General features: G+C 40.7%; 1 protein-coding gene across 12 annotated transcripts; it reads left to right on the forward strand.

Annotated features, from left to right (window-relative positions):
* The first annotated feature begins 9,217 nt into the window (after nucleotides 1-9,217).
* Nucleotides 9,218-117,804, forward strand: COL6A3 (collagen type VI alpha 3 chain). 12 transcript variants are annotated; one of them, XM_063317843.1, is made up of 44 exons: nucleotides 9,219-9,510; nucleotides 29,911-30,049; nucleotides 36,687-37,286; nucleotides 42,107-42,709; nucleotides 45,585-46,181; nucleotides 47,868-48,431; nucleotides 51,675-52,274; nucleotides 53,020-53,619; nucleotides 56,083-56,685; nucleotides 57,172-57,518; nucleotides 58,420-58,498; nucleotides 60,281-60,426; nucleotides 63,507-63,599; nucleotides 64,460-64,513; nucleotides 65,994-66,065; nucleotides 66,592-66,618; nucleotides 66,754-66,798; nucleotides 66,914-66,967; nucleotides 67,772-67,834; nucleotides 70,217-70,282; nucleotides 71,059-71,112; nucleotides 76,843-76,878; nucleotides 78,325-78,387; nucleotides 79,763-79,825; nucleotides 81,930-81,992; nucleotides 84,349-84,411; nucleotides 84,748-84,798; nucleotides 85,643-85,678; nucleotides 85,772-85,834; nucleotides 87,929-87,991; nucleotides 88,804-88,836; nucleotides 88,928-88,964; nucleotides 89,362-89,855; nucleotides 92,111-92,210; nucleotides 92,984-93,679; nucleotides 94,795-94,888; nucleotides 98,171-98,223; nucleotides 98,995-99,261; nucleotides 100,280-100,363; nucleotides 104,349-104,519; nucleotides 104,634-104,684; nucleotides 109,482-109,568; nucleotides 116,195-116,365; nucleotides 117,007-117,804. In XM_063317843.1, exons 2-44 carry the CDS (start codon nucleotides 29,959-29,961, stop codon nucleotides 117,045-117,047), a joined length of 8,238 nt encoding a protein of 2,745 aa, XP_063173913.1. In that variant the 5' UTR covers nucleotides 9,219-9,510; nucleotides 29,911-29,958; the 3' UTR covers nucleotides 117,048-117,804. The 12 variants fall into 12 exon arrangements, with proteins under 12 accessions (XP_063173911.1, XP_063173912.1, XP_063173915.1 ...); XM_063317837.1 differs by lacking the exon at nucleotides 117,007-117,804 and having other exon boundaries at nucleotides 116,195-116,746; XM_063317838.1 differs by lacking the exon at nucleotides 117,007-117,804 and having other exon boundaries at nucleotides 104,637-104,684; nucleotides 116,195-116,746.
* The last annotated feature ends 26,375 nt before the right edge of the window (nucleotides 117,805-144,179 follow it).

The following is a 144,179-nucleotide window of genomic DNA, read 5'->3' on the forward strand; positions in this document are numbered from 1 at the left end:
CAAGTAGAAACTTAATGATATCTGATTTATTAAAGAATAGTATGCAAATACAAAGAAAGCTGAGAATGAGGAAAAGCGCGCCAAATACAAACTAAAAACCCTCGGCACAAACGTAATCCCTCCCCTCGCCCAACCGCTTCAAATTCCCCACCCCAGGTGCTGGTAACAATTTCTGCTGATGTCCTGGGAAGAAAACCTTGAACACACAAGATAACCCAAACACATTCCAATCCTGCTGAATACAGATAACATCCCAGGAGACAGAGTCCTCCTCCCCTCCCAACCGAAACACGCATCAGCCAAATGACATGCGAAACGTTATGATGTACGTTTAACATTGAAACGATGAACGTGACAGGAGGGAGGTGGATCTCATATATAGGAGGCTGGGCTCGTCAGCCCTCACGGGGCCAACCCAACCTAACCAATTTAATCAGTCAAGAGAGGCAAGGGTCAAGCAAGCCCTCATATCTCCTAGTGTCCATGTCAGGCTCCCAAAGACAGGCATGAATCTGGCTGAAGCTTCCCAAAGACTGAAAATCAAAGCTAGGAACTAAATGTTTATTATAATTCATGATGACCATTCCAGTTGATAGTCACTGAGTGATATGATTCAGAACTTGTATCTCTTCTTAACTGAAATCCAGTGCCTATTTCTCTGAATCTCCCCCTCCGTAATGAATGCCTCTGCTTTCCATACTTAGTTGTTAGTGACCATTTTACATTTAAATTCTCTGCATTCCTTCTCTGAGAATCTCTTCCCACTGATGGAATCCTGAAATCTTTGGTCCAAATTACACAGTAGGCCACACTGATAAATATCATTCTGGGCTAGGGTGGTCAAGAAAATGGTGCCCTTGCATCTACAGTACACCTGCATTTGGATGGGATTATCCAGATCTATTTCATATGGGATTTGGTCTAGAGATTGCTATGGTCGTCGTGGTGGGTAACTGATGCCAAATTTCCTTTCCCAGTTCTCCTGCCTAGAATTTATTTACCAGTTGCTGTAGTTCTAAATTATGTCCTTGATCTTTTTTCACCTTAAACAGTTTAACTTGTCAAAGACAGGTGAGTATGAATTGTCTTCAGTGCCACTTCTTTCTTGCCCTCAAAAGACATCTAAATATAGACAGAACAGGTTATGTATATGGCACATTCCTCAGTATAGACAGAGCTTTGAAGAAGCACTTTGCTTTTCTGAAGCTTCAAGCCATCTCATAGTTTTCTTCAGGAGGGACCCTCCTGAAGAAAACTATGAGATGGCTTCTGCCCCAGCACTCCTAAGGAACAGAGTGGAACAGCTGCCATGTTTTGTCATAGCTGGCCAAAGTAGATTTTCTGTGAGGCAAGGACATTGATTAAGGCAAATCAACTCCACCTTGATGCTGTATCAGGTGGCTGATGACACCTCTGATACACAAAGTATCCTTGAGAAGGAGCACGTTCACGTTTATTTGTCATATTTTTATCACTGCCCATCTTCCCCACATGGGGGACCCTGGGCGGTTCACAATAAAGCAATTTAAAATTCAATAAAATCATAATATCAATAAGCAATAAATATCAATATAAAATACAATAAAATCCAAGTGACAACAGATCTAATTCCACCCAAAGGGGACAAGACTGGTCTTAGCAGGACTAGGGAACCAACCAGCCCCAAGAATGGCTCTTCTTCTCCCCACTCCAAGCATGGTAACAAAACCAGGTCTTCAACCATTTTCTGAAGTCCAGAAGGGAGGAGGCTAACCTGACTTCTGGGGGAAGGATGTTCCAAAGGGCAGGAGCTGCTGCAGAAAAGGCCCACCTCCTGGGCCCCACCAGATGGAATTCCCTCGCTGACGGGGTCCGTAGCATGCCCTCTCTGCATGACCAGGTGGGACGGTTCAATGTAACGGGGATGAGATGGTCTCTTAGGTAACCTGGCCCCATGCCATGTAGGGCTTTAAAGGTGATAACCAACACCTTGAATTGGACCTGGAAGCAAACTGGCACCCAGTGCAGCTTGCGGAGCAAAGGAGTAATATGTGCTGATCTTGAAGCACCAAAAACTGCCCATGCGGCTGCATTTTGGACCAGCTGTAGCTTCCAGAGGGTATCGTTCGAAGGGCTTCTTGCTCCAGGAAGGGGTGTAACTGGAGCACAACATAAAGTTGCACAAAGGCCCTTCTGGCCACAACTGCCACCTGCTCTTTGAGCAGGAGTCATGAGTCCAAGAGGACCCCCAAGTTACGCACTGGATCTGTCTGGGGCAGTACAACCCCATCCAGAACTAAAGATGGCAAATTCCTAAGAGCCAAGGGGCCATTAACACACAGACACTCCGTCTGACCAGGGTTCAGCTGAAGCCTGTTGTTCCCCATCCAGACCCCAACAGCCCCCAGGCACCTGGAAACGGCAGTCACAACATCACTTACTTTCCCTGGGATGGAGATGTATAGTTGAGTATCATCAGCATATTGATGATACCTCATCCTGTGGAGACAGATGATCTCACTCAGTGGTTTCATGTAGATGTTAAAAAGGAGAGGAGAGAGTACCGACCCCTGCGGTATCCCACAAAGGAGGGGCCGTGGGCCCGATCTCTCCTCCCCTATTAACATTGACTGGGACCAGCCCTGGAGGAAGGAAGTGAACCAGCACAAAACTACGCTGCCCACCCACAACTCCCTGAGCTGACCCAAATGGATACCATGGTTGATGGTATTGAAAACCGCTGAGAGGTCAAGGAGAGCTAGGATGGATGGACTGCCTCCATCCTGCTCCTGCCAGAGATCATCCATAAGTGCGACCAATGCTGTTTCTGTCCCATATCCAGCCTGAAACCTGACTGGAAGGGGTCTAGATAATCTGCTTCCTCCAGGATACTCTGGAGCTGCAGTGCCACCAACTTCTCAACCACCTTCCGCATAAAAGGAAAGTGGGAGACTGGACAAAAATTATCCAGCACAGTAGGGTCCAGTGATGGTTTCTTGAGGAGGGGGCACACCAGCACTTCCTTAAAGGCCACTAGAAACACCCCCTCCCGCAAGGATCTATTTACCACAACTGGGCCCAACCACACGTCACCTCCCGAGCTGCCTTCACCAGCCAGGAGGGACATGGGTCTAATTGACAGGTGGTGGCATTTACAGTCCAGAGGATCTTGTCCACTTCCTCAGGTCCAACAGGATCAAACTGTTCCCAGATAACTGTGTAAGTACATTCCCCAGGCATCTCCACAGACCCTGTTTCACACCTGGAGTCCAGCTTAGAGCAAATCTGAGCAATTTTATCCTGCAGATGCTCCGAAAACTCCTCAGCACAGCCCTGTAGATGATTTTCCAGATCCCCTTTCCCCAACAGGGATCGAGTGATCCTAAACAGGGCCGCTGGACGGCATTCTGCGGATGCAAGAAGACTGGAGAAATACTGACATTTCGCTGCTCTTACTGTCACAAGGTAAGCCTTAATTGTGGCTCTAGCTTGTGTCAGATCGGTATCGGTCTTTGTCTTTTTCCAGCGGTTCTCTAGGCGTCTCTTAATCCTCTTTAGAACCCTCAGCTCCTCTGTAAACCATGGGGAGTGTCAGATTCGATAGGATAAGAGAGGCTGCACAGGCATGATCCTATCCAAGGCCTCGGCTGCCTCCCAGCAGCCAGGGCCTCCACTGGACCATGCAGCAGGTCCTCAGGTATAACCCCCATCTGTCTCTGAAACCGCATTGGGTCCATCAGTCACCAGGGATGGACCGATCGAATAGGTCCTGCCTCCCTGCAGAGGGGGGTGGCATATGAGAATCTCAAGGTCACCAGGGTGTGATCAGACCATGACAAAAGGGAAAGATGTAACTCTCCCCTCAGATCACATTGCCACTGCTCTGACAAGAAAACTAAATCTGGTGTGAGGCCACTGTCTCGAATCGGGTCCCGAATAATCTAAGTCAGGCCCATGGCTGCCAGGTGGCCATGAACTCCTGAGCTGCCTCCAAGGCCTGCTCCAGGGATGGCAGATTGAAGTCCCCCAGAACCATAAGCCTGGGGAACTCCACCACCAACCCCGAGACAGCCTCCAGCAGCTCAAGCAGAGAGGTTGCTATGCAGCAAGGAGGCTGGTACAGCAACAACACTCCCAACTGCTCTCGGGCACCCAACTTGAAAAATGGTCTCACAACCAGCTACTTGTGGAGCAGGGCCCCTGAAGGCCACTAGAGACTCTCTGATGATAACTGCCACCCCTCCTCCCCTGCCCTGACATCTCGGCTGGTGCCATACCCGAAACCCAACCGGGCACATCTCTGACAAAGCCACTCCTCCTTCCGGGCCCAGCCAGGTTTTGGTAATACATGCCAGGTCTGCCCTCTCCTCTGTGATCAAGTCATATATGAGGGGGGCCTTGTTGTTAACTGACCTGGTGTTAAGAAGCAGCAGCCAGAGGCCAGGGCCCCCGCAAGTCTGCTGTCCAGGGCCTAGGTTTAAGCATGGGGGGTCGGAACACGCTACAGGTAATAAACACCTGGGGCGTCTTCCTCTATGACGACTCACCCTCCAGCTTCCATCATAACATCCCCTGCCCTTCACCACCTCAATGAAATGTCCCGCCCTACATCCCCCAGGATACACCAGTCCAGTTGCCTCCAGTTCTGGACCTCTAGAGTTCCTGGCTTAAAGTAGGGATCCCAACATCCTCTCACACAACCATACAACCATACACACTTACCCACAACCACAAGGGGATGGTGGGTCCCCCAGTACACCAGCTCTTGCTCTTGGCACTGATAGGCCCAACCATCACCTGGGTACTCACTATGCCCCCCGAGCCTCTCTCACTAGGCAACAGGGGACATCACATCCACTACCCCTCACTGTCTCTCACTCAGGGGGCGAGTGCTCTAAGACACCACATTCACACTTGGACTCCCCCCTCGTCTCTCACATGTGGGGAGGGAGCCCCCATTCACATTGGAGGGACCTTATTAATTCCTACCATACCCAGTTATTGGGAGGATGCAAGGATTGGGAGGGGATAGCCAAACACTAATTCAGGCCTCATGTCATACAGTGTTCAGCTACTCCAGAGGTTTTGCAGTCCAGAGGTCAAAGGCAATTTTACAGTCCAGAGGTCAAAGGCTCCAGGCAGTTCCCCCCAATGTTGTCAGGGATGTAACTACCAGAGACCTCCAAAAGTCCCTCTATGCAAACCAGCTGTCCAAGCAGTCCAGGGTAACCCCAAGGTCAAGGCCAAAGCCTGTCCATCCAAGGCACCAATATGCCACCCTTGTCCTCCACCACACCCAGCCGAATTAACGTCACAGGGCTCACCTGGCTGCCAATGCTTCTTAACGCCAAGTCAGTTAACATTCCTATTCCTTAATAGTAAAATAGCCGGTGCAATCAATACTGTTACCAATTGAAGCGAATATTTGTAACTCAGGGTTGAACTGTGGAGTCCTTGGTGCTCCCTGAGCCTTGTTGTTTTCTTGCAGACATTTCATTGCCAGACTAGGCAACATCTTCAGTGCGAAGAGGGAGTGGGCCTTGCTCTCAGTTTATATACCGTGGCTTGTCCTTGTAGGGGTGTTGTTCTCTCCTTGGGAGTTCTTTGATTGGGCTGTTGTTTGCTGCTTGGTTGATTGCCTGAGTTAATAGTTCCTTGATTAGGGTGTATGGTGCTGTTTGATGGTTCAACTGGTGTTAATCCTAGTGTTGATTTTTGCATATCTGGGTGTTGATTGCTGGCAAGGGAGTGTACTGGTCTTTTGGCTTTTCTATTGTCTCTTTTGAATGGTATGTAAATGTTGTTTACCTCTATGTGTCTGTTGATGGCTGCTTTGTCTGAGTGCCGGGCTTCCAGGAATTCTCTGGCGTTTTTGGATTTGGCTTGGTTTAGGATGCTCACCATTTCCCAGATGAAAGTATGGTTGAGTCTGTCCATGTGTTGTGAGGTAAAGGAGTTCTCATTGTGTCTTCTGACTGCTAGCTGGTATTGTGGATGCGCTCTGCTAGTCTTCTGCCTGTCTGTCCTACGTAGTGGCTGCTACAGTCCTTGCACTGTATGTTGTAAATAACTCTTCTTGTTAGCCCAAGAAGAAAAAACAGGAGTTTTTCCTAAAGCTTCCAGCATAGCTTCTGATAGCCTAGGCCAATGTTTCTTAAACTTTTTTCTCTAAAGACCCCTTCCCTCTTTTATCAGTCATAACAATCGCTTAGAAAAACAGCTTTAATCTGCAACTCAAACTTTCGTTTTAACCCCTTCAGCACCAAAATATAGTCTTCATCTGGCATTACTTCAGCCTCATTGTCAATAGATGTGATGGTTGCCTTAATTCCAATAAAACGCTCAGACTCAAAATGACAATTCAGGTTCTGAGTTTATTTAGAAAAGGGTGCAAACAGGTAAAAAGCTGAGAATGAGAAAAGCGCGCCTAAACTCAAACTAAATAGCATCTTACAAACAGCAGTCCAGCCCCTCCCTCACATACAGTTCACCCCACATTCCCAGGTGCTCCTAACGAGCTCTGCTGCTCAACAGGCAAAGAGACCTTGACATTTCAGAGATAGCCGAAACACATTCCTCCCTGGCACAACCCAGCCCGTTTACAGTACAAGGCTCGCAGCAGCACCCTCCCAGCCAGGACACGTATCAGCACCATGGCAAGCGAACCGTTACGATGCAGAGACATCGGAACGGGGAACATGACAATAGAGAGATCAGCATCCTTTTCTAAATCTTCATCTTCTTTCATAACATTTTCAAGCAGATGACACATTTTAGAAATAATCTCTTCCACCATGTCCTGCATATTCTGCTGAATAGCTTTTGCTTTTGCTCACAACGGAACTCTGAAAAATCCTCTTTGAAATTCTCCATCTCTCAGTAGGTAGATTATGGCGCCCCCTAGATACTGGACTAAGGGGGGTTAATGAGTTAATACAAAGCATCCGGATGAAACTGAAACAGGAGAAGATGTGCTGAGACAGGTCCCAGAGGAAGTGAACAGAAAGCTGAAAGTTAAAAAAGGCAAATCCAAGGTGTAGGAAAATGTTAAATCCTTCAAATTCAGTACAAAAAAAATAGCAGAAAGGCAATTATTTATTCTCAGTCCTCTTTAATCTTTAAACAGGAAAACAAGCCAAAACTTAAAAAGATTTTAGAAGTAATCCAGAAATAACGATAAGCACCTAGAGAGTGCCACTCTGATTTGTTCTAACCCTTCTTCTGTTAGGATGGAAATATATTTCATGGCCATCAGTTCTGGACCTCTTCCATCTATCCGACACTTGTCTTCTCATCCCTCAGACTCATGGCCTGGCACATTCAGTCCCAGTTGATTTGCTTCAGAAATAGCACAGGTTCTCCAAGCATCATCCAAATCCTCTATGAAGAAATCATGCAGTTATAAGTGAAATAAGTTCAGGATTTTGTAAGCAAAAAGGCTTTCAGGCTTGGAGAGTGGTGGCATTTTGTTTACAGAAGAAAAACTCTTTCTCCAGGTGTCTTTATTTCCTTTGAGGATGTAAATAAGAGAAGCCTGGCCTTAGTTCAGCAGTTCCTCAAGTGGATATTTTCTAGGGCTATGAAAAAATTGATTCAGAAATATGATTTAAAGGTGAAATCAGAGTGAAGCAGAAGCTTCCAATTCCATTATGTAGATGCTGTGGAAATGTTTTTTTCTGACTCACTTTGGAATCTGGATGAAAACAACAGGATTCAACAAAAATCTAAATTGATTTTCTAAAAACTGTAATAGTCAAATTGAGCTGATTTTTCTAAATGATTTAACAATTGGAATTGGATTTTGCCTGATTCATGCAGGTATATATTGATGAAGGCTTACCCAAACCTGCTAGAGTGCCATAATCCATGAAACCCATGTGCCGGTACAAGTAACATGTTCTGTTCTGGATAGAGAAAAGATGTCTAGACTCCAAGTCAGGATGCAGAACGAAATACCGGACAGTAGAACTTCTCTGTTCAATATGCTTGGTCCAGGTGGGCACGCTGCAGATCCCCTCTCTTCAGAATGTGAAGGTGGGGGCATCAAAGCAGGCCTTCTAGGATGGAGCCACCTCCCTCCAGAAGTCAGGTTGGCATGCACCCTACTGCCATGGCAGAAGAACATTAAAACAGGGCTCTTCCAAAACAGTTGGTGAAGGGGATGCCGCTCCATTGGAAACAGCGCTGAGGGTGGGCTGGTTCTGGGGGTGAGATGTGTCAGGCTACCGCGAGTGTTTATAGCTTGTATTTTATCTGTTGTAAGCTTGTTGCATTGTATTTGTTAGCTTCCTAGAATCTAGAATAAATAGGGCAGAATAAACGCCGTGAAATCAAGCAAGCAAGCAACAATAACTGATTTCATTCACTAGGAAGGAAAGATAATTTTTTTATATTGTGCCCTTTTATCATTTCAGAGTCATTTAATACTTTTAAAGATATATTCTGTAATTTATGTATTCATCTGTAAAGCAAAAGCAAGATTGTTAGTGGGACAATGCTTCTTTATAATCAGTAAGCAAACTAAAAATATATACCTTAAATCAAGAAAATCTCAGGGCATTAAGATGCCATCAATATCAAGGTATTTCATAATGTTTTGATAAAAGAACCCAGATTAAAATGTTTTAGCCAAAATATCATTTCTTCCTCATTACAAGAATGATCACTTGTATCCCTCAAAATACAGAAAATCGTTTACATTCTAGGTTAGATACAGAGTTAGTCATGACAAAGTTCAATATTTTGATGAATCTGCTCTAAGTTTGGATTTAGCTCCCTGATAATATAGCATCTAGGTCACTGGTGTTATTTTTTCTTTTTCTATTTATCATATATTTTTCAAATAGGAGAGCAAATAGTACACTTCCAATGTTATAAATATAAAATTCAGATACGATTAGGAGGGTGTTATTTGAAGCCTCAGAAACAGAGACGCTTTCAGTACTTACAGTTAAATAAACAATTCAGAATCACCTTTTAAAAAGTGAAATGTGTAAAAACTAATTGCATTTCCTGTTTTCTACTCCCTAAAAACAGCTGATGCATCATCTTGTGGAAATGTGTAAAGAAGAAAACTTTAGAAAACATTAAACCTTCCTAAAAGGTGACTGGGAGGAGGAACTTTATGTGGAAAGTTCATGTAAAACTGGAATGGAGGCAACGCTAAACTCTGACATCATCTTGCACACAGGGGCCAGCAGAAACAGCCATTTGCTGTTTGAGCAAGTCTGCTTTTCATTTACAGTTTAGGTCAGTGAGTGAGGAGGCCTTGATTGTAATATTAGAGCCAATCCTGTTCTGAGCTTCTTCCACCAAAAGGCAGCTCAGCTCTTCAGTGCTCCTACCCAGTTGGAGGGATTGTGTCTTTTAAAAAAAAAGAATACTATTCAGAATCCCAACTTCTTCTCCTTCACTGTGGAGGAAAGCACCAAGGGGAACCAGGGACGTTTAGCAAAATGAGAAGATGAGTTCAATATGCAAATAATTCCTTCAATAAGGTCCTGGAATTCTTAATTCTATATTTACTCAGGGGTAAGTACTTTGCTTTCTTTTATTGTAGAAAGGATTTTTGTCTAAGAATCTCTGACCATTTGAATTGAATTCTGTGTATATTATCTGGATGGAGCAAGCTGAAGTGGGGGCAACCTGGAGAGAATGCCGTAGTGGGGACAGTTCCATCTGTTGAGTTGACAGAAGGCAGCGGACTTCAACCCAGAGTCTCAGTGGGCACTTCAGGATGGGCCGGTAGTAGATTGTTGTTTGGGGGTGGTGGGGGGGGAAGGTGCTCATTGAAGACTATATTGTTTGAAGGGAGGGGGAGAGGGAGGGGGACAGAGAGAAAATCCTACATCTGCATGCAAATATACCTCTTCCCCCCTCTTTATGAATGTATTGGTCTGTGTCTTCTCTCTCTTACAGTTTTATTCTCTGTTTCAAGGGGCCAGATCTGTTTTCTGTGCAGTTGCATTTAGGATTATCTAGATGCTCTCGCCTTCAAAGAAAGCCATATTTTTTGCTGATTTTGCTAGCTGCTGTGCTGTGCTTTAACAAGGTCTGTTTGAATGATGGAGAGTGGGGCAGAAAGCAGTGGGGTGGGCTGATGAGGAATGTCAGTACTGACTCCAGAGATACAATAAACAGATATAGGGATGGCTCAGTTAAATTGCTCTTTCATGTTCTCCTTGTAGTTTTTCTAAATGGCTGGGACTAAAAGGTGTGAAGGGAGATGATCCTCAGAAGGGACAGTACCAGATTCAGTACCGAAAAGATCCTGTAAACAAGCGTGTAGCTTGATGCCTTGGAAAATGGCACACTCCATGACAAATTTCTTTGAGGGAAGCTATTAAAGCTGGCCTCTGCACAGATCCCAAATGAGTCCTAAAGGGATGTCCTAATAGAGCAGATCCTGCACTTTTTTCAACAACACTGCCCCCACCCCAGGATGTTTCTGTGGGGAGGAAAATACAGATGGAATAAACACAGCAAAAACTAAGCTGCAGCCGTGTCTTGCCTTTCTAGAAAAGACCTGCTCTGTTTCAGTCAGGCAGAGTTGTCGAAAGCAAAGTTAAACATGTACCCAGGAATTACTTTGGACTCTGTGGAATGTTTTGAGAGGTATTCTCTTGAGTATTGGGCAGCCACTTGGGCACATGAATATCATGCCCAATTATCTTTCTGCCTGTCATGCCCAATCTGCCTTTCTGTGCTGATCCAGCTCTATATGTTTTCAGTTCAGTCACAAATGAATGTTTATTTCATGTGGGTAGATATTTATAAACATAGCCAGAGTCCATCTTAAACAATGACAGTCTCATGATGGGCTGCTGGGAAAAGGTTTCCAATGCAAGTCTTCCATGTCACACAGCATACCTCTTTCATTGCAAAATGAACTGGAAGGACCAGGCAGCTCTGCAAGGATTAAGCAAAAACCTCACGCTGAGCAGGAGGAAGAGACTGATAACTGTCTGGAAGATCAGCAGTATAACTCTGTTTCTCTTGTGAATTCATTCAAGTTGGAAGGTTTAATTAAGCAAATTGGTATCTCTGGAAATAGTTGCAATCACACTGAAATGAATCTAAAATGTGGTTTTCAAGGTTATCATTCTAGGCCCATTTCTATATTATTAGTCCTGTTAAAAATGAAACCCATAAATGCTTAATGTTTCAAGTAAAGCTGCAGAGGGCTATACGTTTTATAATTTACAAAGAGTTTAAAGATTGCAGGAAGTCCAATTAAATTTACATTCCACAAAGACATTTTTGAAAAGCAGATGTTAGCTTCTGAAAATGTAAAATTAAGTGTTCCTGGGGTGGTGAAACAGCAAAAAATGTTTTCAGATAGCCACAGTTTTTTAAAAAGGATGAGTTAAATCTGGAATTTGTATCCTTTAACCTGCAAATATAGGTAGCATTTAATTATTTGATAACAAACTCATGTATGGCCCTAGGCAGGCTTTTCCTTCTTTGCCAGCTTCAGCCCTACCCTCCTGCAAGATGGAGATAATACTGTATTACCCAAATTGTTATGGATGACTAAAACTGTGTATTTAAAGCACAATATATAATGCGCTGGACCATTGTACAAGAGGGAAATTGACCCTGAAGACGTAAGTTCACAGTGCTAACGAAACTATCTCTTTGTTACAAAATAAATGGTAACGTGTGCAGTAAATAGGGCCTTCCACAATGGACAGTTATGGTATTGGGCGGTCATTTTTTTATGACAATTTCTGTTTACAACCGTCTTCCTATTTTACTTTGTCTGTGACATGTTGGAGGATATATGGAATATGGCCCTAGAAAATCCAGTGCTCTCCGACTTTTGTGATACGACCTGATCACACTGAATACGTTTCCTATTCATTATAGGCTGGTTCTAATCTCAGTATGAAAAACCATTTCTGTGGATATTTAGTAGAGCTGTGCAGCACTTTGGAATTAATTCAGAAAAGGCCTTTAGAGTGTGAGGAATCCTGAACATACCATCCATCTGCAGTTCTTCAAAGCAGCGGGTGGCTTTTCTTGTGACTGGGCTGTTGCCTTCTGCAGCTGCCATGTGATCCCAGGAAAAGACCCAGCTAATTTAAAGAGCTACGTTTGCACTCCTTCACCCTCCAAAAGACCTTCTGGAACTGAACCCTAAACATGGTGCAGCCATATTGTTTAGCCTGCAGTAAAACATGCTAAATTGGAACTATTAAACCTTTGTTTAAATTAAAATTTTAAATTAAAAAAAATGTTTGATGTAATTTAATTTTTTACACATCACTACATGACATTCTCTCTGTAGTCTACTTTGTAGTCACATTTGTGGTACAGAATCGGGGAGGGGGGAACATTAGTGAATGTGGTTCTTTTCTGTTATACTTTATAGGTGATGTATAGTGATACAGCACTGGTCCAGTGAGGAAGTAAGAATCAGCAAATTAGTTCTGCTTATAGGACCCAATGCCCCATCTACTTCTCTGTTCCTCTCTGTTCATAATAAAGCATAGTTCAAAGCCAATGTTTTCATCATCTTGCACACCAAGGATGGGGAACTGCTCCTGGGAACCTAACACAGCCTGACAGATAGGCCCATCCAGCCTATAGGATCTAGAACAAAATTCTTTGGCTTCCTCCCAAATTGTTCTCTCTGCTCACTGTTGTCTGCTGCCCTGGTGTCAAACTTGCATGGAGGGCAAACCTGACTGGTGGGATCAGTTCTGCTTTATCTACCACACACCCCTTTGGTATGGTCAAAGGTAGCAGAAACCAATTCTGCAGAGGTTCCAGCAAAACTACTATCAGAATTAGCTTTGCTTTACCCATACGTAATCCTATCACTTAAAGAGAGAAAGTTGGGGTGTAGGAAAAAAAGGTGCTTCTATAAGAGTGCTTGCAGAAACAGGAGGAAAGAATAGGTGCAGATGAAACTTTCCATGTAGAGAGGGCCAGGGAGGGAAGCTACCCTGCCTTCTGCTGTGAGGCAGCACTCTCCTCTGTGAAGCCGTACTCCTGATACCATCCTGCTCAGAAGGGGAAATGGGAAGCAGAATCCTTCAACTAGACTCGGTTCCTCCCTGTTGATTAGGGTGTTGAATGCAAGTTCCATCTGTGTGAGAAATATAACCGCATCACTGGTCTGAATATCAGGGGAGAGGCTGTTTGAAAGGAGAGGAGCCTTCACTAAGAATGCTCAACAGCAGTTCCTGTAGCTGGCATTCCTTTCTTGATGGGTCCCTCCACAAACTTTTTCTCTCTATTTCAGTGGATAAGCAGATTCAACCTGGATAAGGCAGCCTCAGAAATAATCAGGTGCTGAGCTACAGTATGTGGGGCTTTAAAGATAAGAACCAGCCTCTTGAATTGCATCCGGAAGCTAACTGGCAGCCAATGTGTTACATGGGCCACCAGCATCACTGCTAATGAGTGACCGTGTTGCAGAAATGGCTGCAACTGACACACAAGTTATAATTGTGCAAAGGCCCTCCTGGTCTCCACATGCTGTTCAAAAAGGATCTGTGAGTCCGGGAGGACCTCTGACTGCAAGCCAGTGGTTTCTGGAGGAATACCAAATACTATTATCATTTGAGAATTTTAAAAGCTGTTTCTTCAGATTAAAATGAGATCCAAGTGGATGCAGGAATTCTCCTGTTTCTCTCATGCCAACAGATGACAGTTTCCTTTGCATAACTAGGACTAGTTTTATGGAGGCCTAGTTAGACAGTAAAAGAAATAAAGCATCAAATCCATGTATAATTTTTGTGAATCAACTGTGTGTCGTAGAAAGAATGAATAATAAAGAATAAACTTAAGAGTGAAGTAGAATCTGTGAATGGTTTGGAAAGTTAAACCCAAGCTTTTCCTTCGGGAGATTTCTGTTATGACTAATCTTTGAGAGGCCAGGCCAAACTCCTTGATGTTTTCTCTTGTAGTACTCCCTTCCTGATCAGTTGCCTGGGTGAGAAAAGTCTTCCTGGCCAAAAACCATTTCCTGGCTATACATCCAATTGCTCCTGACCAAAATTGGAATGGCTCAAATCATTCCAGTGGTTTTGGTGGGATTTTTCAGTTAGGACAAAGTTTCTGCCAATCCATGTGTGGTTCTTTTCCTCATGGTGATTCATGGATTCCTTACATTCTAGGCCTGAGAAAGAAGAAGTGGGACTCCTGCAATTTCCTTACACTTAACCCCCAGGAATGGTTCCCATCAAATCACCCTCATTCTCAGTAGGCAGAAGGGGCTCTCAACTCCCTAATCCTCCATAGCAGTTTGGGTACCAAAGGAAAGAAACACCCCCCAAGATCTGTGCCTGGACCTCCTGGAATCCTTAATCAGACCCTCTCTGGAACTACTTATGGTCCTTGCATGGTTGCCATGTTTAATATGATGCCTTTATCCCTTGCCTGGAAATTATTAAGAATCCTCTGCTTGGTTTGAGGGATGTCTTTTTTCTATTTTTAGCAAGTATTTTAGGTTCCTATTGCAATACACTTTCCTGGAATAAACTATTGTGATTTAGTTTGCTTGTTTGTTGTTTTGATAAGCTGTGCATCTGTTTAAATGCATGCTGAGTATTATTTTAAATTTATTCATACTTAACCTAGAATAATGCAAATCAGCAGTTTCAAGGCTGCAAAACTTTTGGCTTAGTATACAGGGACATAATTAATGACTGCCGTTCTCATCCTTTCATTCTTCTGTATGTCCTGGCAGAATTGGAGAATGGGTGGGAGTGGGGATATCATGTCACACGATCTCTTGGAAGAGCCATAGGTCTCCAGCAGCTGCTGGATTCTGTAACATGTAGAAATGTGACCCCTTCTCCTTGCTCCTCATGTGAGTTGAGCAGACTTCCTCCCTAAGTAATGTATTTATAGCTTTAATTTTGTTTTATTCCCAGAATTCCTTTCCCCACTCCTACTCCTTTGGTGGTATTATTATTATTATCATCATCATCATCATCATCATCCATTGATTCATTGAACATGTGAAAGCTAAACTGGATCTGACATACCTTCCTAACACCTGCATGGGGATTCTTAAGTTAAGGTCTAAGAGCTCATAAACTAACAAATTGGGGAGAGGATATCATATTTAGTTTACACATATCTCTGGACAGTTCTTTTCTCATAAGGCCATTCAAGACCAGGACAAGGTGGGGCAGCTTCACTGGTCCTATGCTCTGCATTCTCCCCATCTGGATTCAGGCATAAAGGAGCAAGGAAAAGGTCATGAAGGGTAAATTGAAATAGACACTGGTTGTGCATAGAGGGCAGCTGTGCTGAAGTACCAGGCTAACTTCCAGGTTGTTGGCTTTGTGAAGCTCAGGCCAAAGTGTGATAACCTTAACTCTGGTTTTAAGCCAGTAGGATTTTTAAAAATCAATTTCCCTGCTTTTTGAAAAGGTAATGTAATCTTTGTTGACCTCACCCTCTATCCAGTGTCTCTGAATGTCCACATTTGCATGTCCATCTATATGATTTTAATATAGTTATCACACTATAATTTTAAGGTCCATCCTTCACTGTTATTTTTCAAATGTATGCTTCAACCCCCCAATAAATAAAAGTAACCATATTTATTAGGGACGCGGTGGCGCTGCGGGTTAAACCGCTGAGCTGTCGATCGGAAGGTTGGTGGTTCGAAACCGCGCGGTGGGGTGAGCTCCCGTTGTTAATCCCAGCTCCTGCTCACCTAGCAGTTCGAAAACATGCAAATGTGAGTAGATCAATAGGTACCGCTTCGGCGGGAAGGTAACGGCGTTCCGAGTCGTCATGCTGGCCACATTACCCGGAAGTGTCTATGACAACGCCGGCTCCAAGGCTTAGAAACGGAGATGAGCACCACCCCCTAGAGTCGGATTCGACTGGACTTTACGTCAAGGGAAACCTTTACCTTTACCTTTACCTAACCATGTTTATTAATTAAAACAAATCAGAGAATAACTCATTAAGTGTAGCAAAAAAAAAATAAGAAATCAAATTAGCTTTGAAAAGGGCTTTATGCTATCTTCTAACTTTATTTCTCATGGAGAAGAGATACGTAACTTTGCTTAGGCCAAAGGTCACCCTTGTCCTTGGACCGCTATGCTCAGTGTCACCATCCCAAAAGTAGGAGCTGGGGACCAGGACCGTCATTAATTTTTGTTTCATTTCCTCTACTTTAAGTCAATTAAAAACAGTTAATATGTTGAATCTCCAGCCATATATTTAATATTTTCCCCTTTTTGCCACACTATAATTTAACAATATGTTTTGCAGCTCTTTGGAGGCCCCAGTCAAGGCTTCTTGAGCTTCCTTCAAGCCCTGGGGCCTCAGGTCATGCACCTCTCTCATCAGGTCCCTCTTCTGATAAACAGAGTCCATCAGGTCAACCAAGACCAATTCTGTCCGATGATTAGACTGGAGCAAGGCCTGGAAGGGGTCTAGATATTCAGATGGCAGATGGGCAGCCATATACGTTTGTTAATTAAATACATCAGTCTTCAGGAATAGCTGTAATAAGGATGACACCACATCCCCAAACCATTTTGCTACGAAAAAGTATTCACCACTGAATTAAGGTAATCTTCTCTGCCCAGAAATACTTTATTTCCAGAAGTTATCACTGACTCCTGAAGCGCAGCAGGAGACACTCCTTTATACAATGTTGCATTCACTAACCCTGGGACTCACCCAGTCAGTTCCCCTGAGCTAACTTGTATTAACCATAATGGACAGGGGTCAAGACCATGGAGTAACAGGAATTGCCACAAGAGTCTTACTCATGTTCTCAGCCACAAAATCTGAAATGGAACCCACAAAACTGGTGGGACAATATGGGGCATTAAACTCCTAATTTGTATCTGTAATAATCCCAGCAAATACCCGCAGCATTCAGGAATTTCTCACATTCCATACAAGTCCCTTGCAAACTATCTCAGTGGGCTCCACCTCCTTCCAGAGGGGGTGGTGATGGTGGCAGTGGAATAGATTGCACGAAATCAAACTTCACTGGAAAATGATCATATCTACCCAAATCCTGAGCTATGGATCAGGCCAGTAATTGAGATACACATGGTTGTTATAAAGATCATGAAGTCTTGAACTGGCTCTTGAATATTGAAATCACAGTTTTCCTGGGATTTACCAAGATGTCACCTCCTGGTCAGGGATGCTGTTAAATAGCAGGATGGGCAGTGAACAATATCTCCAGTTTGCTGCTTTGGCTTAAATGAAGATACGGGCCCTCATAGCCTGCTCCAGAAGAGAGAAGGTTTCTCAGAAGAAAGATCACAGTGGATCCTAGCAACATGTTCTCCTGACCCTTCATCTAAATTAGAGTAGCCAAGTTTGTATAATCAGTCCAGCCAACCCACCCATTCAAGTCTCCATAATACATGCCAACCTGGCCCTCAGATGTGACTTAAATCACAGATGTCACTCTCTCTCAGCCCAACTCACCTCACAGGGTTGTTGTTCTGGGGAAAATAGGAGGAGGAAGGAATATTTGGTATGTTCCCCCCTTGAACATACCAAATATTTGTTATTTATAAAAATAATAAAGGTGGGATAGAAAATAAATAAATAAATAAATAAAGGAATAATAATGGCAAAATTAGTGTTAAATTAAAAACACTCCCTTCCCAAAATTACGATTTAAATGAAAAATTCCCTTCTCCAAATTGCACCCTCGTAAGGCATTGCAGTATAGAGGAGTGGCGGCAAACGTGCTTGATCAGTATTTTTCATCCTTTTTGTCTTAAGTCCTGAAAATAGTGCTCCATCAGAGCTACCAATGAAATCAACCATAAAGTAGAAGCGTTTTGAAAATTAAGGAATAACTATTCCATGTGAATAGTTTTGCATATAGATTTGAAAAAAGATTTACAATGTTCTCTTCTGATAAAGATTATTAATCTGGTTTCACTCAGTTTTTCACTTTCTCAACCTTATGTTTATTTCAGCTGATAAACAAAATTTCTTCATTAAAATTTATTTTCATTCTGTATACATATTGTGAATGATTTTCTCTAAGTACATTGGTTGGAATTTTTCCCTAATACATTGGTTGGAATGAAAGGAAATCATAAATGAAAATGTTGCAAAAATGTTAAGGATGCAAGCATAGATGTTGTACCTGGAAAAATGTTAAAATATGAATGTGATTTATTTATGGAGTATCTGACTTGTTCAATGTGTGTGAAAACTCCATCTGTGCCTGGTGACTGAAAGAATGCCATTATTGTTTCCCTATAGAAAGGGGAAAAGTATCAAGAGTGAATGCAAAAAGCAGGAGATTAGTTTGTGAATTGTGTCTGAGAAGGTGTTTAATAGGGTACAAGGAATGGCAATGAGCAAGACTGGGGAAGTACAGCGCAGCTTTAAACTGTGTAGGGGATGTGTGAATCAGAAGTTTGCACTTGAGCAGGACATTGTGAAATGTATGAATGTGAGGAAGAAAGCTTGTAAGTTTGTTTACGTGGAGGAAATATACGATAAAGTGAATATGGCATTTTTGCACAAATATGGAGCTGCTGAATGTGCTAAGAGTGGTATATGATGGAAATAAAGCAAGAATGAGAATAGAATGGTTAGTGAATGACTCAATACTGAACAGTGAGTAATGTAAAGATTTGTAATGACCATGCAGTTATTTAATGCATTTATGGATAACTGTATAAGAAGCACCTGTGGTGACATTAGAGATGTGTTGTTTGGGGACATGAATGTACTCTTGCATGCAGATGATGGTATGTTGTTGGCTATAGTTCTCTTCTTCAAGGAGGTGCTTATTTTTCAATCCCTCTCCCATTTGTCATTCTCCCTCAGAGCCAACTCCTCACCCCACCCCTTTCACACACACACACTAATTGTCAGTGCAAAGTGACACACCCTGACACTCAAATATATTTGAGCCTTCACACACAATATCCATGGGATCTGAACAGGTAGTAACTGATGAAGAAAGGAATCTTGGGGTTAATAAAAATCACCTCAACAGAAATGTAAATCCAGTATGCTGTTAAAAAAAAATGAGATGAAATACCTTCAAAGTAATATGAGATGGAAAAGTTGCAAAAAAGGGTTACTAGGATGACTGGGAGCTAAGCTGATCCCTCTCAGGAAATACTAATTTGAACCTTCCAGCTCACAGTTAAAGTGGCTGAGTGGAGGCAGGGCAGAGGTACATAAAATCATACCAAGTATAAAAATATGAATAAAAGTTTTGCTTTCTCTCACACAGTGTTAAAACACTTGTTCTTCCATAAACTTAAATCTGCAAAGATTCAGGACCAATAAAAGGAAACACTTTTTAATATAACATATAGCCAAGTTATAGGCTTTCCTGTTCCCAGAGGAGGTAATGGCCATCAATTTAGATTGTTGTAAGAAGGGAAGCAGACAAATTTAGGGAGGATCAAACTATCAGTAGCTAATAGCATTACTATTTACTACCTGCTGAATCACAGGCAGCATCTCTTAGATGACAATGAGAAGGGCTGCTGCTTTCCTGTCCACAGAGTGATCTTCCCAAATGATCTGGTTGGCTACTGTGGGACATAGAATGCTGGGCTAGATGGTCCATTAGCTTGACCCAGCAAGGCTCTTCTGTCCTTACACTCCAATCCTGAGCCAAAATATTTGGATTCCAGACATAAGGTTAGCGCCTTGATGAGGCCCTGAGAAGTTTTATTGAGACTGTATATAAGACTCCATCTTATATCTTATATCTTATATTTTATGATGAATCTGTTTTTATGGTATTTTAATCTTTTATTATTTTAATCTGATTGTAAGCTGCCCAGAGTTGCTTTGGCGAGATGGGCGGTGAAGAAATGTGAGGAATAAATAAATAAAATAAATAAATAATGCAGAAAGACCAAAGCTTAAAGTTCCCTTCCCCCTGCAAATACCCTAATCCACAATGCTTAAGAGTACACATTCCAAAAAGCACTGTGGAAAGAATCTGCTAGATTTCTTCTGCAGCCTATGCCTTCTGTAGATGTTTGCCTGCATGTAGATAGCTAGTATAAGATCCCTTCACACTTTCCTGGAGAAGTTTCCAAATACTTCCATAAATTTTCTGGCCCTTCTGCCTCTAATGCTAGATGAGTAGGAAACAAAAACAATGTAATTTACCTCAGAATCCTAGGTTACTGTTGTTTCCCAGGATAACCCCACCAAATTGCTGCAGAGGTCAGTCTTGTATTTCTGTTGAGCTTGTGCAGAAGGGCTCTGCTTTTGAACCATTCATCAACTGCCATTGTACAAATTGTGCTGGAGCCAAGCCCTGGAAGATTTCTACCAAACTGAACTCTGTTACCTGTTTGTGATTCAGAAGATCAGCTGTAGAATTCCATCATTTTTCCCTAATCTTAGAAGTCTGTATTTCATATGAGTGGTATGGGTGGAGAATGTGTGGTTTGTAACATTCTTTATTACATACAAAAGCTTGTTGAGTTCTGAAAGGTTTCTTATTCGCCCCCAGAATACTTTTTCCTCTTACCAGCTTAAACTACAGTATCATAAGCTTACTTATAAATATGATTTATAAAAAAAATACATAGACACCTCTTTTATGACAGAGCCATTAGGATTTGTTTGACCTGTATCCTCCCTCCTGTTTACTTGTAATTTTCCATTACTACTGGTATAAAAGCACTGTTCTTAAGAAGCATATTGGAACAAGGAAGGATTGACCTGTCTCTTATCAGTAAAACCTATGTCTCTTCGACTGAGGCAGCAAAAATGAATTTCATCCTCCCTCTATCCTCCTATTCCTTTTCTGCACCTTCTACACTAGACCTGAAACTTGGCTGAGGATGATGTCACCCTAATAGAAATAATTGGATGCTGGGCCTAGTAACACAGCAGTGAGAAGGCTGGATCTCCGCTTCTCCTTTCAGCCTCCCTCTTTTGGCTCATGGCTACTGTTGTCTTCACTAATTTGCAGGTGAACACGCTTATGCATAATCCTTAAACCCCAAAGACCAATTAAATGGTCAACCAGGTGAAAGCTGGTATGGTGATAGAAATCTAAATAAGCCTAGTTTTGCATTTCATTGGGATGGAATTAGTTGAGTGGATGAACTCAGCATTAGTCCTCTGGGTAAAGAAAACTGAAAGTTTGTTAGCCCTTTGAGGTAGTCCAGATAAGAAGCACAACCATGACCATTAACTCTGTCTTTATTGTAAGGTTACATTAACAGTGTCTTGCAGGACTGAAAGTATTTCTCCTCTCCATTCCTTTTACTCTTCGGGAAACTAGGGAGGGTCCCTTCTGAAACACTTCCCATGCCCTCTCTCCTTCTGTGGGCCGTGATATCTTTTACATGCTGATTGTCCAGTCTGTAGCTCTTCCTCCTGTTTCCCAAGGTCATTCCCACTTACCATTATAGCTTTTTAACTTTCTCCTTTCGCTTAGGTCTGTGAGCAATAGATGGGTAGGTAGATTGCAGGACCCAAGAATTTGGTGGGCAGATGGAGTGTTACTGCATAAGCCAGTAACAACATTTCATCACAAAAATTACAACTTTCTGAAATACTTGTCCTTCCACCTCACCTCACTGATTTGCTTGTAGCCCACACTTAGACCTGGCTCCTCTACTCTGGCTGTATCTTCTTCAGGTGTGTTGTTGGCTTCCAAGGAAGTCTCTGGATAATCCTTTGAAATCAAAATCAGAAAATCCACCTTGGCTGACTCTTGATCCTTCAGGCTTGGTGGGAGCATCTCCCTTAAGTGTTCTGCAAATGGCATACGGCTGGTCTGGCATCACCACAAACACCTACTTCCCTTTCCAGCTTTTCCACTGAACATATAATTTAACAAAGGTTGCTTTTGCTTGAACTTTAGTACCGTTTGCACTTGTGCTTAGTCCTTGATGAATCAGTGTGTTCAGTGGAAATCAGGCCACTACTGGATGTCTATTTGAAAAAAAAAAGTATATATTTGTCCAAGGAATCATGGACAAGGACTCCTGAAGAAGAACAAGACTAAATAATACTTTAATTATTTTCAAGAAGTCCATTTTTTTTCATGGACTAACATGTGGCAAAGACGTTCCCTCTGAATTAGAGTAGAAGGGCTAGGTGAAAGTGAAGTTAACCCTTTCCTTCCTTTCCTGTATGCACTGACTTTGCTCATAGCTCATATGAAATAGGGAGTAGGAGATACCACTTGTTGTTTCAAAACATCTTCATCACAAGATTAAAAATGCTTGAAAAGAATCAGATAAATATTGGCAGGAATCCCATTCAAATTATGCTTAGGATTTTAAAGTCAGCAAAACGAATCTGTATTATTTGCATGCTTAGGTGTCTGTTAGCATTTATGAGTAGTCTATACCATCATAACTTGATTCCAGTAAGTACTTTAATAAGTAAATAATGGATCTATGTAAATGCCAGCCTACATGATTGGATCATATATATAATTAGAATGTACTAAAGCACAGCTGTAGATGATTCAGTTCTTTGTTGATGAACTTCCAGTAAATCCATCACTGAATAGAATAGTGAAGACTGGGGGAAAAAGTCTGGTGTATATTTTTAACCACCCCTATTAGTCATAAGCACTGGATTTGCACACAAACTTACTTGAGTCTTACTTGAGTCAATTCTACATTTTTAAAAATGCATCTTAATATTATTAACTTAGTTCTTGCAGAAATGGAAGAGCAATATTTTGGTCTGCAGCAGAAAGGGTCATTTAATGTGTTTCTTCACAAAAAAATCAACCAATTAATATTATTCTTCTGCATAGGAAACAAGGGCATCATGAATCACCACAAACTAGAAATCTCATGCGTTAATTACCCAGAAGAGAGAGTGAATTTATGTGGAAGAGCATTCAAGTGTGAGCATAATCTGCTGTACTTTGTTGTTCATTCATTTAGTCACTTCCGACTCTTCATGACTTCATGGACCAGCCCACGCCAGAGCTTCCTGTCGGTTGTTACCACCCCCAGCTCCCGCAGGGACGAGTCCGTCACCTCTAGAATCTCATCCATCCACCTTGCCCTTGGTTGCCCCTCTTCCTTTTGCCCTCCACTCTCCCTAGCATCAGCATCTTCTCCAGGGTGTCCTGTCTTCTCATTATGTGGCCAAAGTATTTCCGTTTTGCCTTTAATATCATTCCCTCAAGTGAGCAGTCTGGCTTTATTTCCTGGATGATGGACTGGTTTGATCTTCTTGCAGTCCAAGGCACTCTCAGAATTTTCCTCCAACACCACAGTTCAAAAGCATCTATCTTCCTTCACTCAGCCTTCCTTATGGTCCAACTCTCACAGCCATATATTACTACGGGGAATACCATTGCTTTAACTATGCAGACCTTTGTTGTCAGTGTGATGTCTCTGCTCTTAACTATTTTATCAAGATTTGTCATTGCTCTCCTCCCAAGGATTAAGCGTCTTCTGATTTCCTGGCTGCAGTCAGCGTCTGCAGTAATCTTTGCACCTAGAAATACAAAGTCTTTCACTGCCTCTACATTTTCTCCCTCTATTTGCCAGTTATCAATCAAGCTGGTTGCCATAATCTTGTTTTTTTTTTTTTGAGGTTTAGCTGCAAGCCAGCTTTTGCACTTTCTTCTTTCACCTTCATCATAAGGCTCCTCAGTTCTTCCTCGCTTTCAGCCATCAAAGTGGTATCATCTGTATATCTGAGATTGTTAATGTTTCTTCCAGCAATTTTAACCCTAGCCTTGGATTCCTCAAGCCCAGCACGTTGCATGATGTGTTCTGCGTACAAGTTGAATAGGTAGGGTGAGAGTATACAAACCCTGCCGTACTCCTTTCCCAATCTTAAACCAGTCTGTTGTTCCATGGTCTGTTCTTACTGTTGCTACTTGGTCATTATACAGATTCTTCAGGAGGCATACAAGATGACTTGGTATCCCCATACCGCTAAGAACTTGCCACAATTTGTTATGGTTCACACAGTCAGAGGCTTTAGAATAGTCAATAAAACAGAAATAGATGTTTTTCTAAAACTCCCTGGCTTTTTCCATTATCCAGCAGATACTGGCAATTTGGTCTCTAGTTCCTCTGCCTTTTCTAAACCCAGCTTGTACATCTGGCAATTCTCGCTCCATGAATTGCTGAAGTCTACCTTGCAGGATCTTGAGCATTACCTTACTGGCATGTGAAATAAGTGCCACTGTTCAATAGTTTGAACATTCTTTAGCATTTCCCTTTTTTGGTATGGGGATATAAATTGATTTCTTCCAATCTGATGGCCATTCTTGTGTCTTCCAAATTTGCTGGCATATAGCATGCATCACCTTGACAGCATCGTCTTCTACAACCTTGTCCAAGACACAGATTACAGGGTTAATAAGATCTAAACCAGGAATACAGTAAAGATGTGTAAGGTGACTAACAATGGAAAACTGTCAGCATTTTGTATGGAAAGTGTTCTTCATGGTGTGAGTAGGATTTCTCCACCTCCATTGCCTTCTCAGTTAGGCAGCTGAGTTTTTCAAGAAGCAAATAGATGTTGAAATTAAAACTAGGTGTGGAAGTGGTGAAACATTTAGAAGTCTGCTCTGACATTCTTAATCATAAATTAAACATTCAACATTTAGAGGTCTGCTCTGATATTTTTAATCATAGGTTAAATGTAAGCTCTGTGATGTTAAAGCTGCTTGACACTATCTTCAATACAGTTCCAACCAAGATATCCAGAGTTCTACTAGAGGATTTGGAATGAGATGTCAACCACTGCAGATTTTCTTGCACTTTTTATTTAAATAATCACAGAAAATTTTGAACCAAAGAAGCGACAAGTGAATTATAAGATTCTGACATAACCTCTTTTAGACTTATCCTCAAACTCCTATTAGAGCTGTGCATAAATTATTATTATTATTATTCAAATTTTGCTACCGCCCATCTCCCCCAAGAGGAGATAAATAAAAATATTCTGAGCTTAGTGTAAAACAGCTCCACTCAGACCATTCTATCAAAACATTTTGAGTTGACTATGTTCTTACTGAAAAAACTGCAGAGTTTTAGGTTTGTACAATAAAGAACAATGGAAACAAAGCAAAACACTCGCTCCCTTATTTTTCATTCTAGGGCCATAAACCTAAGTGAAGTGGTAGCCTGCGATATGTACTATCTACACACCAACTATGAAAATACTTGACCGAGGAGTTTATTTAGAAATATGCATTTTAAGAAAATGCCATTAACAATGGGAAAATAATGTAAGTAGTCTGATCTGCTTGCACAAATAGTCACAGACTTCCTAGCAAGAAAGCAAGAGTAATGAATTCACTTCAACAGCACAGCTCACAAGCAATACAGTGATACAAAAAAATTATATTTCTCAATTGGTTTGAACCTTATTTCTGATGCACATGCTTTCACGGTGCACAGTTTTGCATTTGGTCTGTTTGCAGAGCTCAAGAAACAAAGCATAATTATTTTTTCATTTGACAACCTTAAAGTTTAAAAACATAGTACAGACAGGGCCAACATTGATCACAGCACATTAATTCATTGCCTCATAGTAAAGAAATTAAAAGTTAGCTTTAAATCCCAACTGAGCATTTTTTTAAACGTCTAAAACGGTTCTAAGTTTTTGAAAGTGAGCTTAACTGTCTCTCCCTCCCACGTTTGTTCTTTGAACTACCTGCAGTCAATGGCAGCAGGGATGAGAACTGTGGCTGCTGCTCTTTGGCTAGTTCTTTCTCCAACACTCTATGGCTTGGGAGTTTTTTTTTTTAAAGGAAGCCAGTCATTGGATGTTAGAATATTCAGAATAATGTTTGTTTTATTCAAAGTTTAGAACACTTGAAACAATCACTTTAGTATCAAACTCTGTTCTGGAATCCAATTACCCAACTTGTGTCAAAGTGCATGAATCTGTCATAGACTATAGATAGATTGAAAGTATTATTATCCTACCGTTCAGCCAAAATGGCTTTCAGAGTGACTTAAATAAGCCAGTTACTTAAAAGTCAGCCCCTCTCTATGAGTTTGCAGCCTGAAAGTCATGACACAAAATGGACAGGGGAAAAGAGAAAGAGGGGAGGAGGTAGGGAACAGTTTATAGCACCAGTTCCTAAAGTTCCTAAAGGTCATTATTTCATTGCTAATTGGTTATAGTTCAGGGGCGTGGTGGCTCAGCGGTTACAATGCCAGGCTTGTCGACCAGAAGGTTGCCGGTTTGGCAGTTTGAGACCCGAGCGCCACGTGATGGAGTGAGCTCCCGCAGTCGCCCCAGCTCTTGCCAACCTAGCAATTCAAAAGCATGCAAATCTGAGTAAATAGGTACCGCTTTGGAGGGAAGGTAACAGTGTTTCTGTGATCGTCATGTTGGCCACATGATGCGGAAGTGTCCTTAGACAACGCTGGTTCTTTGGCCATGGAAACAGAGATGAGCACCGCCCTTAGTGTGTCATTAAGGTAAAGGTAAAGGTTTCTCTTGACGTAAAGTCCAGTCGTGTCCGACTCTAGGGGGCGGTGCTCATCTCCGTTTCAAAGCCTTGGAGCCGGCGTTGTCCATAGGACACTTCCGGGTCATGTGGCCAGCATGACTCACGGAACGCCGTTACCTTCCCGCCGAAGCGGTACCAATTAATCTACTCACATTTGCATGTTTTCGAACTGCTTGGTGTGCATTAGTGTGTCATTAGACACAACTAAATGGGAATTTCTACCTTTAACTTTACCGTATAGTTCAGGAAAAGAGGAAGTTTGAAGTGGAACTTTCAGCAGGGCTTTCTCTGATTTCCATTTCATCTCCTCCGGTTCTAATCCAAGACTATCTGGTGACACAAAAGACCACATTTGTCCCAGAGAAGGCAACACTGAATAGAAGATAATCCATCATCATTGGGATTGAGATTGGGATGAGAAAAGAGAAGAAAAGAGAACCAGGCACAAGAGGTTACATGGGGAATATAATGAGGGAAGATGAAGGATAGGAGGGGAAAAAAGTAACTGGACAGGAAAGGAAAAGGACAGTTTGCCCTCCACATGTAGAGAGTATCTGAAATGAGGAAAGAGAGAGTAAAAGGCAGCTCTTGAGTCTCTTTGGCTGGCTCTCCTGTACTGTAAAAATTGACGGAGGGATCTGCTTCTGCCTGAATTCAGTTCCACCCAGACTGTTCCTCTCACTATTTGCAGAGAGTCCTCTAAAAGCTTAGGCTGCTGGCTTGAACACCAATTCCAGCTGTTGCAGCCGTTTGCTGGGCTTCAACCCCCACCAGGGGCTCCGAACAGTCTCAGAGCATTCTCTCCTTATGAAACTCCACTTTCATCACTTTGCACATCTGAGTTTATTGGCACTGTGGCAATGCCTGTTTGTGTAATATATTTTTCAGTGACATTCTTGGATCTTGATATTAGAACATCCCAACTGCCTCCACTCAAAACGCTGTTCTTCAGAAGGAATGGCTTTCCATGAGTTACAGCTGCATGTGCATTCTCCTTCAAAGGAGAAAACAGCTGTCATTGCCATATTTGTATAATTAAACAATGTGTGTTTGCTGGGATCACAGATACTTTCAAATATTTATGGTATGTACAGGAAGAGCTGCACAAGAGACAGTTGACAGACTTGCCTCAAATACAGGCTTGTCTTATAGAAGGAGGGTTCTTCAGACAATACGTTTACGTTTCTATCCTCTAACCATATTTCTTGGTATTCACATGAATCCCAGATTTTTTCATCAGTTACCATCCTAATCCTCATCCATCCATCCATAGATGAAAATGGTTTTCTGACAGCACAATTCTATATGCCCTTACTCAGAAATAGGCATTTTTTACAGCAAAGTCTTATGTTGCATTGTGGCCTGAATTCTTTAGCATTCATTTTACCTATACGAGAAATGCCATTCTTCCTGGTTTACCCTCAAGCCAGCAAATAGCCATTGGAAGCAGATATGACATGCTTAACTGGAACATCATAAGGCAAGAAGTTCTGCTCTTTTAGAATGGAGCAGCTGGTTTTAAAAAACAGAAAAGAAAAGAAAGCTCTACCATTTCAGTGATCCACCAGTGGGCTGATGTCATAGTAGACCATTCCCAAGTATCATTCTCCTTGCTACTACACCACTGCTACTAATACTATGAGTTAGATAGTAACTGGTCCTAGACCATCACCTTAAGTATTATACCACGTTGGCTCACTGCTAATCTGATTTTTCACTTCATTGGCAGTCTAGGAAAATCCTTCTTGCTTTTGTGCAAAAGGTAAGAGAGATATTTGTACCCAGAGCTTGGCCATTAACACTGAATGGGGGAGGGGGATCTTATGTGTGGAACTTAAATGTACATAGGGATCAAACACGATACCCAATAGGGCATTTTAATTCCCATCCAAGATTATCAGCCAGCTAGATGCCAGGCTTTCCCCACTCACTTACTTATTCAGCAACTACTAACTAAAGCTCTAGTTTTGCCCTTGCCCAGCTGACCATGCTAAAGTTGGGATCATTCTGTGGTGACTTCAGAGGTACCAGTATGTTCTGTGGTTTTGCCAGGGTAACAGTGTTGAACTCCCTCTTGAGCTCAAAGTAAACTCTGTGTTTCTAAGATGGTAAAGAAACAGTACATCTGGATTTGAACTGACCACCACATAGCTAGAGCTACTTTTTGAATTGAGTGTAATGTTCTTGGCTGTAACTTAAGTATGCAGAGGACCTAAACATTCCTATTTATCTAGCCATAGTCAGCGTCTGTGATTCAGTAACTCCTTTCATTCCTGATCCCATCAAAGGAACTTTCAAATACTTTCTAGGAGAAATCATCAATGAATGTTAGCTTCAGTTATGTTAATTCTACCTTGTCTGTATAAATTAACTTCTCAGATGATGCTCAGTTTCTGAATATATGATTTGTTGCCAACTGGCATGTCTTTGACAGCTTATCTTCTTTACAAATATTGGGGGGGGGTTCATTAATAAGCTCAGAATTTGAAATATGTATGTACTAAGTAAACTGAATTGAAACTATGAGACACTTTCAGTTAATTGAAAACTGGCACCTCCATTTACAGGTAGTCCTCACTTACTGGCCACTACTGGAACTGGCAACTCCATCACTAAGTGACGTGGTTGTAAAGTGAAATGTCACATGCACACCAGTTCCGACTGCTGTCGTTAAGCGAATCACCCGCAGTTGTTAAATGCAACGTCACATGACTGCGACTTGCAACTTCCTGCTGGCTTCCCCACTGACTTTGCTTGTCGGAAGCTGGCTGTGAAGGTCGCAAATGGCAATCACATGACTGTGGGATGGTGCAACCATTATAAATGCATGCCAGTTGCCAAGCACCCAAATCGCAATCACGTGACCATGGGGACACTGCAATGGCTGCAACTTTGAGTACCAGTCATAAATCTTCTTCAGTGATGTCATAACTTTGAACAGTCACTGAATACTACCTGTATGTGGGGGAGGGGAAACCCATTAAATACTGGATACGGAATGCAGGAGGCCAAATGCTACCTCAGTTCTTAACAGAAAACTTTGAACTGAATATCCTAAATGAACCAGTGGTTGAAACGGGTGGTATTGAGGCTACAACACTGGGAGCTTATTCAAGATGTGTCTTACTAACCTCAAGTCCAAGGGGAGAAATATTCTGGGAGAGGTGAGGGCAAAGAATAGAGAGGCCACTTTGCCCAAGTGTGGTTATTTTTTTCAATGGAAGATACCTGGGATGTCAGTAAAACTCTGCAATAAATAACTTCCCAACTACCACTAGCTGGTTCCGGGAAGGATGAAAAAAGAAGTCTTCTTATGAACATCAATGAAATATTTTAGTGAAGACACTGTCTTCACTTTTGTTATATATAAACAAAAACAAACTCAGCATCATTATTATTAGATATGATAGATATATGATAGATAGATAGATAGATAGATAGATAGATAGATAGATAGATAGATAGAGGATATCAAATTTCAACAGGAATACTTAACTGACAACATCTTCATTTCTTTCTAGATCTAAAACTGGTGCTTTGAAAAGCTAACCAACTCATAACCAAACAAAATGAGGAAATATCACCATTTGATCTTTGCAACAATCTGTTATCTTTTACTCTCAGGCAATCATGAGGCTGATGCACAGCAGAAAGGTACTAGTAAGTTCCTTCTACCTTTAAATGGTTCAGTATTTAAAAATGCAAGATTTATCCCAAGTTCTTCTTGGAAAATTGGAAGGGAAAATATATTGCTGTTGTCTATTGCTGTTGTACCAATTGCCAATGTCTATCCTTGAACCTTTAATGTGTGTACATAGACATATTTATTGTATGTAGCACATCTCTTGCACTCCTGTCTTGGTGAACCAGCAGTTGCATCTGCTGTATCTACCCTCTTCATCCTCATACAATGGCTCTGCTGGTATAGATCTATGTCTGTTGGGATACAGACACAGCATAGGAAAAATGGGGATTTTTTTGGCAGCAGAAGCCAACTTTCATATTTTACGTTTCTAAAGAGGTTAACTTTCTTTTTCCAAGGGTATAGATGATTGATTTTGGGCTGGATTCTTCTTTTCTGCAGTGAGGAATTAAGTAATATTACAAAATATTTAGGAAATATTACACATTGGATTATCTTTAATTCGACTTTTCTACTGTCTGATGAACAAAGACAGCATCATGTTCTTATAATATTGGTACTATACAAAGGTATTTAACATGTGCCAGAATAAGAAAATGCAGAACTAGTAAGAACTTACTTCAAATCAGCTCCTGCAAGCTGTCCCTAAACTCCTTCCATTAGCACCCCCCGCCAAAGACCTCCATTCTTCCGTTTAGGCACCTGCCAGGCAGAGTATGGAGCAGAGAAGGAAATACATTCCTTCATTTCTTCCCTCTTTGTTTCACTGACCTGCTGGACAGCAACTAAGACACAAATTTCAGGGAACAGAGGGAGGGACTCTTCTCCAAAAAGGGATTGCACTGCTGGGTATCATGGTGAAAATCAGTTACTGAATATGCTACAAGTAGCTGAGTTCTCATAGAATGCTAAGCCATAAACTATGGGTTCACAGTGGTTAGTGTCATGCAGGACACTAAGCCAAAACCATAGCTTTACCAGATGTGTGAACTAGGAGAGGGGGAGAGAGAGAGGGAGAGAGAGAGAGAAGCAACACTTTAGGTAGTGGGTGATCCTGTTCAGTGGAAACCCCTGTGCAAAGTTTCAGTTGGGTACATTCAGTGCTGTCCAAGTTGACCCCCTCCAACCTGATAAAAGAAAGAACTGAGAAAATTCCTCTCTTATTGTCTCCTACTGCTGGGAAGCAAGAGGAAGCTGAGGGGCTCATGAGAATCATTGGGATATTTCCTCAAACCTTCAGTTGGCACTGGAAAATTATCTAGCTTCTTATACCCCCTTCCCCTGGAAGCACAGATCAGTACAAACAGAATTTAACAGAGATGCACCCCACCTGGTGCAGTTTGTGACTTGAGCTGACTGAGCATTTGCATGGAAATCCTACCAAAATCATACCATAACCAGAAAATATTGCAGTGGAAGCAATTCTAGCTTAGCAAGGAAAATGCATTTCTGCAAGCTGCTTCAGGAATAAAATTGCCTCATCACTCAATATTGGATAAACAACAATAATGGCCAAGATTGAAATAGTCTTCCATCTGCTCCAGTGTAAATGAACCCAATGTTGTTGGTGATATGAAAAAAGGGCTTGGCTGTTAATGTAGGACAAGATCTTCACCCCCCCTCCATGACCTCTGGAAAATCATAAATCAATGTGTTTTTTTAAAGATGTCAAAATCGGTGCTGCTGCTGATATAATATTTCTAGTGGATTCCTCTTGGAGCATTGGAAAGGAACATTTCCAACTTGTTCGGGAGTTTCTGTATGATGTTGTAAAACAATTAGATGTGGGTGGAAATGATTTTCAGTTTGGTCTGGTCCAGTTCAGCGGAAACCCACATTCAGAGTTCCAGTTAAACACTTATCATACTTTGCAAGATGTCCTCTTCCATATTTCACACATGCCTTACATGGGGGGAGGAACCAAGACTGGACAAGGATTAGAATTTCTAATTCGGAACCATCTAACTAAAGCTGCTGGAAGCAGAGTGAGTGATGGCATCCCCCAGATTATTATAGTGTTAACGGATGGACGGTCCCAAGATGATGTGGCTCTACCATCATCTGTTCTTAAATCTGCTGAGGTTAACATGTTTGCCATCGGAGTGCAGGATGCAGTGGAAGGGGAATTAAAGGAAATAGCGAGTGAACCCCTTGATATGCACCTGTTCAACCTAGAGAACTTTACTGCTCTCCACGGCATTGTGGGAGACTTAGTTGCAAGCATTCGCTCATCCATGGCTCTAGAAATGGCTGGAGTAAAAGGAGGGATTAAAGACACCACAGGTAACACCATTCTGCTCTGACATTGCAATATTTGTGCCTGAGGGAAATATTTGCTACTTTTCCATAGTTTTAAGCACTTTGATATGTAGTGCAAGGTCATTTCAAGGTAACAATAACCATTAACTTTACTTCTACTGCTATACTAATATTTTCTGTCTTTATGATGCATGGCTAATGCTGAAATGGCATGCAGTATAGAGAAAGAATGCAAGAAAAATGATGAGGGAAAGAAACGCAGAACAGAATATTGTTGCAAATATTTTCTTCACTTTGTGTGTTTTTGTTTTAAAGCACTGCATGAATTATTCCATGCTTGGATGCTTGAGTGCTCCTGTCAGGGAGTGTGTAATATCCAGACAAATAAAATTACAGAATTATAGCATTTATAACACATAATATTTTAAGATTTTACAAAATGGCATGGAAGGCACAAGGAATAAGACATCTGCCTTTATCTCACTACTCTTAGTGATAGCTGGAAGAGAACACTTTTTTCTGACAATGTTTTGCAATTTGTTAATTGTGGGATGTTGAGCTTCTCCTTAGCTATAATGAGAATTGCCTAAAAAGCCTAAATTGCACATGCAAAGGGTTAAAAACAAAGTTTTTCTTCATATAAACACCTTTCTGCCATTGGATGGGATTTCTCTGTGCCTCTCCCCAGCTTTGGAGTAATCTCTGTCCTCCTGGACACACAAAGGAACAAAGAGAAGAAAGGGGACCAGAAGCTATTGCCTCCCAGCTAGGTGGCAGACTCATGGAGGAAATCTCCTGTAGGCCTCCCCCCCCCCCATTAAACAGAAGAAGAGGGGAGGAAACAATCTGTTTGGAATACAAACGGTTTTATTTGATTAGTGAAAATGATGAAATAGAGCAAGAAATCTAATTGATTTAAATTTACCAATGATTGTTCTGCAATCCTGCATCCTCAGACCTTTGTTTTCATACCTTGGAATGCATGAAAGGAATTATGCTGCAAAAATATGGTTCATAATATTTGTCTTGTTTTATTAACTTTTCACTTTGGCTCAGTTATGTTTCTGCATGATTCACTGCCAGATGTTTTCACAAATAGGGCATATAGTGAGATTCATAGAGGAAATCAGGAAGTACTCTCTGCTAAGCTATTTCATTTTATTGCCATATATTTAAGTAAAAATTATTTTTTAAAAAGCCTAGCCAAGAAATCTGTACTAATTTTACCTCCAGGAAGGATTTCCCTAACTTTTAAAACAGAGTATCAGTCGAACTAGATTTTGATGTAAAGAATCACATTGCAAAAAAGTGCAATGGAGTGAAAGGAAGATGCATTATTTGAAGTATGCTTAGAGAGCTGTGGGGGCCAAGGTGTGAAAGGCTTATCACTGGATGGATACTTACTGTACCTTCCCTGCAGTTCCTCCCCTGAGAGCCACCCGGCTACCTACGGGACTCTGCTGTCCAGCAGTTGGTCTCTCCCCTCAATGAACTAGTGCTCTGGGAGCTTCATGAGATGCTGAGCATGAGATGTTCTTGGTTGGCCTTCATATTAGCAGAAGACTCTTGGATGTGTCACCTTGCGGCAATAACGTACTAAGAGTTCATAAGTACATGTGCTACTCTGCAGGCAGAGTTCTGTTCCAACGTTTAAGGTGTCAATTATCCTCAAAATGTATAGGGTACAAAAATAACAACACCAAGTGATTGTTCTAAAGATGGATGTCTCTCTCTACATGCATTCACATATCATGCTGGCTACCTGTGTCCAACAATAATGTGGAGAAGTATTTTTTCTAGGAATAAAGGGGTGTATTTCAAGAATTTAACATGTTGGCTAATTAATTACTCTTTTTACGTGAGTTGAAATGACAACTCTGTGAATTTAACAATGCCCCCTATTAAATACTACAAGCAACTGTTTTTAAATGGATAGTGGAAGACATGTTGGTTATCCTAGTATTTACAAGTGTTTAATCTTCAACAGTAGTGTAATTGGAAACTTCAACCTTGAATTTGCCTTGGAATAAATTACACACTGCCTTAGTTACTGCTTCCTTTTTAAGCCATCAGTTCTTTGCTGTTTTGAAACTCTTAACAAAGCATGCTTCAATCTGCCTTTCATCAATACTTTAAGCCTTCATTGTATTCTCTGGTATAATGGGATTCTTCAGCAGTGACAAATTATCCAACAGTTATATATACTGTCTTCCTGTTTCCTTGCAATCTGCAGTATTTAATAGAAAATCTGTAAAAACAGTTTTTAAAACAAGTTAGGCTAATTTAAAATTTTCCAAATTTTCTGAGTTTCCAAGAAATCTTCATCTGGGATGATAGTTAAAAAGGGAGAAGGAGATGTGGCTGATCTTTGAGCTACACCTGTATCAGATATCATGCTTAGAAGGAATGAGAGAGTCTCTGCACATTCAAACCGGTTCTTATGAGGTATATTTTAAAGTTAGGTAACATAAGAGGCTCTCCCAAAAGTTGCTGGAAAGAAAGAACAAACACATCTTTAAAAGTCCTTTCTTTATATACATTCATTGCATGTTTATTCCTAGGCTATATTATGAAAACTTTAGGTCAAGTAATAAATTCAACATACTAGAATTTTAGAAGTGTAGTACTGAGAAGAATATATGGCTAAGAATCTGATTATTAAAATAATAAACAGGGAATTCTGAACAAAGCTTAAATGTGTTTATCAGATAGATAGACAGACAGGCAGACAGACAACTTTTGATTGGAAGGACTCGGAGTAGTTAACACAAGATTAGGTGATAAATGAGAAACTTTAGGCTACTAGGCTGTGTGAACTGTTCCATGTATCTATTCCGTAGACACAACTAGGTTTCTCGTTGCTCTCACGTCTCCCCTTTGCATATCGCTACAGCTTCCTCCAATGAGCTCTGCAGGCTTTCCCAGACTTCCTGAGTGATGGGCGTGCAGACTTGTGCAAGGGGGAGGAAGAAACAAATTCAGCAGTAGGGTCATTCCCCAAGCAGGCAGAAATACTGTAGAGTAATTGAATATAATCTACAGATTCTAGCCAACTGCGAGAGACCTGAAATGGGTAATCCACATGATCATAATCCTGTGATAAACCCATCTTCTCAGTTGAGGAATATATTTTCCATGCAATGATTAGGTTTCTCTATTGCAGATCCAGAAACAGGCATAGCGTATATGGTTGGATAATTCTGTTATGACTGGATTTATCACTCTGTTTTAACACGATTCTGCATTACTTGATTGAATATCCAGTGGTATATGTGAACAATAAAATCAGAAGTACATTTTTGTTGTAGAGATTATTTTAAAGTTATATTCACATAAATGACATCTGCAAGCATACTTATATATGCTTACTTTCTATTCTTTTGCACTTTGTCTTTATGTAGATTATATTTAGAAAATATAGAAACAAATATAATCTAATTATCTTTTGAAGATACAGAAAATATGCCAAGGTACACATACATGCATACAGTATATACATACATACATACATACATACATACATACATACATAAAGTTATGTGGCCTTTGAATGAACTACTTATTTAATTCTTTAATACATGGAAACATAAACTTTTATGGGTACAGTTCCCAGTTCCCAAATAATCCTCTATTTAAGAGGTTACATTTTTTTAACATGATAGGTCTTTAAAGTCTTTTCTGTGTTCTTTGAAAAATATACTTTTTCTTAGCTCCCTAGAATTTTACTATTGTTCCATAACATTTATTATCATTATCCACTTGACTCAGATTTGCATTTTGAAAACAAATGCATGATTGCTTCATTTCCCATGCAATCTTATGCATTTTTCTATGATGCAAGACCCTTTGAAGCAAATGTGTAGAGGATTCCAAGTTTGTTTCTTATTTCTGTTCCATCTTTAATCTCAGAATGAAAAACATCTCCCATTTGTATTTTGTCACATTTTGTGGGTGTTGGGAATAAATCCTGGGCTACGTGCGACTGAAAATGTAGCACAAGAAGGCGTTGTGCATGCACTGGCTCATAAAAGACAACAACTCTCCCTTCCAAGTACAAAAGTCACATTTCTCCGATGATGAGGTTGTGTTGGAGCCTCATTCTATTTTAATGTGAGTGAGAGTGGCCCACCTGTGATTGCAAAACATAGTAATTTATTAGAATATACAGTGGGAAAGACTGTCCTTGGGGTAATTTTTCTGAAGACTGATCATTCATATTCAATCAGAATGCAGAACTGGCAGGCAAGTTTCATTGACTTTGGCCATCATGTGTTTTTTTTCCTCCATATTCGTGTTTCTTGCTGGTTTCCAAAGAAACATGTCAGAACACTATTCAACTTGCATGGATTCACTTGGTTTAATGCTTTCACCTGTTGCATTTCTCTTTTTTTCAAGCACAAGAATCTGCTGACATTATTTTCCTTATTGACGGATCAAACAACGGCGCTGTCACTTTCTCAGCCATTCGTGATTTCATTGCAAATTTAATTGAAAGACTCTCAGTTGGACCTGAGCTCATACGCATTGGGGTGGTGATGTTTAGTGATCGACCCAGAACTGTATTCTCCTTGAACAGCTACACCCAGAAAGTTGATATTCTAGATGCAGTGAAGGCCCTTAGCATTCTTGGTGGCGAGGAAGCTAATATTGGGGACGCTCTTGAGTTTGTGATGCAAAAACACTTCACCCGCTCAGGAGGCAGCAGGATAGAGGAAGGCGTGCCACAGATTTCAGTGCTCATAAGTAGCATTGAGTCTAGTGATGACATAAGAGAAGGAGTTTTAGCCATGAAGAAAGCTAGTATATTCTCATTTAGCATTGGGGTCCAAAATGCTGACAATGCAGAGCTTCAGCAAATTGCTACTGATGCAAGCTTCGTATTTACTGCCCTGGATACACGTAACCTTGGTGAACTTCAAGAACTCTTACTGCCAAACATTGTTGGAGTGGCCCAAAGACTCATTTTGTTAGATGCCCCAACCATTCTTACAGAAGGTATGTATTTTTTAATGAACTGTTATCTTGCATTTAGTTATTTGTGCTCTTATATGGAATGCCTTTTTGATAGTCCTCTTAGTAGACTGAGGATTGAGAATGATGGAAAAGGTGGGGTTGAGAGTTGATGCTCATGTGTAACTGCATAAACATAGATACAATGCTGCCTTGATGTCTGGATTACCAACTATGGGTAAGCCTCTTGCTTATGGTTAACAGTAAGTGTTAACAGTAAGTGTTACGTGCAAATACATCTCTAATAGTACATGAGATGACCTGCACTCCCAAAATGGAAGTTTTAATTCTACACTACATTCATTTACCCACAGCATACCCTTCCACAACAAATCAGCTCTCCAGATTTCAAGTCAGACTTTTCCCCACTTCTAGAAGATGCTACTATTAGGCTTCTGCTAAGCAAGGGAGCTTGTATTCTGTTTTTGTGCAGAAACAGACTCTATTCTGAAGTATAGGGATGAATGGGGATTAACCAATCAGCCAGGATGGAGATTCTGTAGATCAAAGGTGCTGGTGATTTAGACTGACAAATTCAATCTATTTCAATGATGTTTACGTTTCCACTAAAAGAGCGTATCTGTTCGTTTGGAACCATTATTTTCCCTGGATATCCACGGAGCAGTAGTAGGGCAAAGCATCACTTGTCAGTTTCAGCTCATTCACCAATGGAGTGTCACCCTTTCTTGGAGTAAACATACTAGGCTAGATTATCACAATGCATTCTACTTTGGGGGCTGCCTTTGAAGATGATTTGAAAAGTTTGATCATTAACACATTTGCCAGAATATCTTCTGGCATCTGCAGGTCAGAACATATAACTGTATTGCTTTGTCAGCTCCACTGACTACCACTAGGATTCCAGATCCAATTAAAAAATACAGGTTTTATCTCTTTATAGTCCTACGAGATGTGGGTACATATATCTAATTTTGTGAAACTCTGAAAGGAGATTAATATCAGCCTATGAAGGCCTTGCAGGATCTGAAAGATAAAAGCAGCTTGTAGAATGAAACTCTTAGCAATCATTCCTGTCCCTGAGATTCCAGACTGAAAAATAACCTGCCATTTTTCAATCTGGAATCTCCTTTGAGTTGAATGTTGCAGTTCAGATCTGAAGAAAATGAAAAGGAGGGATCCAACCCAACCCACAGAAACGTTTAGACAGTCCTAGGTGCAAAGAGAGGATTTTTGTTTTTTGTTTTTTTAAGGCAAGTAGGGAAGAAAAAGCTACTCCTTCTCCCTTTCCAACCTCTTCAGGTTGCCTGGCTGGCCTCTGAGAATGTTAAGGTTTTCCCCCTGGAAGTCTGGATCAGGATAATAGGATTGGCCTGTCTTTATGGTTTTGCATAATTTATAATGGAGCATGTGTGAAATATCTCTTTTTCTATTACAGTAGAAGGGTTTAAGATCTTTAACTAGACTTTTGAATTATGTTGGAATACAAAATTTCTCACAGAGTTATATTAATCTAGATATAATGAAACCAGCTCTACAGTTACTCTCTAGTTCAAATAAATACTTCTACTAAGGAGTAGTAAAGGAGGTTTCTTGGTAAACATATGAACAATTACTCTGACAATTTTTTTACAAATGCAGAATTATACTGTACTCTACTGAGCAAACCTCTATATGCTCACCTCATGTAAATACCCTGTCCTGCCTGTTTCTGCATACAGGGAGTTTTTGGAATGGGGGAGCTTTCCCCTGCAGCACCATGTGACATGACAGGCACAAGTCTCTCATTTCAGTGAGAACTAGATTTATGTCTGAACCAGAGCAAAGGAGCCACTTTTCAACATTTTTGTCCTAAGCACATTTGTCATGTGTATTTACTTATTTGTATCCCATTGCAAATAATTCTCAGCGATTAACACAATGTACAGTAAAGGAAAACAATTTAAAACTTCCAGAGTAGGAATAAAAACTCAATAACCATAAAATATAACTCAAAGATAAAATAGTTTGAAAATAAAAACAGAGTTAGTTCAATCTGGAACAGTTCTGCTTCCAGCACATTTCTGGATGCAATTGGAAGGCCAGCCTTCTCTTCAGAGACAGACTGTTTCAGAGGACTGGTGCCGCCACTGAGAAGCGTCCCTCTGGCCTCAGCTTCCTCCTGAAAATGGGGCACCAGAACAGTTCTTCCCTAGTCTGGTTGGAGCAAGTGGTCCTGTAGGCAGCTGAGTGCCAAGCCATAAAGGGCTTCATAGATAAAGCTAGCACTTTAAATTGCACCCAGAAGCTAATTGACAGCCTGGTAAGGGTCCATACTGTAGGTGTAACATGCTCCTAGTGAAGGGTGCTGGTTAGCACATGAGCCACTGCCTTCTGGAGTACACGTTATTTCTGAGTGGTTTTTTGAGGCAGTCCCATGTAAAATACATTGCAACAGTCTAACTGGGTAAGTGTAAGAGCTTAAGTCACTGTACCAAAATCCTCCTGTGTCAGGTACTGGTACTCCAAACAAAGCTGAGCAAAGGCCCCTCTAGCTTTGGCCTCCATCTGCTAGACTAGCCAAAGGGGTGAATCTAGAAGGACCCTCAAGTCATGGGCAGTGCCTGCCCATCCAGAGAAAACAGTGGGATCGATGAAGAGCCTTGATGGATAAACAATACCTCTGTCTTGTCTTGGTTTAGTTTCAGCCTGTTCTGTCCCATCCAGACCCCAACAGCCTCCAAACACCAGGAAAGGCATCAACAGCATTTCCTCTATAGCCTGGGATGGCAACATAGTTGGGTATCACCCACATACTGACGATACTGCAGCCCAAATAGATGGATTACAATCAGTGACTTCATTTAGATATTAAAGTACAGGGGGAAGAGGACTGGCCCTGTGGAATCCCACAAAGTAGGGGCCACTGTGCTGACCCCTCCTCCAGCACTACCACTAACTGAAACCACTCGCTAAGGAAGGAGTGGAACCCTTGCAAAACAGTGACTCCAATCCCCAACCCCAGAGTGATCCAACAAGATGTGGCATCAAAGGCCACTGAGAAATCTAAAAGGACCAGGTGGACTTCCCTTATCCAGATCCTGATAGAGATCATCAGGAAGAGAGATCACTCCCATAACTAGGCTTGAAAGTGACTGGAGAGGATCCAGATAATCTGCTTCTTCTAGGATACTTCATAGTAAGGTACTTCCCAAAGGGAAGGTTGGAGACCAGGTGATACTTATCTAAGACCTCCACATCCATCCAGGGAGGATCTCTCAGGAGGGGTTGTCCAGGTGGTCACATTTAACCTTGGCCCCATGAAGGAGCCAGAAGAGGAAAGGGTCTCAAAGTACAGACATTTATTGTATTCACATAATTTTTGAAAATTAAATTGACTTTTTGAATCACTGTGGGCTATATGCATATTTTATGGCAATAATCTATCTCTAAAAATTAAACCTGCCCTTGAGATTGTGAAAAATGCAGTCCTTGACTGTTTCCCTATTTTCTGTGCTGGACAAATGAAACCATACGTATGAAAACAGGAAAGTTGCATGTTATCCTCCTTCCAAGTATGGTAGTTACTCTACCGATAAAGAAGTTTAGGTGAGGTTGATAGGTGAATTATTAATAACTAATTAATTGTTAGTTAATAATTATAGTTATTAGTTCTCTTATAGCCCTGGGAGATAGATTTTTGGAGCAAAAAAGTGATTGATGTGAATTTCTATATTATTCATGTTTTACAGATGTCAATAGGTAATTAGTTTGTTTCCCCGGAGTGCTGAGTTCACTCTGCTTTAAGTGGATATTTATTTATTTAAATCATTACATGCTGACAACCCATCTTCTGGCTTAAGGTAGCATACAAACACCTATCTACAACAAAATTAAATATAGCAATTAAAACTATTGGTAACAACAACAACGTTTTCAGCCCAACCCAACGTGTAACAAGGAAAGAGCGTGACGAGCCAGCCTAAGCTCCAACAGCACATTGTTCCATGTTTGAGGAAAAATGGAAATTATTGTTGATGTTAAGTGTGTCTGTGGCAGGCTGGGCAAAAGGATCCCTGTGGAAGCTCCAGGGGGCAGTTTGTATGGGAGTCAATGGTTTTGAGAGCCAGTTTGGCCTAGCAGTTAAGGCATCAGGCTAGAAACCAGGAGTCTGTGAATTCTAGTCCTGCCTTAGTCGCAAAGCCGGCTGGGGGACTGGGGCCTTGCCAAGAAAATCACAGGTACTTGTCCAGGCAGTCTCTGAGAATCAGACATGATTGAATAGATAACAACAGAAGATGGTCTTGCAAGTAATAAAGCTTTCTTCACTACTCCATATGAGGGCTCATTACTGTGTCATTTTAAGGTGATAGGTTAATTTAATTTAATTTAATTTTTTTTAATGGGAAAATAACCAAGGTAGAATCAGGTTCTTGGAATTGTGTGCTCTTTCACAAATCTGTTCACCTACTGATGATGGTTTCCTGCAGGTTTTGGACCTAGGTACGTTTGGCAGCTGCTAATGTTTGTTTAGTTCCTTTCTCTTGTTCTTTCCATGCAGGGAAGTGGGAGGGGAGAGGGGATTTTAGAGGCTTTGGTTTTATTCTGCTGCAAAGCCAGAAAAATGTAGTTGCATGAATATTACCCATTGATTTTAAGCAGAAATATTGAAGTGCAAAAGATTCATAACCATAAAGTTAGATTGAATATATTTGAATTATGCTTCAATATAACTCAACATAACAATTAAAGTAAATGAAATGCCTTGTACAACACATAGAAATGATTGTTTAACAATGCTTGCTCAGAATTTATTAGTGTTGCTGAATGAGTAAGCACACTGACTGCGTATATATTGTTACTTACAGTTGTTGAAGTCAATAAGAGGGACATAGTCTTCCTGATAGATGGTTCTACTGCCTTGGGAACTGCTCCCTTTAATGCAATCCGTGATTTTGCTGCCAAAATCATCAACAGATTGGAAATTGGACCAGATCTGATTCAAGTTGCAGTGGCACAATATGCAGATACTGTAAGACCAGAATTTTATTTTAATAGCTTCCAGATGAAAAAAGATATCGTTACCAATGTTAGGAAAATAAAACCAATTGGTGGTGCTACACTTAACACAGGCTCAGCATTGAGGTTTGTTAAAAACAACTTCTTCACCACTGCTGCTGGGGCCAGGATTGATGAAGGTGTCCTACCCATGTTGATTCTGATCACTGGGGGTGTGTCCAAGGATGATGTTGTCCAGCCAGCACAAGAAGTGAAAAGGAACGGCATTGTGGTCCTTGCTGTGGGAGCCCGAAATGCTGATCGCGCTGAACTTGAACAAATTGCTTACGAACCAAGCATGGTTTTCACCCCCACAGAATTCCGCACAGTTGCGCTAACAGCCATCATTCCTGATGTTTTGTCACCTATAAAGTCACTCCCTATAAAAATTGTGGAAATACCATCAAGAGAAGGTAATTTCTGCTCCTTTTACTTTGCATTTCATTAAAAATAGAAAAACTAATCCTTCTATTGCTCTTTGATTGCTGCCACTAGCCAGTACATACAGGTAGACCACTTTTAGAGACCACATTTTGGACTGGCAACTTGGTCATTTAGCAAAGCTGTTGTTAAGCAAAACCACAACTGCACTTATAACCTTACTTCAGCTTTCCTTTGCTTTACAGACCTGTGAAGGTTGTAAATGCAAGGATTGGTCATAAAGTTACTTTTTATCACCATTGTAACTGCAAACAGTCGCTGTATGAGGCAGTCGCTAAATGAGGACTACCTGTAGAGTCTATTCATTGTTTGAAGTTACTTCTGGATAGGTTTGTTATTGTTCATATTTAACTATATAATTTGACAATTAAAAGTTTGGTATAGAAGATATTATGTACTGTACACTGCAGCTAACATTTGAATACATTAAGTTAGATATATTTTTCCATATATTTCTTCTGCCTTAAATATAAAAATGGTAGATTCAAAGTTATTAACATTTGGCTATTTATTAATTTGATCACCATGATGTTTCTGTTAAATTGAGCTAGTTGGAATCAGGTCTTCCTTACTCAGTTGCCATAGTATCTAATTATTCAGTTCATTTACAACTGTTAGCTTTTTGTTAACAGCCATAAGATATTAGAGAAATACACAGATTTATTATTTTTTTTTTCTAAAGACTTGTACATCCACCTCCAAACTAATAGAGATGCTTTTTTCCCTCCCAGCAAGGTTATAATTAGGTAATAATAGGTTAATTCAAGTTTCAACAATCCTTAATCTTACTTTAAGACCTGCAGGGAAGGAGATTTTTTAACAGAAAGTTTAATCCTTGAGATGGTTGATCTATTTCTTCTCTGTCACCTACCTCTCCTGTAGTATTGTACCTCTTTGATCTAATCTTGTCATAATTTCACCTCATGAGGAAGATGGAAAAACTCAGTAGAACCACAAAATGTTAGCTTTCTAAATGGCCCTTCCAATAATGTTGAATTTTCATAATTATTTTGGAGCTATGGTACATCATCATTAAGGTGCTAACTTTCAAAATCTCACTTAATTACCCTTAATTAGAATACAGTAAAATCTGCAACTTAAAGCTTTTTCAAAATGTATATTTCTTACTAATATTTTCTTGCATGGTACAAATCACTGGTGACATTTTTATTTTAGTATTGAAATTAAAAATGATCTTAAATGTTGCTTTACTTGTAAAGATGCATATATTTCCCTCCCTCTCCCTTTTTCTCTTTGTAAATACTATATATAGATGTACATTTCCTCATTTCCTCCTTATGAACTGTGCATTTCTGACTGTTATCAGGTTATATCCAATTCTGTGTGGAAACCAATCTTTTCCCCTGTGCGATCTCTACAAGCCTCTTCAATGGATTGGGAAAAGTTATTGAACAGTGTGTGGGGTGTTGTATAGGGCAACAGTAGGTGCTGGTGGGGAACACTTGATAATGGGCAGCAGAAGATTTCACTTTCTCCTTTGTTAGCATTTCTAACCATTTCTGGCAAGGTCTCCATATCTATAGACCTTCCTAGTGTTGCTGTTGTTTTGATTAAGGTGACCAGTGCAAAGAATGTGGAATTCTTTGTATCTCATCTAAAACAAATCTGTTAAAACTGAATTAATTGCAGATAGTGTTCTTTGACTTTCTATGCCATGGCCCATGCCTAGTAATATAGGCACATTTGGGATCTAAACATTTCTAGATAAAATTCAACTTATCAGCTGGTAAAGAGGTAGAATGGACCCAGTTCATGGCAGGAAAGTCGGCCCTTTGACACATTAAGTGGTCAAAGCAGAGCACTCAGTCCTGAGGAACTCAGAGCTGCTATGTTCTCTGCTGACATGGATTTGGCCCCCTCTGACATATGCAAAATAGGATTAACTGGTATGTGTTATATGTGTGTTGACAACTTTGGATTAGAATCAGTACAATGAATATAAAACAGTGAGGAAAGGAGTAGGCAGATGGCTACTCCAGAGAAGCCACATGTGAAGTTATCATGACTTACCTATACATAAAATGGCTGCCAAGCCAAGGGTGGCTGGTTACAAAATATCCATGAAGAATAAGGCAAATTGGTGAAATTTGTTCCTGTCACTCCACTACCCCTCCTTTATAGGTTAATGTCCTTCCAGTTAACCTGTGTATTTTTTTTTTTTTCTGGGTTGGTATACATACTCCCAACTAAAGCATTAGTCTAAAAGTGCCTATGAGGTTTTTAAGAGGCCTGGAAGCATTCCTGTAAATAAATACAACACCACAACATGCCAATTTCACATTGATTGATTGATCTAAGGAATACTAAAAGTCTAAACTCATATGGAGCTGGATGCCAAGAGCAATGTCCATGAACACAAGGAAACCCATAGGTACCATGTTGCCAACTTATACGTTAAGGCTTTCCAATTGTCCATATAAGATGATCAGATCAATATGCCTCTGGGAAGAGTCTTTGGAAGACTTTTCAGCCCAATTGCATGGTCCACTGAGTTCAGCTGAATAGAATCTCAATATCAGAAAATCCTTATATAGACACACATAGGCAGCACACATTACCTGTAAATGGGATTCTGGGAAGTATCACAAAAGGCTTAAAATGTAGTTGCACATTGAACATGTTTTGACTTATCGTGAGGTGGAAGCCTTGACCGTCCTCTCAGTTCTTCTTTTCTTCTCTTCATGGCTGTCCTGTCCTGTCCTGTCCAGTCCTGTTGTCTCTTGAATGAGGTATACATGTGTGTACAGCAGTTGCCAAATGCACACATGACCAATACTGGTGTGTTTTTCTTTAATGTCTCATGTTATTTTCTGTGCTCTACTGCAGTTGTAAACAAAAGAGATATCGTCTTTCTTTTGGATGGATCAGTCAGCGTTGGAAATACCAACTTCCCATTTGTCCATGACTTTCTTGTGAACCTAATTAATTCCCTTCATGTTGGAATTGATGATGTACGAATCGGCCTAGTACAATTTAGCGAGAACCCCAAAACAGAATTCTTTTTAAACACGTTCCTAACCAAGTCAGAAGTCCTTTCTCGCCTGAGGCAGTTGAGACTGCAAGGGGGGTCAATACTGAATACAGGAGCGGCATTAGACTTTGTCCTTTCCAATCACTTCACTGAAGCAGGTGGGAGCAGGATAGATGAGAATGTCCCACAAGTGCTAGTCTTCCTTGCGGCAGGGCCATCTGCTGATGCCTTCCAAGAGGCTGCCAATGCCCTCGCTCGTGCAAGAGTGCTGACCTTTTGTGTTGGGGTTAGGAATGCCAGACTGGCAGAACTTCAGCAGATCGCATTTAATCCACAAATAGTATATTTTAAGGATGAATTCAGCTCTCTGGCAGCTTTACCACAGGAAATGATTAGTCCGCTAACAACATACGTTAGTGGAGATGTGGAAGACGTTACAATCACTTCAACAGGTAATTTGTTTTTTTCATACTACATTGATTTTTCTTTTATCATGCAGATACATTTTATTTATTTATTTATTTATTTATTTGTCATATTTTTATTGTTTTGAGCAATGTACTAATGTTATGAATATTGTTAGGATAGTCATTCCATCTGATTATATCTTTGATTTTATATCTTGTATGTTATATTAACAGCTAGTGGCAGTGTAGTAGTTAAGGTCCTGGACCAGGAGTGGGAGAGGCAGGTTCTACTCTGCCCTTGGGCACAGAGGGCAGCTGGGTGACACTGGGCCAGTCTCTCTCTCTCTCTCTCTCTCAACTGTAGACCAGGACATTGAAAAACATCTTTCTACTAACTTACACAACCCACTGGGCCAGTATCATATAATTTTTATTACTGTTATTATACACATACACACATATATAAAAGTATAAATGTCCAAAAGTGCAGCCCATGAGGAGAGTGATTGGCCACTCTTTCCCAGAAGAGAAAGGTGGGAAGGCCCAGCAGCAGGGGAATCGTCCAGTGGGAGAACATCGTAGCCTGTTGTAGCTTGCATGCCATTGCCAGAATGTCTCAGTCCAGACATTATGTTCTTAAGCCAACTGAGAATCAAGCCTTTTGCACAAGTGATGGGAGTAGTTTAAATGGTAAATATAGGGATGCCAATAGTCTTTCCGTTTCTTGTCAGTATTTTAGGAAGATCATGCTTGTAGGTCTCTTCACGCATATGCTTCCTGCCGTTCAGCACTTCTGGATTTTTATATTTTTTTTAACCGTGTGACATTATGTGGACATACAAATTCAGGGTATTTTAAATATTAAAGGAGAGAGAGAGAGAGAGATTTCACATCATGCCCTTAAAAATAAGTAGGGTCCCCCTGGCCCAATGTGAAATGTTATGCAGTTCTTCCACTGTCTGTGAAAGAGCCAAAAAACAATTACATTTTTGCAAGAGGTAAACTTTTGCAGAATGAAGACTAGAGCTCAGCATGATGTGCTGTAGAGGTGATGCCTCATTTTCAAATGCAAACTTACCTATTGATGTTACTGTCAAGGGAATTATGTGCCCATGTGAATCAGTTCTTAGAACTACAGTATCAGGAGACCCTACTCCTTAAAATACATTAGGAAAAGATGGGCAATGACCAGATGCCAACATGGAAAGCAGTATGCTCCCTTTATTAAGGGCTGCAAAGTATATTTATATACAATAGGCATTTGTTTTTCCTATCAACAAAATACTGTAAGAAGAACCTCTTTCCCTCTTCTGAGGCTTAAAGTGATAGATGTCCCAACTGTGGGACTCCTTAAGAAAAGGAAAACAGACTATAGGGCAAGGGGCTAATTTAAGCATTGAAGAGGTGGTAGAATGATGGGTGTTCCTATATCATGAGCATCACCAGAATTGTAATATGCATAATCCATTCAAAGAGCCAATAGTTCATTTCCCTGAAAGTTCTAGACCTGCCCAAAATGACTCTTCGATTCCACAGTTCTCTCTGATGCCATCACAATTCTTTTCTTCTCTTGTGGAAGCTTGTAGTTTAATCACAGATGCCAAAGAGGCCTCCTCTGTCAAATTATTTTTCTTACTAACCAATATGGTTTGGATTTTTTGTCACTTATATATACAGAAATTCTGTAATAAAATGATACATACTAAATATTTTCACCTAACTTCATTCCAGAAAACAAGATTGATATCTTATTTTTGATTGATGGCTCAGCGAACCTTGCTGGCCAGTTTCCTGCTGTTCGAGAGTTTGTGTTCCAAATTATTTCTGACCTGAATGTGGGGCCAGATGCTGTACGAGTAGCTGTAGCCCAATTTAGTGATAATGTGCAAGTGGAGTTCAACTTTGACATCCCATCCAAGACAGAAATCCTTCAGAAAGTAAGAAGGATGAGGATAAAAGGAGGAAGGCTACTGAACATTGGAGCTGCACTAGATTATGCCATAAAAGACATCTTTGTGAGAGATGCTGGGAGCAGGATTGAAGAAGGCGTGCCACAGTTCCTGGTCCTTCTTGTTGCTGGGAGATCAGATGACACTATGGATGAAAGTGCTGATGCCCTGAAACAAGCTGGTGTGGTCACTTTTGTTATCCAATCCAAGACCTCAGATCCGGTTGAATTAGAAAGGATAGTTTATGCCCCTCAGTTCATTCTAAAGGTTGATGCCCTTTCTAGTATTGGAGACATACAACCTGAAATAGTCAATCTGTTGAAAACCGTACAGCTTAAACATCCAGGTATATATCTTTATTTTTATTTATCACTTCATGTTCTTTATTTTTGAAACTAATTGATTGGGCTTGTATCCCACTGCAATTAAACAGACTTTCAGTATATCACACAGTATATACTGTATATACTTTCAGTATATCACAAAGGTCACACACAGGCAGTTACAGGTAGTCCTCACTTAACAACCACAATAGGGACCAGAAAACCAGTTGTTAAGCAGTACGGTCATTAAGTGAGGGCTATCTGACAGGATTTTTACGACTATTTTTTACAAGTCATTAAGCGAATCCAGCTTCCCCAAAGGATGTTTTTTGCCAGTCGCAAATTGCAATCACATGACCGCAGGACACTGCAACTGGTCGTAAATGTGAGCTGGCTGCTAAGTGCCCAAATTGTGATCATAGGACTGCAGGGGTGGTGCTATGTTTTGCAACAGTCATAAGTGTAAGTACAAGTCAAAAGCACTTTTTCCGAGGCTGTTGTAACTTCAGACTGTTGTTAAACAAATGGTTGTTAAGCAAGGACTACCTGTACAATCAAATATAATACTGAAACCAATACACTTTGGGAAATTCGCAAACAAATTCTTCAGCTGAAAACTGACATCCCGTTGTGAGCTGAACCCACATTTAGTATGAAGTTCAGGACCATCTTTTATGGTCAACAAGCTTGGAATGGGGAAAACTAGCTAGTTCTCCCTTTAGGAATTTTATTCTGGGAAATTTCCAGGGGCAGGTTTTGGTACAGGAATATCCCTAGGAAATGACTATGCAGGTAGGAAGCTGAGAAACAAAAATCTGAAAATACCAAGAATCAGTTGTGTTATGAAGGAGCCAATGTGTTTCAAGTCAAGTGACTTCTTCAGGTTCAGCAGCAGAAGATTCCTCAGAGAAACTGCTGGACCTCTTACTCTCTATCTGAGCTATCAGCAAATTCTGTAATGAGCATCTTTGAGGTTTTATGCCATTGTTCCCTTACTGATGCCTTTCCTTCCACTGCTTTCCCAGTTTTTATTTTAACTATGTTAATAGAACATGCAAAATTAATCCACTAAAAGACAAAAACGAATACATTCTAAGAAACGGTTGATGTGAACACGAATCTCATTTTTTCCTCCTGAATCTGTGCGTTTTTCAGTTAATGAAGTGCAGAAGAAGGATGTTGGGTTTCTGATGGGTGGCACAGATGGCACCAGAAGCAGTTTCCCAAAGTTGAAGGCTTTTCTACAAATATTTGCTGATAGCCTGCGTACTGGTCCTGATAAAGTCCAGGTTGCTGTGGCCCAGCACAGTAATACTGTCAACCTGGAGTTCCTTCTGAATGACTACTCTGACAGGATTGAGATGACCAAGGCCCATGGGAGGCTCTTCGCTTAACACAGGGGCTCCCCTTAATTACCTTATTAGGAATACAGTATGTTCCTGAGCCTAGCTGGAAGCAGGATATCTGAAAGTGTCTCACAGTTCTTGATTTTGCTGACAGCTGAAAAGTCAAGAGATGACAACCTTCCTTGGACCTGAAGATGAGGGGTGTGGTACCTTTTGGCACTGGCACTGAAAATGCAGATATCACTAAGCTGCAGACAATTCTTTTTGTTCCTGAATTTGCTGTCCTTGTTTCTAGTATTAGTGAACTGAATACCTTATAGCAACTCATTTCAGAAAGAGTTGCCGAGCTGAGCAGGGCAGAAATAGAAGCTTTGGCCCCTGAATTGATTTTTCCACCACCTGGCCCTGGTGAAAATAATTTTCTTATTATACTATATTTTGCTATTTATAATAAACAAAGCAGATGATGAACATGGGCCAGCCAAAATTAATGGGCTGCTGCTTTTCAATAGGCATTATCTTCAACCATCTGGTATCTTCAGAGTTCTGGATGAGACTAATCACATTTTCACAACCCTATAATTAGTAGAGACAGAAGACATTTTTATGAACATTTCTGAGATTTTATTTTTCTCATTCCCCCACCTCCCCTTTACATAAATAAAGCCACTAATGATTTTTCCTTTTTTGCAGCAACCAACATTTCCTTCCCTAATGCCCAGAAATGATGATAGTCCTGGTCATTATGAAAAATGAAAACTGGCAGCCAGGTGGCCACCCAGTTGCTGCTCTTGCCACATGCAGTGGGAACAGAAAGAAAGAAGAGAGTTGGAGGGAGGGAGGGAGGGAGGGAGGGAGGGATTATACTACTTCAATTGCTAGCAATGAACTCCATCCAAAAAATATTGGATAACTTCTCTTCCTGGAGAAATTTGCTGAAGAGTTTTCCCACTATTTCCCTATCCATAAATGGGGCACAAAATGTTGAGTAACCATTGAGTAATCAAACCATTGAGTAACCAAGTAACTCTAGGTTACATTCCTAAGTTACATTTCTTTTTCTTTTTTTCTAGATATTTCTTGTACGGGAGATAGGGCATGCCTGCATGCATTTATAGATACAAAGATTATTATATGGATATAACTCCTGTGTTATAGCATTTATTAGCAGTTATGACCCTGACTTCCCCTGCAGGTTGACACAGAAAAATAGGCAAGTCTCCCTGATAGTGATGATAGTCTCCTGCATATACTGTAGCAGTAGAATGGCTGATACTATGTGTTATTCCATTTCAGAGGGGTTCTAGGCTAACTGGAATTGCACATCACAATAAACCATTATATATTGTCCTAAATATAGATTAGAATTTCCAGGTGTGTAAGATACAAGCCATCACTTAAGAGTTCTTTTTGTATTTTATTCGATCAACATTTTTGTTTCTATGATACAAAGGCTCTGGAAATGGAATAATGCATTACATACATACAATTCTAATAAACATACATTACATGACTCAACAATTGCACAGCTTAGTAAAGCAGATAACATGTACTTGTAGGGAAACCCCCTGTGTATCTCCCTGAGAATTTTGTAGAAGAAATGTGCAATAGAAATGAAATAAGTAAAATCTATAAATGAAAGCATTATTTGTCAATTTAGTGTAATGCCTGAAAAATGTCTGAAAAAAATCTATAATGGACTCTCTTCTTTCGAATATTTTTCTTTAACTAAAATCTGAGCTAAAGTGGTCAGAAACACTATTTTCCAATCAAGCTTGCAGAGTTTATTTTCTTTAGCTCTTTAATAATGCTCAGTACTGTGTGCCTGTTAGTATTAGTTAATTTATTCCTTTAAATGTGTTGAATTTTATTTGCTAGTATAATTCTGACTGTCATCTAATATCATTCTTTGTTCTATAGGAGATATGAAGAGAGATGTTGTTTTCCTTATTGATGGCTCTCAGTTTGCAATTCCTGAGTTCCCTTCAGTTCGTGAATTTATCGAACGGCTTGTAAACAATATGAATGTGGGTTCAGATGCCACTCGAGTAGCTGTAATTCAATTCAGTGAAAATCCCAAAGTTGAATTTTTGCTGAATGCACATTCTACCAAGGAGGAAGTACTAGCTGCAGTGAGAAGACTAAGTCCCAAAGGTGGGAGGCAAGTGAACCTTGGTTCTGCCCTAGAATATGCGTCAAAGAATATCTTTACAAGGCCTTCTGGAAGCCGCATAGAGGAAGGAGCACCTCAGTTTTTAATCCTTCTTTATTCCCACCAACCTCATGATGATACAGAGAACCCTGTACATTTGATCAAACAGATTGGTGTGGCACCATTTCCTATTGGAAAGAATGTGGATCCTGAGGAAATGACCAAAATAGCACTTAGTCCTGATTATGTGTTTCAAGTGTCAACTTACCAAGATCTACCTAGTCTGGAACAGAAATTGTTATCTCCTCTTACAACATTAACTACCCAGCAGATACGAAAACTGATTACTGATACAAGTCGCCCTCCAGGTAAGGTGATTTGTGGGACTGTCTGCGTAGAACAGTAGCCTAACCTCTGCCTTGCTATCACCCCTTCTTTCTACCGGGGACATCTTTCCTGCTTCCCTGCTACTGTGACCAGCACAGAGTTGCATCATTCTCAGCACTTGGCAAGACAGAGCTTAGTTTTTCTCTAGACCCAAGCCATGCTCAACTGTGTTTTATTTCTGTACTGGGACCAAGATGACAACCATCCCACCTGGGAGCTGGGGTTGCCACATTTTCAGGGATCCAAAGCACAAAAATAGAGTTGAAAGGGAGGTTTTTGACTAAGAAACCAGAGGAAGATAAAGTGTAAACTCTGTTTCTGTACCTATTTTTCATGCCACAACAAACATACACATTTTGTATTTTCATAATATTTGTATATTTTCTCACACCATTTGGCCCTTGGATAAAATACTGGAATTTCATACTGGAATAAATAAAGGAGGAAATACTCCCTGGAGGAAATAACCTCCTGTAACTCAGAAACTTGTTTAATGTCTAAGCTGTCCTCACACTGCATCAGATCACTGGTCCTTTTGGACCAGCCCTGCCTCTCTCAGCTGACAGGGCTTCTAAATTGTCCACTGCTGCTACCTCAGATTCTCTTCACTCAGGACAGGGGCCAGCTAGGGACTGAACCTGTATGTCAAACATATACTCCTTTCTGTGAGAAAAAAACCAGACTCATTCTGTTTTCTCATTCCCCCTTTCCTGTTCCCCATTGTAGAAATTGACAGTGAAGCAAAGGACATTGTCTTCCTTATCGACAGCTCTGATGATGTCAGACCAGATGGGCTTGCTCATATTCGTGATTTCATTTTACGGATTGTCCAGCAATTAGATGTTCGACCAAGCAGAGTGAGAATCGCTGTTGTCCAATTTAGCAATGAAGTGTTCCCCGAGTTCAACTTAAAAACCTACTCAACCAAAGAAAATGTGCTACAAGCCATACGGCGCTTAAGGCACAAAGGAGGTTCTCCCCTGAATGTTGGGAAAGCTCTGGACCATGTCATGAAGACCCTGTTTATCAGATCAGCAGGAAGTAGGCGAGAAGATGGAGTCCCACAGCATTTAGTCCTCTTGCTTGGAGGGAGATCCCAGGATGATATCAGCAGACCTTCTATTCTGGTGCAGAACTCTGGGATTAATACCCTGGGAGTTGGAACAAGACAGGTTGACAGTGCAGAATTGCAAAGGATCACCAACAATCCCAAAACTGCATTTATTGTAAGAGAGTTTACTGAGCTCCCAACAATAGAAAAACGGTTGTTTGCATCATTTGAGGCACCACAAGAGCCAACTGAACTACCAACTGAAGTGATTGCTGGTCAGTCTTTCATTTTAAAATAAAAATGTGGGGATGGAATCATAGAAATTAGTATTCAGGGGATCTAAAGAAATAGGTATATGAAAAGGAAAATTGCTTTCTCGTTTCACTTCAGTAGTACCTACAGCTGGAGTCAACACACTGTTTTATGTAGAATAAAATAGTCAGTTTGCTTCTTTAGCAACAGGAACTGTTGCAGGAAAAAGCAAAGTTGAAAATTCAGTGCTCAGTTTTCTTTCTAACACTCTAAGTTCAATACAGTGTTCACATTGTACTCTTCTGCATGTTTAATTAGGGGTTCAGTTTAGAACTTGCTTTTGAGTAAACTTGGTAGAATGGAGCTGCTTACCTCTAATCAACAAATCTGGACCTCTAGGGCAATTCTGCCCTGCAGCTTAAGCTGCTTCTCCCATAGTGCTCCTGGGGGATTCTTAAACCAGCTTCAGAATTTCCAGTCTAGATTGTAGTGGGCTGGCAACTTTGGCTTTGGTTACTTATATGGCCTGATTGGCCACACCTCTGCTTCTGGCCCTTCTCACGCATACTGGAAAGGCAAGCCTTGGTGCTTGGCAACTGGGTGGCTGGGTCTACTGGTGCCTGCCTTTTCCCTTTAGGGATTGTTTCCTCCTCATGAGTCTCTGTGACTTTCCTTTGCTTTCCCAGATTTTGTGCACACCAACACCTTCATCCCTGCTTCCCATGTTATTTCCTCTGCACCAACACAAACCTGTTTCTTCTTCTTTTTCCCTCTTATGGTATCATTATACCTCTGATAACTACCATAATTAAAGCAATAGGGAGCAAGCTGTTATTTTGTTCTTATGTCCCTTTGTAGGTCCATGCAAACTGTGTTAGCAAGGAAGAATTGATAGTTCAGCTTCATAGAGACAAAGGAGCAACCTTTAAAGATTAAAGGTGTTAAAAAAAATAAAGATGTTAAAAAAATTAAAGATGTTAAAAATAATAATAAAGGGAAAGGAAGAGGGAAGAGAAGCTTTGAAGTACTGTGCAGAGGGTGGAAAAGGAAGGGGAGCATACTTCACCCAGCCTGAGCAGAAGCCAAAAGGTGTATGGGTTGAATGGAACATGAGCCTTTAGAGGTGAGGAATGTTCATTGACTGGATGGGCCACTGTTGAATCAACTGCAAGATTATGAAAAAAGTGGAGAACATATCAACCCTGCAATTCAAGCTGAAATGGCTGCCCAGGGCAGTGACCAGCCACTGGAAGGGAGGGGCCCTGCTACTAGAATGGAATGAAGTGCCAGAGGTCATCTGCTCTGAAGAGCTTAAGATGGCTCTGGTTGGAAAAAAATAGCTTTGAATTGAAACTGGAAAACATAGGTGTGGGGTGCATTTGCAATTAACTAGGAGGAGGACAACATCATCTATTCCTGCAGTTAGGAAGAGGTGAGTGACCTGCACTGGTGATGAGCCAAGCAGAAAGTGTGGATCTGCCCCTTGGCTATAAACCAGTTTAATCCCTTGTTATATTGTACTTTATTGTAAGCTGCCCAGAGTCCCTGTTTGAGGGGAGATGGGCGGCGATGAAATTTGATAAATAAATAAAACAAATTTCAATTTCTTGTGCAGAAATCCATGTATTTGGGGAGGTGGACTGGTCTGGTTTATTTAATTATGATAGATTCGATAGTTTTTAAGCAAGGGATTTTTCAGAAAGTAAATCTAACTATTAAAATGAAAACGGGTCCATTCATTTATTAACCATGTGACAACAGACAGCCATTCCACTGGACAAGTGTGAATAAAAGAATCACCCTTTTCCCTACAATCCCAAACCCACTCCACTCCTCCTCCTCCTTCCCCCTCCTGTACCATTTGTGGGTAACAGTCTACTCCTAGGCTTGGTTCCTCAGAACTGGACTTGATCTTTTGCCTTAAATGGAACATGGATTCCAGATCCAGAAGAAGATTTAGGAAATTCCCCTTTATTTGTAAATTACTTGGCATATTCTGGGTGGGGGAAGAGGCACTTCTCTACAGTGCTCTTTTCCTTTTCTCTGCCAGACTCTGAATTGCAGTAGCTTATTAGACTTTTTCTTTCTCTGAATTTACTTTTAAAATATGCACTTGATTTTCTCGACATAACATCTCAGATATGGGACTCGATAAATCTTTATTGAGTCTAGGAGGTTGCTATGTTCTTTTTTTCTTCATAGTGCACATACAGCACATGGTGCCTCCGGGAACAGTTTTAGCTTATCCACCAATAAGGTATCAAAAGTGGAGGGTGAGGAAAAGTGCTATTAACTGCAAAAGTCCTACTTGAAAAGTAAATGCTGAGGGCTCTCAGTGAAAATGACTAGAGCCGATGTAAGAGGTTATATCTGATGGGTTCTGTGAATCCAGAAATCATGCCGATTTCTAATCATACTGATTAAGGCAAAAGTGCCCTGAAATGAAGTATTTAATGCTTGTTTTTTTTTCCTTTTAAATCCTTTAGTTGATAAAAAACAAGGTGATATTGTCTTCTTGCTGGATAGCTCCATCAATTTTGGCAGAGACAATTTCCCCCAAGTTGTTGACTTTATACATGGCTTAATCGATGCTATTTATGATGAAGGTGATTCCATTCGAGTTGGCTTGGTGCAATACAACTCTGATGTGAATGATGAATTCTTTCTGAAGGATTTCTCTGACAAAGAACGTATCTTAGATGCAGTGAAGAAAATAGTGTACAGAGGAGGTAGAACTGCCAATACTGGAACAGGTGTCAAGCACATCCAAGCAAAACATTTTGTGAAGGAGGCCGGCAGCAGGAAAGACCAGAACATCCCTCAGATTGCTGTCATTGTAACAGCAGGCAAGCCAGAAGATGATGGGGCGGCAGCGGTCTTAGGGCTGTCACAGTCAGGCGTCAAGGTGTTTGCAGTTGGTGTGAAAAACATTGATCTGGATGAAATTACAAAGCTCTCCAGTGACAGCACTACAGCTTTTAGGGCAGCAAACCCACAGGTCCTCTCAGAGCTCAATGAGGCTGTCCTGGTGACTCTGAATGATGTCATGAGAGAACAGCTCTGCCGTGGCATGGTGGAAGTCTCCAAAGGTAAGAAAAAATCCCAGTTCAGTTTCTGTTTCTGTTTTTTGCTTTATTTCAGATTTAAAGATCTGCACAATATTGTAATTTCTATATACAGAAATCCTTTGTTTTTGTTTTCCTTATTTCAGTATTGAATTTTGTAATAGCTAGCATGCTCTGTACTCCAGTCTTAACTGTGGCTATTCATTGAGATAACACTTGAAGTTCAGTGGTGGTACAAGTTTGGGAGAAAATAACACAAAAGGGTCAAACTGTCCAGTCTTTCGTGGAAAGCTGATCATAGTGTGATGTTTTAGTTGGATGTTGGATCAAGTGATGAACCGCTGGACATCAATGAACAATGCAAACAGAGCAGCAATTCGTGACTAGTGATCCACAAGTGACTTTTAGAGGCATCTTATTTCTGCACAGCAGACTTCAACAATCTTTTCTCTAATTATCATGCCACTTTCCCTTTATGTATGATGGATTTACAATTTATGTCTACTCTAGATTGCAGTCTGGATGTTATACTTGGATTCGATGTCTCAAATACTGTACCGGGGCTAAATATATTCAGTGTGCAAACAGTGCTGGAGTCAACAGTTGAAGATATTCTGAACAGGATTAGTCAAATACAGAGAATTAGCTGCACTCCCAACCAGGCACCTAGAGTGCGCGTGGCGCTTCTGGCACAGACTCCCACTGGAGTTGTGGAAGCCTTTGATTTTTCAGAGTATCAGCCGGAGTTGTTTGAAAAGTTCCAGGCCTTGCGAAATGATGGCCCATATGTGCTCACTGCAGACACTCTCAAGTCTTACCAGAATAAATTTAAATCAGCTCCTGCTGGAAGTACAAAGGTAAATGTCGATTCCATTTTCATTTTTGGAAAAGGAAATCCTCAGACTGTGGACTGCTGTATAATGGAAAAGGATTGGTTTTTAGTTTATAATCAGGAAGTCAAACAGAAAGCTAAACTGCAGGAGGACAAAGTCAAACAAAACAAAACAAAACTGTATGTGCTTTAACAAAGGTTCTTTCAAGTATTTCATTATTGATTCTTTGCAATATTCTTCACCTGCCTCAAATTCAAAACAGAGAAAATCCAGATTAGAATGACTATTTCATAATCTTTTGCTGCATCAGAATACTATTTTACAGACCCCCAAAACTGCTGTGTGATTTAGTGTATGTGTACATCCTGCTGGAATAGTAAAAGTAAAATGAATAATTGTGAGTATCTAGGATACACTGATGCACATGGCCCATGACTTTGAGGAATCACGCCTGCTGGGCCAGGCCAGGTAAACTGGAATCACAAAGGAAAAGGGGAGGGATGTATGAAAGCATATACAGTATCATAATTTTGCAGCAAGTGTATTTAAAGGGCTGGGCTTAGTTGGATGAGGAACATGTATTACCGTGCAGGAAAAGTAATTGTGTCAGCAGTGTAAAAGTGTTAATTGGTTAATTGCCACCCAGAGTCACTTTTCTGTGAGATGGGCAGCTATGCAAATTTGATAGATAGATAGATAGATAGATAGATAAATAGATAGATAGATAGATAGATAGATAGATAGATAGATAGATAGATAGATAGATAGATAGATAGATAGATAGATAGATAGATACCTCCAAAAGTCTTGGGCTTCAGGCTGTCCCTGAATATCAACCCAGTAACTGGCTGATCTTATGGAGATGTTTTTCATTGAAGAACATTTCACAACTGATGTTTATTAACATAAAGCTCTTGTTCCCCAGGTGGTGATCCACCTAACTGATGGTATTGATGGTGCCAAAGGACCACTGGCAGCTGCATCGGCTGATCTAAAGAAAGAAGGTGTGTTTCTGAGGCTTTATTTTCATGCTGACATATAGGAATTTCTGAGACCAGATACATATACTCGCACTAATCAATTCTTTCAGATGAATGAATATAGAATGATCATAAAGCATGCTCAGGGTTCACAACCGTTAACACAGTATCACTGTTTAACTTTTTACCCCTTCACTGTGAAATATCAAGGCCACAGTCTTCCGTATAACTATGTTTATAAACATTGACTGAAGGAAGTAGATTTTTTTTCTTCTGCAATTGTTGTATCACTAATTTGTCCACAAGATATTTCTCCAGTCTCATAGTTAAAACACTCCTGATAATTTAAAACACGGCGTATGAATCTCCCACTCATTTCTTATTTGAACCAACCCTAAACCATTGAAAAATATCTTCTTCCTACAAAATAAGGCGGTTTGAGGGATTTTGTTGGTTTATTTGTTTTTTGGCAAGGAAATGTTCTTGTTACTGAGCTAGGCTTTCAGTCCAAGATGTTCTGCACTAAGAAATAGGTTCACACTGTAGAAAGGAAGGAAGGAAGGAGGGAGGGGAAGAAAATGGTTCACAAAATAATGAAATGTTGCTGTAAGGAAAAGCGATATCCCTGTTATTGTCAAATGTTCAGTTTACAAAGACCTCCAAGACCATTCCTCTGGTTGAGTGGGACAGGAAACTGTCCCTGAAGATAAGGACAATTGCTTAGCAAGAACAATGAACTCCTAAACTGCTTTACATTTTAGGCGTGTTTTAGCTTGCACTAGTAATTTGGTGCAACTCTGCCTCCAAACAGAACAAACCTTGAGATTAAAACGCCTGATTCAAAATTTTATATTGGCGGCCACCATCAGCATATTAACGGCACCATATTTGTCTGTGACTTCATTCAAAGGCCTCAAGTAGGTTAAAGATGAAGATGTGCATTTTAATGTGAGCTTACCTAAACTTTAGTACTCGTGAACAAATGTTCTGCAAACGTTTTTAACAGTGGGCCCATAGTGGAATAAATATAGCAAGAATGAAATCCAGCTAGGGTGCTCCTTCTTTGCTGGGGGGCGGGGGACACAGAGTGCAGGTGGTTGGGGAGGGGTCTGCACATTTCAGAATTTACAGGTTGGATGGAATTCTGCTTTTCTTTAACTTCTAAGAAGCTCTGGGTAGAAGAGCAGGGACTCCCTCCACTATGCTTCCTGGAATAAGCCTATGGTCTCCTAGTGTCACATAGTGATCTCAGGAAGTGTTGAGTAAAAGAATTTACTTTTCAAATAGCCTGACACTGTTATAAGTGCACAAGCCTTTTTAAAAGTAATAGAACACTTTCCAGAATCTACTAATTCTTATAGGCTAATCTGAATTTTACGTGTTTCTTCAGTAAAAACAATGTATAAATAAGAGCGTATTAAGAAAAGATGTGTGCCTGTGCACACATACACACTATATCTATCTATCTATCTATCTATCTATCTATCTATCTATCTATCTATCTATCTATCTATCTATCTATCTCAATGGAGAAAATACTTGCCAAAAGATTTTATTAGACCAAGTTGCTTTTAAAAAGCATAAATTAAGAGAATAATAATGCGGACTGTTTTGAAAAGGTGACCTGTTGAAGATCAGAGTAAAGCAAATTTAAGATTGAAAAAATGAGGGGAAAAAAGAGAAACTGAACAGAACCAACTTATCCTATCTCGGATAGATAACAAGATGGAATCCTGCAGGACAAACATTATACTTTAGGGATTGTGAACAACCATTCAAGATGGATTTTCCTCCCCTATTCTCTAGGTGTCAAGGCTCTTATTCTTGTTGGGTTGGAGCGAGTAGCTAACTTTGAGGAAGCGATGAAGCTGGAATTCGGGCGTGGCTTTACTTATAATAGACCTCTCCAAGTGAATCAGCTGGATTTAGATTTTGAACTGGCAGAACAATTGGTAAATAACTAAAATCTATAATTTCTTCTTAATTACATTTTAAAAAGTAATTTCAACGGATATATTTTTGTGAGCACCTATTACATAACCATATTTCATTATTTGAAGAAATGTAAAAATGTAATTATTTTTCATGATACCTAATATAAGCTTTGTCCATAAAAATGTAATTTTGTGAAGTCTGTGAGATGAAAAAATAAAAAAAAATTACAAAACTGGTTGCCATCAAAGAGGAAGGGGGCCTTTATTTGTAGGCCATGTTATTTATCTTTCTTCTCACTTAACATTTTCTGTATTTGTGAACGGCCTGATCAATTACCAATTACCACCCAGATTCTGTTTAAACAGCCCCTGCTGGCCTGTCAAATCTTCCTTTCTGGCCATTGCAAAGGTTCTTTGTGGCTGCTGTCCATGAATGAATCATGATGACAAGGGAAGTTCATCCCTTGTCCCAGGATTACTGAACTGGGAACTTGCTTGTGCCAAATCAATATCCCAGAGAGATCAAAGAATATTGCTCAATATCCAAAGCTAATTTGAAGGATACTATATAGCAGACCAAAGTAATTATTCCAGAATTTGGCCCATATTAGGACTGAAGCATTTTGTATATTCCTACAAGTGAGTATGATACATCAGTGTTATTATCTGCATAATATAGTTGAGGGAAAGGGACATGAAAGTTAAGAAAGAAGCTTGCTAAAGGCTGTCTGATAAAATTGTGGTAGAGGTAAGATATGAACCAGCAGTTTTCTGTTTGTATTTCAGTCTCCCCAACTTCATGTGGCAATAGCTCTGTGATATAGCTTTGTTGGCATGATTACAACTTATCTAACTATATATTAGGGTTGTGCAGTGTTTCAGATTTGAAGGCGAAAACATGCTTTAGAGCTACTTTGCACCTCCGTGCCCTCTGCAAGACTTTTGGCCCTTCCAAGCCAAAGTGCTGCACAGCCCTGCTAAATTTATCAGGGGTCTAAGGTTTCTTGGACTCCTGACTTTCCCCTCACTCTTTCCACACAAGGAATTCAATGTCAGGGCACATCCCAATAGCCAGCTAAATGGGCTTTCCCCCAGGCCTTAGGGCACTACAAGAGGATGCGAGGATAACTTGCTCTGCCCAATAGCTGACCTCTCCTCTACTTTGGTAGGAATCCTAGCGAGTGGGGCTGACACTTTTAATATGAAACCGATTAAGGAAAGCATTTGGTGTATTTCCTGCTGTAATGGTATGTGAGAAAGACCTTGGGAGACCAGGCAAAGAGATGTTGCAAGAGAATGGTCAGATAAGAGACAGCATAGGCTGCAGCTGGATAGTGGTCGGGGCAAGAGGCTCAGAAGGGACCCTCCCTAGTTTCTCAGGCTGTAAAGGAGACAGGAGGGGAGAGAATTGTACTTTCAGACTTGCAAGATTGATGCTGGCTGTGCAGGGTAAACCAGATAGAAATCACAAACTGAGGAGCTAATTCTACTTTATTGTAAAGCTACACTGACAGAATCTTGCAAGTCTGAAAGTACAATCCTCCCCGGTCTCCTTTACAGCCTGAGAAACTTGGGAGGGTCTCTTCTGAGCCTCCTGCCCCGCCCACTATCTGGTTGCAGGCTATGCAGTCTCTTATCTGACTGTTCCTTGGGCAGCCTCTCTTGGCTCAGTCTCAAGCCATTATACCTGCCAGTAGGAAAAACATTCACCTGATGTGGAGTGGAGCTGTGGTAGGAGGAAGTGCTCACACACCCACACATACTGTATACAGTCCCTTCCTCTATCCCTCTGTTGCTTGCTCTATTATTCTCTGTCTCTTGTGCACTCTCACTTGCTGGTGTGTTCTCCCTCACTCCCCCCGCTCCTCCTCTTCCTCCTCTTCCTCCTCCTCTCCACCTGTCTCTCTCATGCTCTCCTACCTTCGTTCTCTCACTTTCTGGCCCTTGATCTCTCTCTTGCTTGCAGTCATTCTTGCCCTGTCTAAGAACAGCTGATGGGGAGATAATGATAGGTGCAGGTTAGTGGACTACCTGTTTCTCCTTCCACTACCATCAACACCCCCCCAAACCCCGCCGGCACTGGCCTTATAGCTCAACCTCTCCGTCATTGTCGCTCCTGCTGCTAGAACATCAATCAAAAACCACACCAGTTACTTTGCAAAAGGGAACAAAGGGGGGGGGTTGCATTCCTCTAAGTTTGTAGGCTATGATGTCATGAGTTCTGATGGTGAGCAGGAGGGGGCCCCTATCCAGGGCGGACAACGCATGCGTAGTTTAGAGACTTTGAGCAGCCATTCAAAGAGACACAGAACAGACCCACCTTGACTTTTGGGCGTTTATCTGTCTGGGTTTTCCCACGCATCTTCAGTTGGGTAGGATTTTCTGTCTACTATAGCAATAATAAAGCACTAGAGACTTCTTCCTCATCTCGGCGTGGTTCTTGCTTAGTCAGGACATATATACAGCCTATAAATAGCGAACTTTTTAATGGGCTTCATTAACAAATGAAAGGGGAAATTCTAGTTTTGTGCACTTCCCTTCCCTTCTCTTTGGGAGATTACTCCCCTCAAGATAACTGCCAGGATTAGGAAATTTGGGGGCATGCTCCGCAGCTGAAAGGAGACTGGTTCTGACCACCTTTTTACCATGATAGTCAGTCAAATAGTGGATGTGTCAGAAGTTGGGAAACACCACTGTAACACTGAATCAGACAAGTACAAAGTTGATTGGCCTTAGCTGTGGGATAAGATGAAGATTATGTCAGGGCATGTCCTGAAAGAACTGTTGGTGTAGTGCAGTTATGGGGTTTTGTGGAGGAGCCCTTAATTTGCTCATATATTTATTTTTCACCATCCTTCAGCCCATTGCTGCTTTTGACAACAAAATGTATTTGTTTTTCAACATATAAGATCAATTAGTATTTTAATAATGTTTCTTCTCCTTCTCCTCCTTGTCTCCAATGCTTTTTTCATTCTCCAAACTATTCTTTCAGTTACAGCTCCATATAGCACAAATGTGCTTGTGAGCAATAACAAGTGTATATATGTATGCATTTTATTAATCAGTTTTTCAGTTAACTAGTGGTCCTTTTTATTCAGGACAACATTGCAGAAAGGTCATGTTGTGGAGTCCCATGCAAATGTTCTGGACAACGGGGAGACAGAGGATTACCAGGCACAGTTGGACTAAAGGTGAGATGTTTTAGCATGGATTCTGCAGTTTGCAATAAGGCATTTATGGGAATGAGGTGGATTGTTTCAAAGGAGAAATGCACAAAGATGCCCAAGGTTTTTGAACCCACTTGTGGTAGTTCTCTGGATCCCAGCTTTTGTTGTATAGTGATCTCTATATTGTATTCATCATGTCTTATCTGGAAAGAAGCACATTCTCATCTATGATGTCCATCTTATGTATTTAAATTTCCAGTGTTTAAACTGATGTGAATTTCATTTCAGTACCTTCTTTAATAAAAGACTTTTGGCTCAGAATTTGGAACTTCTGGACTTAGTTTTGATGCTCAATGTCACATTTTCACCTGCGCTTGGCAGTGTTTGATGATAGATTAAAAAAATAGCATGCAGCTCTACAGAAGTCTTTGCTACATAGGTGAAACTCTATAAATGTAATGAATTATGATTGATCTCTGCATTAGAGATAGAGATCAAATTTTAAAATGGAAGAGCTATCTGGCTGCAAGTTTTTGAAGTTATAAAAGGAGAACACCATTCCTCTTCCTAAAAGGTTATGAGATATATATATATATACACACACACACACACATACATACATACACACACATATATATATATACACATACAGTATGTGTGTGTGTGTGTGTGTATATATATATACACACATATATAATACACACACACACACACACAAAATCCCAAGCTTTTTTGAGATCATGCTCAGATATTTATTGCAACAAGTTACTATATTTTCTTTATAAAAAGGCAGAAGAATTTGAATTGAGATTAAAGTTAAAATATAGGATATTCAAAGACCATCTCAAGTTTATGTATAAATATGTGTCTCTGTGTTTTTAAAGGGAATTTCAGGGGAAAATGGCTATAGAGGCTATCCAGGAGATGAAGGTGGAGTGGTGAGTAAATGTTTCTCAATAGCTGAACTTCTGGTTGCAGTAGCAAGGAAACAGGATGAGAAGGTCATCAGTACTTTTCCTCTGAAAGATGGATGGATGGATGGATGGATGGGGGAGGAGGAGGAGGAGGAGAAGAAGAGGAAGAAGAGAGGCAAAGCAGCAACATGGTGCCAGACTATTAGTGCTGTAACAGTCTTTTGTTCATGCTGTGGCAGAGTATTAGCAACATTTTGCTTTTTTCTTCCATGCTACATATATACTGAAGCACAGGCTGCCTTTTCTTAACTGCTATGCACAGTAACAGAAGATCCAGATCTTATCTATAGTTTTCACATGTCATTAAAGTTCCATGTGCATGTCTCTATCTGGAATCATGTAATGCCAATATAGATATAGAGATACAACATCCACATACACACACCATAATGCAACATCTAATGCTGAAAGGCTATTTAGAGCTCAACAGACTTCATCCTTTTCTTCTCTCTCATGAGAATCAAGTGGAGATGGTTAAGGAAGCAATAACCCTGTTATTTTTTTGCATCTAAAGCACCAGGTACTTCCCTAAAAAGGAAAAGGACAACAAGGGATGGGTTGGGTAAACTCCACAGCTCCCTCCATCCCACTCTGTTCAGGCTTTGCGCCATCAAGGACTAGGAAGCCTCTTAGTGGAGACTTCACCAGGAGCATGTTGGGCAGATTGCTATTGGGAGGGAGGGAGGGAGGGAGGGAGGAGGAGGACTAAACTTCCTCCTCAAAGCTGGGTATCAAAAATACTTTTTCACTGCAATCTGGCTTTAAAATAGCTTCAACTGGTGCCCACAGAAGTCCTTTTAAAGCTTATCGCCAGTTGGAAAACATTTTTGAGAGATTTGCTACTGAGGCTGGAATCACACCTTTCCATCAGACAAGCTTTGAAATGGACTCCATTATTCTAGTATTGGATTTTTATATGTCTTGTTGCCATGCTGGAGTCAGATCGGATTTTGAGGGGGCAAGTGTGCACATGTGGGTGTGAAGGATGCACAAATGAATATAAAAGAGAATTTGTCTCCATGAAAGAATGTTAGCCACTATGGCCTTGCCTGTTGCAAGTAACTGGATCCCAATGGCCCTGGATCAGATGTGACCATTGGGCTAAAGCTCCTCCCAATCACCCTTTTGCATTATAAAACTGTATACTTTTAGGTGTCAGGATTGTCTGAACGTACGATGACAGAAATGTGAATATTCTAATTGGTGCCTAACATCCAGTGTAATATGCTTGTGAATCTTACAAAGCCACAATCCATCTCCTTCCCTTCCTAGTATTTACTTGTCCATTTTCCTTAACTGCCATCACTCAGAAATCAGTTTGTGACTGAAGAGACATCCAGGCTGACTCTGGTTCTTTTTCCTTTCCTTTCCTTTCCTTTCCTTTCCTTTCCTTTCCTTTCCTTTCCTTTCCTTTCCTTTCCTTTCCTTTCCTTTCCTGTCAAAGGGTGACCGTGGACCACCTGGGATAAACGGAACCCAAGGATTCCAAGGCTGCCCCGGTGAAAGGGGGATGAAGGTAAAGAAAGAGCATTGACTCCAATCCAAGTTGTAGCATCTGATAGAAAATGAGTGAATAGTATTGTCCAAATACTTTTGGGGGGCGGTAGTAGGTGGGTGAAGGCAAGCTCTGAGAAGGGCAGGAGAGTGGGTGAGAAAAGAGGGTTTCCAGATGTAAGGAACAGGAGAGATTTATTGAGTTTATCTTAACCAGTCATAGCCTATCCCTCATTCCCTCATCTCTCTTATCAACTTGCAGTGAGATTCCAGTGAATTTTTTTTTTGTAATACAATCAAATGGCAGTCTTTACAGATAAACTGAGGCTTCCTTGCTCATTGTGAAACAATCTTCTCGCTGTTTTTTGTTTGTTTTTATTTCGAGGTCATTCCAACTCTTCCTTCAGTTTGTAGAAAAACAGAGAGAATTCCAACTGTGAGGGTTGTCTGAATATTATTTGACTACTCCTTTTCCTCCGTAGTTGTAGGTTTTTGAGGAATTGAATGTAGTTTTAATTAAATAAATGATAATTCTTTCTTTTTTGTAGGGGATCCGTGGATTCCCAGGAGAAAAAGTACGTAATCATTTAGATATAGCAGAAGACAAAAGAATATGCATTTTCCTGTCCTATGCTTTTCTCATTGCCATTTTCATCTGTATATTTTCTATTTTGGATTACAACAATTAATTACTTTCTTTGGTTCTGTAGGGCGAATTAGGGGAGATTGGGCTTGATGGAATAGATGGAGAAGAGGTGAGTCATCTGAGTTACTTTTGGACTAATAAACAACAACTTTCTTTCTGGTTAGAAGTCATTTAAGTAACACTTTTTGATTAATAAATTCAATTAATCTGATTGCTTTTGCCAGGGAGAGAGAGGATTTCTAGGTGTTCCTGGGGAGAGGGGAAGCCCTGGTAGACGGGTAAGTTTAATGCTTTTATTATTCCAAAACTTCAAAATTGAATAGAAAAAAGCCCCATAATCCAGAATGGATGCTAGCTCCCAAACAACCAAAGAATGTCCACTGGTCCCAGAGCTGCAAGGGATTTCTGGGAAATCAGCAAAGATCTTAGGTATTTTTACTTTCTCCAGTAGAGGTAGTCCTCACTTAATGACCATTTGTTTAGTGACAGTTCAGACTTACGACAGTGTTGGAAAAACTGACTTACAACCAGAGCTCATACTTACGACCATTGCAGCGTCCCCACAGTCACATGATCACAATTTGGGTGCTTAGCAACTAGTTCACATTTATGACCGTCGCAGCATCCCATGGTCACTTGATTGCCATTTTTGACCTTCCTGGCCGGCTTCTGGCAAGCAAAATCAATGGGGAACCATGTGATTTGCTTAACTACCATGTGGTTTGCTTAACAACCATGGCAATTCACTTAATGACTGCTGCAAAAAATGTTGTAAAATCAGATTGGATTCACTTAATGACTGCTTTGCTTAGCAACCAAAATTCCAGTCTCAATTGTGGTTGTTAAGCAAGGACTACCTGTAAAGCCCTAACCCAAGGGGCCTGATGTGGAATTATAAGATACAGATGAGTTGTATCCTTGAATAGGCAATACATTCAAAAAACAGAGATGACTAGTCCAGTCCTTTCTGCTGTTATTCTTTGACAGAAAAATCAGCCAGGGTAAGACGAAAGTCACATTAATTACAACATTATATTTTTATGGGCAATGGCTTTGTTATTATGGAAATAATATCTTTATAGGGTGGCAAAGGAAGCAAAGGAGAAGAAGGAGACCCAGGTGACCATGGACCTCGAGGAGATCCGGTAAATATGTTGAAAGATTCTGAGATGTTTATACTTCAGATTTCAAATTGCAGCAACAAAGAAAAAAAGGGAAAAAAAGAGAAACAAAGAAATAATTTTTTCTTTATCTCTTTTTTCCTTTCCTTTCTTTTTTCTTTCACATTTACTATATCTTTTTCTTTGAATGTACTTCTTATTATATATGTAAAATATTTTAATAAACACTTCTTTTAAAAAAAGATTTCAAATTGCAGCTGTTTTCAAATGTTAACTATCAGAATGGCCAGGCTTCACGCTTGCAAGAACTACTTTATTTTATTGAAATTTTGAATCTTTTGTTGAGGCCTACAAGGCAGAAGAGTGCAAAACAAGGGTTCGGGAGAGCACAACGGAGAGCTTCGGAGCACATGCTGCACCTAGGAGATTGTTTTCAGGACTGAGCTTGTACCGCTCAAAAACCCCCTCCTATTTTTCTCTCAGTCTCTTCCACTTCGGCAGTCTAACGGTCCATTAGAAAAAACCAATCTCTCTAATGGGAAGATGGGTGGGACAAGCCTCTGCAGGCACTCGGGCGCTGATTTCTAAACTTGTATCTGCTCTGGGCTGATACTAGTTGGGCAGAACACACTGTCGTGAGTAAGGCAACATTTTGAGTTACAACCTGTGCTGCTTTGCCCTTTCACGTTCATTTTTTAAATTCTCAATTTCTTCTTTTTAGTTTTTTAAGAGATTTGTGAATTTTGGTTACTGTAATGGTTGCCTATTCTAAAACACCATCAGACTCATGAGTGTGAATTCAAAGATATCTGATTTATTAAAGAATAGTATGCAGGATCACAGAGAAAGCTGAGAATGATGAAAGCGCGCCAAATGCAAACTAAAAACCCTCAGTGCAAATGAAATCCCTCCCCCCGTAGAATCTTCCCAGGCTCACAATCCCAGGTGCTCCTAATGGTTTCTGATGGTCTACGGGAAAAGTCCTTGAGCAGAGAAAATAACCCAAACACATTCCCTTGTCCTGATTTCACATACAGAGCTTGGTACAAGGTCTCACAGCAGCTCCCTCCCAAACAGAAACGCACGTCAGCGCCTTGGCACGTGAAACGTTACGATGTATAAACTACATTGAATCAGTGAACATGACAGTTACTTATCAAAGCTGCCTGGAGAGATCCGTTCTGTAACTCCTGTCATCTAGCAGTTATACCGGAAAAACCTATCAGAAAAGAGGCAGCAATCCCAAATCAGCACCACAATACATGGACTAAAATCTAGATTTTTAAGACATTTTTTCTGCATAAATTCTTCTGAAAAATAATTTGAATCAACCAGAATTCTCACCCATTCTTAATGAGGTTTTTTAGCCATTTCATGCAAATATTAAATTGTGTGCAGGATAGAATACAAACATCCAGTACCCCATATTCCACATACACAGGGCAGGATGACATTTTCCTCAGTGCCACTTTGGGCCATAAAAGACTTAAACCCAACATTACTTTGCTTCCTAACCCCAAGCAAGCCAGAATATTACCAAGAAGCCCAAGGAATCACTGGAATTCTCATTCCCTTGTCCATTTCCCAGTGTAAATATATTGGTAAGCTGAAGCAAGTTATCAAACAAGTCAATGATGTAAACAAAACGTGTGTATCAAAACTTCTGTGCAAAGATTCCTCCTCCTGCAACCTGGTGTTCTAAATTTGCATCCATGTGTTCAGAAACCCTCCTCTTTTTCTTCTCATTTTGTCAAGGTACAAGTCATATCACTGGAGCCTATAAGTCCTCAACTTTGTGTAGTTTTTTGTGCAGAAAACACCCTGGAGTTCAGGCAGAGCAAGGTTTTGTGAGTCTGGCAGGATCAGTCCAACATAGCCATCGTCGTGCTCCTGAATGTACCCAGAGAGTCTGCACTGAGATACTTCATAGATCTGTAGGATGCTTGATGGGGCATCCCCTACTTCTATGAGACGCTGGGGAATGAAAATAGTTTAGACTATTTTCTAAACTTTCAGAACTGACTTTTAGAACTCAGAAGCAACATTTGCTTGGTGCACATAAGAAAAGCCCAGAATGGCTAAATGTCAGAGTTCCTGAATTGGAGACACTCTGGCAATATGCTTCATTTAAATTCACTTCATAGCACCTGAAGTAGAAACGTTACATACTTATCCTACCCTTCTTTCAAGGAGATTGGGCAGAATCCATGGATCTCCCTGTATTATTTTTACAACGTTCTGCAAGAAAAGTGAGAGAGAAGAAGGTGGCCCAGGGTTACCAGATGAGCTCTGTGGATGTGTCAGGATTGAAGGCAATCTTTCTTTGGACTATGTCCATCACTCTGACAACTGTGTTATAGTAAATATTTTATAACCTTTGTCTCACTCTGTTTGGGCTACTTCCAGGGTACTTTTGGAACTGATAGTACTGAGACAGGACCCAGAGGCCAAAAAGGAGAACTTGGACCAGCGGTAAAGTATCATTCTTTGGATTTGTACGGGGGTTAGATAGAGATGCCACCTGGCTTGGGAGGCTGTCCTAGAACATCCAAAATCCAGTCTGGATTGCTTGGAAATTTAATCCAGTCTAATGACTGGATTAATTGCCTCACAGACTAGTAAAGTAAAGCTGCATGTGACTATAGACGTTTTGGTTTTCTCATATTAAATAATGGGAGGGATGAGGAATGAGAGTTAATCAGTTAAAGATGAAATCAATCACAAGGTCAGACCAACTGGTCAGATCAACTCAGAAAACAACATCATATAATCACTCAGGAAGAGAGACCATCTCCTTATTAGGAGATAGACCATTGTGGGTAAAATATAAAACTAATAATTTCTCCATCTCAAGATTTTCCATCCCATAAAACAATCTATTTGCGATAACTAATGGTGACATGATCACTAAGATCTCTCTAATTTGAGAGTACACATAACCAGTTTCTGAAATCCAGTATAAACCCTACCTCCTTTCCTCATTATAATGCCTCATGAAAAAAGAAAGGTATTTGGCACCAGAGCTTTATTGAGGCCCAGAACTGGAATGGAGGATGTTCAGCATCTTTCTGAATTATCCCATTCTAGAATTCATCCATATCCAATACTTAGCCCTAATTTACAGAGAAGAAAAAAAAGAGAAATTAAAAATATATATATTCAACTAAAATATTCTTCATTGTTTTGTTGTGACTTCTACTTGTCTCTTATTTAGTGATAAACAATTTCAGCATTCTCTGTTCTTACAGGGAGAACCTGGAAGAAATGGACCACGAGGTGACGCAGGAGGAACTGGCAGAGATGTGCGTATAATTCTCCCTATTTAATTTGCTGATAACTAATAGTTTCCAGGTTAATAGGAGTCAAACATACAGTGTATGTGTATGTGTCCTGTATGTATAAGTGTGTGTGTGTGTATATATATACACAAACACTGTACACACACACACACATATACATACTGTGTATATATATAAATGTATTTATTTGAAATGTTTGAATACTATGCTTAATCAAATTTGGTTCCTGAATGGTTTAGAATAATATAGGAACAATTTAGGTCTCTTCAGCAAAGGATCGTTACCTTGTCATGGTGCTGGAGCTTGAGCACCTCAATGATGCCATGAGCTAAACTGTGAAGGGCCACCCAAGACGGGAAGGTCATGACAGAGAGGTCAGACTAAATGTGATCCCTGGGGAAGGTCATGGCAACCCACCCCAGTATTCTTGCCGTGAAAACTAAATGGATCAGTACAACCAGAGATATGTCGGTATACCATTGGAAGATGAGACCCCCAGGTTGGAAGATGGTCAAAATGCTACTGGGGAGGAACAGAGGATGAGTTCAACTAGCCCCAGACATGATGACGCAGCTAGCTCAAAGCTGAAAGGATGGCTAGCGGCCAACGGTGCTGGTGGTGAACGGTGAATCCGATGCTCTAAGGATCAACACACCATTGGAACCTGGAATGTAAGATCTATGAGCCAGGGCAAATTGGATGTGGTTATTGGTGAGATGTCAAGAGTAAAGACAGACATTTTGGACATCAGTGAACTGAAATGGACTGGAATGGGCCACTTCACATCAAATGACCACCAGATCTACTACTGTGGACAAGAGGACCACAGAAGAAATGGAGTAGCTTTCATAATTAATAGTAAAGTGGCTAAAGCAGTGCTTGGATACAATCCAAAAAAACGATAGAATGATCTCAATTTGAATTCAGGGCAAGCCATCTAACATCACAGTGATCCAAATATACGCCCCAACCACAGATGCTGAAGAAGCTGAAGTAGAGCAGTTCTATGAGGATCTGCAGCACCTACTGGACAACACGCCTAAAAGAGACGTTATTTTCATCACGGGAGACTGGAATGCTAAGGTGGGCAGTCAAATGACACCTGGAATTATAGGTAAGCATGGCCTGGGAGAACAAAACGAAGCAGGACATAGGCTGATAGAATTTTGCCAAGACAACTCACTCTGCATAATAAACACTCTCTTCCAACAACCTCAGAGACGGCTTTATACATGGACTTCCCCAGATGGACAACACCGAAATCAGATTGACTACATCCTTTGCAGCCAAAGGTGGCGGACATCTATACAGTCAGTAAAAACAAGACCTGGAGCTGACTATAGTTCAGATCACGAACTTCTTATTGCACAATTTAGGATCAGACTGAAGAGATTAGGGAAGACCCACAGAGCAGCTAGATATGAGCTCACTAATATTCCTAAGGAATATGCAGTGGAGGCGAAGAATAGATTTAAGGGACTGGACTTAGTAGATAGGGTCCCGGAAGAACTATGGACAGAAGTTCGCAACATTGTTCAGGAGGCGGCAACAAAATACATCCCAAAGAAAGAGAAAACCAAGAAGGCAAAATGGCTGTCTGCTGAGACACTAGAAGTAGCCCAAGAAAGAAGGAAAGCAAAAGGCAACAGCAGTAGGGGGAGATATGCCCAATTAAATGCAAAATTCCAGAGGTTAGCCAGAAGAGATAAGGAATTATTTTTAAACAAGCAGTGCGTGGAAGTGGAAGAAGACAATAGAATAGGAAGGACAAGAGACCTCTTCCAGAAAATTAGAAACATCAGAGGTAAATTCCAGGCAAAAATGGGTATGATCAAAAACAAAAATGGCAAGGACCTAACAGAAGAAGAGGAGATCAAGAAAAGGTGGCAAGAATATACAGAAGACCTGTATAGGAAGGATAACAATATCGGAGATAGCTTTGATGGTGTGGTCAGTGAGCTAGAGCCAGACATCCTGAAGAGTGAGGTTGAATGGGCCTTAAGAAGCATTGCTAATAACAAGGCAGCAGGAGACGACGGCATCCCAGCTGAACTATTCAAAATCTTGCAAGATGATGCTGTCAAGATAATGCATGCTATATGCCAGCAAATTTGGAAAACACAATAATGGCCATCAGACTGGAAAAAATCAACTTATATCCCCATACCAAAAAAGGGAAACACTAAAGAATGTTCAAACTATTGAACAATGGCACTCATTTCACATGCCAGTAAGGTAATGCTCAAGATCCTGCAAGGTAGACTTCAGCAATTCATGGAGCGAGAATTGCCAGATGTACAAGCTGGGTTTAGAAAAGGCAGAGGAACTAGGGACCAAATTGCCAATATCCGCTGGATAATGGAAAAAGCCAGGGAGTTTCAGAAAAACATCTATTTCTGTTTTATTGACTATTCTAAAGCCTTTGACTGTGTGGACCATAACAAATTGTGGCAAGTTCTTAGCGGTATGGGGATACCAAGTCATGTTGTCTGCCTCCTGAAGAATCTGTATAACGACCAAGTAGCAACAGTAAGAACAGGCCACGGAACAACGGACTGGTTTAAGATTGGGAAAGGAGTACGGCAGGGCTGTATACTCTCACCCTACCTATTCAACTTGTATGCAGAACACAACATGTGACATCCTGGGCTTGAGGATTCCAAGGCTGGAGTTAAAATCTCTGGAAGAAACATTAACAATCTCAGATATGCAGATGATACCACTTTGATGGCTGAAAGCGAAGAGGAACTGAGGAGCCTTATGATGAAGGTGAAAGAAGAAAGTGCAAAAGCTGGCCTGCAGCTAAACCTCAAAAAAACCAAGATTATGGCAATCAGCTTGATTGATAACTGGCAAATAGAGGAAGAAAATGTAGAAGCAGTGAAAGACTTTGTATTTCTAGGTGCGGAGATTACTGCAGATGCTGACTGCAGTCAGGAAATCAGAAGACGCTTAATCCTTGGGAGGAGAGCAATGACAAATCTTGATATAATAGTTAAGAGCAGAGACATCACACTGACAACAAAGGTCCGCATAATTAAAGCAATGGTGTTCCCCGTAGTAACATACGGCTGCGAGAGCTGGACCATAAGGAAGGCTGAGCGAAGGAAGATCGATGCTTTTGAACTGCCTTGGACTGCAAGAAGATCAAACCAGTCCATCCTCCAGGAAATAAAGCCAGACTGCTCACTTGAGGGAATGGTATTAAAGGCAAAACGGAAATACTTTGGCCACATAATGAGAAGACAGGACTCCCTGGAGAAGATGCTGATACTAGGGAGAGTGGAAGGCAAAAGGAAGAGGGGCCGACCAAGGGCAAGGTGGATGGATGATATTCTAGAGGTGACGGACTCATCCCTGGGGGAGCTGGGGGTGTTGACGACCGACAGGAAGCTCTGGCGTGGGCTGGTCCATGAAGTCACGAAGAGTCGGAAGCAACTAAACAAATAAACAAAAACAGTTTAGGTCTTGGCAATATGTTGAGGCAAGATCCCATAATTGCATGGGATTATGCACTGAGATGCACACTTCAAACTTTAAAAGCGAATGTATTTGTTTAATTATTCATGTTTTGATATTTACAGTACTAAACCAAATAGAGAAATTGAGGTGGGTAGTGGGGAGGAGAGGAATATGACCAATGGGGAAAGGAAAGTCAATAAAGACTGATTATTGTGCTGCAGTTTTGTCAATAGTGTTGCATTACTCCAGAGAAGCTTAATCCCTTGATTAAGTTTCTGTATGTGAAATATTGGCTGATTTATTGGCTTTGATTTGAGTTGATGTGAATTACATACTGCAAAATTTTGATCTGGAGAGATAGCTAGGAAGATGGCAGGGTGGCAGTAATAGTTTTGTCCCTGTGATAAAAGAGAGAAAGGGGTCCTACTCTCACAGGGAATAATGTCAGATGAAGACTGAAAGATACATATCTTGATTCCAGAAGGGAACTGGGGAAGAAAAGAATGAGGATGCTGGTTGGGAAGGAACTATGAGCAGTTGCTACAAAACTATGTTTAAAGGATAATGATAACCAAGGCAGGAAGATTCTCTCAGTGTTTTGCATCGTTGAGAAATAAAGCTGGAGTTGGGTCAAGGTCTGCATAAACTTTCTGTCACAAAATGTACTGACTTTGAAATGGAAACAAAACTTGTGTCTTGAGTGTTTGTTTCAAGGCCAGCACAGCAAAACACTCTTTTTGGTGTTCCAAGTGTTCTGAACACAGAAGTTGGGCTGTTGTATGTGACTTCTGATTGGGTTACGTTTTTCAACTTCTTTCAGCCTAGTCAGTACAGCAAATGGGATCAGTCATGTCCCTGCTGTTGTTGATTTGGACTGGAATGGGATGTTATGCCAGTGGGGCTTTGAGACAAACATAGCAGTTAAGCACACACAAACTTCTTCTATACTGTTGTAGTCACCAGGAGCTGAGCTTGACTCAGTAGCATCTTTATCATTACCGTTATGAGACAGAAGAAGATTGCTTGAATGTCTGCCAGTCTAGTTACGAAATTATTGCTGCTTTGTATGTGCATGTGTGTTTCTGGTTGTTATGGGACGTTACAGTTAATGTGAGTAGGTGGGTAGGCTGTATATATATGCTTTGCTTTGTTTTGTTTTATTTGAAAAGTTCCATGTATGCCATTGGTGCTGAAATTGTCTAATTGCAAAATCTACTAATACAGTGTTGGTTTGATTGATCTGCTGAGTTTTAGTATGCATGTATACTCTGGACATATTCTTGTGTCTTACTAATATTGAGCTTCATGTTATATTTTAAAATACAAAGAAATACAAATGTTGGGTTAGGATGATGAAATTTGTTGAGCTTTGGTATGTGAGTGCATTCTGGGCATACCTTTGTGTCTTGTTGTAATGTTCATTTTATTAATACAATTAAAAAGAACCAGCAGCCCATTTTTTGTAATCAGGAGTCACTCCTTTGTGCAAACAAAAACATCTGCCAAGACTGAGTCAGGTGCTGAGCTTGCACCTGACAGACTAAAAAGGGGGTCTGTCAGATCTCTTGCTTGATCTTGCTAAATAGAAAATCAGTGTCTACAAAGATAAAATAAAATAAAAATCAACCTGAGTAAGTATTTCAAAATCTTAAGAAAGGGCTTTTGGATAATAGATTCTAATCTAAACAGATTTTTCAGTGGGTAATAATATAATCATATTCCCATTGTTACTTATGGGGATTTAGTTTAATATTTTAAAAACGTTTTAAAAATTATCTTCCTGGACAACTTTTCTGTAATTTGGTTGGGAGATATGAATCGACATGAACTTGTGACTCTGGATAAAAAACAAGGGAACAGCAGCTTGTACAAAATTCCCATGTTTCCCATGTTTCTATATGGCTAAGATACTCAAAATGTTTCAAGTTGCATTCTGATGGAACTCTCTAGCCATTTTTGTTCCTTCAGAACAGAGCTAAGTCAGAACCATCTAACTGATTTTTTGAGTAAGGCTGTTCTGTTCAAAGCTTGAAACAAAACATGTTTTCTATTTTGTGCATACCCATAGGGCCAAATCTTATTCATTTGCTTTCCCACACCTTGAAGCCTGAGTCCTCTGCTTCCTACAGCATTTGGGTGTAGAAAGATACACATTTGTGTATTCACCAAAAAAAAAAAAAACCCAGACAACAATAAACTACCAAAATAAGAAAAAAAATTCTAGTAATACCTTTGCGTAACAGTTAATGGCTATGCTGTATTTGTTTCAAGGGGGGACTTGGCAGAAGAGGACAACCAGGGATCAAAGTAAGCCTTTATTATGTTTTTACATGATCTATATTTGTGTTGTATAAATATTCTGTATGTGTTTTATAAATATTGTCTATACATATGGGTAGGGGAAGGGAAGACAGCCAAATCTAAGTAATATCCTTACTTGGAAATGTTGAAAAAGTGAAAAATATAGAATATTGTTTTTGAAATTCTCAGTTGTTAAATAACTTTGCATTTAGGAGAATTTGTTGAGAAGAATATACTTGCTCAGCCCACCAGCATGCTTCAGATAGACAACCGTTTTATAATCCTTTTGGAACAAATCCTATATATTTTTCATGTACAAATATGTGTGCACAGTATGGATATATTTCACAAACATCTGTTTGAAAAAATGCTTATGAAATTGTTATAAATAACACCTTCAGTCTAGTAAGGCAACTTAGTTATAATTCTTCACTGATTTTTACAAAAAAAAAAAAGTCTCCAGTTCTCTTTTTTACTTATTACATCTTTATTCTACCTTTCCTCCAAAAAACCCATTACAGTACTGTTGGCATACAGTATGTGGTTCTTTGTGTGCATGGTATCCTAACCACAATGCTGTCAGTTAGATTAAGGTAGAGTAATTGAAATCCTGACTGCTCCACATCTATCCATGAGTTTTGTGGACATAAATGTTTAAGGAAGGTGAGACTTTTAATCAAATATGTGGGTAAATCCAGAGGAAAGTAGATTTTAAAACTTAAGTAATGAAAACGGCTGCATTCTGAAAGTAGTTCACATCCACCGACAGAACCTTGCTCCATTTGGCCCACATATCGAAAGGAAATAAGAAGCATGCAGCTTTTAACTGAAATTATGTGAAAATAAGAAAATGCCAGTCTGCCTTTTCAAGCAGTAGCCGTATCAATGCTTGCAAGAGCCCTACAAGAAAGCAATGCAGTCAGATTTCCCTAGGGCTTGTTACTAACCGTTATTTAGTTACACTGATTTATTCTGACTTTCCTCAGTCTCCTTTTACAGCTGTTACAGCAGACATATCCTGTCCTTTGCATCTGAGGGCAGGTTGTGCCTTCTTCCTGGGACTGAATGGTGGGAAAACCTGCCACCGTTTGCTTTTCAGCAGAAGCCAGATCTGCACGAGGGGGATGGTCTGCACCTCGTGTTAATTGCAGTTACCCCTTCGTTTCTTGAAGCAACATTCCAAATGTGAAAACTGTCATAAACAAACAAACAAACAAACAAATAAATAAATTCTTGAGGGCATGTTTGAAGAGATAAATATGCCAGGTATATGAGGTAAAAATTTCTTTATGAGGTAAAGAAAAGGCAGGCATTGTTTGAGCTCCATGGTTTGCATCTGTTGCACTAGAAGCAGGAGGGTTGTAGACGGCCAAAATCTCTCCAGGTTCCACGTAGGCTGACTAATCCTTGGTTTCATTGCCTTGTCCATTCAATTATTTTGATATGTCTTAGGGAAATAAAGGTGCCCTTGGCTCACCAGGATTTGATGGAGAACAAGGAATTAAAGGTCCCCAGGTGAGTTTTTGCAGCTCGTTCTTCTAAGGTAGAAAACATGAGATAGGTGACATTGGGGGGGGGGTGTCGGGTGGAGGGGGAGGGAAGTTGTGTTAATCTGTTGCAACAAAAACAGCAACAAACTCGATAGTAGTTTACTGACTAAGTTACTAACTGGTTTATTGCTACCTATTTAATTGCAAAAAGCTTTTGTAGATTTCAGCTGTTTCAAAGCCATCAAATATTATCTTGGATTGTCAAATAATATAGTTTACAATTGTATTAATTTATGGCCAAAGCCCCCCAAAACAGTGCCCAAGAAGAAGCAGGCTACAGAAGGAGATTATAGATAATATTGTACAGCCATTTATATAAAAAGAACAGAACAGAACAGAACAGAAAATCAAGGTGAAAAAGACACAGAGAAGTTCAGCACTGGAGAATCAGAAACTAGGAAGCCAAAAGCCCATGAAATGCAAGCCCTCATATGCATATGTGAGATTAAAAGCTGTTAGTTCTCAACAGCAACAACTGTTGATAACTATGGATTTCTTTCTCTGTGTATGCATATATGTATAATTGCCATCTGAAGTTATGAGTGTTATTGTCTTCCACAGCATCAGAGATTCCTAGAATTGGAGGGTACATTAGAGGTCATATAATCCAACCCCCTGCTCAAGTGCATTTCATAATTCTAAAGAATGTTAATTAATAATGTTAAGAATGCAATAGAATTGCTAAACCATATTTGAAAAAAAAGGTGAAAGGTCCCCTGTGCAAGCACTGAGTCATGTCTGACCCTTTGGGGGGATGCTGCTTTCGTGATGTTTTCTTGGCAGACTATAGTGGTGTGGTTTGCCATTGCCTTCCCCAGCAAGCTGGGTACTCATCTGACCGACCTCAGAAGGATGGAAGACTGAGTCGACCTGAGCCGGCTACCCGAGACTCCAGCTTCCGCTGGGATCGAACTTGGGTCATGGGGAGAATTTCAGTTGCAATACTGCTGCCTACCACTCTGCACCACATGAGGCCTTAAAAAAACCATATTTGAAGCACTGTAAAAATAATGGGTGTTGTCTTTTATACCACTGCATGTTCCAGTGGCATCACATCACATCTGGCTGATGTAAATGTCTATGTGCACCCTAAATGAAGGTCTATGTAGGGCTCTGAGTACAGTATTATGTTATGTTTCCTTCTATTGTGATGCAGTTGTCTGAATTTTTTTGATAGAGGAAAAAAGTAAACTCATTCATTTCTGTTCATTCGGTGATAACATAGTACTGTGGCTTTGAGAGTTAATCTCACATCTTAGTTCAACTTGTATTTCAAGAGTGTAGCAATTTTATACCAAAACATTTCTGCCTTAACCATTTACTTTTGCTTATTTGCACAGGGACCACCTGGCATAGCTGGAATTCCCGGTCTTCAAGGAGAGCCCGGCCTCCCTGGTCTGAGGGTAAAATTAGGTTTTTGTATCTTCAGGGATGTTCTTACAGAGCAAATTGTAAACCCTATTAGAGGAGGAAAACTCAGTGATTGTTGTCTGTTTCTAATCATCACCAGAAGTGTCACTGAAGGAGCGGTCTAACGTTAGACAGCTGTGGGGACTGGGAGTGGAAAAGAATTTTATTATGGATTCCGTTGGGAGTCAGTTTCTTTTCAGCCTGGCAGGAAAAAGGAAGTCTAGAGAGCATTAAGAGTCTAGAGAGCATTCTTCTCATTAAGAAAAGCTGCAGAGTCACATGATAATCCCAGAAAGCAGTTTCTGCACAGGCCTGTGTGGCTGTGTGGTTGTTGGGTGCCTTTCCTGGTAGAACAGAAGACAAGCCCACAGCCTGAGCCACCTAGATTGCCTAAACAGTTAGGTCAGCCCCAAATGGCCCAGCAGTTTTTTCTTTGGGTTTTCGATGAAGAATCTGTAGAAGAAACTGCCTGACTGAGAATTTGCCCTGCAAGTGGACAATAACAAGGACTGGATTTACTGCCCTAACTCTGACGTTGCAGAATAATGTCCACACAAATCTATTGCAATGTGAAGATTTGAATGTAGTCAAATGCCCAAATCTGCATGCAAACATGCTAAAGTTTTTTAAGAAACGTTTTGAACTGGCCCTTGACATACAAATAGTCTTACTGGGTTAAGCCAAGCCACACTTTAATCCAGCATTTTGTGTCCCCCCGTAGTCAAGCAAAGGCATACTTGCAAGCAGGGGATGGAGATACATCCCTTTTCCACTGCTAGTCTCCTGAACTGGCATTTGGAGGCATGCTGTCCCCCAGCCAGAAGTACAGACTTTCCTCCAGTCCTCTTTTAAAGCCATCAAATTAATGGCTATCACCGTGCTTTTGGCAAGAATCTGACTATGCCCTGTGTGAAGAACGACTTCCTTTTTCACCTATTGTGAATCTTTGTCCAGTCAGCTTCATTGGTGGATTCCTGGTCCTCGTGTTTGGCAAGAGGGAGAAGACCTTCTCCTGGTCCACTTTCACCATGCCACATGTGATTTTGTAGACTTTGATCAAGTCTTGTTGCAGTCACCATTTTCTTAAACCAAAGAGTCGTAAATTTTCTAGCCCTTATTCATAAGGAGGGTGTTAGGCACTCTGACCATTTTCTACATATCCTTTCCAGCTGTATTATATGTGGCAACTAGAACTGTACACAGTATTCCAGATGAGAATGCACCATGGGTTTGTAATAAGGGCATTACAATGCTGGCAGTCTTATTTTCAGTCCCTTTCTTAACAATCACTAGTGTGGAGCTAGCCTTTTTCCTGGCAGCTGTATATTGAGTCAACAGCTTGAGCTACCCATTATGTCCTCAGGATCTTTTTTATGGTTAGTTACAGACAGCTCAGACCCCATAAGCTAGGTTTTTGTGTCCTGGTTTGAATTGAATTTGATTTGCTATTTGCTTAACAATTCACATAGTTCAACAAGTTCTTCTGGAATCTTCACAACCTCTTTTGGTCTTCACTACTCTAAATAGTTTGGCATCCCAAGCCAGTATCCTTTATGAAGAGGTGAAAAAGCATGGGTCCCCACACAGATCCTTGAAGGACTTGGCTTTTTATTCTCTGCATTGAAAAAAGTGCCTGTTTACTACTACTTTTTGCTTGTCATTTTTATCATTCAACTATACGTAAAAGGACAAGTGTTTTTATTCTACAAATACAAGAGTCTTTGATAAGCAACTTTATCAAAGGCTTGTTGAAAATCTATACAAAGGCAACAAGCTTGCCTCCATTCACAGGCCTATTGACAATCTCAGAGAACTTTAGAAAGCTGATGAGGCAAGATTTACCTTTGCAGAATCCATGCTGATTTTTCATAGCAAGGCTTGTTCCTCTATATGAGTGTATCTCAACCTTGGCAGCTTGAAGATGTGTGGACTTCAACTCCCAGAATTCCCCAGCCAGCCATGCACATCTTCAAGCTGCTGAGGTTAAGAAATACTGCTCTATATGCTTAGGGTTTTTTCCCTCTCTAATTACAGTTTCCATCATTTTTTCTGGAACAGTTACTAACCTGACCACCCTATAATTTCTTGTTTCTGTAGGGTGCTGGAGGTCCAGTTGGAGTTGCTGGGGAGCGTGGTAGGCCTGGTCCTCTTGGTAAAAAGGTTGGTTTCAAAATTTTTAATAATTACTATTAAAATGACACAGAGATGATAGTAGTTGAAACGAACCTTGTTCTCACTATCCCCTATATATTGTTCCTAGCCTGATATCTTAACCACTACACTGAACCAACTCTCAAAAAAAAAAGGTAGATAGACAGACAGACAGATAGAATATTGCTAAACTCTTTAAATACTCAGTTTAAGGTAGCAATATCGTTAGATTTTTCTGCTAGAGCTTTAAAAATCCTATTATATTTTGTTTAATTTAAAAATAGGTGAACATTTAAGCAATAAGCTAACATGAAGCCATTTTACTTCAGGAGAGATGAGCATATTTTAAAAACACTTGCAAATGGTATCCCTTTTATCCCAACAAAGCACATGGGAAAATGCAAGTGACACAGTTGACATTTATTTGGAAAACACTGGATTCTTTGCTGCTCCTATCATAGCAACTTGGGAGTTCTCCTGGACTCACAGCTTCTGCTTGGTTGACACATGGTGGCCATGGCTGGAGGAGCCAGCTTCAGCTGGCGCTCCGGTTGCATCTTTCTGTGGACAGGATGTCCCTCTTTGGTGACAGTGACTCATACCCTCGTTGCTCTTGAGGTTGGATTGCTGCACCATGCTCTACTTGGGCTGCCTGTGAAGACTACCCAGAAACTACAGTGGGTGCAAAGTGTGGCAGCTTGCTGGCTAGCAGGTGAAATCTGCTTTAGCAAGATAACACCTTTGCTGTAGATGCTACATTGGCTTTCAGTAGGTTTTTGACTGCAATGTCTTTAAAGCTTTGAATGGCTTGAGGCCCTGTTACCTGTAGGACCATCTTCTCTGAACAGAACCTGCCTGTCGTTTGCATTTAATCCAAGAAAGGTACTTTGGATTCCTCCCTGTGGGGTGTGAGGAGAGGGGGAGTCCAGAGGCAGGCTTTCTTAGTGGCTCCCCGCTTCTGTGAAATAGCTTTCCCCCTGAAGTCCTACAGTACTAACTCTGAAGAAGGTAGCAATAATGTTGCTTTATCACTGTCCCTTTGAGAGTCTCATAATGCTTCCTCCCTGGGCTGTTACTTTATATTTGGTTGTCAAGGTTTTTAATATTAGTTTAACATTTACTTCATTTTCATGAATATTGGTTTAGTACTGCATTTTAATGGATTGTTGAATTACATTCTAAATGATTTAATAAATAAACAAACAACAAGCCTGTGAGGTAGATTAGGCTGAGAGAGTTTGATTGGCCCAAAGTTAGTCAGTAATAGAGCTACCAGATCTAGGCTGTAATAATCCTCCAGACCCCTAGATGGCAGCAAAATGAGCTTATATCTTGGCTGCCATCTAGTGATCATTTGGATTGTTGCAGCCCAGATCCAGTAGCCCCACCCTGTAAGCTCTGTGGTTGAGGGGAGATTTGAGTCTGGGTTTTCTAGTTCAAGCCCTATGTCTTAACCACTACTATTGTGACGATTGCCTTATTCTAAATGAAACTCCCAGACTCAGAATCTTGATTCAGGTTCTTGGTTTATTTAGGAAAGAGTGCAAACAGGTAAAAAGCTGAGAATGAGGAAAGCGCGCCCAAACTCAAACTAAATAGCGTCTTTGCGAACATCACGCCACCCCCTCCCTCACCAGCAGCCCTCCCCACATTCCCAGGTGCTCCTAACGAGCTCCGCTGACCAACGGGCTAAAAGACCTTGACATTTCAGAGATAGCCGAAACACATTCCTCCCTGGCACAACCCAGCCCGTTTACAGTACAAGGCTCGCAGCAGCACCCTCCCAGCCAGTACACGTATCAGCACCATGGCAAGCGAACCGTTACGATGTAATAACACCGGAACGGTGAACATGACAACTATGCACTTAAACAATCAGCTAGAGATTGATTTTATTTTCTTCAGTTGTTACTATTCAGATAGTTGCTAAATTTATAAAAAATTGGTGATGGATGCAGTATTTACCAAGTAAACTGCCACAGTTTCTACTGAATCAGCTCTGTAGTGTTGCAGGTGTTAATTTGGGAACGGTAACTTGAGGATTTTTTTAAATAGGAAAAATATTGTGACTATTGACCAGAAACATTTAAAATGTGTAGACAGAAAGAAAAAAGAAAGATTACCATTAATAACCATCATAGTTAGCATTTATAAAGCACTTTCACATCAGGTAGGGTAAATTAGAATAACCATCTCCATATTTCAGATGGATTACTGAAGCAGAAAAGATGAATTTTCTAAGACTGTTGTGTGGGTTTGTGGGGAATAGAAGGTTTAAGTAATGATTTCCTAATTCTTCATTTATTCTCTAAGCGCTGTGATTATATCTTACATGATATGTTCAAATAAATGCTTTTAATTATAGGGTGAAGCTGGTGAGCCTGGTCCAAAGGGCCCCACTGGTCCTCCTGGGCCCCGAGGAGAAACGGTAAGGGGTTCGTAGGAGCCAGGGCTACTCATTCCCTGCTCAGAGTTTGAGTGCTAACAGACACCAGGGCTAATCAGCATTTTCTTCTTAAAGCATCGAGAACACTTCCACATGTTTCTTGATTGAAAACCTTGATTGTTCCCTGCAGGGTCAGTCCAGATGGCTTATAAACCATTTCACAAAAAATTCCATCCTCTCCTTTAGCTGAAAGAACAGCCTTAGGACTGAATCGTCTTATACTTGTAATGCCCATTATTGTACAGTTAAGTTGCAAAGAGACTTTTCAGGATCCCAGTATGCGTTGCTTATTTTGATCTGAGTCTTTGCATCTTGTAGGGTGATGATGGCCGAGATGGAGTTGGCAAGGAAGGAGCTAAAGGCAGAATGGTATGTGTAGGATCAATGTTTGTGCTTACAAATACATCTGAAAGTTCCTTAAGCCATACAGCATGCCCTACTGCTGGCTTGGGCAACAGCAGAATTTGCAGCAAAGGGCCAAAGGTCTCTTGCCCTCTAACACAAGACTGCCTGTTTCCTCTTGTTTCTTCCTAGCAATAACTGCCCCCTCCCCCAGTTTGACTCTGTCTATAGTTTCTTCCAAGCTCTTTCGTGCCCATGCTTCAGCCCTACATTTCCTTGGCTTGTCCTTCTCTTCCCTTTACCTGTTTGATAGGCAAAATAAATGATATATAAAATCTGTAGTCTGCAGCTGCCCATTTGTTTTTTATCTCTTCAAAAGCAAGAGAATGATAGTAATTTCTTCTCCACAGAGGCTTTTTTTCTAACAATTCATTTCTATGGATAATTTTTTATTGGAGGTAATTTTGGTGGAGGTCATTTTTTTTAATACACCCATATGAGAAAGTTTTAAGTATTTGGAACAACAGGCTGGGGGAAAAGGATTAAACTTCATTATTAGATGTAACAGTCACAGTCTGAATTGAGTCATCCTCAGTTTATTATGGTGTGTTTGTGTCAAAGTAACACTGGTGGGGTTTGTGATCCTCTTTTGAAAGCTCCCTGAATTTAACTGCACCGAATCCCCATGCAGCCTTTATTATTATATTTGGTGATTCTTCCAAATGGTTCTACTGGTAAGTTGTGTTTTACAGTGTATCAAACTCATCAACAGTGCCTCTGTTGATACCAGTATTCACTAGAAAAGGGGTCCGGAGGGCTGGGGGGAACCCACCTCTTGTGATCCTAAGGCTTCGATCTCTTTTTTCCGCAGGGACAACCCGGTTTCCCAGGATACCCAGGACCACGGGTACTTAGAACACTTTCTAGTTTTTGTAGAGCACATTAGCTCCAGGGTGGTCCTTATTAGAGAGCCAATGCTTTGCTTCTCGTTTTGGAATAGGGTGTCCCTGGAGATCAAGGTGATGATGGCAGATCTGGCCCCAAAGGAAGCAGCGGTCATCGGGTAAGGCCGTTTCCTCCTCTGGCTCCCTTCCTCCACCTCTTTTCCCAATGATTTTCTTTGCGCTACATGCCATTCCATTACGATTACTGGCAGAGCTGGAGTGTACCTAACTGGAATGAAGATCACTCTATGAAAGGTGTACCAGAGGGGCCTCAGAATAGGAGATGGCCTATTCTTATCTTTTATGATAGTACTCATTTAAATGCAGTTGCTGGGTTGGTATTGGCACTTTACGGTAAATATTATAGGGATACCCCACCTGGAGGGACGTGGTGGCGCTGCGGGTTAAACCGCTGAGCTGTCGATCGGAAGGTCGGTGGTTCGAAACCGCGCGGCGGGGTGAGCTCCCGTTGCTCGTCCCAGCTTCTGCACACCAAGCAGTTCGAAAACATGCAAATGTGAGTAGATTAATTGGTACCGCTTCGGCGGGAAGGTAACGGCGTTCCGTGAGTCATGCTGGCCACATGACCCGGAAGTGTCCTATGGACAACGCCGGCTCCAAGGCTTTGAAACGGAGATGAGCACCGCCCCCTAGAGTCGGATTCGACTGGACTTTACGTCAAGGGAAACCTTTACCTTTACCCCACCTGGAGGGCTAGAATGCCTCGGTTTTATTCACTCGTAATTGGCTGGAGAGGATGTTTTACACCGATGCCTGTATTCACACATCCTATGATGGGTGTTACATTGAAATCCTCTCTTTTCACCAGGACCTGATAGTGAATATGTCCTTTTGGGTTTTTTGTTACCAGGATTTTAATGTACACAAAATTAATAATGAGTTATTCATTTTACTGCAATTTATTCATTTATATTTTAACACTGGAATTCTAAGGAAAGATTATGGTGTTGCTCACCTCACATTAAGCCAACTCCCCCATTAATTAGCCTTATGTGTGGACCATGCTGCTGTGACCACATCCCTCAATGAAAATAGTTTCTCCTTCACCATCTGATTAAGGCATTCATATTAGTTAGGTGTATGATCCCACACTGCCTTCTTTATCAGCTGTGGAGATTGAAAATGATAAGATAAGAAGAAACTTCATACTATGTGCTTATTAAAGAAGTGCCACAAGCCAATTGCAGGCAAAGACAAAGCTGCACTTGATAGCTGGAACCAGAGATGTTCTTTAAGTACCTTCTGGTCATAGTAGGATAGTGTTAGTGCTTAGAGTATTATGTAAGCATTGTGAAACTAAACCCAGAGATACTCATTTGCTTGTGCAAAGAAGCTAAACACTGCTATAGGTTGAAATGATTATTATAATACCATGAAAAATCTTACATACCCATCTGCAAATACTTGTGACTATTTTTTTCTCCTTGATGCTTACTGAATCCAACACATCTATACTAGGGTTGGCAACCTTTCATAGCCAGGGACACATTACTCAAGATTTTGAATAGGGCAAAGGCTTTAGTGGGCAGAGTGACAATTGGGATACTTGTGTGTATGTGTCCGTGTGTGTGCATGTGGGGAGGAATATAACACCCATGGGTGGATCAGGATTCTCCTGAGTTGGAGGAGTTAAATTAGGTCAAAATGTTCTGGGGACTTGCAGTTTTTGTATGTTTTGTGCTACAAAATAAGTTAAAAGCCATGCTATGGCTTTTTAGCAGCTGCCTCCCCCAAAGGCAATCTCAGTTGCTCACTGCTGACCTCTACATCATTAGACAAAAGAATCTTCATTATTTATAATATGCTTTTAACGAGATGACCCCCAAGAATTCTTTAAAATAGTACAATAATATATAACCCAAATCCTTTTCACTACAGCTAAGACCAAGTCACAATAAAAGAGACGTGAGAAATAAATGATTGCTGCTTTCAGCAAACCCCCTAGACCGACTACATAGTGACAAGGGTATGATAGATGCCCAGTGAATTTGGGGTGGGGGTGGGGAATCCACCTTTACGGAGAGGAGCAATGGAGAATACAGCAGTGGAATCATGCCTGTAATGTTGGGAATAGATTCGGAAACCTGGTCAAACGAGGACATATCTAATTAACCTGAAGTTGCAGGGAATAAATAATATGAATATGAAAAATACTCGTGGTGTGAATCAAATGTGTTGCGTTCCCTTTTTAGGGAAGTTCAGGACCACCTGGCCCAAGAGGTCAGAAAGGAGAGAGTGGATATCTAGGACCAGCTGTAAGTTTTTGCTCTACTGGTTATTGCTTTAGTAACTAAACTTTACTTAGTTACTATACTATATTTTGGCCTTTCTTTTCACACAATTTGCAAATAAGCTCACACCCTGCCTATTTATCCTCAGTTGTTAAATCAAATTAAAATTCATTGTCTTAAGTAAAATAACAAGAACCATAAAAAAATTGAGATGGGACTTTCATATGTTTACTCTGCACATTCCTGGCTTGCTTGTATCACTGAAAAGAACTCTAGTATGTACATAGATTAAGTAAAATTGCAGGAACTGATAACAGGGAGTGAACGGATTACGGCCAGTTTATGTGGAAATCCCTGCCATGAGCCCATTCGGTATAGCAGTGCACGGCCGGCATCTTCCTCAGCAATGCTTGCAATAGCTAAAGACCAGTAAAGGTAAAATGAGAGAGAAGGCACCCTTTAAAAAGGCAGTGAAATGCAGGAGAGCCCTTGCCTCGCTGGTGCTCCTTCGTTTCCCCCAAGGAGATGTGCCGGTGAAACTGGCTGTAGCCGGATGCACCCTGTTACTTCGAAAGAGAGTTCAGCTCTCCTCGTCTCCAGGAGTGGCTTCCTTCTGGGTCAGCCTGCCCAGAATCAGCCTAGAAGACCATGTGGAATTCCTGGCTGGCTTTGCATGCTCTTGGCAACTCATGGACAAGACTTTCTTCCCCAGTCTCTGGGCTTTGTTCTCCCATATGATTAATTAAGTGTCTGAACTTGTCAAGCCAATTTTAAACAAGCACAGTTAAATTTATGCGTAGTAAATTACATCTACATTTTTAAATCCTTTCTTTCAGGGACTTAAGGGTAACAAAGGAGAGTCGAAAGACGTAAGTCAACCGTTGGTTCATGGTGCCAGACTTTTTGTATTTCTTCATGCTGGAAACCATTTTTCACTGTCTCTCTCTCTTTACTTTAAAGCACTGCACGCTTGTACGCAACATCAAAGATAAATGCCGTAAGTCTGTTTCTCTTGCCCCTGGTCTTGATGTAGTTGGCTTTTGGTATAGATTATAAAGTAATTTATTTCTCCTTCCTTCCTTCCTTCCTTCCTTCCTTCCTTCCTTCCTTCCTTCCTTCCTTCCTTCCTTCCTTCCTTCCTTCCTTCCTTCCTTCCTTCCTTCCTTCCTCTGTTACTATAATTCACAGCCTGCTGTTATGGTAAGTTCATTTTAAATTACTCAGTATCTGGCATAGGCCTGCAATCAGATGAAGAACCAACATATGCAGCTTCTTCAAAAGACAAGCACTGAATTAATTGCTGGTAAACTCTGTCCCTTACTAATTTTGTGGATTATAGAACTAATACCCTTTTTCTCACAATACTTGTTTCTTTATGTTCCTGGTTCCTGCAGGTCCAAGGGAATGCCCTGTTTACCCAACTGAATTGGCCTTTGCTCTTGATACTGCTGCTGGTGGAAATGCAAACACTTTCAAGAGAATGAAGGATGCAGTAGTGTCAATTGTTAACAATGTCACAATTGCGGAGAGCAACTGCCCCAGGGGCGCCCGAGTAGCACTGATTACATACAACAGTGAAGTCACCACCGAGATACGTTTTGCTGATTCCCGAAAGAAGAAAGATTTGGTAAAACAAATCGAGGACCTCCAATTTGTTCAGACATCCAAACAGCGTAGCTTAGAAACAGCCATGGGATTTGTGGCCAGAAATACTTTCAAGCGTGCACGTAGCGGCTTCCTTATGAGAAAAGTGGCTGTGTTCTTCACCAATGGGCCAACCACAGCATCTCGACAGCTGAATGAGGTGGTGCTGAAACTTTACGATGCTGGAGTCGTTCCTGTGTTCCTTACAAACAGAGAGGACAGGGCCCTTGTAAACGCATTACAGGTGTGCTTCCTTTTATTTTTCTTCCCCTTTCACAATATTTCTAGGGTTCAATCAATCAATTACTGTTGTAGGATTCAGTCAGTCATTTCTATCATTCAGGAGCACTCAGCAAAATTACTTAATTTTGTTATTTTTTTCATATTGACTGGACCATGGTGCATACAGTGTTTTGGATTTGAAAAGGAAAAGGTGCTTCAGAGCATCTTTGACCATGGACAGAGCACTTGCTGGCAACTCCTTAAACCAAATGCGTCTTTTCCCAAAACTATGCTACAGCTGTGAGCAACAACCATATGAATCTGGGAAAAGATGCTGCTGCATAGGGATGAGTTGCTGCTGCATATATGAATGAGCCAAACTTACGTCTGTCAGCCTGAAAGTTTTGTGGTTTATCAGCAGTAGGCAGGCAGAGTCTTAAAAAGAGCAGACAGTGTGGATGCTTTTGCATACAGTTGTTTTCTCCCAAGAAACCCCTGCAAAACTTCCCTCGGGGGAGTCTGCAGAGTATGGTAAAGAAAATCAAGATGGCAGCCACAACGGTGCAGTCGAAGCTCTGCACTGTTGTGGCTGTCATCTTGATTTGTTTCGTGTTTTTTATCATATCCTTTGGACACCCCCACCTCCCTTAAGACTATGCACAACAGGTACATCTACTCTCTTCAGGAAGGAGTGGTGGCTGCCAGTTACTGGGGTGGCTTTTTGGGTTTTTTGTTTCCTAAGTTCCAAATAATGATTTGACTCCAGAGATCCATGCTTGATGCTCTGTGCATCCAGTGGGGCTTACTTCTTCCTCCTGCGTCTGTTTGTAGTTAAGAACCAGTCCTAAAGATTAAGAAAAAAATATTGTGTCATGTGTGTGTGGGTGTGTGTGTGTGTGGAATACCCTGAGGCTGGGGAAGCTGGCAGAAACGATTCCCAACCCAAGAAGGAGCATCTGGTTTCTGATCATGTCTACAGTTCTTTGGATCTAAGCCATAAAGTCCATTAACAATGAATGGCTGCTTCTTTACCAGTTAGAGCTGTCAAGTCAGTTTACGCTGTGGAGGAAAGGAGGGACTGAGAAGATGGCAATTATTATGTCATTGTTTTGAAAAAGATGGTCTGGCACTCAGCTTAGTTAAGATATAGGAAAACTCCTTTGTTAGAATGCTCTGCGTGTGGCTAGCTTTGTTTTTGAAACTATCCTTAGAAGGATTGGAAGGAAAATTCTCAGACAACGAGGGCAAACCTACATAGGACAGTAATTTGCTGAAGCGGCTTCCCTAATTTCAATAGCATCACCGTGAGCACTCTTTCCCAGAGATGCATGGTATCCCAGGTAAAATTGTTTCTACACAGGGTGTTGCTTTCATGCAGTTACACTTACTGGATTTCAGAATTCATGCATCACTCGGTTTTTGAGCACGGTTGACATTTATTTATTTATTTATTTATTTATTTATTTATTTATTTATTTATTTATTTAATTCTCTCCCACCTTTTCTACCACAGCTCAAGATAACATCCATAATTCCTTCTCCATTTTATCCTCACAATAATTTTAGGAGGTAGCTGGGGTTGGATCCCTAATCCAAAGGCACTTCATGAGTTTTGTGGCTAAATATATATTGTTACTTTTACATATCATGTTCCTTGTGAATAAGATGATATGGGTGGTGGATATGCCAAGAAGCTGCAGCTGAGATTTCATTTCCCTAGCACAGGCCCACTTGTTTTATTTATTTATTTTATTTATTTTCTATCTCGCCTTTATTATTTTTATAAGTAACTCAAGGTGGCAAACAGACCTGATACTCCTTCCTCCTCCTATTTTCCCCACAACAACAGCCCTGTGAGTTGAGTTGGGCTGAGAGAGAGGAACTGGCCCAAGGTTGTTGAGAGCCCTACCTTCAGGTGTTCTGGAGGCATAGTAGGAGATAAAGAATGGACACACAGCATGGACAAACTGTTGCATAAAGTCTGAATTGGACTCTATGGCCAACTGCACATTCTCAATGAATCCTTCTCTCAGTGATGCAGAAAGGTAGCCTTTGAATCTAAAAGATGCGTATACAAAACAATTTACAAAAAGAAGTATTGAGATCTATATCTATATTCATGTGGAAGTAAGAAAAGTTAACCCCTTTCCTGATATATTTTAGAGATGCTGAACCATTAGCAGTTTGATCATCTTTCCAGCAAGTCCAAAACGCATAAGCACAACAATATTTTCAGAATTCCATTGACTGCATGTTTCTCTTCTTGTTTTACGCTAGATCAACAACACTGTAGGTGGACAGGCTTTCGCATTTACTGGTGGCGCAGATCAACTGGCTGCAACTCTTAGGAAAGTGTTAACATGCCATATTTGTCTAGGTAAAAATATATGACACATTTCTTACTTGAGATATTTGTGTACCATGACAAAACCAATTTGTAACTAGTCTGCTTGAAGTTGTTTTTACAAGTTAGAGAGAGCCAAGGAAACTTGAGAGGGTTTTTTGTTTGTTTTAAACCTTGCCACTTAAGGGCCACATTGCAGGACCATAGATGGACCTGCCTTCTTTTCAGCTTGGCATTGTGTCAGAATGCCTTATGAGGTTATGGCCACCATTCTGGAACCAGCTGTTCCAGTTTGAGCAAGCTTCAAGAATTTTGGGAACAGCTGTATTTGTTTTCTGATTGTTACTAATGTTTTTTCTGTTTCTAATAGTGCTGTTCAAGGGACTTTTTCTTTTTACATTTCTGCCCTGTGATGCTCATTCACTACAGGGGTTGTTTTGGTGGTGGATAAAACCCAGATGAAATTTAAATCTACAACTGGCTTCACTAAACAGTACTACAGTCTCCTGATAGTATAGTCATCCAGTTGCCCAGTGCGATGGCCCCTATTGTAGTGGACAATTTTATGGTGGAAAACTTTATGGGTCAGTCAAGGATTTTAGGTTCAACACTAAACAAATGTCCAAGGAATTTCAAATCCCTAAATATTTGAAGTTTTTTTTTTAATGCATAATTGGAAGCTACTAGATGCTTTGATTCTTGGTGCAATTGCAGATTTGTATATCTTGCTGTTTTTATCCAGCTGAATGACAAAAAAGGACACTGCAAATATTAATTATGTAACAATTATATATTTATTTGTCTAGATGTATGTGATCCTGATCCCAGCTGTGGTATCCAGAGGGGTAGCTTTGGCAGAGACAGACGGGCAACTCCTACAGATGTTGACATTGATATAGCATTCATCCTGGATAGTTCTGAGAGTACCACTCAAATGCAATTCAAAGAAATTAAGAGCTACATCTCATATATTGTAAGCCAACTGGAAACTAGTTCTGATCCCAAGGTATCTCGGCATCATGCCAGGGTTGCTGTTGTCCAGCACGCTCCCTATGAGTTTCAATCAAACTCAAGCACATCTCCTGTCAAAGTTGAATTGTCACTGACAGATTATGGACCCAGGGACAAGCTAATGGATTTCATTCAGAACCAAATGTCACAGTTATATGGAACACGGGCTGTGGCAACTGCAGTAGATTATACAATAAGTCATATTTTTGAAGGTGCACCAAATCCCAGAGATCTCAAAGTCATTGTTTTGATGATGACAGGAGACATTGAAAAGGAAGAACTTGAACATCTTCAGAAAGTTATTCTAGAAGCTAAATGTAAGGGATATTTTTTTGTTGTTATGGGCATTGGTAGGAATATTAACATTCAGAGTATCTACAGTTTGGCAAGTGAGCCTAATGATGTCTTCTTCAAATATGCTGATAAGCCATCAGAACTTCATGAAGAACCTTTGCTACGTTTTGGAAGCCTCTTGCCATCCTTCATCAACAGTAAGTAGATGCTTGGCCTGTCAGTGAATGCTAGGGAGTGTGGCAGAGCCACAGCATGCTGTGCCAATTGGCCGTGATGGAGGCAGGGTTAGACAGAACAGAACCTGAACCTGGGTGGGAACTGCTTTTTCTAGTTTAAGGTGCAAGACTGTACAGGCAAAGAGCAATATTGCAAAACAGATCTAAAACCATATATTTGACTGGGTACTTCCTCAGGAGCTCCCAGTTGGTCATAGTTCCTTAAGCATTACTGGTCAGAAGACTTAGTGTAGACCTCCCTAGAATCAGAATCAATCTATCTATCTATCTATCTATCTATCTATCTATCTATCTATCTATCTATCTATCTATCTATCTATCTATCTATCAATCATCTATCTGCTGCTATTCACTTGCAGCTCGTTCCTGTATAGTAAACCCTTGATCATTTAGGCTGGGTTGAAAGGGTTACTTAGATCTAATAAGTGATATTTAAATAAAAGGTTTGCCAGTCAAGTCTGATGCTTTGATCCTAGAATCACAGAATCAGGTGGATTTCTCTGAAAGGATTCCTGAATTTTGTGTTGACTAAAATAATTATTGTCAAACCTGGAGTCATTAATCCTTCTGAGTAAACACAATTTGCATGCATCTTAGATGACTATACAGTCAGTAATTCCTAGTCCCTCTGTAATAGGAATAAACTAAAAACTTTATTATTTGTATACTATATTTATAGAAAGTTTTCTGTTTCCCATTTAAACAAATAGCAGAGCCCTTAAATTCTAGCTGAAGAACAGGCCCATGCTTGCTCATTCTTTCTCTTTTCTTTTTTCCTTTAAAAATGATTAACAAATAACATTTAAAAAACAATAAGAAAAGGCCATTGCAATTTGTCTGTCCAGACATATAATGGATATAATTTGAAACAGCAGAATAAAAAGCTGCACTTTATTTCTTACAAGATTGATACAGCTCTATAAAAGAGAGCTCATGTAATCTATTACTGACTCTATAGTAATAACAGAGAATATTACTAAATCTAATACCCAATGTTTAAATACATTGTTTACATTCCTGTAATATGTTTGGAAAATGAAACATTGTTTATTTAAAATTTCTCCTTTATTCTTTAGGTGAAAATGCCTTTTACTTGTCTCCAGATATCAGGAAACAATGTGATTGGTTCCAGGCTGACCAGCCAGTCAAAAAATTTGGCCAGAAACAACTGTAAGTCAAATGAGTTTTCTCATTTGTATAGAAGTTGTTGTTTGATCTTCATTTTCAGTGTCAGAAAGTAATTTTTCCTCCAGATACCAAATTATGTATGGGAGAGTGATTCCCCTCACTTCATCATGCTTGCCATCTTTTATCTCTATCTTTAATGTTTTATTGATTTTATTGTAATTTCTTTGCTTGATTGTTGTGGGATGCCTAGAGTCATCGTGAATAGGACGGCATACAACTTTAATTAATTACTAAATTACTAAATTATCATACCTGGGGATTAAAGAGACAATAAATATGGGTTTAGAGCAATATAAATCTGTTTCTCATACATGTATAAAGCCACGTCCCCACTTGACCCTGCCCTTGTCCCATCCCCAACCCATGAGTGAGATGATAGGCCTAAGTTGTCTTTAGTTGTCCTGGGGTTAAAGCAGTGTTTTCCCTTTCAAGCCAATGGCTGGATGTTGTATAAAAACTGCTACATGTCAGAGATTAAGTCAGGTGATGAGTAGTACAAGAGATCAGAGATGGACTTATTCTTCCTTTTAGGCTGAGGTAGGCATGCCTCTCCTCCCTGTCCCTTGCCTATATCACCTTGATATAGGCAGTGATATCACCTTGATTTACCAGACTGTTGCCGGACAAAGTCCTGCTGGTTGCAACTCACTTTCCATTCGTCTTGAATCCTGGCTTTCCTTCTCCAGGTTTGGCCAAAGTCCTTGGCTATTGGATCTTCCCATCTCCTTGGAGGTCGGCCGATAGGACTTTTTACTTATCTTGGATACCATTCAGCAACTGCTGTTGTCCAACAGCCATCCGACATACGTGTGACATGTCCTGCCCAGCGTAGCTTCCTTTTTCAGTATTCGATGATGACATCATTTATTCCACTTCATGTTCTAATCTGACTGCTTGGGATGTGGTCTCGGAGAGAAGCTTTCAGTATGGATCTTTCCATAGTCCTTACTACTCTTGAAAGTTCTTCCTATTCTGCCTTTGTTAGCAACCACATTTCACTTCCATATAGCACTGCCGGTAAGACAGTCAAATTAAAAAGATTAGCACGCAGTTTTCCTTCAATTTTCTCATTCTGTAAGACTTCCCTAATGGAGTTGTATCTAGCCCATCCAGCTTTCTTTCTTCTGGCCAGTCCTTCTCTTTGATCGTTGTTCATTTTGATTAGCCATCCCAGGTAGACATAGTGGTCAACCTCTTCAATAAGTTCATTCTGAAGCCTCATTTGGAATTTTGGAAGGTTCCCTGTCTGCATATATTTTGTTTTAGTGTGATTCATCTTTAGACCCACCTTTCTGCTTTCTGTGTGAAGTTGTCAAAGCATTTTTTGCAGCTTTCGAGCATCCTTTGCAATCAGTACAACATTGTCTGCAAATCTGAGATGGTTTATCTTCTCTCCATTTAATCAATTCTATTTTCCTATTTCATTTTGCGCTTGATATTTTCCAAACAAGCGTTGAAAAGTTTAGGTGAGATCGTATCACCTTGCTTTACACCTTTCTTCACTGGTATTCGTATTTTGGTTTCAAAGAGAGTAATATTTGTGAAGCTGTTGGTATTTGCTTCTTTGAGCAGTGCGATGTAGTCGGAGTTGATTCCTTGTTCACTGATCGCTTGCATTACTGCATTGACTTTGACACTGTCAAATGCTTTTTCATAGTCCACAAATGTGATAGCAAGCAGAAATTTATATTCTCTTGACTGTTCGATGAGCTGAGTAAGAGTGAATATATGACCAGTAGTACTGTGCTTGTTTCTAAAGCCGGCCTGCTCTTGTGGCTGTTGCTCGTCTAAAGTTCCTGTAAGACAGTTTGTAATCACTTTCGTGAATAGCTTATAGACAGTTGATAATAAGCAAATTGGCCTATAATTTTTGAGATCTTTGTGATCTCCCTCCTTGTACAGTAGGACTGTGGTGGACTCCTTTCAGCAGTCAAGAATTTTTTGCATCTCTACGTACCTGGTGAAGTGCTCTGCCAGTGCTTTCCATAGTTTGTGACCTCCAGCCCTCAGTATTTCCATTGTTATACTATCTTTTCCTGGAGCTTTCTTCAGTGTCATCTGACGGATGGTGTGCCAAACTTCACTTATTAGAACGGGCGGTATATGCTCCGTGGTGGCGGTTGATGGCAGCATTGGAGCGTCCAAACGGGATGCAAACAAGTCCATGTAGAATTCTTTGCAGATTTGCTCGATGTCTTGCTTTCCTGTCTTTTTTTCCCCGTTTTTATCTTTTAATGCTGCTATTGTTGTTTTACATAGTGCTATTTCCCATTTGCACTTTCTGATGCTGCTCCCTTGCCTATATAAAGAAAGAAAAAAGAAGGGTGGTAAATTCCTAAACATTACCAATGCTTGTGAGCTTGGCAACCTTTGTGATGCTGATCTTTTTTTCCTAAAAAAACAAAAAAACTGTATTCAACTTGGATGTAGCAGAATGGGTTATAAGAAGGGGGCAAAGGAATGGTTGGATAGAGTCCTGCCGTCAGACCCCCTCCATTCCTGCTGCTGTGCTTGATTTGTGGATGCTTTTCCTGTGTGGCTGATGGCAAGTTGAAGAATCAGGCAACTGCTTTGTCTCTCACTCCCAGCATGGGCGTGATGAGGACAGCCCCACTGAGCAGTGGCTCAAGAAACATGAGAGGGAGCAGCAGATTTCACCCCAGTACAGTTTTCTGCTGACTGAAGGGTGAGTGGAGAACCCTTTAACTCATCAGCAGGAAAAGGACTCTGTCCCAGTCCAGACCACTTCAGCTTTAGAGTTTCTACTCTGGGGGTCAGCTGGCTCAGCCGACGACCTCTCTTACCTATCTGTTTGGGAAGCTCTCACAGAATGCTTTTAATCAGAACAAACACTTTGCTGACTGTTGGAAACATCTTTAGGATGATCACTTGTTCTTTCAGACCTGAAGAGGTATCCATATACTAGGAAATATTCATATATATGTATACCAGGAAATGTCTCAATCTGGAGAATCCCATAGAGTTTTCAGAGCAGGTTTACTCTTCAGGAACACAGATTAAAACTAAGGGCATCTTAGTGAGATTACTATCTTTCAGATAAATTGGAAGAATAAATTTGCTAAGAACTGTAAAATGTTTTGTTCAGAGAGGAACATTAGATTTTTAAAAAGCTGCTGTCTTAACCATTCTACCAAACAAGTTTAAATGAGTTGGTGCTGATGACAGCTTTTGAAACAAACCCCTAAGTGTACCTTGATAATGTACAGTACACACATCCATAACTATTTTTGTTTCTTCAATCAGAAATATTCCAAACAATGTTACCGTCACACCTGCTGTAACAGAAAAACTGGAAGGTAGGTACATTTTCTTGCCATTATCAAGCAGTTCCAAATATCTTACTTTACAATAATTTGCTATTTACTGTTTTCTTTACAAAAGATTAGTATGCTTAACTTCAAATGCCATATCTTTGCTTCAGTAAAAGAGAAATATATGAAAGCAGCCCTGCAGAATATATTTAAAAATAATAATAGGAAAAACCACAAGGAGAAGGAATGGACAATATTTTTTTTACAAAGGAAAACAGCTGGAAGTGGAAAAAGTTGAGGTTTCCTCAGCAACTCTTTTTAGTGGTTGCAGCCTCGGGAGGGGTTTTTTTTTTCCATTAAAATAAAAAATATTGTGGGTTTGCTCTGCATATGTTTTAAAGCATAATTTGTACTTAATACATTTAATTGCAGCTTCATCTTGTGTATTCCAACCAAAATGTATTCTTCTGTTCATTTTCTATGCCTATAAGAAGACCGGGCTTAAGTAAAACCTTTACAAAATAAGTATATGTCACATTGGGCACTCGAAATGTTTGCAGTCTTCTCTAGATTGCACATAGTATGCAGTCCCACATGCAATTGAAGGTGCTAGCTTATTGGAATATTTTTGGCTTATTATAGAGATTTCTTCCACCTTCCCTATTGAGGGATTCTAGGATCATGTAGGTTTTTATGGGTAATGTCTTTCCTTATATAAGTCTTATCCTGAAACTGCTTAAAACACTGAACCTATTAATTTTCTTCTTTCCAGTCTTTTACTGGTTTTTACTTTACTTTCTTTTTCTTCTTCAACAGTGATTAAACATAACGGAGAAGTCCAGATAACTGATATCACTGAAAACAGCGCTAAGCTGCATTGGACAATTCCTGAGCCTCAGAAAGTCTATGTCTATGACATCACAGTCACCTCAGCACATGACCATTCCTTAGTTGTGAAGCTTAATTTAACTAGCAATGAACGAGTCATTGGAGGTCTTCGGAGTGGACAAAAGTATGACGTTGCTATTACAGGCTACCACAATACTCAGGCCAAAGCTACTTACAGGGGAGCATTTAATACAAGTAAGTTACACTGGGGTATTGGAATTAAATGCATTATGTTTTCTATCAACTTCAGATGTTGGACATATGAAGAAGCAAACAAGTACACTCTACTAATAATAATGACCCATGCCTAATTAGTGATATATATTTGGGTTACATGTTTTGAACAGCATTATATTCTGTAGTGAGACACTCATTTGATATTGGCAGTAGATTTTTAACAGCAAAAAAAAGGTATTTTAATTATTTGATTAATTATTTGATTAATTATTTGATTAATCTGGGACTTCCAAGTGCCTACTCAGAAGGAATGATCTTGTCCTAACAGTCAGAAATCACCCTGAGATGAGGAGTGTCTTATTACTGCTAGTGTTTTATTACTGCTACATTAGACAGAAAATCCTGAAGAAGCGTGGGAAAAACCCAGACAGATAAACCCCAAAAGTCAAGGCGGGTCTGTTCGGTGTCTCTTTGAATGGCTGCTCAACTCCTCAGTACTACGCATGCGTTTTCCCCCCTGCTCACCATCAGTACTCATGACAGATCTTCCCTTCCCACATCTTTAAACTGCTGAAGCATAATAGCTAGTGAGAAACATGATTCTGAATGAGGAAGTTCCTGATCTGAGTATCACCTTTGTTAGGAACCGTTTTAGACCTCAGGCAAGTTTGCTCAAATTGTCCCTTTTAAAAAGAGGACTCATGATACTGACTTGACTTATTGGATTAGTGATATAGGAGGTGTCACTTAGTATTTAAAATATTTCACACACTGTATATTGTTATAATACTTCCATGATTTTAATTGGTTCCTAGGTCCTGTGCTTGGTAAATCATAATATTAAAATGCACCATATCTTCCTTGTTCTTTATGTATCATTACACACAAAGCTGAAAAAGTGTTTTCTAGTTTTGCTAATTAATTTTGCACTCTGTCTCATGGTGACCTTCAGGCTAGAAGTAGGTAAAAAAGATTACTGCGGTGGTTTGAGTCCTCCATAGCTCATCCTCACAATTGCTTGGCTTTCTTCCTACAGAGAGCACGCCTGCGGCCAAAGTGCCTTCAGCAGCAGCAAAAAACGTAATGGTGAATACTGAACCGTTGGACATCCCTGAAAAAGGTGAGTCCAGTGCTGTGAAAGATGTCCAAGGTGTGGGAAATGGAAGTTTGGATGGATTAAGCTGTCCTCCCAGACAGAACATTTTAAAGTGGCGCTAATAGGATATGCTACCTGAAACAAAGGACACTGTTCCATTTTTTATGGAACAGTAGAATATTAAAGGATAAACATAATGTTCCAAGGAACTTTATATCCCAAAATAGGGGGCAAATTGATTCATGGTTACGAACCCCAGATGCCCTATACTTTATGCCAGTGTTTCTGTTAGCTAGAGCCAGCAAGTAGTGCCATTATTGTTGATTCTCAGGGAAGCACGGCAGGACTATAGAAGCAAAAGTTGGATTCTAATACAGGATGCTATTGGAAGTTTCAGAAGAGCTAAGAGGATGCTCAAATGAAATGTGCCATATTGTCATCTCTTCGTAGTGAGATGCATTGGTTTCTAGTATGTGTGTATGTATGCATATACCACAGCATTTCACATTGTATGAAAGCATGAGAAAAGGAAGCATGCCTGGCTTGCACAGCCCTAGGAGAGTCTCTCGGGAAAAATGCCCACTGTTCACCGTTCCTGTGACACTAGTACTAGTAAGACATTCTTCAGCACTGCAAGGTTTAAGGCTTTAGGAAAGCAGCATGGTATGCGTTCCTGTATCTCAACCACACAGAATGTTTGTCCTCTCTGATCCTTTTCTGAAATCAGATTCTCGTAATGAGAGAAACTGAATTTGAACCTACCTCTGAAAACTTGTAAATAAAAAATCCTAGGAGCAGATGGTGTTCCTTTGGTGATTGCAGCTAAGGAGACTTGCTCTAGCAGTACTTCCCAGCTGTCTTTGGGAGGGCAAATGTTGGCTCTTTAGGATCTTTCCCTCCTCAAGCAGGCAATGACTTGGCCTCACATCATGCAACTGTGCAGTGCTTTGGATTTCATTCCAAAAAGGTGCCTCAGAGTGCCCCTTGGTGCAAATGTGCCCCTATCTGCAATTCTTTCAGAGTAGCCATGTCTTATCTTGGGCTACATCAGGTGGCAGCTGCATAGGGCAGCCATGTGCTCCTGAGAAAAGAGATGCCTGTTTTAAAGAGTTGCAGACAGGTGCTGGGTTCATGTTTCAAAGGTTCATTTTTGAATTACTCTCAAAGCCCGGCCAGCCCTAATATATAAAGGCCACCACCCATTCTACTCTAAAATGTTCCTGGGGGTAGTGGAAAATACATTTTCTTATGGCTCAGTGGAAAATGCTTAATTATGTGAACCATTGATTCTTCATTTTTGTAACAAACCTTAATGAGTCACTGTTTGTGCTGAACTCAGTTATTAACAATATGTAGATAATTCACATCTGTTACGAATGCGTGATTGTTGTGTTAATTAATCCCAATAATCTTTTTGTTATAATACTTATTTTGTGTTAATAATGACAAGTGTATGAAGTTGTCATATAATTTTAATGAAACATCTCTTAGAATCATTTTTTGTTTTGCTGCCACTCTGATTTGCCTGCTCATAAGGTTTTACAAAACTAAGGTGGATATAATTGATAATGGATTTGTTATATTTCAAAATCTGATGTTAGCAGTAAAGATGACAGTCTTTGAACTTCCTTGTGTGTTGGCCATTAACAGAAAAGATATGTGCCACATAATTCTTTCAAATTTCAAATTCAGACATGGATTTTGTTTTGCTTTGTTTTGGCTTCCCAGATTCCATTATTTTTTCTGTTCTGTTGCATATTATGAAGTTCTGGCCTGAACTGACCTGCCAGACATTTCTAATAATGTTCTTGATCAGGGGTAGAACTCAATTTTTTTCAAGTCTGCAAACTGCTGTAAGACTATCTGAAAAAAACAAACAAACCCCAAACCACCAGCATTTCCTTTCATTCAGACTGATAACTGAAGGTTTGGTGAAAGGTACCAGATATATATCTTCACACAGGCTACCCAGCAATGCTGTTTTGAATATGCTATTCTCTTTTATGAAGTTAATCAGAGAAAAATGTAGAAAACTAAAGCTTTATAAGAGATAAATTCTGAAAGACAACTTTGAAAATGTTCAGATTTCCAAAGATTCAATGGGAGCTTGGTGGAGATACCTTTTCTCCAGACAATGGTAGATTTTACAATTATACCATGTTGTATGTTTGAACAGAAGCTTGGTTTTCTCAGTGGTTATTGATACGGACCATATTTGGATTACAGATTAATTTCTTCAATCATTTTCATCTTTGTCTAATGCTATCATTCTTGTCTTTTTAATGTGTATAATTGCACTTGTTACTTTTCTGTCATCAATTTTCATCCTTTATGACACAGTTGTTGTAGCACTGAACTGGTTCTTCGAAGTCTCTTGTCCTTGTCTAGATGTTTAACTCCTTTTCAACTGTTCACTTGCAAGAGAGCCATTGTAAATTTCATGTAATAATGATATCCCTCTTTTTTTGGTCCTATATTCGCCCACAGATGCCCCTAGTGTGGGAAAACTCCCTGTAGTAGTTCTTATGCCATATCATACTGCTCTGAAGATGCCACGCCATGACCTTGGGTGCATTATGTGCTGGGGTGGGGGACACTGTGTTTGTGTGTGTGTACGTGTGTGTGTGTGTACCTGCGCCTGCACACACTCATCCAAATGGCTGTGGGGACTGCTTCACTGAATAGCCTGTGTTTTTGAGACATGATGATGCTTTATTATGCAATCAAGAGAAAGGAATAAACTTCAGTGCAGACATAGAGATCAAAATATAAAAGATACAAAAGTAGGGTGAGTAAAATGATTTTAAAAAAGAAATCCTATGACCAACTTTATTGAAAGAGCTGATTGGTATATAATAGCCCCTAATTAATTGTTCTATTTTATCTTTTTTTTAAAAAAACTTTCTCTCTTTGTTCCCCTGAGTGTTTTAAGCTTAGATTTAGGCCACACTGTTGTCTAATCCTAACATAATTACTGTCTCATTCAAACAATCCTAGTCCAAGTTAAACCCCCCAAACAACTGCTGCTCTACTCTTTGCATTGAGAATAGCCTGGCAATCTCTGCTCTCACCAACCAATAAGCCTCAGAATGCTTGGATGGGCCTCCAGGGATCCTCTGCTCCCATCTCGTTAACCCTGAAGCATCCCTGAAGCTGCGATTCAAGAAGCCTCTGGTTATGGAGAAAAAGAGACTCTAGGATTATAAATCCAGTTTCCTTCTCCTGGCATGAGGCAGCTATACGTAAACTACTTTCAGAGTGTTACAGTGGCACAGAAAGCACTCCCAGGGCCTGTCAACAGCAGGCAAATTCACAGTTTAATGGTCAACTTCCCTGCAAGCTCTATGCATGCCTACATACCACCTCCTGGTAGCCAGTCACCCTCAGCTGAGCAGCATAGCTAATGGCCCTTGACTGAGAAGGCCAACAAATCCAACAAAGGGACGGGAAGTAGACTGAAGGCTCCACAGGAAAAGATCCTGTTGTGTGCTGAAGTTCACCTTCTACATCTAAAAGAGTGGGGGTATTGTGAGAAGGATAGTATTTGTACTGCGAGAGGAGAGTTGGCCCATTGGTGATAAAATAAGAAGAGTATAATTTGGGGAAACAACCATACAGTTCCCTTGGGGTGTAAGATTTGCGACTACACCATTCTTGCATTTTCCCCTCTCTGCTTTTTATATTTCTGACTCTGCACTGGATTTGGCTAATGACTTAACAGAGGCATGCAGAAATGTAGCACTTTCACAGCCAATCTATGCAAGAAGTGAACCAATACAATATTTACACGCATGTCCTGGCTGCTTGGCATGTCTGTGATTTTGTTAGCAGCGCAAGGTTATTATTTCCCAGATTGTTTCTGTAAAGAAAATTAGTGAAAGTTTGGTTGTATTCTAGTTCCTTTTCATTTGTTGAAAACAGCTTTTTGTTGGCATCTTGTGCCTTTTGCAGCTTTTAACATTTTCAGGATCATTTAACCTTTGCACATGTTGAAATTCAAATTTGACAGATCCTTGCTTACTGGACCTTGACATGGGCATGCAGTGCAAGGAGTATCAGGTTAAGTGGTTCTTTGACTACAAAAACAAGATCTGCACCCAGGTTTGGTATGGTGGGTGTGGCGGTAATGCCAATAGATTTGAGACAGAAGCTGACTGCATTAGCAGATGTGTGAAGCCATGTAAGTACCCAAATAGGATTAACCCATTTTGTACTTTCAATATTGTGAAATGAAGTTTCCAAGCAGAGGGGAAAAATAGTTTAAACACAAATTCCACACACTTTTTCTCTACAGCAGATGAGAAAGACATGCAGCTTCCTGTCCTTGAGAAAAGTCATTTGTCAGGTAAAGTCAGAAATGGAGAGGATTATACTTCTGCCCATTTGTCCTAAAACTGTCTTGGATGCTTGCCATGGCCACTGGCAAAGATAACCATACAGTGTGCCTTCTTGCTGCTTTTCCACAATAATCTTCCCATATTTTCTCTGTCTCTGTTTGCATGCAATCTTAATACCTAAAAAAAGCAATGTTGGTGTAAAAATATTACAGAATGGAGCTTTTCTTTCCCCACACACAGAAGGCAGCCTCAGTCGCCAAGATGTACCTCCTCAACAATGGTAGACAAGCCCTACTTCAGATTCCATTCATGGAGGAACTTCATAAATTAGCTTTATTATCTCTGTGGCAGGAAATGGTGCCTGTATCTGGGCTGCAAATATCCAGAGGACTACAAGGTAGCAGCAAAGAAGTAGGGTTTTCCTTTTTGCAGCCCAAGTACAGTCACCCTAGTTTATAGGGGCTCTTTGAATTCCCTTTTTCTTTTTTTAAATTGAAACTACTTTCAGTTCTCCTTATTTTTTATCTGTAGAGTTAGAACAGGCATTTCCTTGTTTTGGTAGACAGTGTAACCATCCCCTACCACTAGATCAAAACAGACCAATTAAAATGATGCCATGGATCTTTTCTCCATCCTGCCTGGCATTTAGATCTAGAAGCAAGAGTGAGTTTTGCAAACTCAGATGCTTCCTTCCTAGAGAACATCTCTCTCTTCTTAGTGAAATGCAAAAGAAGTCAGAGATATAAGAAGCAGTGTCCTGTAAGGTGTTTTCTGCCATCCTCACATCCTGAATCGCTACAGTTGGTTTTGGTAGAGAAATCTATCTCTGGATGGGAGAGCTAATAATCTCTAACAAAATCAGAGCAGCTAAGAGTAGAATGAATGAGATGGCTCTGTCCTGCTTGAAATTTAAAAAAATCTCGGACAGCCACTTTAGAGAATACTGAGCTGGGTGGGTTGATGGTCTGGCTAAATGTCAGGCAGCTTCCCACATTCTGTCCTAAGAGCAGCCTTTGGCATTTGGCACATCAGAACATTTGGCTTCCCAGCTGGGTTGTGAACTGGAATTATCAGTAATACCTGGTTATAAAAGATCTTTGGAGCCCTCTGTTTAACAGTTCTCATGGATAAAGGATTTTAGAAATCTATTGCAAAAGAGACCAGAAGACAACCGTTTTCTGATCTTTGGATTTCAAAATCTGACATCCAAGCTTCACATTTAGATGGGTTTCAAGAACTTGTGGGGAATGTCCAAGTCACTGCATCTACATATTCTTCCGCTGCCAGTCAGCTCTCTATTTATCCTAATCTCCAAAATAAATCTGGGGATATCTCCAAGCACTTTCCTTTGGATATTGACAGAGAGGAAATTAAATTAATATCAAAAATATTTAATTTTTCATTCATTCCAGAAGATTGCCTTTCATCTCCCCATTAGGAGCATTTTGCGCTAAGGTCATGTAGAGATGGTTGATAGAACAGATAAGTAGATACAATTGATAGGATGATAGGGAAGGTTTTATTTCTTGTATGGCATTATGTTAAAACATTGATTTAATGGACCAGAGGAATATCTACTGTATCTGAATGTCCATTAAATCTGAATGTCCATTACTGATATAAACTATAGCATTTCCATACTTAAATTGTTCACAATTGATGTAAATTGACACAATGATATAAATGGAAGCAAATGACATAAATTAAGTCAAATGTCCATCTGCTTTGGAAACGGTAGACTTTTTCTCTTGTTTGGGGATGAACTCTGAAATAAAATGTTGTCCATTGCATTTAAAAGTCCGCTGAATGAAGATCCAGAGACTCTAAGTTTTAATACTGAAAGCTACTATTTTCATGATCCATACAGTATGTTATTTCCAAGCTATAGGGCCTGAGCTGGCCTTTTCCAGTTCACGTTTGGGAAGCCAAAAGCTGGCTCTCTAATGGAATAAGAAGGTGGCCTTGCCATTCGGTCAGGAGGAGGTGCTATCTTGGATGCTGAAACTGTCCTCCAGATATAGTGGAGCACCAGAATTTATGTTAATATTGCTCTATGATGAGCATGTAAGAATGTTAATTTTTCTTGCCATTAGTTGTATTGTCTTTGGTGTCAGTAAGATAGTCGTTTGTGTATTTTTATTTATGTATACTGATAATGCTGATTTATGAGCATTACAACATTAGCTACTGTTGTTCTTTGCTGAAGCAAGAACACTTCTAGATAATAATACCACTAGGAGCACAGTCAGAGCCTCAGAAGTTATAGTATGTGTGAATGGGTTAGGCTTCAGATGAATTTTTTTAGGAACATCCAAAAAAGCAGGCCATTCATTCTGATAAAGTGATATAATCCTTTGCTGGCTGGTCCTGAAGTTCTGTACACCTAACCCATAAGAGATGTCTATCTGTGTTTTCTTGAAAACCTCCTAGGGCTGGGGGTGGGGGGTGCAGGGGTAGGGATTCCACAGATATTAAACCACTCATAGTAAGCAAGCAGTCAGAATTTGGGGAAACTAATGCCTAGAAACACATGTATAGCTTTATAATCCTGCTTAGCTCTCCACTAAGTATAAAGTAATTTAGACAACAACTGCTTTCTTGTCATGGTTATCCACTGCTTCTTGGACTGTTCCCAACAGTTATTGTATATTCAGTAATGTTATTCTTTCTTGCTTAGGCATTCTTCTAAATATTTGAAAATTGTCAATGTATATGGTGACATTACATTAGGGTAATGCTCTTTAGGGCAGGGATTAGCTAGGAATGGTTGTGATGCAGAATTCCATAGAGTTGACTTTAGTTCTCCATCTCTTGTTATTCCTGAATAGTGGCTGTAGGAATACCAATCTCCCCACCCACCCATACTAGCCTGCCTTACCCTGTAGGAGTTGCTGCCCTGGCATAGTACTAGTCAAGGGATGAGGTAGCATAACAGCTAACTAGCAAAATCTAATCCTGGCATTCTATATTAACAACTTCAGATCAGAGCATCCAGCATCACCATCTCTGCTGTAAAACCTGAAACAACTGAGAAAGCTGCCCTGAGATTATTCACTTTATATAATAAAATTTCTGGCATTTTCACAAACAGTTTCTGCTGAGCACACGCTTTATATGCAGGCCACTGAAGGTTCAATTCTCATCATCTGCAAATGGAACTAGGAAAGACTCCAGCCTGAAACCCTGGAGCTCCCACAAATCAGTGTCAATACTACTGAGCTAGCACTGGTTAGCCAAAATAACCAAGATTTAGAAGATCTCATTAAAAAGATAAAATAAACATGGAAATGTATAAATGTTAAATATTAAGAAAACTATGCTTAGGGAATTCACTGCTGACAGCAAACAAGTGAAGGAGATGGATGGCTTTTTTTTCTTGGGCATAATGAAGTTGAAGTTGGAGAAGAGGAGAACTTAAGGAGAAAGACAAAGACAAACTTAGAGAACTTCATGAAGGATAAGAACATTTCAGTGATCCCAAGGATCAGAACAATGGTCTTTTTAGTGGTAATCTAAATCATGCAAGTGGCATGGCAAAAGAATGAAATAAATTGTTTCAGATTATGGATCTGGAGATAGTTACTAAGTATCAGAGACAGCATTATGAACCAATCAATTGGTCTTGGAAACAATAAAGACCAACTGCTTCATTGAGGCCTTTTTAAATTGAAACTACAGCAAGCAGAAACTCACTCATTTGGTGCATATCATGCAGATGAATGAGGAACTAGGAAAAAACAACTATATTTGGAGAGTTTGAGGCAAAAGGAAGGAGGAGGAGGAGGAGAGGATCAAGGAGATCTCTGGAATGGCTTTGGAAAAGCTACTGATGGTTGTATGCCAGACAGGTTGAGAAAACCAGCGTTTGTCCATAAAGTTCACAGGGTTGGGCCCAACCTAATTAATTAGATCTTTCAGTGGGGAGGCATATTCCTATTTTGCACTTCCCTAATTGGGTTTTTCTGAACTTAACATAGCCTGAAGTATGTTTTCAAGAAAGGTGAAAATATAAACTAAATAGTTAATTATCAAGCAGCACCCACTAGTGCAGCAACAAGAGATGGTTATAAAAAAAAGTTTTTCCAAGAAACAGATGGAAAGGGACATACAGAGGAACCCTATTGAATCAACTTCCCATTGTCCATTTTGTCTGAAAATACATTGTTACAAATTTTAGTTGTAAGTTTATGAAACACTCTTAGTAAATATTCTTTTGGTGTCTTTGCCATTGGTTTCAGAAATGTATTCAATAACATTTGTAATTAAGAGTCTCCAGTGAATAGTCTCATCTATTTAACTGAAATCAAAAAATTTTATACAGGACCATTCCCAGTAAGAGCTGATCACAAAATTCATTTTTATCACAACACCACCTGTTGAATGGTGAGATCCTTTAGCTGGTCAGTTGGAATTGGTGAAGTAATAGGGTGTTCCATGGTCCCTGCCTCTTCTCCATAATATTAGAACTAAATAACAATAGAACCAAGAATTGTGTTATTAACAAGTCCATGAAAAATCACAATAAACTGAACAATACCTTTGGCTGTATGAAAAACAATAATTTGCTCCACAAATTGTGGGGATACTTGATGATTGTTCATTGATTTTTTTATTTGTGTAAGATAAACTGTTGTGAGGAGAAAATGAAGCACAGAATTGATGCATCTTCTTTTTAAGAAGGCACTCCAAAATAATAACACGCAGAATTAAATTTAGTTACATTTATTTCCACCCAGGCTCTAGGTTGTGCATGCTCATTATAGGCATCACAACCACAGTAACATAACTGGTCTCAACATTTGCAGGACAGAAAGTGCACATGAAGAATATATCCAGGAGGAAATTTCCAAGAAGGAAATTAAGAAGCAGAGCAAAAAAAGTAGCAAGAGCAGGTATGAGAAAAAGAAAAGAAATCTGAAATCAACTGGATCAAGGGAAATGTATGTATTGAAAGGCGATAGCAAGTGATCATCCCTAAAACAAACACAAGAAAACAGGCAAAGAGATAACTGAATAAAATTAGGTTAGTGGTAGAGTTCCTGCTTGGCATAAAGAAGGTCCTGGGCTCAGTTCTAATCAGGGTAAAAAATTCTTCACTAGATGTGTGAACGGTTGGTCTCACTATGATCCAGCTTCATAAGCTTGTCAGACATTTTTTTAAGTGAACTAACATATTTGTACCAGCAATAGAGAGAAAATGTTCAAAATATTAGTTCATACAGAATGACAAAATTCCATGTTAAACTTTCCCTGGCCCTTCTTCCGGTAAGGAGATTAAAATAACAATGCAATATCACAAAAAGATAACTACAGATGCTATAACCACTGAGGAACAGTAAACAGCCAGTAACAACTCAAAGTGGCAGCTTCCAATTCATACTGGATCCCCTTCCCATCCTTTCAGGTGACAAAAGAGTCACTAAAATTACATTTGTCTTTTTTGCAGCCACATATGACCGTAAACATGCTCAGTTTACAATAAACTACTATTCCAAGTTCTTTTATACAAACATTATTGCCTAGCCAGGCATCTTCTACTCTCTACCTGCGGATTTTGGTTTGCTGTTTTCTAAGAGCATAACTTTACATTTGTCTCTGTTCAGTTACATTCTATTATTTTCAACTCCATTTCCCATAGCTATCAAGGCCATTTTGAATTTTATTTCTGTCTTCTCTGGGATTACGTATCCCACCAATTTTGTGCCAGTGCATTTTGACAAGATTTCCCTCTATCTTCTAATCCAAGTTAACAAAAATATTGAAGAGTTCAGGGCCCAGAACTGAACCTTAGGACATCCCACTTACTACATCCCTCCAGTTTGATAAGGATCTATTAATAAGCACATTTTGTATATTTTACCTGCATATCATATTAATTGTCTTGACATCCAATCCACACTTAACTGAAGTACTTTGTCAAGTACTTCACTGAAATTAAGATGTATTATGTCGATAACATTCCTGTTATCTACTACAAGAAGTTACCCCATAAACAAATGAGACTTGTTCTTGACAAATCCATAGTGACTTTAGGTAATTATTATTTTTATTCAAGGTGGTTAATTTGTAATCTGCTATAGAATCTTCCCAGGAATCAATATCAGATTGCCCAGTGTATAATTCCTTGGATCTTCCTTTTTCTCTTCTTCGAAGACGGAGATAATATCTGCCCTTCTTGAGTTTCTGTCACATCTCCCATTCGCCAAGATTCCTCAGAGATAGTGCATAAAGGTTCAGCCGGACCGTCCTCAAATTTCTTAGTATCCTTGAATGTAGCTCACTTGATTATTCGAATTTATTCAAAGTAAATAGGTATTTCCCTCACTATGTTTCATTTATTTATTTTACACATCTATATGCTGTCCTGTCCCAAATAGCTCTGGGCAGTTTATAATATAACTATATAAATGTTAAAAGCCATACAATAAACATTTTAAAACCAGCAGCATAAATCCCTAAAACTCTAAAATTCATTAAAGATTTAAGGTTTTAAAAGTTCTTCCTGAAGGTTTCAGGCTTTAAACAAAGGTTTTATACTTCTTCCTAAATTGGAAGAGGCTTGCCTTACTGCTGGCAGCAGTTTGTTCCACAATGAAAGACCCTCCATGGGAAAAAAAAATAGACTGTACTGTCCATGTTATATATATTCAAGGTGGAATTTGCAAAAGTGTGTAGCACACTGTATGAGACTGGATGGTCCTAAAGGTAGCTCAAGCCTAAGCCATGTAAAGGAAGATGCTGATACGTTCTGGGCCAGCTACAACTTCTAAAGCAGCTTGTCGCGCTGGCCCACAAAAAATATGCTGCAGTGATCCAAAGGTATAATGAACACCAGTTCTCTGTCCTCCAGATAGCAACGTAACTGGTTTATCAGCTTCTTTGCCATACAGTATATATTATGCAGTTATTTAGCATCAGTACTGGATTCAGGAGGACTCTCAGCTGTGAAACTGAACCCTTGCTTCAACAGAAGTGGAATCCTATCCAGAATAACACCCAAATCCTGAGGTGGACCCCCAGAATTAGCAGTAACTCAGTCTTGTCTGAATTCAGCTTCAGCTGGTCCTTCTGGTCCCCTACATCCTGGAAATAGAGGAAGGAAAGGAGAAGAACACTCTAATATCATCAGAATACTGGTAGCAACTACTCTGAGTTGCCTCCCAGTGGCTTCAGAGTGATTTTAAATAACAGGCAAGACAAACTGGAACTTTGTGAGATCCCCCAGGACAATGCCCAAGAGATCAAGCAAATTTCTTCCAAAAGTAACCTCTGATCATGTCCAAAAAAGTAAGAGCCATGTCACCACAGAACAGTAGTTCACACTCTTACCTGTTTTAAGGATACTGTGGCCAGTGGTGTCAAAAGCAGCTTAAAGATCCAAAAATTAACAGGGCCACACATCCCTATCGCTGTCCCAATCAAGATTAAGGCCATCTCTACACACAATCTGGATCTCAAACCAAATTAAAAAGGATCTAGAGCTTCTGGAGTTGCGAGCTGCCTTGTTACCAAGGTTTAAATATGAAATGTTGAATACTGGCTTATAGTTATAAAAATAGATGACATCTTAAGCAAGGCTTCCGTCAGTTTTAAATTTCAATCCTGCTCCTTCATGCTGCTCTTCACTGTTGTCTGGTGGAATACATACTGTCTTTTTGAGGAGACCTCATGAGCCAAAATAGAAGTTGAGTTGAGAACATTTCCTTGTCATCTAACCATACTGCCATCTTTACTCACCATTTGCACTTACGGAGCAGTTAGTACTGTATATAGTTCCTTTTTCTTTTCTTTTGGAGAAATTGGAAGGAGTCCTTTTAGTTGTTCTTAGTTTCAGGGATTTAGTGTTTTGGACACCAGCTCTACGATCCTGGGTTACCTTTACCCTTTCAGCCTCATATATGTGTCCTCTTTTGTTTTCAGAACTTCAGCACGGTCTTCATGCTGGCTGCTTCTGTTGTCTTCTCTTCCCCTGCCCCCCTCCCCAAGTTGTTTGTAATCCTGCATTTAGGATCTCCTTTTATTGAAATCCCATCCACCATGGGCTCCTCTTCCCATTAGCTTCTCCTTTTGAGAAAGCCTACTTACTATTAAAATCTGCTTTCTTCAGTTGCAGGATCTATGTGACTCCACTTCGCTTTAATTTTCTTGAAAATGTAACATTGTTTCTTCCCCCTACATTCCTTTAAAAGAGGAAGAAGCATTTGCTGGTACAGCAGGTGGAAACACAAATATTTCTCTTCTCTTGCTTGCACCAGCAGGATATCTCAGAAGATTCAACAGGAGGCTGTAAGGGAGAAATAGGCACGTGAGGAAAAGACATGCCTTTTTACCAATTGTTATTTTCAGGATTTCTAAAGAGCTGCTAGGCCAAGCATGTTGCTCTTTACATTCAGTAGAAAGTTCACAGCTCCTTCGTACTTGGACAATTACAGGTAGTCCTCGGTTAACGACTATTTGAACTTATGATAGTGCTGAACGAGGAGACTTGCCATCGCAGCGCCCCTGTGGTCACATGATCATGATTCGGGCAGTGTCAGCTTTCCCCAAGCAAAGTCAGTGGGGAAGCCAGCAGGAGGTCGCAAATGTCGATCACATGACGTCATGCCTAACAACCACGTGTGATTCACCTAGCGACTGCAACTGGAACTGCCATAACTGCCATTGTAAGTCAGTGCAGTCACATGATGGTGCACGTTAAGACCGCGTCATTTAGCGACAGAGTTCCCAGTCCCAATTACTGTCATTAACTGAGGACTACCTGTACTCCACGCAAGTAAGATAATTATATTTTCCCCCAGAATTGCATACACATTCATTTTTTAAAAAATGAATTAAAAATCCATTTTGCCTATTTTCATATCAGTAGCTTGCTATCTGCAAATCACTTCAAATTATTCACATCAAATTTTTTAACCACACATTTTCCTGTACAACTGTTTTAAATAAATAGAGGAGTCTGCTGTCCTTTCAGTCTTCAGTTAGATTATATAACTGCAACTCCTCCAAGGCCTGCTTGGCTCATATATTTTGTAGACTGTGCAGCACTTCATACTTAGGAGCCAAAAGGTGCTGTGAAGCACAGTGGAGGTGAACACAGCTCCTGTTAGCAGCTGGGCCTTTTCCTAGGATCCCATGTCTGTCCTTTGCAGCTGCCAGGCTATGCTGGGAAAGATGGATTAGGTGAAGAAGTTGCTGAGTGCTCTAACATTCGCATTGTTTTGCCTTCAAATTTGGAGCACTGCACAACTCTAGTATTTTGTTTTATTGCTTTTTTAAGTGAATAAATAGCAAATGCAAACTATTCCTGGTCTCATGAATATCAAGGAGTATCAAGGAGAATATTCCAGGATGGACTCTTCATTTTCACTATCTTCCCTTTCCTGAATAGCATGTATTTTGCCAGGGATTTCTTTTAAAATTAGGAAATTTATGCCCTGAAGCATGCAGTGTTAGCAAACTAATGCAATTTTGGATGCTATTAGTGCATCCTGCATCTGTAAGCAAGTTATTAAGTTATTCTGCTTTGAATGATACAGCTATATGTTCTTAATTTTTTTTTACGACAGGCTTTGGATCATTTCAGATTTTATTTATCTGATTTGGATGTATTTGCTCAAAATTTATTTGGAAGGTGTTCAAAGTTACTCCCATATTGAAAATACATGGCAAGTGAGAGATTTAATCTAAGTTTCTCTTTGTATGAAAAATTAATGATTCATTTTAGATGTAAGTGATATGCAAGTATAATAAATATGTGGCATTGAATCCATGTTCATATTTAGGTACTTGAAAACAAATTAATCCCATGTGAGACTTGGAAGTATACTGTTTGTGTGAAAGGAGAGGGCCATTTTTCAAACGTATGTGTGAATTAGGCTCAAAGGAGCACCAAATTGGATAGGATCAGAGGGCAGGCCATTGAAGAGATCAGCAGTTTATGATAATAATGATATTATCAAAGTGCCAGCACAATTTTCCACCTCTTTTGGGGGAGATGGGCGGTGGCTAAATTTGATTAATAAATAACATTATTTCTAGAAATATTATCATGACGTCATAAGCAATTGGCACAAATACTTTGAATGCCCTCCTTTTTTCCATCACTTGGAAATTTTACCCCAGACTGTTGAAAATTAGAATGATGCAAATAATTATTTTATGGAATGGCTAGGTTTGACCTACCTTTCAGGGATCACTGAGTAATTCTTAGACTTAAGAAAATATAGGCTTAAATCATTTATCTTGATATTATTAAAAGCTAAGATGTTGTTTAAAACAAGCACAGAATAGGAAGGTGATACATGTAATGATTTGATTAATGATATTTGGTCTGGATATCACCGTACTGAACACACACAAATGTGCATGCTTGTGCGCGTGCACACACACACACACACAGAGTCTTCTAGGAGTTGAGCACAATTTCTCACAGCTGTATAGGCACGTCCATGTAGTTTTCTTGGCAGCTATGCAGAAATTCTTTGCCATTGTCATTGCCTTTTTCCAGGATATTTCTTTGACTTCCCAGTCTCTCTGGGGTTTTCTGATGGGTCTCCCAACTAAAGATTAAGCAAATAAGACCCTCTTAGTGTTTTTCTCAGATTAGCCAAGATCCTGGTGGCTGCTGCCCATTCACCCAGCTGCATAAACATATATCAGATGTTTGTGGGTGATATTTATAAAATGATACACTGCATCTATTGTGCTTAGTGTACAAAGGAAGTGTTAGTAGATCTGATATTACTTAAGCAGAATGTACAAGTCTAGCTGACTTTTGAAAGTAATGAAGCAATACGAGAACTAGTAAAATTTCTCCCTTTGCCCTTTGTTGATTGGGATATACGCATCTGCAAAATGTCCAGTTACTAACAAATCATAACCCAGCAATCCTCATTCATTATCTGAAAAAAAGATGCTAGCAAAAATAGGTTTAAAATGCTTATTTCTCATCAAGGCAGAAATTGTTAGTGAGTAGATATTAATTTAGTAAAGGTAATATTTTAGATTATCGTCAGTGGTGATAGAACACCACAGATACTTGGGAAAACATCATCGGTAGAGCACTGTATATTTCTGAAGTTTTGGCTTTTTTAAATTGAACTGCTTTATGTATTTTTTTTACTTGATACTTGTATATTAATTCCATAACTCCTTGTAACTGTATCAGTAGGACAAAGCAAGATCTAAAGTTCTCTTCTTTCTAAAATACCTTCCAGGAATTCCATTGGCCTTACTTGTTCCGTAGTATTACTTCCTCATCTGGGGGTGATTTCTGTCTTTTACTACCGATCATTCTTTAGTTTCCTTTAATTCTGCATGCTGCTGTACGTAGTAAAACTCAATACAAATTTATATATATGTATTACTGTTCCTGAAGGAAGCATGCGCATGTCACTATAAATGATTTATCGTCATGTTCAAGTGAATGTGTGTGAATTTTAGTGCGAAGAACATTCACGTAGAGTGTTCAGTTTTTTATACTGAGTGGTGTTCTGATTATTGGTCTCTTGGTTTGCAGTCACAGATATCTGTCAGTTGAAAAAAGAAGAAGGTCCCGGCAGGGATTTTGTTCTAAAATGGTATTTTGATACAAGGACCGCAAGTTGTGCTAGATTCTGGTATGGTGGCTATGATGGAAATGAAAATAGATTTAACACACAAAAAGACTGTGAAAAAGTCTGCGTTTCAGGTAACAGACAATTGTTTAAGTGCATGCTTTTATTTCTTTTATTTCTTTATTTCTTAATGGGTCTGTTCAACGATTGTGCTAAATTTTCACTGTTACATGATGTTGTTTATATGGTATTATGCAGACAGATGTCATGGATATTGCATTGCCAGGTCTTACAATTTAGTGCCAAAATATTTCTATTTGTTTGCTGTGTCAAGTCAAAATCTGAATCAGAGACAAGAAAGCAATTTTAAAAAGATAGTACTACTGTAAGCATGTTTGTTTGGTGTAAAGTTGCTCAGTTTTCCATAGTGTATTTTAATGTAGTTATTTGAGGTCTTTGTGATTATGTAGACTCAGGTAAGCGAGAAAGGAAAATTTTTGTAGATAGGCTCTCAAGCCCGCCCAGGGTGGCATGTACAGAAGTCATCTGGACTGGAGTGGACTCTTCAACCCTGAGGGTGAGGCGGCACCTCTCATCACAGCCCACACTCTGCAGTCAGTCCTGGAGCTGCTTTAGGAAACAGTTAGCAACCGTTGCTTACTTCAGAGTTCTTGCCTTCCTTTATGGAGTCCCTTAAATTCATCAGACAATATTGTCACGAAAATGCAGAATTGTTTCGGGAGTGAAATTCTAATGAAATGTTGTTCCCTTCCAGCCCTCAAGAATCCTGGTGTTGTCGCAAGTATTGGAACTTAAGTACAGCAAGACCTCAACAGTTACCTCTAAGAAAACCCAGGAGTCAGCCATTGCCAACATACCCCGTGTAGAGCTAAGGGTATAGGCTCCCTTGCACTGTGCTATTTCTGCTTTACTTTCTAAGCAAACCTTGAAGAAAGTGTTTTGCTGCACGATTTTATCAATATGGTGCTAAAGTGTTTGTGGACTGAACGCTCAATGTGTCTGGGATATACTCTATAACTTCAACAGTATGTACTATTTACCCACCACCAATTTTATTTGTTTGAACAAATTAGAGTTTACTTTGGATTCTACCAGCATGCCTGTTCTGGTCATTGTAAAGATTATAAAAGAATGTGGAAAAAAACACTGCCACTGTTATATACTTGCTTTTATCATTGTCGTAACTGAACATAACTTTAGATGGGAAGCTTTATGTCTGCTCTGAAAAAAAAAGGAGTCCAACTTTTCATTCTATTTTTACTCTTGATGGATTAGACTTTGTATCAGTTCTCTTTTATGCATATGTGATCAACCAGACCAGAAAGAAATGCAGCATTTGCTGGTACCGACACACTGCAGGGACCAACAAGAGTTCAAGAGTTTTTAAAACATGCTGTAGAATGTTTCTGGCAATCCTCTAATGTAGTGTGTTTTATAATTTTTAATTTTTAATTTTTTTTTTGCTGGGGTGGGAATTCTATTTTTTATTATTTTGTTTTTAGGAAATCTTTACAAAAGAACTTTTAAATAAAGTTTAATTGAGGTTTTGAAAGTCTTGGAGTTTCATTGTGTGCGTGTGGTGCTTTTTACAATAAAACATGATTTTAGAAAAAACAGACCTTGCAAGTCATCTGGTCTTGTTTATTACATATCAAACAGAACTTGACAGTAGCCAAAGCTTAATACAGCTTACTGCTTGTTTGCCTGCCTTGAACAGCAAGATAAAGTTCATTTGGGCTCTTTGGGCACTGAGGGTGAACATCTTCTATTGAAAGGTGACTGGAAAAGTGATGAAACAGTGCACCACTAGGCCTTAACAAAAGAAGAAAAGAAGCACAGAGAAGAGTAGGAAGCTGTGGGAAATAAAATAGTATATACACACACACAAATAGTATATATACTGTGCTTGTGTGTGTGTGTGTGTGTATGGTTTCAAACCAGAAGTCTTCTATTTTCAAGGCAAGTATTATAACCATTATGCTATTATTGAGCTCATGATAAAAGGCAGCTTTAAAAGGCACTAGAAAGCATGGTGAGCTCATTTGAAGGACTGTCCCTGCCTCTCCAAAGTAGCCAATGAGCTGATGGGCTTAGCCTGCAACAAACTGACATACACCATCCAAACCAGACAGGAGCACATGAAGCAATATAACATTGAAAAGAATACACCTCATTTCGCAACGGCATTCTGTTCCAACAACTTGGCCATTAAGCAAAATGGTTGCTAAATGAACATGTGACTGAGAGAGACAGAGAAATATGCTGTGAAGATCACTGGTTGCTGCCCTCTCATTCAGATAAAGTTCTCTCCTACCTTGTCCTGTGCCTGACCCATTCCCCCCCGCCACTTTTTTGCCTCCTTGCAGGGCAGAGAGGGGTTGCTTAAACAAGCTCCTGAGCTGCTTTTCTCCACAGTGCAATGCTTCCCTAAAAAGTGCTAATTGCAAGTTAACAAGCTCAGCTCTGTGACCTTAATTAGTTGATTAGACCCCTCCAGCCCTCTGGCACTGCTGCCTGAAACTGACCAGACTTTAATCAGTTTTGCACTGAAGTCTTTTGTTGTCAGACACAGGAAATTTAGTCATAAATGTGTGCATTGGTTAGAAAATGATTTTTTTATTACCATTGTATTTGTGATTGGTTGCTAACCAAAGTAGTGGCTATACGAGGTATGGCTGTACTTAGGAAGTAGAGTAGGAAAATATGTCCTTTGATTGCTTTGCCAGGGAGTGGGGTAATAGAGAACAATGTTGTCCATTTGTGCTCTCCAGAAATGGTTGCCTTGCCTGTTCTGGAGACAGGGCAAACAGATGATGTAGATAAGACCTTGGGGAGTTGCCTTGAGCCAAAATTAAGCTTTTTCCCAGGCACAAATCACACAATGGGCATTTCTGGACTTACTATTTAAGCTGCTCCTGTTTATGTTTGTTCCAGCTTAAGAAAATCCTGTCTGGACTGAGACACTTGGGCAAAAGCTTGCAAGCTATTCAGTCCAGATGCAGGCCACCATCTCCTCCCATTGGACAATTTCCCTGCTGTGTGCCTTTCCACCTTTCTGTGGGAAAGGCTCAAGGCTGGCAAGCAGCACCCGTGTGCCTTATTGAAGCAAATGACAGTGCTTCCTTCTGTGAGAATTGTTTCTCCTCCAGAATGCAAAGCACTTTGCTGGAGCAAAGCCAATTTTCCTGAACGATTGCATCACCTGTCTGCTTGAATGCATCAAAGTGGATTTCCTCAAAGAGTAGTTGGGATGCTACTGGACTCTTGGTTGAGAAAAGAGTACCTCAAGGGCTGTATAATGGGTCATTCCCTTTTATATGTGATGTAAGATACAATCTTGAATTGTGTTTTGCACTCACCCAATCCCCCCAAATATACAGTATTTCAGGAAACACATTGGCAACAAACACAGGCAGAAGCTGCAGCAGGAAGATGAATGGATTGCCTCCATTCCCTCCCTGCCAGTTGTTCTGCAGCCTGCTTGGCATTAAGGCAGAGTCTTCTTTGCTTACTAGTTGAGAACCAGCTGAGAGCAGGGCAGTGTGTTCTTAACGCAGCTATTGTCTGTCCCTTGGGGTGGGCTGGTTGGCCCTCAGGACCAGAGACAAATTTGGGATTCTGTGAGTGTATGCCCACCTCGCTGCCTAATACAATCCTTGACTGAGCTGTCTGACCTTAGAGTTGCTGTCAGATACGCTTAGGCTTTTTGGCTGGGGATTACAAGGTGCCTTTGGGGTCTGGTTTGTCTGGAGCAGCTCAGGAGTTCATAGCAACCATGCAAACCTGTTTGGTCCTGTGCCAACCTCTGAAGCAGAAGCAGATCCCCCAGTGAGTTTAGTATTTGGATCTGATCAAAGGGTGATGGGTGGGGATCCTCCGGCTTTCCCACTGTCAGGATAAAATAAACACTCAGCTAAGGCTGGATTCATGACTACGCCCATATAGAGGCAATGGACTCACTGTAGTGTCCTCTTGAAAATGAGATTGATCCCAAGATGCCTTGAAAGAGTTTGTGGGTGGCATAATCAGTAATTCTGTTGATGCCCAGGATGGTACTGGAAGAAGGAGCTTTCTCAGTTGGTTGACACAATTTTTCCTAAGTGCCCTTTCTGACCGGTTTCATGGTTTAAAGATGAACTATAGGAGCTGAAGTTGCAAGAAAAATGGCTAGAGCCCAGGTTAAGGAAGAACTGACTCAAATTTGATAAAGCACAGGATAAAGGCTGTTTAAGGTTTATCCTGTGGTGATACATGCAGCAAAGAAACAGATGTTTTCTATATTCATTGTATCTACTGAGATGCTTCAGATTGCAAGAGGATGATTTATAGCCCCAGTTGCTTCTCCTAGAGTTCTTTTATAGAGAGAATTTATAAAAGTTTTTGAGGGTAAAATTTCTCATATTCAAATAAGTCTGGATGCCCCCTTCAAGTTAATTATGAGGGTGTATAATAATTTCTATTGTTAAACTTGATCAGTTTCAATTTGTGATAGGCTTGGAGTGGGGTGTAATATCACCCGTTCTCTGGATTCTTGTCCACCTTGGTTTGTGACTTGTAACTGGAAGTTTATTAAAGACATCTTAGCTAATATCATAAATGTCTTCCTGAGGGAATGCAAGATACATCCTTGTTCAGAGAAAACAATTGTTAGACTTTTTATTAAGAAGCCTGTCCCTCAGTCATGAGCAATTAAGAGCCAGTCTCTAGCCTTCTATGGATGGTAAGAAAGGTTGGAAGAGAGCTGGCTTCTCAATACATGCAGTCCTGGAGGAAACATATTATACTGACCCACTTCAAATTGGTTTCAGGATGGGTTTGAGTAGAGACTGTTTTGATTAGCCATATGGATTGTCTTTTTGGAAGAACTGACAGAGCACTGTGACTCTGTTGGTTCTTCTGGACCAAGGATATTGATGACCTTGGACTCAGGCTACTGTTGGTAAACGCCAGGAGCTTCGTAGTAAGACCATGCTTCTTCTTGACTCGGTTATGATTCAGCAAGCAGACCTGGTGTGTATTACTGAAATATGGTTGGATAAAGGCAAGGATGTTGCTGTGCATGAGATATGTCCTCTTGGCTTTTGGGTTCTTCAATAGCCCAAAAGGGAATGGAGAGGTGATAATCATTGGAGGTAACTAGACAGTGACCGACGGTCCTGATCTACATGGGATGGGCTTGAATGCCTGTATGTGAAGTTGGGCTGTAATGGCAATTTGGGAATCCTACTTTTGTACCATCAGTCTTGCTGCAGGGCAGAGCCCTTTCCTGAGCTCCTGGATTTTATTGCAGGGTAGGGAATGGCCTTGAAGGACAGGGAGGAGATCTGTTATCACAGCAACAATCTGACAAGCATGGCTTAGGTCCATTCCAAGAAAGTAATTTGAGTAAATGTTTCAGGCCCCTTCCTAATTCACATGAAGATAAAATGAGAGGAGGGAAGCACATTCAGATTTGCAAGATTCTGTTACTATAGCTGTTCTTTAAAAAAGCAGTTTCAGACCTCTATGGCTTGGTTTCTTAGTCTAGTCTACCTTATAGGGCTGACAGTTGGTGTTGTAGTCTTTCCAACTTTTAGTACTAGAGAACTTCAGGCTCCATGCTCCAGGAGGGATGGGGTCTGTATGGGAATTAATGGCTTCCAATCATGGTCTTTCCAGGTAATATCTGGACCGATCTCAGTAACTGGCCATGTGTTAGATCTAGTCTTCAGTTCAGGGGGATTGTAATCTGAAGACAGAGGATGTTGTAGTGATTCCTCTGCCATAGTCAGAGCATGTCCTACTCTGGTTGACCTCTGCAGGGGAAGGGGATTCATTAAGATGGTCTGTCCCCAGGTGCCTCATGGATCTGGAGGGATTCTGGAGGGAATTTGGGGATTTTCTTGGCAATCTGGTAGGCAGTTTCACCAAGTGTCTAGTCAAGCTCTGGAACTCAAAGATAGCCAGAACTCTTGACAAGTTTGCCCTGAACTGTTCCTCGTTTGCCAGTCACAGGGAGCCCCTTGCTTTACTAAGGAGCTCCGGGACATAAAGCAACAGAAAAGACACCTCTGATGCTGGCGAAGGATTGACCTTGTCTAAACACAGGTAAGAGCTCATTTTCAAGCCTACATCATGGCAGTAAAGATTGCAAAGTATGAATATTTCTCCAATCTTACTCAATCAGTAAAATATCTCCCAGAAGCCTAGTTTAAGGTGATCCACTCCCTTTTGGGGAATGATGGGCCAAAAGATCATCCTGCTGGCCACAATGAGACATTCTGTCAGCATTTTAATTGATAAAATCACTCACATTTACTTAGATCTAGATTCCACAGGGGTAGGGCCAAAGAGGTGACTGGGATGTGTTATGATATTACCTGGGATTCATTTCAGCTTGTCAGTCCTGAGAAAGTGAATGGGGTCCTGTGCAGCATGAGCTTTGCCATTCCCAAGCTAGACCCTTTTCTGCTAGCTCAAGGACTTTAATTCAGCAATGGAGAAAGACAATTCATTCATTCATTCAAGGCAACTAACGAGAAACAGAATTTTTCAGTGATGTCCCTTTACACTGAAGTGACTGAATTTGGTGGTGCCCCCAGGAGGTGATGAGCTTGAACTTTAACACCCCAAATTATTTTCATGTCGCAATATTTAACCTTTTTCTCTCCAATTCAAATTCAGTATAATATCCAAATAAGAAAAGTACAACCAACGCCTCTGGGCCTCTTCATCTTTCCCGTCCAAGCACATATAACCTCCATCTGCCTGCTTGGAACAACTCTTTCCTGAGTGTCGGGGCTTCTCCTGTAGCTTCTCCGAGTGGGAGGAGTTTCCACTTTCAGTTGCAGCCGACTTTCACAAGAATAACCTGTTTCCTGATTAGGTGGTAACATTATCTGCACCTTCTTTCTTCTGAAATGCCTTTGTTACAACAGGCGATTCAGGGGAACGCCTAGAACTTTGCCCTCTTCCTTGGGCTCCAAAGATCTGTGTGGTGCTCATGGGAAGTCCTTGCCACGGGCAGAGCCCGAGTCTCTCCTTTGTAAGCGGATTCTCAGCTACAAGCCACCATTTCAGGAAGGAACTTGGAACAAATGAGAAAATGCCACCTGAAGCCTGGTTTCTTACACTATATGGCCTCCTCCTCTTCTTAAGCATATTCTCATTTAAGGCAATATTTCATTTTCCATATGCAGCTTGAGCACAGCGTTTTGAGAGCTGGCCCTGCCTCCCACACGATAACAAACGGATGGGTCTGCAGCGTTGCGTTCTCGGGCCTTTTAAGGAAGCAGGTGGGGATGCTGGAAAACATTCAGCAGCTGCCTTCCAGTTCAGACGTGGAAACGACTGCCATTCCACTGGAAGAGCATTTGCCAGCGTGGCTGGAGACAGAAGACCGAAAGTAACTTGCTGCAGCTCCTGAGGAGCCCTCTGCAGGGCTTTGCTTTGTCTGTCATGCGTTCGCCTTTGCTGGAAAGGATGGAGGCCTCACGGCCCCCAGAATCGCCTCATTATCTCCCGCGACATTTCACTGCTGAGCCACGGCGCTTCTTTTGTCGCCAAATGAAAGATCTAGTGTGCAGCAGTAAAGCTTGCCAGAGTCAAAGAAACTAAATCATGCTTTTAACTGTTGATTAATAATTGGTTTAGACAATGCAAGTAAAAGAAATAAAATCTGACAAACCAGCTTCTCCTTTCCTCAAGATTCAGGGCAAGCAGCAGCAGTAGGAGAATTAAAGGTAATGGATTGTGACAGAATATATTAAAAAAAGACCAGAAGTCATGCTGAAGTAATCATAGTAGAAACTGAAATATTTTTCCCAGAAGACAACAGTTCATTTGTGCTGACCTTCCCCTCTCCTTGCAATTCACTTTTTAACCCGCAAAGGCTCTGATCTTTGGCCTGGTTCACCCCTTTTGCTAAGCCAGAATGCTGAGTGGGAACTGTGGGAGGTTTCATCCCAGCACAGTTGAGGGGTGCCAGCTTGGGGACGGTAGCTCTGGAGCTGGCAGCTATGGACCCCCTCAGTCCTTTCAGTGAATGCATGGCGATCGTCCAACTGGGGAAAGAATGGGCATTCTTCTGCAGCTTCATCTCCCACCCTTTTCCACCTCTGGACATTCAGCAGAGAGCTGAAGGGAAACGGCTTTGCCGCTGTTTGAAAGCCAAGGAGTCAAAGGGAGACGGGGAAGGGCTGGGTGTGCAACACCATTCTGTACCAGGTGGAGGCTGCCTGCACTTTCAAGTGAACCCCTGATGTTGAGGCAGAAAGTGAAGCGCACCGCCCCTTTTCTTGATGAACTCTCCCTTTATAGGTGAAAGAACAAGTTGCATATTCACTTCAGAAACACAACTGGATTGAAAAGGAAAACTGGACTTAGAGAACTAGGACAAAAAGAAGACTCAAAGACAGATGAGCTAACAAAAGTAGTCATAGATAAACCTTAACTTCTAGAGGTTTTGCCATTGTTCCCTGCCTGATGGTCATCAGAAGACAGAGCCACCTTCACTGGATTGGATGGGGCTTTCTTCATTGCAGGGCAATTGGGGCTCCTAAGGACAGAGGGGGACAGCTATTTCTTCCCTTACAAACTCTCTTCCTCCACTAATCCAATTATCCCAATTCTGAGGAGTTTTTAAGGAGCAAAATGGGTACACTAAAGCCAAAGCAACAATCCTGCCCTTCAAAACCCCCAACTCAAAACATGGCCCCACATTTAAATCTGCCTGTCCATGAGCCATGCCTTGGGCCACAAAAGCCAAGTGTGTTCTGCTAGGCTGAAAAGGGCTGCTTGCTCTGACTTCGCTGTGTGTGTGTGTGTGTGCTTATTTTTTAAAATGCATGAGTGAGCCATTTTTTCTTTTTACACTTTTTAATGCATTCAAAAGAGAATCTTTTCCTTTATTTTCACAGCAAAAAATATCCCCTTTGTGCTAGGGTTTTGATTTCTTGTTTGCAGTGTTGGATTAAGTTCCATGTTCATTATTTCTCTATACATTTTCATATACATTCATCAGAGCCATTTTTGAGCTACCAGTGCTCAAGAGCCAGCACTCCCAACCAGCAGCTGCTAAGCACGGCACCTGGTCAGGGGGATGGAATCAGGACAGGCTGCAGATGCTTTATGTCCCCACTGCTCTTCAAATTTTTGTTACCCCAAAGAAGGCCAAGTTCTTTCTCCTTTCTTGCCCAAGAGTGCCGGAAACAGATTTAAATTACAGGAATGCAGGTGTTGGTTGAATGTTTGGAAAATGGTGGTAAAAGCAGCTTTGCAGTGGTACAATTTCAGATGGAGGTAATGGGCTCTATCTAGAATGCTTTCAACATGGTTCTTGCACTGAGAAGAGGGTTGGGCTTGATATCCTAAATGGCCCTTCTATTCCTGTCGTTCAGTGAGATGCACATTTGGAATGATATTTGTTGAAGCGTTCAAAAATGTGTTCGGAATTATAAAGATCCTACAGGCGTCACATTTTTCTGCTTTTTTTTTAATGTTACAGTTTTTTGAAGGTCTTCCCACTCTTTTGCTGTGTGGGGAAATAGATTTCAGGACTAAGGCCCTAAGTCTGGTGCAAGGCAATTCTCTTGCTTCAGACCTCGCTTTGCCATTTGGTCCAATGCAGTTAAAGCCATAGCTCTCAGTAGGGCTCTTTTGCAACATTGTTTTTGGAATAAGCCTGCCGCTATTCAAAGTGGTAACTGGATCGAACCACTTCGACTACCCGAAGGAGGGAGAACATTTTTTTGTACCCTTATGAAAAGCATCATGCAAATAGAGAGCCAGCATATTTTCTGCACTGTATTTCAATGTTAGTTGTCATTACTTTTTTTTATAGGTAGCATTTAAAATGGGTTCTTCTCAGCTGAATTCCAAAAGTGCAGCCTATTCTGCCATTTCAGAACTTTGCGATTTTATTCTAATTCTCTGCCCTTGTATCCCCATCCCTGGTCACTTTCTCACAATTGAGTCAGATTATATTCATCTATCCTTGTATTGGCACAAACCCATTATAAAATTATTTGCTGCATTGCCAGTTCCTATCATGCTTCTTCTGAGACTCCCAACCAAACGGACTGAACTTTTCCTCTGGTTTGCTGTCATCCCCCTTTTCCTTTTACAGCCGGGGAAAAACATCTACCAGTTGGAACACCATAGTATGATGCAGCTGACATTATTGTGCAGTTGACAACTTTGGAACTCCACTTTGGCTTCCCTAGGCTCCTTCTCACACACACACACCCCATTTAAAGTTCAAGTATAAAATAATGTGAAATGAAAACTTATGGAAGATGGCTCCCAACCATAAGTGTGTGCCTAGAAAAAATCAGGGGATATGATTGGGGTGGTATCTAAGCCCAATAAAATAATAACAGACTATAATTCACACAGTCTAGACATACAGAAGAAAACAACAGAGTAGAAATTGCCTCAACAGGGAGGAGTTCGACCTCGCCTCCAAGACAGGTGTGGCAAAATGGCATGACAGTCATGGCTTAAGGCAAGGGGAGAAATTACTTTTCTTCTGGCACATTCAATGCCAACACCTAACTTTTAAAATCACGGGCTGCCAACCCTTCGATCAGGGCAGAAGACTGTGGTTGTTCAGGCACAATGGTATTACTGTAAACTGCAAGGGCATTATTCTTTTCCTCTCCTGCCACGTTGTTAAACATTACAGTTCAACAGCAATCTTTGGAGGGTCTTTAGAGGGCTGAAAGCAAGAGGCCTTGACCATCTTCAAGCAACGTGCAGGTCGAGCACCCGTGACTTAAGGCTGCAGTGCTATTCCAAGGTGGGAGGTGAAGAGGTTCCCAGCACTGTGAGTGTGGTTTTGGGGTAGGTGTCACCTGGGAGTCCAGTGATGCAATTTGTTAACCAAGGAATTACACCACCAGCATAAAGAAAATAATGAGCATTTAGTGTTGATATGGCAGTATAAGTGTTTCCCCTTTCTGTGCTTTGCCTTCATGTTCATTTATTCAGTACTCTGACAGTACGCAGTATTCTGTTGAAGGGAAAGCTGGTGTGGTGTCCATTTTCTTGCTATCTGCTGATGCATAAACTATGTCAAAATATAATAGGCTAGACCTGAATTCATCCTTTTGAAATTAGTTTATGGATGGACTCCCAGCAATCAGCTGTGCATTGTGATCTGTCAGGGAAGGACAGGAAGTTCTTCTTCTTCTTCAGCTGAAACAGCTTGGGGAGATCCAAAACAGATGTCTCACACTTATCTGAACATCTGCAGAAACAGAAGGAGCAGAGTAGGCCCCAGGAGGGAGGCTAAGCAGGATAAGAGCAGTGGAGTAATGGAAACCCAAAGATCTTCCAAAATCAGGAGAGGAGAGGAGAGGAGAGGAGAGGAGAGGAGAGGAGAGGAGAGGAGAGGAGAGGAGAGGAGAGGAGAGATTTTGCTTAAATTAAGGCAATGTGGTTGGCATTCAAATTTGCTGTTATAGCAACCACACTTCAACACAAATGAAGCCATTCACAAGGAGCTCACTTTATGATAATACCTAAGCCCCTACTATTTTTGCAGATATTGATTCCAGAATACAAATTTTGAAAGGACAATGCATTTTAACAGTTAAAACTTTATTTAACAATAATACAGCATATGCAGATATACAGGTTTAGAGAGATATATTAATGTCCCTCTTTTAAAAGGTACATCTGTCCTTGTTTTATTATTTTTTAGTCTCATTATAATCCTTTTGTTTTATTTAAAACAAAAATGTATTTTTTAAAAAATCTATGAATGAACAGATAATTACTGAGGTTATACAATTATTGCTCAATATAACATTAGTAAAAGATACCAAGCAGAATGTATTAAATTGTTTTTATGACATAAAAAAGAAATATACTGTAAATTTATGAACTTAATGCCAAACTCTCCACTATATTGTTTGTAAAAGTTTAAAAAAGAAAATTAAAAAGCCCCATAAATAATATAGGTAAATATTTAATTTCTGACTCCCCCCTTCTTCGCACTCCAATCAATTTGCAGTACCTACTGGCATAGGGACGCGGTGGCGCTGCGGGTTAAACCGCTGAGCTGCCGATCGGAAGGTCGGCGGTTCGAAACCGCGCGACGGGGTGAGCTCCCGTTGCTCGTCCCAGCTCCTGCTCACCTAGCAGTTCGAAAACATGCAAATGTGAGTAGATCAATAGGTACCGCTTCGGCGGGAAGGTAACGGCGTTCCGAGTTGTCATGCTGGCCACATGACCCGGAAGTATCTATGACAACGCCGGCTCTAAGGCTTAGAAACGGAGATGAGCACCGCCCCCTAGAGTCGGACACGACTGGACTTTACGTCAAGGGAAACCTTTACCTTTACCTACTGGCATAAGCTTTAGAAACCATACTCTCAATGTTTGTGTTTACCTTGCTGCATGATTGCTGTGTATCCTCCAAGTTTGAGTTCCCAATTTGTATCTTTTTTCCAGTGTTGTGCAAAGTTTATTCTCACATTGGTATGGATGTATCTTAATAAATTATGGTATTTTTAATTGATGTATTCTGGAATTACACCTAATTTTAAAAATTATGGCTTCATTTTGAATTTGATCCCTAAAATTCTCTGAATGGTACTATGTATGTCTTTCCAGTACTGAGGGGGTTTTTTGCACATCCACCACATATGGCAGAATGTTCCTTTTGTTTTGTGGCATGTCCAACATTTATTACTGTTGTCCTGTTCAGACTATGCAACCAGGCAGAGTAATATCAAAAATACTCTTTATTAATTAATTATTTACAATAATTAAGTCCTTGAAGCACAAAAACTGGATTCAGTCAAACCCAACTGGGCAACCACAAGATAGCAGAACTGGACTCTCCAGTAGGAACTGGATGACTGGAAGACTAGAGCACATGGTGCAACAGGTCTCAAACTGGAACAGTACTTGAGCTGCTCTGGCGCAGGAACACTGGGTAGCTGAAGACTCATGTTGGACTGGAAGCGGCAACTGGAGTCTTGAAGCAGGATTGACAACTGGAAACAAGGCTGGGCTCAAACTAGACACGCTGGACTAGGATGGATTCCCTGAACTGGAGGCTTGGAGCAAGACTGGAACTCAGAGCAAGGTGAGACTCAGCTGGAACCTCTGGACTAGGCTGGGTTCTCTGGACTGGAGACTTGGAGCAAGACTGGGAATTTGGAGCAAGGCTAGACTCGGCTGGAAGCCCTGGACTGGGGTGGATCCTCTGGACAGGAGACTTGGAGCAAGGCTGGAAACTAGGAGCAAGACTAGATTGGAATATGAGTTCACAACGAGATAGGTGTGAAGCTCCTGAGCAATGCTGAGTACCCGAAGCACAGTTGAACTGCACCAAAGGCATGCTGTGGAACTGAGAATCAAAGGCACAAGGAAGCTGCATGGGAGATCGCGGAGTTTCAAGACTGGATGCACGGTGTGGGAGATTGCTGGGAGATCGTTGGGCACAGCGACTACAGAATCCTCAGTGGCAGCAGAAGCAGGATTCAAGTCCTCTTCAGAGCGGAGCAAAGGTGCTGGTTCCTCTTCGGCAACAGACGCTGTCTCCGATGCAGGTAGGGACTCTTCTGCTGAAGTTGCAGGCTTGGAGAATCGGTTGTCTCCAGCAGCTTGCTCTTTGTGCATCTGCCTTTTATCCCGATCCTTCGGGCGCCTAGACCCTTCTGCAGCCAATTGGGCTGCCTTCTCTTTCATGCACTTTTCTGCCCGCCGTTGGCATGTGCTGATTGGAGGATTTGAATCCTCCCCCAAATCCTGGCCAATCAGCGCCTTGGACTCTTCCCACGCTGCTGGCTCCTCTTTGAGTTTTGTTTTCCTGATTTCTGCCTGGTAAGTTTCCATTTCCTCCTCTGACTCAGGAGGAGTTTCGCTTTCTGAGTCAGAGGCAGACTTGACTCTGACAACTGTATGATTTGTCTATTTTGGCAATTATTGATGAAGTTGTGTATCATCTGTAAAACATTTTATACCAATACATTCTCAAACCAGCTTGGAATGAATTTGATAGATTTGTTTCACAGTTATTCCCATTGTTGTATTGGGCCAGTTTCTTTGAAGTTTTGTATCCAATCTATCATATGTGTTTTTATTTGTTCTGTCTCTGTAACATATCTAAGTAGGAGTTTATATATGTGGCATAATAGGTAATCTTGATTATGAGCATTTCAAATTGTGTCATTTTCCTTAATGTCCCTCCCTCGTTTCTGAGGACAGACTTTATTCTTCCAGCAATTTGTAGGTGAAGCCATGGTATGTTCCAGCCGTCACTGAATAATTCTTGCTGTGTCTTAATGCAATTTTAATTTTTTTATGCAAGGCAAAAGAGGAACTTGATTCAGAGATGTGGACAACTTAAGGAACAGCAAATCTGTTTTAAGAATCTTCAGCAATTGGGGAAATTAAAACTTGGTGTTTGTAACCCCTATACAAATCCCTTTAAAAACATTTTATACATCTTGCACCATCAAAGGCAAAAAGATAGTTATCCCCATACCAAATCAATTGAATTTAAATAAGAGAATATTACTTCTTCTTCCCTGTTTATGTGTCTATCCCCAACTTTCACCAGCGCCTTATATGTCCCATTTTCTTTTTCAACTGTCTACTGCTTACCATTTCCCTGTGCATTTTTCTTACATTTTTTTGTGTGGAAAAAAAATCCTTAAAATTGGGAGAAAATAGTTGGATAGTTTAAATAGAACACAAAGGTGCTAGATGTATAGTACCTCCAGAAAAGAGGTTTCTGTAATTCTGTGAACAGTTAGCAAGCATCTGAGAAAGTAAGTCTAGAAAGAGAGAAATGCACAAGAATCCCAGAAGGAATTTATCATGTGCAAAGTGATAGGTTCCTCATCCAGTCTTCCAACATAGTGATGAATGCTGCAGTTGTCCAGTTCTGTTAGTGGCTAATGTAAACATTGTCTACTTTGTTGTCTTGGCTGCTTCGTAACTGAATGAGAAGATGAAAGCAATGAGCTGGTTAGCTTTGTCTAATTGCTTCCATTGGTTTTAATTAGACTTGGTAGGTAGACCTCTGTCATCTGCTTCAATAGTTTTCTATCGCCTACTATGTCTGCCCCCCGCTGCTTAAATCTGTCCATGGCTCGTTCTGTGTGTATGGTTTCTGCCTTTTTTCTCACTGTATTTGTGTACATGAGCAACTTTTTGTCAGCTCCACCATCTTTAGTCATTTGAGATTTTCTCTTGCTCCCTGAAATGTCTCCTCTCCCTTCCACCTCCTTCAGAGAACACCCTCCCTTAACATATATTCTGTGGTACCTCTTTCTTCTCTAATCCTACTTTTTTCCTGCAGAGCTTTTGGCTTAGTAATAAAGGTTTGATTTGATCTGACTTGATTTGGCTCACTCTCTAAATCTTGGAGAATGTCCATGTATGTAAGAGTATCTTCCCACCCGCTTTCCTTCTCATTCTTGGTGTTCTTTTAGCACTTTAGGATGTAAACTCCTTTGAAGGGAAGAAGTACTTACGTTGACAGTACACTTGGTAGCCCCTGAATAGACTGATAATACAGACTAAATAATAAAGAAATGTCACAATAAAGAAATATACATTAAGCTGTTATTCACAGTGACTTTTAGCTGGATTAGGATGGTAAATAAACTTTTATAAAGCAAACACAAGACCACAGAAGCTTACTTTTGTCTTTTCTTTGAAAGTTCATTCAACTGCTCTGACATTATTTCTCCCAGTTCTCATCTCAGTTTCCACTGTTTTCCAAACATATCCTGTTCTAAATAGATGATTCAGCTAAGTTATTTCTAAATCTGATGTGACAGAGTTATTTCAGCAGATTACATCAACTGCTAATATAAAGAGAAAATTTCGTGGGAGGTGGGTCTGTAGACAAATATGGATGTATTTTCAGTATGATTCCCTTTGATATTCTGAAATTACAAAATGCTCTTTGTTCTGCAGTGAATTGATGCTATATATACATTTAAAATACTTAACCATATACAATCAGCTCATACATCTAAAGATTACTTAAATTTAAACCATTGATGTGCAAAATGTTAAACAAAGTAAATATTTCTTTTTCAGCCCTGCACAATATTTGACCTATGTGCTTTGTGTACCTCCAAGCTGGCTATTTTTGCAGCCCCTAACAGCAGTAGTACTAACTAATAATGAGGATTAATGAGTAAAAAAGCTTTATGCTACACATGACATGCAGACAAAATGGTGTGCATAGCTATCAAATCCAAGTAACTCAGATCTATCCAAGGAAAGCGAGTGAAGGTGGCAGACACTGTTGGATGTTGCCACAGTGGACATGTCTGGACAGGCTCAAGGTATCTGGATCTAATGGCAGAGGCCTGCAAGTACCTTGAAGCATGCCAGCTTTCCCTCTGGGGGCATATGTGCATTGCCAAGTTGTCCTGTTGCCAGAATAGGCAAAGAACTATGTCTGGAGAAGAGAAACAGACAAAATTGCTCTCTATTAATCCCCAGTCTCTGTCAAAGTGACCTAAACTTTTACATGTGATGTTACACCTCTTCAAATGCTCCTGTCCATTTCAGATTGGGTGCTTCAGCTTGGTGCAGGCTAACCCCAGCAGTTGATTGGAATGCCTCTTCAGCCGAGTCCGTACTTACCAGGCTCTCTAAAACCTTTTAAAGCTGCCTTTTTAAAAGCATGAATTAAAATTGTAAGTCCAATAATAAGACAATGGTTTTAACACTTTGGCTTGCAATAGGAATTTGCTAGTTCAAAGGCTAGCTGCTGTTGTTGGTCCTATTTTTCTTTCTTTAAGCTTCCTACTTTTCCCTCTGCATTTTTTTTTTTTGGTGGTACACTATTTCTTCATTTTTACCCTCAGCTGCTAAATAGCCCAAATAACCTATAGCCGTTTTTGTTTGTTTCTTTTAGTTTTCGTTACAAGCGTAAGGTTTGTTTGGTGCTTTAGCCTTCCTTTCTTTATGAAGATAGTAGATACTTGCTAGTACAGCTCTTTAGTGATCACACCCATCTCCCACCGTCTTAGCTCAGCCAAAAGTTCCCTCTGCGTTCACAACGGTTTCTGAAGCTGCCCTGCATTTCTCCTTCTCATTACAATGTTGTGTTTTTGTACTTCCTGCATATTCTTTCTGAAAATTTCCCAGTCTTCCTGCATTCCCTTTGACCTGAGGATTTATGTCCATGGGATCTTGTCTGGTACTTTTCTAAGCTTGTCGAAATTGGCTTTTTTGAAATGTAGCATCCGTGTATGACAATACTCCAATTTCCTTCTCTGTAGTATCTTGAAATCAAGGATGATGTGGTCTTTTCCTCTCAAGATTCCCATTGCTTTTACCTCTGATAAAAGGTGGAATTTCAAGGGAATTGACTAGAATTAAAGCAGCAGTCTATTTTACAAAAGACCTTTCTCATTCTTCCTACATTTGAATTATTCTCCATCTTTAAAAAATTCTACAGGTTGTAATCAATGACCAACAAGCTCTTGCTGCAGAACCTGCCCTGAGTCTCAGGGCATTGCCACACCAAGCAATCCCACCCGGCCAGTAAGTGGGGTAACCTTGGAGAAAAGCCCAGCTCGTGGGCACAGTGTAGACTAGGACAAATGAATAAAGGCAGACTCATTGGATTTGCTGATCATTTTCCTGAATATAGTCCATATATATTACACTCAAAACGATTCAAACAAAAGCCAAACAAAACATAATATCTTCCTGTTCATTATATCTCCATGCAAAAAACAGTTCCAATCAATTTCGCAGTAATGAATGTTTCACAATATGTTCACATATACTGTGAATATATCTATTCACAGTATATTTATTATCATATGGTTTGTCTCCCACGGATTTCTATGCAGAAAGTAGAAGGAGTTGCCACTGATATACTATAAGTACAGACACTGGCTGGGGAACCAAAAATGTCCTGATTTGACAGCAGCTATCTCTGGTTATTCAATCAACTACTCCAATCTACCCAATCTGATCTTTTTTCAGTATTGTTGCCAAACTGAGAGGAAAGTACCTAGGGCAATAGCAGATTGGTAGGCAACTAGTTGGACGAGGCAAGTACAGAATTCCAAATTTTGTAGGTCTAGTTGGATCATAAGAACATGTAGTCATGTAGCCATTTTATACAGCTTACTCACTTTTTGCACTTATAATCCACGTAGAGAGCCAGTTTGGTGTAGTAGTTAAGGCACTGGGCTAGAAACCAGGGTACTGAGTTCCAGTCCTGCCTTAGGCACAAAGCCAGCTGGGCTAGTCCTTCTCTCTCAGCCCTAGGAAGCAGGCAAGGGCAAACCCCTTCTGAAAACCTTGCCAAGAAAACTGCAGGGAGTAGTCAGGAGTCAACAATGACTCTAAGGCACCAAAAAAAAAAAAAATCCATATGGAAAGCCAAGAGCTTTAATGGTTTAAAAGTCAAGAAGATAAAGTGTGAAGTCTTGAGTTGGTAGACTGGATGTGGAGGGATTTTTAAGCATGGCCAAACTGAAGCAAAGGCAAATGTTACATAGAAAGAAACATTTGAAATAAACAATGCATAAAGTTTTTGTTGACTTCCAAGTCCTTTGCAAACTTTGTTCTCTGAGTCATACAGATCAGGCTGTTTGCTTGTGATATTGGCATGCATCTTTGTGAACATGCCCATAATGGACATCCCAGATGTGGATTCAGTTCAATTCTCTTCATTGGCCCTTTGTCTGCTGCTGAAATATCCTATGCAGATCCCAGTGGACTCTTTCAGGCACCATCTGGCTTAATCAAGGGTTGTCATCCAAAATCTAAATGTTAGAGGCTTTTCTTCCAGAACTTGTTCAAACCAACTTTTTTCTTTGTACCAAGGTAATGCATGCAATCTTCCCAAGTGTGGATGGCAGCCATCATCCTTCTTAGGGGATTCTTAAGTTTGGTTAAAAACAATGCTTCACCTTTTATAGGAAACTACCTTTTGATGTGTGGACCAAAGTGAGAACAAAACTACCACTAAGCGTTAAGACTTTCCCCCATGATAGTTCACATGCAGGCAGGCACACTTGGAGGTACCCAGAATCTGTGCTTAAAGTTCCAGGAAAGCAACTGAGATGGGCAAAAGGTGGAAGTATTACCAGGATATAAAGGCAACTGAACCCAAAGCAGACTTCAGGTGCAGTCTGAAGTGCACTTTTGGGGATGAAGCCCAAATTTCAGACTGCCTGTCCCTGATATACACCAGATACTGATGAATGATTCCTTAAAATGGATGTATAACTGATAAGAAGCTAAATGCAATAGACCTGTTCTATTGCAAAAGTATGGCATATCATACTGAGTTGAGCATGTTCCTGCTTTTCAAAGGTATTCCCCACATTCATCAGTTCTATCTGAAGTCCTGCATAAGTGTGTCACTGAGATTGTGTGCCTGCAGATTCAGTGACTCTTGTGTGAGAAATGCCAAGTAGCTTATCAGGTATGGTGGTGGTGGTGGTAAGACATGGGAAGAATCATAAATGAGAAGGAATCACATGACAAAAATAATCTGTAAAATAAATCCAGATCAGCTTCATTCACTCTGAGGCAGAGCAGGACATGCATTTCCAACTGCTAAATTTATCTAGAAAAGCAGGATTTGCTCAGAACAGATACATAGGTTTGTGAGCCGGTCCATAGACTCCTTTTCCTAACATGGTCATTTGGCTTTCTGGCACACATACCTGAAGGGGAAAAGTACTTAGTAGTCAACCCACCCCCAATCCACCAGACACGGTAGCATCAGAAACAGATCTGAACTGGGCGTGTGAAATGTTGGAGGCACTTCTGGTATCCAGCAATGACATGAATGTTTTTTTAGTAGCAACTAATTTGCAACTCATCCAAGAAACACTTTATCACAAACAGCTGCTTTGCTAAGTGCCAATTTGCATAAATCTGGTGCACCGTTTGCCCAATTCCGTATGGCTTGAATAGAGCCATTGGTGAAAAACGGCTGTGCAGAATTCATGTCGCAGAGCCCAGCTGAGTGGCAGCAGAGGCCATCCATCCCTTTGGCCCACCCTTAACTCCCTGCCTATCAGCTGTGATGGCTTCACGAAGCACTTCAGGTTGCACACCGTCCCAGGCCTCAAAGTTCGCTTGACCAAAGCAGAGGAAGAAAACTAGGCAGAGGGAATGGGCACCTTTAAAAGAGCAGAGGTGTCTTTGAAGCAATTAACTTTATCATCATTTGGTGAATGAATACTCTGCTGCCATTCACTGCATAGCAAAAGTTTAACATTTACCTTCTGCTATTTCTTAGTGGATGGAGTTATTGCTGCGGAGTAAGCTCACTATTTCAACGAACCATTTGTTTTCTCAGACCTCAGTGCTTTTTAGCTCCCAGCCTGAGCAAGGAACAAGAGGGAGAAAGTGCAGTGTGGTGAGCCTCTTTTAGGATCCTGACTGAAACCATATTACTTCCATTGGACACAGGCAAAAATCAATGGTTTTCTAGCAAGCAATCTTGCTGCCTACTAAGCTATTCCCTTTCTTCCTCCTTTTACTCCATGCCAAGTATTTGTCTTGCAATTCTGGTCCAAAGCCTGCAAAAGCCCTAAGAAATGTCTTAAGTTTTTCACAGATGGGTTTTTGCAGTGACACATTGCACAACTAGTCACATTGGCAGCTAGAAGGGATAGCCCACTCCTTCTAAAGGTTAGGAGATTTGGGGTTTGGGAAAAAGCATTTAAAAATCTGAAGTATATCCAAATTCCTCTGAGTTGGACATCATGCTGGAAATCTTGTGACACCAAGTTTTTCTCATGAGACTGCTGCTCTTTCCCAGCTGTAATGTCCTGGGAGTAACTCCAGATGTCTGTTCTGGATTTCGGATTAACCACAAAAAGACCACCCCAAAAAACCTGGTCTACAGTTTTTACTTAGCTGTGATGGTGGTTTCTGCAGCATGTTGGGATAGCTTTTTATTTATGACTTTGTTGCAGTCTATCCAGCAGTCCTGAAAGAGAAACTTTTCAACCAGAAAGAAAGATCACCTCCAGGAGCCGTTGCCAATCTCCCTGATAAAGCCTCATGGGATTGAAAAAGCCAGGGAAAAGTGATTCATAAAATCAATACAAGACTGTAAAAGCCATAATATTACTCATATTAGTAATACTAACACTGAATTTGTAAGATTTTTCAGACTTACGTACACCCCAAAATCCAACATTAGAGAACATTAAGAATTATTTAGATAAATTGGAGTTACCAGTTTTAGGCTCATCATGCTATCTGAATTAATAGCAGTTTTTTCAAAATTTAAAAAATGGGAAATCACCTGGCCCAGATGGATTTACCAATGAATTCCAAAAAGGATTCAAGGATATTTAAATTCCAGAATTTTTATAAACATGTAATCTATTAAGGGGAGAACATCCCTATTCATGGTGAAAATCTAAAATTACACTTATTTTAAGCCAGGAAAAAACTCACAATAAGTTACTATGCATGGGCCTATCTCTTTATTAAACAAAGATTATAATTATACTCAAAATTAATAGCTAATTAAATTATTTTATTTTTATTTATTTATTTTATTTATTTAAATTTATATCACTGCCCATTTCCCCCAATGCAGGACTCTGGGTGGTTTATACTAAAAGTAATAATAAGAATATAAAAACCTAAATTACAATCTAAAAGCACATATAAGATAATAAATATAAAATCCAAGATGAGATAAAATCAAAATTAATAAGGGGTGCTATGGTGCCAACCAAATTAATTAATGAAATTAATTATAGGTAGAATTATACATCCTGGCCAGTCTGGATTTATCTCCAAACCAAACATATCTAACTCTATCAGAAAGTTGTTAAACATACTTCATTTCTGCAAAGGAAATTCATCTCCCTTAACCATATGTTTTCTAGATATATGGAAAGTCTTTGACTGAGTTGTGTAAAAGGAATATTTATAAATACATTTTTACAGAAATTTATTTTTTTCTTTAAATTTCAAAAAACGATAGAAAATATTTATCAGCCTACAAAAGCATTAGTCAAAACCAACCATTTGGATTTACAAAAATTAAACATAAGCAGAGGAACTAAATAGAGATTTCTCCTTTTTTCTTCACTGTTTAATTTACTTACTGAAATGTTAGCTGTTGCGCTGTGTGAGAATGATCAAATCCAAGGGATTAATATAGAGGGCAAAAATTATCTATTTAATTTATTTCCTGATGATATGATCATAGCCCCCTCCAATGCAACACAGTTTCCCATTTTATTAAAAAAGAACGTAAAGAATTCACCAAAGTCTCTTATTAGTCAATTTTTTAAAAAAACTTTTTGTTTATTCGTTTAGTTGCTTCTGACTCTTCGTGACTTCATGGACCAGCCCACGCCAGAGCTTCCTGTCAGTCGTCAACACCCCCAGCTCCCCCAGGGACCAGTCCGTCACCTCTAGAATATCATCCATCCACCTTGCCCTTGGTCGGCCCCTCTTCCTTTTGCCTTCCACTCTCCCCAGCATCAGCATCTTCTCCAGGGTGTCCTGTCTTCTCATTATGTGGCCAAAGTATTTCAGTTTTGCCTTGAATACCATTCCCTCAAGTGAGCAGTCTGGCTTTATTTCCTGGAGGATGGACTGGTTTGATCTTCTTGCAGTCCAAGGCACTCTTAGAATTTTCCTCCAACACCACAGTTCCAAAGCATCGATCTTCCTTCTCTCAGCCTTCCTTATGGTCCAGCTCTACAAAGTATTATATTCATATGCTGCCTCATTCTCTCTCTCTCTTTCTCTCATCTTTTAGAAATTCCCTTTGTGCTTTTAAATATTTAGGAATTAATATTCCAAAGAATTTAATGATGGCTATCTATTCAATAACCATTATGGCCCTGTTTTGAAAACACAGGAAAGGGTATGAAAAGATGGAATAAACATATCTAGGCATTTTGGCACTTCCAAAACCGATGTATATGTTTCAAACTCTTCCAATAGATATTCCTGATAAAGTTTTCAATTATAAATTATATATCATCAAGCAGCTCAGCTGGCACATTATTCCTTTTATAATGGAAGATTCAACAAAACAATGGGTTGAGGTAAAAAATATTCAGTTTTCGGGTAAGAACTTAAATGTGTCCTCTCTCCCCCAACAGATCTTCATTAAATATATGAACTCAATAATGAGTTCACAGAAGTAATGTGTCAGGGTCAGTCTCGCTTCGCAATAAGACACAGACTCACTTAATGGGTATTAAGGATTTCTGGTTTATTGGAATGAAGGCTGACAGAACGAAAAACAGGAACGGGGGTGGTGATGTGGAGGTGCCCCTTTTATACCCTCTTGTAGTGCCCCGGGCTCCTCCACCCTGCATTGTCCCGATCCCTCTTGATGGGACCCTTGATGGCTGCCTGGGCATTTTCCCGGTGTCTTCCTTTGTCCCCCGGATTCAGTTGTGTCCTCCAGGGCACCAGGTGCGGCTTATCTCCGTTCTTCCGACGTCCTTCTTTTCAGCTGTCTATGGGTCCATGGGTGTGGGTGCTTTTGGGTGCTTGTGTTAATCCCTGGTTTAATTATCTCCTTCCTCTATTTCTTAATGATCATGATCTACGTTGTGAGGCTCTTTGTGCCTTGCAACGAGGTCATGACATGCTGCCCCCCAAAGATGTTCTTATGGTGCTGGTTTCTCTGGGTATGCCTCGTGGAACTGTCTAGCTAGTTGTCTTGCCATGACATGTTGTGCCTGGACCCACTCTGGGTGTGGGAAATGTTTCCATTTAACGAGGTATTGCAGCTTACCTCTTTGCTTTCTTGAATCCAGTATCTCTTTTACTTCAAAATGTTGTTGGTTGTCTATCATTACGGGTGGGGGCGGAGGTTCTTCCGTATGCCATTTGGATGTGCTTGTTGGTTTCAGTAGTGCACAGTGAAATACTGGGTGGACCCGTCTCAAGTTGTGGGGCAGTTCCAGTTTGAAAGTAACTGAGTTGATTACCTGTGTGATTTTGAAGGGTCCGATGAATTTTGGTGCCAGTTTCTTTGAGGGTTGTGAGGTCTTTATGAACTTAGTGGAGAGGTAGACCCTATCTCCCACTTTGTAGTTCGGTGCCTCCGCCCTGTGGTTGTCCGCATATTTTTTGTATGTGGTTTGTGCCGTTTGGATGATTGGCCAGGTTGTTGCCAGCTGTGCCGCCCAGTCGTCTGGTGAGCAGGGCGGGGTTTCAGGTTGCGGCAATTCTGGTATCGGTACAAAGTCCCTTCCGTAGACCACCTTAAATGGGGTGTGGCCAGTGCTCTGGTGTACCGCATTATTATAGGCTACCTCTGCAAAAGGTAGTAGGTCTACCCAGTTGTCCTGTTGGTAATTTATGAATGCCCTCAGGAACTGTTCACATGTTGAGTTTAGGATCTCTGTAGATCCGTCCGTGTGTGGATGCCACGCAGTGGACAGTGCTTGCTTGGTTCCGATTAGTTTTAAAAATTCCCGCCAAAACTTTGACGTGAACTGTGTGCCTCTGTCGGTCACCAACCTGTAGGGGGCGCCGTGGATCCTGTATATGTGTGTTAGGAACAAGCGTGCCAGTTGTTGTGCGGAGGGGATAGTTGCGCACGGGATGAAGTGTGCCTGCTTTGAGAAATAGTCTTTTACCACCCATATCACTGTTTTTCTTTGGCTGGGTGGGAGGTCCACAATGAAATCCATGGAAATTTCTTCCCATGGGCGGGAGGGGCTGGCTACTGCCTGTAGCAGTCCTTGGGGTTTCCCCCCTTTCCGTTTGGTGGTGGCACATGTGGGGCAGTTGGCCACGTAGTCTTTCACGTCTTTTCTGAGGTTAGGCCACCAAAATTGCCTCCTCGTTAGGTGCAGGGTTTTTACGAACCCAAAATGTCCCGCAGTTTTGTCATCGTGCGATCTGTGTAAGATTTCCCCCTGCAGTGATTCTGGCACGTACAAGGCTTTCTCTTTCCAGGCGATGCTGTCCTTGAAAGATACACGGTGTCGGTTGTTTTGCAACCATGTATCTGTTTGTAGTGCTTGTGTGAGTCTTTGTTGCCAGTTTGGTGAAATTGATCGGCGGCTCCGATTGTTCCCTGTCGTTCGTGCTGGCATGCGCTGATTCCTTGTCTGGCTGCGCGTGACAGCTGGGCAGCCCAGCTGTTTCTCGGTCCATACTGTCCCCACGATGTCGGAGGCTTGCGTGTCATCCTGTGGCCGTCGGGAGAGGGCATCTGCCAAGAAGTTCTTCTTGCCTGGTATGAATTTCAGCATGAAATTGAACCGGCTGAAGAACTGAGCCCAGCGCACCTGCTTCGGGCTGAGCCGTTTTGGCGTGCTGAGTGCCTCCAGGTTCTTGTGGTCCGTCCAAACCTCGAAGGGGCAAGTGGCCCCTTCCAGCAGGTGCCTCCATGTTTCCAGAGCTGTCTTTACTGCAAACGCCTCCTTTTCCCATACATGCCATCTCCGCTCTGTTTCGGACAATTTGCGGGAAAGGTAGGCGCAGGGTTTTAGGTGGTTGTCGGAGTCCCTTTGGAGCAGGATGGCTCCGATGGAAAAGTCGGAGGCATCTGCCTGCACCACAAAAGGCTTGGTGGGGTCGGGGTGTTGTAGCACTGGCTCAGCTGTAAAGAGGTTTTTTAGTCTCTTGAATGCCGTTTGACAATCAGCTGTCCAGTTTAGTAGTGCCCCCGGGTTTCTTGATTTGCGCGTGTCCCCCAAGCCCTTAGTCTTAAGCAGGTTAGTTAGGGGCAAAATGTCTCTGCCAGCCTTGGCGTGAACCCCCTGTAGAAATTAGTGAATCCGAGGAGGCTTTGAAGTTGTCTCCTCGTGCGTGGGCGCTCCCACGCCAGTATGGCTTGGACCTTGCTTGGGTCCATTTCTATTCCTTTAGCTGAAATCCTATACCCTAGATAGTCAATTTGTTTCTTATGAAACTCGCACTTGGAGAGCTTAACAAACAGCTCTGCCTTGCGGAGTTTCCTGAGCACTGCGTTCGTGCTCACGTTCCGTTTCCGTGTAGATCAGTACATCGTCGAGGTAAACCAAAACCCCCTTAAAAAGGTGGTCACGCAGGACCTCATTAATTAACTGCATAAATACCCCCGGTGCTCCTGCCAGTCCGAATGGGAGCACCTTATATTGAAACGCCCCCAATGGGCAGTTGAAAGCAGTTTTCCACTCATCCCCCTCCCGTATCCATATGCGGTAATAGGCTTCCCTTATGTCCAGTTTAGAGAATACCCTACCCTTTGCCAGGTGGGACAAGATGTCCTTTATTAAGGGTAGGGGGTATTTATTTGAAATGCTTGCTGCGTTTAATCCACGGTAATCTGTACAGAGCCGCAGTGACCCGTCCTTTTTCTCACGAAAGAGGACTGGCGCTCCTACTGGAGAGTTTGCAGGCTCGATAAAACCTCTCGCCAAGTTTTTGTCCACAAAGTCCCTTAATGCTGCCAGCTCCCGCTGGGTCATGGCATATATTTTGGGTTTGGGTAGGGGTACCCCCAGGACCAGTTCAATGGTACAGTCCGTTTTCCTGTGGGGGGGGGGAGTTTGTCCACCTCTTTCTCGCCGAAAACGTCGGCGAAATCTGCGTATTTGGTTGGCAGTCCCTCTGGCAGTGCCGTCTCTCTGTGCTCCGCAGTCATCGTTGCCCCCCCCATGGCCGCTCAGGGGACCCTGTTCCCTGAAGGTGCTTGGTAACGCCCTTCAACAAACTTAATCTCTCTGGTTCTCCAATTGATGACTGGGTTTTGCTGCACAAGCCATGGGATCCCCAGTATGAGTAGGGGTTGCCCCACCGGTGCCACGATGAAAGCCAATTTTTCCTCGTGGCTGCCGAGCCTTAGCGCAGTTTCTCCGGTGTGTTGGATGACCGGGCCCCCTCCCGCTGCAGATCCATCGAGCTGCGTGAACACCAATTGGTGCTGAAGTGGATAGCAGCAGAGGTTGAGCGCGGCTGCCAGGTTTGGGTGCATTAGGTTTTTAGAGCAGCCCGAGTCAATTAGTGCCCAGACCTTTTCGGTTTTATCCCCATGGGTGAGGGTGACACGGACGTAGAGGGTGACATGGACGTAGAGGGTGGGGCATTCCTCACTCACCCCTTTGTCATTGCGCCTGTCACTGTCCTCCACCTGTCCTTTGGCGCCCCTTAGGCCAGGTGGTTGTCGTTTCCCGTCGGCTCGTCGGGGTTGCTTCCCTCCTCCTCTGAGCTGTAGGGGAAGTGTCTGCGTCGGTACTCCCCCTTCGCTGCTGGTTGCTTTCTTGGCGCTGGGGTTGGTGCGGTTGGTTCCCTCCTCGGGCTCTCTCTGGGTGTCGATTTGGGGCATGCTGCTGCTTTGTGGTCTTCCTTGCCGCACATGAAGCACTGCCCTTTAGCGAAGCGCCGGTCCCATTCCTCCTTCCATGGTTGGGGTCTCACCTTCCCCTGCCTTGCAGCTGTGCGTGGGGGTCTCGCTACCTCCATCTGCTGCGTTTCCCTCTTGGCGTGGAGGAACGTGTCGTGGGCGTCCTCTGCTTCCCCCACCAGCCGGATCCATTCCGTCAGGGAGTTGGGGTTGTCGCGGCAGAGTGCCCACCGGAGAACATTTAAGTTGAGTCCGTGTTTGAATTTCTCAATCAGAGTCGATTGAGACCAGGTGTCCACTTTTCCGGCTAGGGCTTGAAACTCCATGGCATACTCTGCCATGGAGCGCTGGCTTTGTCTGAGTGTTTTCAGTGCCCTTTTCACTTTTTCTTGCTCCAGGGGGTCCCTGAAGTGCCGCTCCAGCGCCTGCAGGAATTCCGTGCTGTCCTGCAGCGCCCGGGCACCTGATTGGCACAACTGGACGTACCAATCAGCGGCCCGACCTTTTAGCTTTATGGCCAGGGCATTGACTTTGCCCCTTTCAGTTCTGAAACAGGGACCCCATTCCTCAAGGTAGTACCTCGCGTTTGTCAGGAAAAAGGAGAGTTTAGAGGGGTCCCCGTCAAACTTTATGCCAAAGTCCTTGGCAGCTGTTCT

The sequence above is a fragment of the Candoia aspera genome, chromosome 1 (genome assembly GCF_035149785.1).
Source record: "Candoia aspera isolate rCanAsp1 chromosome 1, rCanAsp1.hap2, whole genome shotgun sequence".
NCBI lineage: Eukaryota > Metazoa > Chordata > Lepidosauria > Squamata > Boidae > Candoia > Candoia aspera.

Coding starts and splice junctions, on each gene's coding strand:
- COL6A3 (XM_063317837.1), top strand. CDS start 29,959: ATGAGGAAATATCACCATTTGATCTTTGCAACAATCTGTTATCTTTTA. Junction 71,113..76,842: donor CAGGAGGAACTGGCAGAGAT/GTGCGTATAATT, acceptor ATTTGTTTCAAG/GGGGGACTTGGCAGAAGAGG. Junction 104,685..109,481: donor TGAGAAAAGTCATTTGTCAG/GTAAAGTCAGAA, acceptor CAACATTTGCAG/GACAGAAAGTGCACATGAAG.